Source organism: Melozone crissalis, unplaced genomic scaffold (genome assembly GCF_028551555.1).
Source record: "Melozone crissalis strain CALT ecotype California unplaced genomic scaffold, PUWL_Pcris_2 ptg000034l_1, whole genome shotgun sequence".
In the NCBI taxonomy this organism is placed as follows: domain Eukaryota; kingdom Metazoa; phylum Chordata; class Aves; order Passeriformes; family Passerellidae; genus Melozone; species Melozone crissalis.
Window position 1 is genome coordinate 22058394 of NW_026535812.1, and position 141971 is coordinate 22200364.

General features: G+C 41.6%; 7 protein-coding genes across 14 annotated transcripts in view; 3 read left to right on the plus strand and 4 right to left on the minus strand.

Moving 5' to 3' along the window:
- Window positions 1-1841: 1841 nt before the first annotated feature.
- Window positions 1842-28348, minus strand: PRKCI (protein kinase C iota). Of its 3 annotated transcripts, none has more exons than XM_054282704.1 (18): window positions 28213-28348; window positions 20977-21098; window positions 16568-16657; window positions 15168-15218; window positions 13884-13969; window positions 12727-12867; window positions 11884-11938; window positions 11351-11409; window positions 10692-10868; window positions 9867-9964; window positions 9022-9108; window positions 8306-8441; window positions 7731-7818; window positions 6709-6834; window positions 6527-6606; window positions 5484-5573; window positions 5082-5197; window positions 1842-4343 (listed from the first exon to the last, which is right to left on the minus strand). In XM_054282704.1, the coding sequence occupies exons 1-18, from the start codon at window positions 28326-28328 to the stop codon at window positions 4256-4258; spliced, it is 1806 nt and encodes a 601-aa protein (XP_054138679.1). In that variant the 5' UTR covers window positions 28329-28348; the 3' UTR covers window positions 1842-4255. The 3 variants fall into 3 exon arrangements, with proteins under 3 accessions (XP_054138679.1, XP_054138680.1, XP_054138682.1); XM_054282705.1 differs by lacking the exon at window positions 28213-28348 and adding an exon at window positions 24451-24468; XM_054282707.1 differs by lacking the exons at window positions 13884-13969; window positions 20977-21098; window positions 28213-28348 and having other exon boundaries at window positions 16568-16656.
- A 2367-nt stretch (window positions 28349-30715) lies between these two features.
- Window positions 30716-55648, plus strand: PHC3 (polyhomeotic homolog 3). Of its 6 annotated transcripts, none has more exons than XM_054282566.1 (15): window positions 30716-30760; window positions 33533-33680; window positions 34369-34527; window positions 35912-35989; window positions 37507-37665; window positions 38125-38223; window positions 39350-39581; window positions 41379-42247; window positions 43646-43796; window positions 44114-44367; window positions 45070-45226; window positions 46504-46618; window positions 47328-47478; window positions 47563-47788; window positions 51655-55648. In XM_054282566.1, exons 2-15 carry the CDS (start codon window positions 33555-33557, stop codon window positions 51807-51809), a joined length of 2931 nt encoding a protein of 976 aa, XP_054138541.1. In that variant the 5' UTR covers window positions 30716-30760; window positions 33533-33554; the 3' UTR covers window positions 51810-55648. The 6 variants fall into 6 exon arrangements, with proteins under 6 accessions (XP_054138541.1, XP_054138543.1, XP_054138544.1 ...); XM_054282568.1 differs by having other exon boundaries at window positions 37540-37665; XM_054282569.1 differs by lacking the exon at window positions 35912-35989.
- A 5558-nt stretch (window positions 55649-61206) lies between these two features.
- GPR160 (G protein-coupled receptor 160) lies at window positions 61207-63313 on the minus strand. The gene is made up of 2 exons (XM_054283077.1): window positions 63249-63313; window positions 61207-62283 (listed from the first exon to the last, which is right to left on the minus strand). The coding sequence occupies exon 2, from the start codon at window positions 62227-62229 to the stop codon at window positions 61207-61209; it is 1023 nt and encodes a 340-aa protein (XP_054139052.1). The 5' UTR covers window positions 62230-62283; window positions 63249-63313.
- An 8602-nt stretch (window positions 63314-71915) lies between these two features.
- Window positions 71916-89066, minus strand: SEC62 (SEC62 homolog, preprotein translocation factor). Its single transcript, XM_054282538.1, has 8 exons — window positions 88994-89066; window positions 80983-81091; window positions 80146-80251; window positions 78545-78755; window positions 76816-76908; window positions 74787-74847; window positions 74399-74518; window positions 71916-73863 (listed from the first exon to the last, which is right to left on the minus strand). Exons 1-8 carry the CDS (start codon window positions 89027-89029, stop codon window positions 73397-73399), a joined length of 1203 nt encoding a protein of 400 aa, XP_054138513.1. The 5' UTR covers window positions 89030-89066; the 3' UTR covers window positions 71916-73396.
- Window positions 89067-97589: 8523 nt separating this feature from the next.
- Window positions 97590-105073, minus strand: SAMD7 (sterile alpha motif domain containing 7). Its single transcript, XM_054283081.1, has 8 exons — window positions 104971-105073; window positions 104136-104262; window positions 103865-104001; window positions 102746-102824; window positions 99692-100371; window positions 98880-99001; window positions 98498-98608; window positions 97590-97862 (listed from the first exon to the last, which is right to left on the minus strand). Exons 1-8 carry the CDS (start codon window positions 105071-105073, stop codon window positions 97590-97592), a joined length of 1632 nt encoding a protein of 543 aa, XP_054139056.1.
- A 15237-nt stretch (window positions 105074-120310) lies between these two features.
- Window positions 120311-130955, plus strand: LRRC31 (leucine rich repeat containing 31). The gene is made up of 10 exons (XM_054283050.1): window positions 120311-120323; window positions 120692-120946; window positions 121738-121887; window positions 122265-122432; window positions 124890-125057; window positions 125910-126077; window positions 126774-126941; window positions 128027-128194; window positions 129333-129500; window positions 130636-130955. The coding sequence occupies exons 1-10, from the start codon at window positions 120311-120313 to the stop codon at window positions 130953-130955; spliced, it is 1746 nt and encodes a 581-aa protein (XP_054139025.1).
- Window positions 130956-136139: 5184 nt separating this feature from the next.
- The window catches only part of LRRC34 (leucine rich repeat containing 34), an 8531-nt gene continuing 2699 nt past the window's right edge, over window positions 136140-141971 (plus strand). Inside the window, exons 1-8 of the mRNA XM_054282720.1 lie at window positions 136140-136255; window positions 137123-137244; window positions 137403-137467; window positions 138109-138192; window positions 139186-139314; window positions 140520-140615; window positions 141227-141381; window positions 141468-141623. Coding sequence (XP_054138695.1) covers window positions 136140-136255; window positions 137123-137244; window positions 137403-137467; window positions 138109-138192; window positions 139186-139314; window positions 140520-140615; window positions 141227-141381; window positions 141468-141623 — 923 coding nt within the window. The remainder of the gene's footprint in view (window positions 136256-137122; window positions 137245-137402; window positions 137468-138108; window positions 138193-139185; window positions 139315-140519; window positions 140616-141226; window positions 141382-141467; window positions 141624-141971) is intronic.

Below are 141971 nucleotides of genomic sequence, written 5' to 3' on the forward strand. Positions count from 1 at the left end.
AGAGAATTGTCTAAAAAAAGGTGTTAGCTCTGCCTACAACTTCTACTGTGGACTGTGAAAAGCAGTTCTGAAGACACTGCACAATTAAAACCTGAGTTACAGACCTTTGCAAGAGGTAATAAAGTGCACTAATAGCACAAGAGGAATGTTGCTTTGATTAATAAAGTGTCTGAATTTTCAAGAAGTGCTGAGGCTCAGGGGAAGCTCACAAACTTCCCTGATACACAGTCCCTGAAGATACACAATTTAACTATAAACTATGCCCTGGAGAGCACAATTTAACTGTGAACAAAGATGTGCATTTTCTTCTCTGTTGAGATTATATTGTGCTTTTTAAAGAAAAAAAAAATCACTGTGGAAGTCATGTTTAATAGTAGGTTGTAACAGTTCAGACTCTTAGCTAATCTGTCATAGGAGGTTTCACTCTTGTAAAATAGATATCCCTATTACAGGTTGTGTTTTAAGCACAAAAAGTTGATAGATTTTGGCAGACACCACATCCTGCAGGACAAGTCACAGTGGGGACAGTGCACAAAACACTTCAGCTCCTGAAGGACTTGAAATATTCCTCTGGTGTAAGGGGAGTATAAGCCCAGACACTTTACTCATCCTTAGAAGTCCAATGTGGACACAAGAGATTCCTGGTTTTATGCCTGAAAAAAAACCACCTCTCACAAAAGCTGCACAGACCTGGGATGTAGATGCTGCTCTGTCTTCAAATATTGGTGGCTAAATGGTAAGAGTCCATCTTTCAAGCATTCAGTCCAGATCCCTTTATTATAAGCAGAAAAAAAAATTAAAATAAAGCCATGGGGGATCTCTCTGCGAAAAAATGCAAGATATGGTAAAATCTGTTTTTCCTCCAAGGGGCTCCAATGCCTACCTTCTCTCTTCCCAGGAAAACATCATTATTCTGTGGTCAGTTGCAGATCCCTCTGTTGCTACAACGCCTCACACCATCCCTGCTGAAGCGAGGACGCCTGCTTAGCACTTCCCAAGTGTATGTATAGATTATCCAAGCTATTAGCTTCCTCCATAGAGTGCCTCAGCATAAACAATTGCTCAGACTGAGGCAGGAGCAGCTGGGCACCCAAGTGAACAGAAGCAGGGAGCGTGCGTGGGGGGAGGTTAGCGTGTAAGATGTGCAGCCATCTGCAGCGCTCGCCAGCACTGCCGACGCACAGCCGCGCTAACAGGCAGGACAAGATCTCTTTGAAAAGAGACTGAAATGCAGAAATTAAACCACTGCATCTGTGGCAGGGTATGAGCTAAGTGCCGTCACCCTCTGTGTCAGAAATGTGAGAATGCAGGGGAGGAACTGAAGAAACAAAGAAATAAATCATGCAGAAGTAAGCGCAGCAGACGAGAGCGTTGCCCTGAACTCCAAATCCCAGCTTTGGCAGCTGAGATGACGTTGCACAAGTTCCAGCTGAAAGAGCCCTTGGATGAGCAGGCCAGAGTAGCATTTTGTGTTTTTCTTTAAGATTTCTGTCTCTGTGCAGAGGACTGGATGCCTCCCTGCTTTTGTCTCATCACTGGTGTTGGAAGGAAAGACAGAACCTACAAGGATGGTATTTTTCCAAAGGACAAGATGAGCATGAGGCTGGGGAATGATGCTGGAGCAGAACCTGCATTCTCAGACACGTTTGGTAAATGCAGGGGGAGAAAGGCATTTCTTGGGTTGCTGTGGCTCATCCCAGTGCAATTTTCTACAAGAAATGAAAAGATTAGAACAAGGCTCCCATGGGATATGGACAGTTTAAAAGGGCCAGATGATGATCCCAAGAAAAGACCAGCATTTCACAGTATTTCTCTGAGATTTTAACACACAGAGGTCTAATATAAATGTTTTATTTAAAGTAAAAAGTGTGCACAAATAAAGGAAATGATTACACAACAACGTTCAAGACCATATTCCACATAAAACAGGAAAATAGTAGTGACAATATTAACTAGCAGAGCACCCATAGGAATCCAACTCGTGTACAAAAAAGAGGTTACTCCACATAAATACATCATGCTTCTGATGCAGACACGTTCTCCAAAAAACAAAACCTACTGCACTGGAATGTTTACACCCAATGTCCCTTCTGAATGTTTATGATAGTTGCTGTATGCTTAACAATGAAAAATAACAGTTAATATCATGGCACTTTGGAGAAAATTAAAGTGTAAAAATGGATTTACTGTAATTTAAGATATTTGTCACTTTGCAATGTTCTTAATGGTTAGATATGTAAATAGTAAAAGGGTTTTTTTGTGACATTTTAAAAAAAGTTAACTTTTGCTTTACTCTTCTGTGATGAATGGCAGAAATGTCCTTCCTTACATGAAGCCATTTCCCTTAATACCTTGTAGGAAATTATGCCACTGTAGAGACAAGGCTTTTCTTGTTTGCCTTAAATGATTCCCAGGTTTGATATCAGTTATGCCCTGATGTCTAAACTGATCATGTGGGTACAGGAGTCAGAGGCTAAACAATCACCATTTTCAAACTGCATGTAAAGCATTTCACTTGACCTCATTAGCTGCTCTTTAAAGGAAGGTTCACTCTGATATTTTACATTTGAAAAGATGCAACTTGAATTTAAGGAAACCTGATTTTTGCAGCGAGGAGGTTCAATGCTTCCCTGAAACTGAAGCCCCTCAAATAATTTCTCAGTTTTGGAAACTCAGCCCAATATTAAAGAGTTTCCTATTCACATTGCAAATAAAAACATGAACTAAATCTCATACCATGACACCAGTGTGGATTTGTGCAATCTCTCTGCTTGCAGCTGACATGGAAGTGAACAGACATACACCAGAAAACTTGTGCTATGAAATTAGTGTTGCCATACAAGGATTTTCACAGAAAGACACTGGCCAAGCAAAAGTCTACTAAAAGCTTCAGGTAACATTTGCCAACTTGTGCTTACAGATTCTCAGATCTGCTTTCAGTGACACTTATCTTCTCTTACAGCTCTTACAGAACACAGATTCCTTCCCTCAGTGTCTCTTAATCCCTTTTCCCCAAAATAATAATAAAAAAAAAAGTGATGCATTTGGCATTTCTTCAGCCCAACACATTCATAACTATTGCTTTAGCATTAAAAATAAGAATTATCTGTGCTGTATATTACACTGCTTACCAGCATGAAATGTAAGAAACACACTTCTTAGTCCTAGTTCCACCCATGCTTTCAATTGCTTTCCTTGAGCCTGCCAAACATTTCAGCTTTGTGAGTACAGATCACCATCTCTAAGGGCAGAAGTAAGGGAGTCATTGTGGACAGCACCTGTTTTATTCTAGATATGCTTTTTCCACTGGCAAAGTGGAGCTCATTCTCAGCAGTGTGGCAGTAGGATAAAAAAGGAACCAATGCCCTTTTCCAGGCTGTGGCTGTACCGTGTGCACTTCTGATGCAGTTAAGACAGCAAGTATAAAAGCAATAAATAGGATGAGGTTCAGTATTAGCTGCCCATTACTGCTGAATTACTCTGTACAGCTTTTACCTTCTCAAAGAGTTAACAGAATTCTTTCATTAAACTGACACTTGATGCCCTGTCCAACCCTTGCTGGAAGGGCCAGGCTAGGAAGGCACTCTCTGTATCAGTGTACAATTCCTAGTGTGAGTGCTGGAGCAAAATCTGCCAATTCTGATATGGAGTTAATAGTCTCCTTCAGGGTAGGATCAATATTCCCCACCAAAGCAGCCAGTCTTGACCTATTCAGTGTAAATATCTGCTCTCTTTGCTGTCATTTCAGTCTGAAGGGCACAAATAAAGCTCTAATTTCTATGTCTAGAACAGGAAAATCAGATGTTCAGAGACAAGAGATTTGGAACTACAGAAGTGATAAGTTCTTACTTATCTTGCTAAAAAATCTGAAATCCTTGAAGGATAATTTATTACATCACCTGATGCAATTTGTTTTCATTAAGCACTGAAAACCTTTCCTTGCTCAGAACACTGTACTGGCAAACTATACAGTCAGACCCTTTGTTCAGTCAGGAGCCCCAGAGACCAACTCCTGTACTACAATTCAAATTTGGCAAAATTGTTAGAAAGTTCTAACATTTTAAATGTGGTAGCTGAAGGTTCAGCATAACAACTGTCCTGGACAATAATCAATACAAAAAGAAAATTCACACTAGGTGGTGGCAAGGGCAGGATGTTGAGTTACTCATTTTATGCAAGTGCATCCAAATGGAGAGATGTTTATCCATGCAGAAATAAATGGAGTAACAATTGGCACAGTTCAGAAATGGAGAATTCAGACACATTCCTCAGCTGACATCAAAAGAGGATTTATGTATTCAAAGCCTTCAAATTCAGACTGGTCAATCTTCTTCACAATATCACTATTAGGATTAGAAAACAATCATTAGTTGAGCAAAATTAAAGAGATAACATTAACTGATAGTTTGACTTTAAATTTAAACTGTTCAGTAGACTGCAATTGAGAAAATTTCCCTCTCTACCTTTATAGTCACCACTGGGTTCTTTTAACCCCAATAATGGTACCAAAACACAAAACCCCTCAAAAGCAGTGACTGGGCTTCACTCACTAACTCACAAAGCAGTCTGCAAGGTTTGCAGTTTCAAAACTTGCCCTAAACAGTCAGTTTTGTAAGGACCTGAAAACATTAGGATGTGACAGAAACTGCACCTGCATCAGCAACTTTTCTAAACATAATTTGTACAGTCTGCATTTAGAAAGGGATGAGGAAGGAAGTTGGATTGCATTTAATATACACTATTTATGTTTATTAACATAAATGTTGGTAACATTTAATATACACTGTTTATATTTACATACTATGTGAATGTTATATAAAACCCTATAAAAATTCCTAAAATGTGAACAGGAGCAGCTCAATCAAACTAGAAAGGTCCTTCCCTCCCCATCCCAAATCAGGCCCTCTCAAGAGTAAGGAACCACAAATCCACTACCAAAATCAAGCACATTATCATGCATTTTATAAAGGCTTTTCAGCCAGGATAATCTCACCTGACTACTATCAATATAAAACACCCAAACAAGTTTTTAAAAAAAGCCTCTTCTCTTCTCTCAACTTCTTAAATTCTACATTACTTACTCATCATCTGGAGTGAGCTGCACAGGTTCATTGGTGAATTGGGAATCAAAGTTATCCAGACCAAATTCTCCAGATATATTTGGTTTAAATGGAGGCACCACTTGCTTTTGCTCCATCTAAGAATAAATGCACTTAGTCACACTGAGAATGAGTTACAACATATTGAATTATTTTTAAACAAGGCTGGAAATTATATTAAGTTTATTTTTTATACTTTCTACAATCATTCTAATAATCTACTGCATTTACCGTGTGTAAAAGGGAAAAAAGATTGTGTATGGTAATTTTGGTACAATATAAATTAAGAGCTTAATGTTTTTGAGCTTAAGGTCCTCTCTTGGGCTCAAAACAACTTTGTCACTGTATGCAGAGATCCTCAGGCAAGGAGGGGCATTCACTTACCAGATCCCAGTCCACGTTGCGGAAGAAGGGATGGCCCTGGATATCTGCAAACCCTGTCTGAGGATGGCAGCCCAAGCGTTCCTTTGGATCCTGTGCAAGGAGAAAATAGTTCTAAATGAATGCCACAGCCTACACATGAATAAAATGCCAATGTTACAAATCTCATGAGAAATGAAACACCAGAGTTACAAGGAATGCTGAAGAACTAAATTAGCATTATTTATTTTGGAAACTGCTCAAATTTACCCTTTGAAATAGGGAGGAATATATGGAAGCCCTTAACTGAATTTTATAAAACTGACTATGCTGATTTTCTTCATTTTCATTCAGACATGTTAAACATTCCACAGGTTTTAGAGCAGGCTTGGTTAGAGTACTATTGAATTTCATTCTTTCCCCCCACCTTCCCTTGCTCTTCCCTGAACAGGTTATGCCAGGAGATCACACTGGGGCAGTAACTGCAGCTCCTGGTAAATACTGTGGAAAGAAGTTTATTTTAACAAGACAATTCCATTTCCAGGCACAAACATGCACACACTACCAGGGAGCTGTAACAGTGTGCAGTGAATGGTGTGACTTCCTTAGAATAATTTATCCAAAACTGGTTTCTCCTGTATCTCTTTCTTCCCACTCACATAACACTCACTAAAAGCCAGCAAGTGCTCAGACTCATCATCCACTACCACACGTGCACCTTCTGGCTCTGAGAGATTCCCCAGCAAGCAGTGAGCACATCTTGCCTCTGCATCTCCCTCCAGGAAGTCATCAGAAGCTGTCCAAATGATTTGCTAAGCTGCTTCTCTCAGAACCAAACTAAATCTGGTAAATTTGTTCAATCCTCCAGGTTAAAAAAAAATCACTTGGAGCATTTCTATGCCTTTCACTTTGGAATTTACTCATAATTCCAGTCTGAGAACCAGGAGCTTCAGATTTTAAGAGAAGTATCGAGAATAGGGCCCCCAGCCCCATTGAAATTCTGCTTTAGGCTCTCACCTTTTCTACCCTGTTTCTGTATAAGGCAGATAAAGCACATCAGCCCTTACCTTGTTAAGGAAACTCTTTAGAACACCCGCTGCTTTCACAGAGAGGGATCGCGGAATTCGGATCTGTTTTTCCAAAATTACTGCAAGAAAACAAGATTTCATCAGCCTTTGCATCTTTGAAGTTAGTTTAAAGGCTAAGCAGAAGCAAAGCACTGAAGTGTAGGAACACTGATGGCACTTACCTTGGAAGAGATAATCCTCTGTGTTCTGGTCAGGGTTGTCAGAACTCCCGACGATGTCGAACGGCGACCGGCCTGCCATCATCTCAAACATCAGCACACCAAGGGCCCACCAGTCCACGCTGAAGCCTGGAATTCAAGAGAGAAAACACCACTGGAGATATTGCACAGCAAAAATACCAACACCTTTGGGGGTAAAAACAGAGAAGAATAAGTTAAAAATGTAAGTATTGCCAGTCTTTCCAATTAGCTGAATAAAGGAGATAAGGACTACAGCAGACATTACGTGGATCATTATGTACACAACAGGAGGAGATGCTCTGCAGAGGAAATGCAAAGAGGTTAAAGGTTGGTGTTAAGCCCTTAACCAAGGTTTAGATAATATTTAAGCCTAGTCATTACTAACCAACAGTGCATTATCCAGGGTGGGAGATAAGGCCAAGGAAGAACTGTGTGAGTCGTAATAGCAGCAAGTCAGTCATTGATGGAGCAAAGCATATCTCCCCTACTATTCACTGCTAAAGAAATCCCAGTAGCCAGGCTGGGGCTGATACAGTCTGGCTGGCCTAGAAAGCTTGTGATAAGCAGCCAGCATGAAAGAAGTATTTGATTGAAATAAGATGGTAAATTAAAAAAAATACATAAAGGGACATCTACTATCTAGCCCTTTTTGCAATGAATTTGTATCTAATCTATCATTGCTGCCAAATGTAAAGCTCCAAAACCAAATACAATTCCAGACTGCAAGTGTATCATTAGTAGAATCTAAAATAGTTATAAACAATAATAAATTTGGAAGACTCAAGCTATTCTTCAAGACTGTTCAAAAGAATTTAAAATGTGCAATTCAGAGTATCTCATTTGCTTTGTGTGATGTTTTGAAGGCTTTATTACTTTTTCAGACAGGATGTGGAAACAAGAATGATCATGTGTCTAATGGAGATTTTTACTTTCTACTGCTTAAACAGCTCAAATAAGAAGAGATAAGGTGAAAGTTAGAAAGTAGCAACAAGAATTCCATTTACCGTAATCCTCTCCCCGGAGAATTTCAGGTGCAATATAGTTTGGAGTCCCACAGAACGTGCTGGTTGTGTCACCAGGCCTCAGACCCTCCTTTAGGAAAAGATGGGGAGAAAATACTTTACAATTAACTGAAGATCCAACATTCCTCTGCTAAGAGCTTCACTTTGAATTAATAAAGTCTTGAATAACCAACATTACGGCAATTCCACGGCAAAGTCAAAGCCATGCTCCAGTGTCTTTGCAGTGACAAAAGTTTTCCCAGGGAATATGGGCAGTGCCACAGAATCCAAACAAGAGCAAGTGACTGATCATTTCAACCTCTTTTGAAATCACCTTATCCTGACTATTTCAGCCAACCCCTCCCAGACGAGTTGATCCAGGAGCTTTATGTAAGTGTAGCCTGTGCACTCTGGCATTTGCCTTTTCTCCACACGTGGAAGTGAAATGAATATACAGCCTGTGTGCACTGTGTACAAAGAGAGACCTTGACATTTCACTTTTCAAGGCTCCACATTGTTTAATTTACAACAATTTCTTAATTGTTGATTTTTCTGGTTAGCAAGAAACTAGATCTTACCTTGCACATGCCATAATCTGTGAGTTTAATATGCCCTTCAGAATCTAGGAGCACATTATCCAGTTTTAAATCCCTGTAGATTATCCCTCGCTCATGTAAATAGTTCAGTGCTAGACTGATTTCAGCAGAATAAAACCTAGTGTAGAAAGATATACTGATTAAGTAATCAAAACCCAAAAGCACAATAACACAGTCTTGGGAGTATGATATTTTCTATACATAACCTCAATTTTTACGCAGAGAAGTGGCAAATTGTTTATAATCATACAAATGTTTCTATGCACTTCAAAAGTTGCCTTTAGTTAATAGTAATGTCTCCTGCAATCATCCCTTTCATCTCACCATCTGAGATTAAGCATATGCACCAAGAACTCAGCATTTGCCTGGACAGCTGGTAGTGGTTGTTGTACAAGAAACACATTGATATCATTAGATATGAAAAAAAAAACCAAAAAACTGTTCTTCTAGAAAAAAATAGCAGACTGAAGTCATACAGAATAATGCCAATGCAAACAGCATCTAAATGCTTCCTATTACAGTTCCTTCTTGAAACAAAAACACGGTGGCTTGCAGCAGCAAAAGGAGGATGCAGTTTCACATTTCTTAAATCCTTAACATCTGGAGAGGATTTGCTGGCTCATCCCTTATAATCTCTGCACTGCTGCACTGTGTCAGAAACCACTGTTTTGATGCAAGAAATCTGGAATGAGACACACCTGGCATGTTCCTCTGGCAGCTTCCTCTGCCTCTGCATATGGAACATCAGATCTCCTCCATTGACATACTCTATAACAAAGAATAACCTGGAACACACAGGATTGTTACCAATGATTGTGTGCACAGCTGAAACAGGTGGGAGATGTTACAGGTCTGCCCTTTCTACTCCTCCCATCTCTGGCACCACAACTGGTTTTACCATTTTCCCCTCCTTTGAATAAATTCCCAAAATTAAAAATCAAGTATACAAAGTTTCTCTAGATAATTCCTTCATTGCCAAAGGAATGTAATGTTCCCATATTCCTCATCCATTACAGGTACTGCTTGTCATTACTACACATGTGACTGACTGTATGGAGCCACATCAGTTTCTATTACTGTACAGAATAGAAAAATAATAATTTTCATCTCTATTACCTGGTTTTTCTTTTGAAAACTCACATTCTATTTTCTGAGTCTTGCTCACAGATTTGTCTTCAAAGAATCCAGGCAAGTTTGAGACAATTATTCCTTGCTTTTTGTATTTTTGATTTTCATCTTCTCAAGCCTTTTTATCCTTCCATTCTACATTCTCTTCTATCACATATTCTCAATCCCTCTTTTCCTACTAGGTGCACTTCTCTTCCTGCCCAGAATCCTTCCCAGCACATCTACCAGTACTTTACATTGTCCCCATCTGAAACCTTAGATGCACATGGCATTTGGATCACAAAATATTACAAAGATTTACAAAACATTGACTTTGCTACCTAACACTTTATGCTGTAAATTTAGGCCTTTGAGGTGCCTGATAGGATCAAATGTTTTTAATAAGACTGTTTTATTATTAATTTATGACCTTTACCTGCTTTCTGTCTGGAAGCAAGAGTGCAGTCCGACCAGAAAGGGATGATTTGAGGCCTGTTCAAAGACGTGTTTCTCTGTCTGAACCCAATCAATATCCTATTTTTTTGAAGAAAAGTGACATTTAGATAAGAATTGTTGCACTTCTTAGGTCAAGTATTAATGACAATTAGCACAAAGACATTCAAGAGCTTTGCTGCCTTGGTTTTACTTGCAAGAAATGAAATATTCTACAGGTCTGAAATGTGAGGCAATAGCTGATAACATACTTTTTATTTCCTGGATGTCCTCTACTCTTAGCCTCACTGTGTAAGCATCTTGGGAATGAAAACACACTGATCTATAAAAGATAAACTGGTGCAGGGAAATATAAAATAGCACTAAGAAATGCAGAAGGAATCAATGGTAGACTGAGAAATAAATGCAGAAGCTCTTGGACAGCAAGCCACAGTCACTCCAATGTTTTCAGAGTAGTCCTAAGAAACCCAAGGGAAATCCTCAGTAACAAGAACTTTTTAGCAGTTTAATAGTGCAATTTCTGACAAGTTTGCACTAATCACTGTGCAAAAATTGCTAAGATGGAGGTCTGATTTAACAAGTAATAAAATAACATGGTGAGATTTCTTTGTGCCAAAAACCCAGACTTGAACTCATGAAAATCAGACTCCACCTGGTGACCTGCCTCGTGAACCTCCTACAGAGCAGTACCAGAAGCCACATGCAGAATTCTCACTGAGTGCTGCAGCCCAGACCTGGCTCCCTCCTCCTGGGGGACACTGGAGCTGTCTGGAAGAGCTGCCCAACCGACTGGGAACACCTTGCCCACCTCATCATCGTTGACGAGCTCTTTCTTCACCACCTTCATGGCGTAAATGCGCTCGGTTTTCTTCAGCCGCACCAGCAGCACTTTGGCATAGCTGCCCCTTCCAATGACCCGCAGCAAATCAAAATCCTGCAGGCCCAGACTGGAGGAAGCTTTGCCACTTTCCCTAATGCTCATTGCCTGTGGATAAAGATGCATTGAAATGAGGAAACAGCCTTGCCAGCGTCAGCAACTGCAAAAGTCAGCATTTCAAGCAACATTTCAAAATTAAAATAAACAAGTAATTCAATTAACACTTGTTATCTTAAGACTGTACTGTCCTGGAAAGGAATGTGCTGGGAAACAAAGGAGGCAAAGGAGTCTTGGCAGATAAGAAATTAACCAAACTGGGAGAATTCAGAACACTTTCTCAATCAAAACACATCTCAACTCAACCTTATTTTATTTCAAAATAAAGCAGCATGCAAGCCACACATGCACACATCTCAGGAGCAACCCAAATGTGGCCTCTGTGCTAATTTTCAGCTTGTGGCAAATTAAACTACTAATTTCTTGAAATTGAGACACACAGGCTTTAAGATCTCTGAAGATCCTCATGGGTTCCTTCCAACTTCAGATACTCTGCGATTCTATGAACAGTTATCCTGGATAAGATTTCTTACCTCTTTTTCTTCACCAACATGGTCCAGGCTCTCATGACTTGAGGGATTGTATGGTATCACTGGAGGGGCAAGAAAAATTTATTAGACTGATGCAACACAACAAGATTTTCTTCTTCCTTAAGATTTCCAGTCAGAGAAAGAGTTTAAAAGCTTCCATTAGTCACAGAAACACAGTTTAAATGCTTCACTGCAAGTATTCAAAATGAATAGGTTGGCATCAGGACCATCACTGTGATTGCCACAAGAATAAACATGTTTGGTTTTGAGTTTTTTTGTCTGATCATGGCATTTGAAGTACTCAGCTTACTAAATGTAACTGACTGAATAAATTTTTCTTTGTTTGGTCAAGTTTCTGAAACTGGTAAGATAACGAAAACTGAAATTATTATATTTCTATCCTCCTTAGCATTAAGAAACAGTCTTATTTTTCTTATTCTATTAAAAAGTAAAGAAGGGTTTTAAAAATAATTTTACTTCTAAGTCTACTTTTCAGCAATTTATAGTAATTTAAAGAAAAACATTATTGATCTTACCTGTTTCTACATTATCTGAATGCACTGATGATGGATCCATAGGCATTATTGGCTCCTGCAAACATAAACAGGATTTTTGTAATACACTGTCCAAGTGTCAGACACATTATTTTAGAATCAATAAATGAAATTAATGAGCCCTGAGGAATATAATCTAGCTACATTTTAACTTGATTAGCCAACATAGTTACTAAAACACACAATTAAATAAAAAACTGCATTCTTTATTTTCCTTCTTTTCTGGAGGTCATGACATAGAAAAACTCAAGTCCTTCAGCAGTGCATATATTAAAGAAGAATTATATCAAAAGAATTCCCAAAATATAGACTTGAAGCTGTCTGCTTTATTAAACCAGGAGCAGTAATAACCTCAATTTTTCTTGGGACTTAAGAACTGAAATGATTTAATTTCTTGGGAGAAAAGTCAAAATTTCTGCTCTTCATATTCCTTTGCTGTAAATGGGAAATAATCCAATAATTTATCAGATATTTAGAGAATTTACTCCACCTATCCATTTTGAAGATGTAAAACAGTGTGTACATATATACAGGCTATGCAACGTCCCTGTGAAGGATGGGATAATTGCCCCTTATATGTGACAAGGGAAATAATGTCAGATGTGCAGATTAGGATCCTGTCTTGCTAGAAGTTGCAATTTTGCTTGGTGAATCCCAACTTTCTTGCAAAAGTCATGGTAACCATAAAAATTATGTTTCAACTACTGTGATTATTTGCAGGCTGCAGTTTGCAAACCAAGAGCATAAAATGAGGGGAGGGGGTTATTTGTTGGATTGGCTGGTTGCTGCTTTTTTCAGACAATTGATCAGGTCAGTTTTACTTACTGGCTGTAGTGTGTGTCGACCACATTCAATGTTGACAAGTTTGTGACACTTCTTGTGCACGAGGAGTTTGCAGTTGATGCACTTGTAGCCCTGGCGCCCCAGGCCCCATATCCGGTCAGTGCAGATGGCACAGTGAGCTCTCTGCAAGCAGAAACCAACCAAGCTCAGCACAGAGCAAAATGAGCAATAAAACTGGCCAGCCACACGTGCATTAACCAAGCTCATCTCCTGTTTTCCCTGTAGTGAGTCCTTACAGAGGAAAGCAGGAGAGCAGAAGCTTCAGCACCTTAAACAACCAGACAATGCAAATGGGAAGGTCACCACTCGCTGAAGGACATTCACAAAACAACTCCAAAGGTCCATGAAACAGGGTGCCTATGGAGGCAAGAGTGATTTAACTGATTTAACTGGTGCCTTGACAGCCTTTAACCCAGATGAGGTCAAAAAACAACAAAAAAGCTGAAGTTAGACATGAGGATGCTCAAGATGAAGTTTAGTGGAGACGATCTCAAGCTTTAAGCACACAATACACTAAGCTTAGAGAAGAAGAAAAGATTATTGAAGCTGTCAAGGGACCTGACTTCCTCAAATATTTTGGGTTTGGTTTTTGCTGTTGATGTTTTTAAATACAGCAGAGCCTTCTTGGTCCTCAGCTAATTATATTTGACCCTTGCTTCCTGAAAACATTCCGAATGGTTTGTTATTTTCAGTTGATTACATGGCACCAAAAACAGGCTGCCTGGAGAAACATCTCAGCTTTCTCCTTTAAAAGTCATGAAAGACAAGTCTGTGCATCATAAGCAAGCTCAGACTATTTTACTCCCAGAAGCTGAAAAACTGAATATCTACTTTTAGCCATCTAATACATTCCAGTTTGCCCTCTGGGAAGGTTTTAATGGAAGACAGGAGCTTTGACATGATGCTTTCAGAGTATATGTAAAGTGAATTGCAACCAATTTATTTCATTTTTTTCTATTTCAATCCTGATGATTTCATAATGCCTAAATTTCCTAAAGATACAGGATTACCAGAAGTGTATAGACAAACAACAAAAATGAGAATAAAGCTACCTGATAACTTTTCAAGGCAGTGGCATCACCATTATGAAAATAAGACATCCCTGTATCATGGCTTTAAGTACCCAACAAGAGTCTCACCCTGTTAAATCGTTTGGCTTGGAAAGTGTGACCATTTGCACAATAGAGCTTTCGCCACCGGCGGGCGCCTCGGCGATAAATGGACTCTAAGAGGAAAAACACAGGATTATATCCAGATAAACACAAACACAGAGCTACAGCATCTTCTCCTGGAGGTTTCTTGCACAGTAACTTGTAAAGTTTCACTCCTGCTCCTTACAGAAACAGAGGAATGCTCCAAGTATCTTTTTTCCTTTTTGTTTTTACTTTTTGGAGAACATTTGAAGTAAAACATCCTGATCAACTCAAAATTAACTCTGATTTTTCTGAAGTTAAAAGGAACAGTGAGTCAAAAGAAGGTAAATTGTCCAAACAATACAAGCACTTGTGTGCAAAGAATACACATACCTCAGCTCAACTTGGGGAGAAGCTGTGGGGAAGGGAAAGGAGGAAGGGAGGTGAATTGGGAGCATGTCCTGATTTATAAGATTACTTGACAAATCCTTCAGTGTTTTAAATCCACAGCTGCCACTAATAATTTTTATTTTTCTTTTTTTTAACTATTACTTTATTTTTCATTACTTGAGGCATGTCAGAAACCAAAACTGAAAACAGAGATATGAAAAACTACACTGAGCTGTAAGTATCTTTCTGATTTAGTCTGCAACCTCATTTTTCAGATAACCAGCATTACCCATTCTGCTCAAGTTAACTTTTAATCATGCACATGTAGATTGGATTGGTCAGAGATTTGGACACCAAGCTGGCAGATGCTTGTGTGCATAACAGATAACAGACACACCCTTTTTTATCAAACTTTAAGACTGGGGGGAAATAAGCTCTTTAATGTCTAGAACAGTTAACTCACTAGAGGTTTTTGGAGAATCCTCCTGATAGCACCCAAACATCAATTTCAAATTATTTAACCACAGATGTGTAAATAGTGACATGACAAATCATTATCATTGGTTGCAAGCCTCTGCTCACAATTGTCAGCCAGCAATCTGGCAAATTCCCAAAAGACAGGAATAGGATAAAAAACTGTCATGAATGAAGAGGCAAAAGCAAGGAAAGCAGAGTGACATGGATAGTTAACAGGAATGTGAAATGCTTATTAACAATGATTCAGAAGTGAAAAACATTAAGTTTAGCAAGATTTCCTATTCCTTTTAAATATTTGATTTTTACAGATTTGCATTATTAATATTCATAAGTGCAGGATGCCAAACCAAAGAACATCAAAATCTGCTAAGACAGGAAATCTGAACTGATTTTCTGTGTTTCTTAGCTGAAATGTCTACTTACTATCTTCTCCTGGACAAGGCATGCCAGGCCTCTCTGGGACACAAGGAAACACTGCAAGAAAGACAGTAACTTCTGATTAACTTCTGATTAGCTTTCATTTCAGACAGAAAATAAATCTTTTGGGTTCAATACAACACTCCTGAAGTGCATTCAACCATCTAGAGAATAAAACTGACTGCACTTCAACAAAACCTTCTTTAAGAACAGATGAGCTGCAAACCACCACAAACCCCTTTTGCTGGGCATAGCAGTGACATACATGTGAAATACACTCAAAAAGCAGAATAAATGATGCTATTTCTTAATGACAGTAACTAGAAAAATAATGATTTTGGTTTTTCATGTGGCCAATCTTCACAGTTAGTCAAGATTTCTAAATACTATCAATGTTTTATATGACAGTGTCCTAACAGTTTCAGAGGATGCTGAATATGTAAGAATTTTTTTCCCCCACTATTTATTTAGCTTCAGTAACACTATCCATCTTCTACAATTTATTCAGCTTCAGTAGCCATCAGAGAGAAGTATAAATGTGGACAGACAGCCCTGGTGCCAGTTTAATCAGAAGCTTATCAAACACAAAAATTAATGGGGAAAGGGCAGATGAAAAATTTGATCTGCACAGAAGCAGTGCAATCTATCTACAAATTATACTCTTCCCCTTTTAAAAACTCTCTGTGGGAAGCTGGAAAACTGTCTTTTCCTTTCAAATGGGCTGATGATAAACTAGATATTTGGTATCTTTTTAAGAAAAGGAGCCTGTTGAGACTCTGTAGTAACACACCAACACTTCATAATGACTTTTCTGCTCTCATTTCTGAGAAACCAAGATCGACCTTCTACTGATAAAAAGTTGCAAATAGCTAGAAAAATATTCTGGAGAAGCTGCCAAAATAGGCAATAACCCTGAACAACAAAAATTGAGCAACTACACATTAAACAGGGGCGTGATATTATTAAGTTTAAAACTGAAGTACTTAATTTTTGAAAAGTCGAACTTTTCATTAATCTGCCATCACAAATTCAGCTCATTAATTTTCTTCCCTAATAGAGATGCTGCTCTAAAGCACTTATTCATAATCAACTTCAGGATAATGTATAACTCTAATAAATAAATAAATTGTACTTTATCACTTCTACCATTTGATGCCAGTAAGGCTGAATGAATGAAGAAACAGAGGCTGGATTTCATGAATAAACTAACAGCAAAATACTTTTTTCTTCCTTAATTAAAAAAAGAAGAGCTAAAAGCACAGTGAATGGTCATCAGCATCCCTTGCCAGGATGGCCACAGGCCTGAGGGGAGAAGGGTGTGAAAGGCACAGGAATGGAAGGTAAGAATTCCACTCATTCACAGGTACAAACACGAGCAGGAGGAAATTTCAGTAAATTTCACCTACCATGGATCAGAAGCTCTGAGTCCTTGTTTAGTTCATACAACCTAAAGGCCTCTTCTAACTCCAGCTGGGAGGAAACAGTACATGGATCTCCTGTGGAAAGAAAGTAGCACAAAACTCAACCCAGGCAGTTCCATACCATTCAGTAGTTCACTCACAGTTGGTTCCAGGACAATTATTGTAGAAAAAAAATCCAATATTCTCAAATGTGGTAGTATTTATTCTTAACACTGTTCAAAGAGTACATCTGAAAATAGTCATATGAATTCTTTCAGGGAAAATAAAAATATGGGATATTCCCAAGAGGCAAGCAGATCATAACAACAAAACATCATTGCTACAAGCATGGTCACACATTATTTCAGTACAGGAGGTGCAGGCTGCATTCCAGCACCTAAGATTACCTTTTATTTCATGGAGTTTTAATTAAAACTGAGTCAATTCTATTTTCACAGCTGCTTCAGCACTGCCAAGCCTTGCACCAGGAGCTGCAAAAGCAGCTAGAGCTCCAGTCTCTCCTCAAACCTCAATGGAAACTTTGGACAAATAAAATGTTCTAAGTGCAACACCCTGTTTTTCTGATTTGTAACTACTACTTTCACACTCGCACAACTATTTGAAATAAAATTCCTTAAAGAAAGGACTCCAAGGCAAAAGAAAGGTGGGAGTTGGCTGGTTTTGTTTCTTATTTTTTTAATAAAACAACTGCAGTTTTGTTGACCATTTGTGATGGTGCAGACTAAATTACATACCAAATCCTTGATGATATAGTTTCTCAAACTTTTCTGTTTTCTTTGGTGCCAGATGCAGATTAGTAACATTATTAAAAAATTAGCCCCCTAAAAGAATAAGCCTTTTTCAAAATAATACTGTAACTGAAACATTTTAAAAACAATGTTGAGTCTCAATCATCACTGCCCCAAAGACAGAAAATACTTCTAGTTACTAGCTCAACTTTTTCCCCCCTCTTCATCTATACAAGATGTTCTGTGCAAGAACAAGGGATTTATCTCTGCTTGTCCTCCAGCATGAGCAGTTCATTTTTAGCCCAAATACCATACAGCAGGTCTGCCCTTCCATATTCCTAATTTTTAACAGAAATAGCACTTTCCATGTCTTTAAGTGGCAAACTGGCTATGGGTAACCAAACTGGAGGAAGGCAGAATCATTTCCATCCCAGCTAAACTGGATCCAGTCTGGAAGTTTTACTGCTTTGAGTCCTCAGTCAATGCCACAGTCAGAAACAGACCATTAACTATTCTCTTTGTGTTTTACATTGCAAGGCATCCAAATTAATACAGCCACTGCTACAGCTTTTCAGTGCCACCACACACCCAGCAGCAGGAGGTATTTCCACTCACCCCACAGAAGCTTTTCCAGAGAATTTGTTTTGTTTCTAATGTATCACAATGCATTTGTTCCAATGTATCTTCCCCAGAACAGGAAGGACATGGACCTGCTGGAGCCAGCCCAGAGGAGGTCACCGAGCTGATTACAGGGATGGGGACTCAGCTATGAGGAAAGGCTGGGACAGCTCAGCCTGGAGCAGCTTTGGGGTGACCTAATTGTGGCCTTCCAGGACCTGAAGGAGCCAATAAGGAATGTGAAGAGAGAGACTGTCTACAAGGGACGGAGTGACAGGACAGGGGGAAGGGCTTCACACCGACAGAGAGTGGGTTTAGATCCAATATGGGGAAAAATTGTTCCCTGTGAGGGTGGGGAGGCCCTGACACAAGGTGCCCACCAAAGCTGTGGCTGTCCCATCTCTGAAGTGTCCAAGGCCAGACAGGATGGGGCTCTGGGCAGCCTGGGATTGTGGAAGGGATCCCTGCTCATGGCAGGGGGTGGAATGAGATGATCTGTAACATCCTTCCAACCCAAACCATTCTGTGGTCCTGTGCATTCTATGCTATTGCAAAAAATATAAATAAGAAATGTAAATGGTCCATTTTCAGAGTTCTGTCTTTATTGTTTCCTACACATCAAAATCATCCAGATGTGTCCTTGAAGCCACCAGTCATTTTCCACCAAACCACTTCCCCCTAGAGCTGGACACCACAGTGCCCACCCACAGCACAAACTGACACTGTGCAGTGGGAGGAGAAGGAACAATTGTATTTACTCAGACTCACTATGAGAATCAACAAACCAGTTTTTCCTCATTTGTTTCCGACACCTGTGCAAACAGTTCTGTGTTTCCTTTTGGCAGAAGCAAAAGAGGGTCTCAAGAACAAGCAAACTCAGAACAGAAGGTTTACAGACATCTCTCTCAACAGGCTTGAGTAGCACAAATTTTGCAGCTAAAGACAGCTGGGACACATAGGAAAAGATTTACTTTTGAGTTATATAGTGAGAAACAGACTGAAGACACACAAGGCCAGTGTCCAACCCACAGGATGTTTCAGAAGGCAGAGTGAAGCTGAACTGACCATATATGGAAAAAATAGAAATTTGTCTAAAATTAAATCAAGTTCATTCTATTTTCCAGTTGTATCTGAAGATTTTGGAAATGACTGCACTCAAATTAAATCTTTGTGTGCCATTGCCTCTATGAAATCAGAGTAGCTACACATGAAGCCCTTACCTTGCAAACGCTTTTACTACATGACAAATCAAAACCTCAGTGTCCGGGTAAATCCAGTTTGGTCAGGAAGGAGTGATGCCCCAGACCCCTTATCTTCTCTCAGACTATAAAAACCATGAGTAACAGTGTAACAGTACCAGCCCACAGCACACATTTCCTCATGCTAACAGTGAACCTCAGGTTGGTGGAGAGGATGTGATACAGGCATTTTCCAGTAAAGCAAACCAGGTTTCTAGAAAGAATATTAACTGAAAACACTACAGAGTGGTGCTGAGAGAAGAGGCAGGGAGCTTGGCAAGAAGCCATGTATTGTCCATGCAGGAATTATTCACAATAAAGACAGGAGGATTTGCTTTAAATACATTCCTCATTGGCAGATTAACTTTTTCTCCACTGACATTAAACTTTAAGTCAATGATTAAGCAAACATGGATTGCTTGTGAAAATCAAATCCTACTCATGAAAATAGTTCAGGCAAACCACAACCTTCCTTTCTTAAGTAAATCTATCTCTAATTAAGGAGCTGAAATTGAGAGAGAACAAACTGTGGCTTCAAGTAGATTATTGAATCAGTACAAAATATTTATTAAAAAAATATATGTATTTCCAGCTATGAGTGACTCTTCCACTGCAGTGAGGAGTCCATTATCTTACTGATGATAAAACAACACAGCCAGTATATTATAAAGTAAATGTTCAACTCCCAGTAGCTCTGCTGCACAGTTCAGTCATAAACACTGTTATTTTACTGTACTGCATCTGCCTGGCATAAATAACTTTGGAATGACGAGGAGAAGAAAAAACCCCACCTGCTCAGACTCCCAAGACCACTTAATCTTCAACACACCTGCCTATATGGCACCTCCAAAAATCAGCTTTGTTCCACGTTCAGCTTTAGGCTGAATAAACTGGCAGCAGCCCAATTTGGAATGGAAGGAAACAGTTCCACAAGCACCATTTGTGCTGATGGCTGCATGCAAACACCAACCACAGCCAACAAATCACTGCACACTGCAGCCTTTTATGTACTGCATCAGCTAAAACAACTCCACAGCCATCTCATCATTCAGAGGGCTCTTCCTTGTAGCTGTAGCTCAAAACCTATGTGTGGGATGAACTAATTCCACTGAGAAAACAGAACCTACAAATAACCTTCAAAAAAATTACTACTGTACACACACAGCTCAATGGATGATATCTGCTAACAGGGAGAACAGACTCTGGACTTTTTTCATCCAAGGTAAACTTTAAGATCCATTATGTAAGCACTAAAGATGAGTTCTCAGTCAACTGCACTTTGATGAAAAGTTACCACACATCATTAGTAGTTGGAAGAAGTTTTATTATTAGCTATATGTTAATAGACTTTAGGTTGCTAAAGTAACAGGTGATAAAAACACTTGAGATATAATGGTTTTGGTTACACATACAACTCAACTATACATTAAATGATATCAATATTTTAGAAAAGGACTGCAATTTGTATAACTTAATTTCTGTTTAACTTTCAAAAATATAAGATATAAAGGGAATTTTCATCATTATAAAGGAGTCCTTTCTGCTGTCTTCATAAGAAATCCTAACACTGAATTAACATTTTTGTAGTCACTGAGGTCTTGTTTGGTTTATAAAGACAGAGAGCAAGCTACACACTAAGTGAAACAAATACCTCTTCATTAAGCTCTACTTAAGAAGGCATTGGATAACTTATTTTTGGAGTCAATTCTATGTTTTATTAGCTTATCCTATGAAGGCAGAGGGAAAGGAAAAGATGAAAGGGACAGAAAAGCTGGCAAGCTGAGCAATGCATTAATGAGCACTGACTTACCTTCCTCATCAATCCACTTCATGGTGAAAAGCTGCTCGTTGTCGAAGGAGCACATGTCCCGAACTTCACTGCACAGGCCCTCGAAGGAGATGGAAGGCTCAAAATAGGTTATCATGATGTCCCTGGGAAAGAGAAAAATGAACTTCAGAAACTGTTCCACAAAACATAACACTGACCATCATCTCTAACACCTTCCATACACCACTAATACTAATCTCATCTCTGATGCAGCTTCATCCAAAATGTTAAAGTAAAATAAAGTATCGAAGTTCCCTTCTTATAGCAAAGTCAGGCTCCAAGTGATTTTTATTACTTGACATTTAATCCTCCAGGTATCTGCTTCAGAAAAACTCAGATTTCATGCCCACAAGTAACTATGAAGTGAGTTGCAGCAGACATTAACCACACAGAGAAATTAGATCTCTTACACCAGTGGAAACTCAAGAATTAAATGCTGCAAAAGTTTGAATAATGTTCAAAAGATATTTCTGGTTTTACTTCCTCTTTAACAGTTATTTAGTTATTAGTAGCAAAATGTAAAAACACATACATCAACTCCAACTAAATTTTGATTGTGTAGATGTTATGAAAAATTAATGACAAATACTAAACAGATTTCCTAGCAGATCTGGGGGCATGTACAAATATTCAAAGTGCCTTTAAAGAAGAGTGGGGCTTCACACAATGAAGGGGAAGGCTGACAGAGAGCCATACCCTTAGAATTGAAATGTACTGCTTTACTGTTTGCAGAATGGGTACTTCTGTGATAAATAAAAGTGAGTTAACCTGGTTTTAATATGTTAGCAAAAAATGCTGGCCCATTGTATTGGCTGGGCCTTAAAGGGGTACAGGTGACAGGGCTCAGACCCTTAAGCAAAGGAGTTGGGACACAGTTAGAGGAGGGAGGAAGGCTGTTTACAACACACTCCTCAAACACAGCATAAAAGCTCCATGTTTGAGCCACCAGATGAATCTTCCCATAAAAACCTCCCCCAGCTGGATTTGCTCTGGTGGGTGCCAGTGCCCAGGACTGCTTGGGGGAGCTAAAAAAATAATGAAACAACAGAGTTTTTACCTGGTCAGAAATCCCACCAAGGTTCCTACCAGACTGAAGTGTAGTATGCAGCAAGTTAAATATCTTTAAATCATCGTGTGCATGGGCAGATTGAGATCAAGAAGGTGACTTAACATAAAGTGCTGTGGTTATGGAACCGGAACGCTGCTCAGGAGGGGCAGAGAGCACACAAAAACCAAACTGCCTGCCTGAGGCTCCTCTGAGAGCAGCAGCAGGAATAAAATCAACTGGCAATTTCTAAGCACTGTGGAAGAACAGAGAGGCAGCTTCTGGATTTATGAGCATCATCAGTTGGGTTAGGTTTAGTTAGGGGACAGGCTCCAGGATGTACAGCAGATGTGTGCCCAGGATAAACACAACATCTCTTCAATAATCTGAATAAAGCAGTCAAAAAGCTGCTACATGATTTGGGAGAGGAATCCCTCCTGTTCTTTCCACGTGAGACAAAATGCAAAACAAACAACAACTGGACCCTAGTATTTAGACACAGCACAGTCATTTACAGCAAATGGGGCTTTATTTGAAAGCCCCAGTCACATCCATCCAACCCAGCAAACTCTTTTCTCAGACCCAAAGGTCTCCCTTTACATCTTTTACCAAAACACCAGCTGGGAGCCCAGTGCCAAGCAGGTGGATCCGACAGGATCTGACAGTGTGTCACTGTCACAGACACAGCAGCCACCACACAGCAAGCCTGGATTAGCAGGCAAAGCCTTAACCTGTATTTCCTGTTTTTCTGGGAAGGAAATCAGGCACTGCTTAGTTGCAGCTCCACTAAGTTCACCATTCCTTCCTGGATTCATATTTTAGCACAGATATATTCACTGCAGAATATCTTCTTAAATAAAAAAATTAGTTCTGAAGAGTGCTGAGAAGCCAAAGTATTTATGTTTATATTCATATATATTTACATTGCAGGGCTTTCTGGTATTGAACTAGCCAGTAGAGTTTGTTAAATGACTACTACTACCAGAAAAGCAGAAAGTTACAGACCACACTTTTTGAGATAATTCACTGATGCTTCAGCAAAAACTGAAGATTAAATTATATATATATTAGGAAAATCTGTTCAGCACATTTTCAGATGTGATGATTCAAGCTCACTTAAAATAGACTTATTTGTACTGCAGCAAAAAGGAAAAATCACAATGTTAAGATGTACTGAACAGCCTTGGAATCTCTTCACATCTCTGAAGTAAAAGCTAGTACCAAATTAAAAAAAAAAATCAATCTCTTACTCCTTGTTGGTATCTTTAAGTAGCACACCAGTTTTCCTTTAGAAAAAAAGAAGAGTTTAATTATTTCAGAATTTAAGTGTGTTCTCCAAATTTCTACTCTAATATCTCTAGCAGGATATGTATCAAAGAGTTACCAAATAATTTGGAATATCTCTTCTGCTATAGCAGACAGTAATGAGTCTTTCAGAGAACTGTAGCCAACAGCAACATTAAAAGAGAAAGATGATGTCAAGTACAAACAAGGTTCCACAAGCAATATCTACATAACACAGGAACTGAAAGGTTACAGGTCTCCCCACTGCTTTATTGTGCCATTTGAACTGCCCTGATGGCCCTGACACTGCTGCTGGCACAGGTCTCACTCCCACAATGGTTCTGCTGTCACACCTTGGTGTCTCCTCACTTCTTGCCCCCAGCACAGCAGTGCTGATGCCTTCCTTAGGAAAAAGCTGCATGCACTCAAGCCAGGAAGAAGCTATACTGTACTGAGAAAAAATTTTGCATTTTAAATTAAAGTTAGTTGGCCAAATGAAGGGACAAAGGAAAGTGAATATGGACTATAGCCTGCTGACCTAAATTAAAGATAAAAAATGTTTTCTTTTACTGAGATGTGGGGAAAATGTTCTTATCAATAGGTCTTTCCTTGTGATGAAGATAAGGTTAGACACTGTTTGGAATAAGCATGTTTGTCACAAAGCTATTCCAAGGTGAAATAAGTTTTTTTGTTTGTCCCCTCTTGGCACACATAGGAAATCAGAAGAAAATCTGATTCAAGCACACCTTTTGCACCACCACACCTGGAGGTGCCAATTAACTCTTACTATGGAAGCACCAGACTTTTTACAATTTGTTTTAGCACCACTGTAATTGGTATTAATCAGGGACCTGTGAGTAGGAAACATGCAAATATACAAGACAGAACTTGTCCTGAATTACTTTCACTGAATATGCTATCACTTCTATCTTTCATAAATATTAATAAAGATCATTTATTCATACCACTAGAAGGCCTGTCTGAGTCAATATCCTGCAAATATCAGAATCAGTAAAACATAAATCTTAAATTTCATAAAACATAGGAAGACTGAGAAAAGGCAAATGGTAAATCTAAACACACTAGAGAACGTATTTTAAATACATATAGAAGACCATATTTTCCACCTTTCCTGAGATCAAACAGCTTTCCTCAGTTTCTTTTACAAATCATCCAAGAGTTGTAATGTCCTTCAACAAAAAAAAAAAAAAAAAAAAGAACCATCCAAACCAGAACCAACAAAAACCCCAAAACCAGTGGAAACAATTAAACACAATTCAATATCTGTTCCTCATTTTTCACTCTGATCTTGAACTCCCCTGAGAGAACAACCCTGTAAGAACAGACTCTACTGCTTTAGACTTTTCCACCTGCAGCCTCATATATCCCATATTATTTAGGTATGGGGAAATGTACAGACACATTATACATGCTACCTACATATCCACACATGCATCACACACCTGGGCCAGTCATTATGGCTTTCAAAAGGTCTAATTAAAGCTCCCCACAGGATTCCTGGGGAATTCTGCTGCGTCAGGGTCATTTCTGTACCATGAGGTGCAGCCACTGCCATTCACAGCCATTTAAAGTATTGCTTTTCCCTGTGCAAGTCTGCTTTTCTAGGAAAAAATATATTGTCAGAAAGCTAAATAAATCAATATGGAAACAGCAAGAGGGGAAAATGTATTCACAGGCTTAATTCAAAGTTTTCTTAAAATGAATGCTCTTCTAAAAACAACTTTATCATCAACAGACAAGAGAAGATGCTGTACTGAAGACCTGATCAAAAAAGTGCCCAAGAAAAATAAAGACAAAAATAAATTATGCAAGAATTCAAGAATCCTTAAGAAATTAATACTCTGGAAATCTTCATGAAGGTACATTTTGATTTTACAATTAAAATGTATTTTTTCCTCACACTTTTTCCACTCATGCAACAAAAGTAATTAAGTAATTAAAATTAAAAAAGAAGCAGGTTTACCATGTATCATGAGAGGACTGTCAGGTGTGTTGTTCATTTGACCCAAATCAAGCTGAAGGCGAACAAAGCATTGGTATCTACCCCTTTTTATTAAAAATCTAACCTACATTACAGCCCACACAGCTAGAACCAGCATAAAATCTATGTCAGGCACTGAAAGAATACATGCTAGCAGATCTAATCGTGACAGGAAAATGGTTATTTCAGTTGTTTGGTTTTTTAAATCAGCATGAATTCTGCAGGATTCTTTGAGCACGAGCAGTGAATTATTCCTACCTGTTCCCTACTCCTACAAATACGTATGAATGATGAAACAACTTCTTGTACAGACCTGACCAAAAGCATCTCCAGCAAACGAGGTAAGACAAAAGGCAAACTTTGAATATCATCAGAGTGCTAAATTGTTGTAATTACAGATGCTAATTAGTGCCACACACTCGGAGCTGCTATATTTTGGTATTGTATCAACAAAAATCCACCTCTGGAGTAACAAAGTGAATTCCTAAAACCCCCCTCAGGAATCTCTGTTACACACACCGCACAGATCACAGTAACTCTCTAAAATATGTAACACTATTTTAAGAATTTTAAACAACCAATCCTATGTGGAAGATAAGCACAGTTGAACTGAGAGAAGGAAATACCTGGAAAAGCTCAGCTTAATGCCCTAATTCCCAAGTCTCTGGGAATTCCCCATCCTCTTATTCTCATGATCTGTGCTCTTTTTTAGGAAAATTTCTCGTCCTATTTTAACATATTTCATGAATTTAAGATAAAGAATTAGCACTGCAAGGTTCAATGAAACAAAGACTCTTCAAAGGGTCCTGTGTGAAGTCTTTGTCTTGGCTGAGCAAAGCAATTGGGCTCCTGGCCAGACCCAGCCGGGTTTTGGGGATTCAGGCTCGGCTCTTTGCCCCAGGCAAGTATCCCGACTATCAGATTCCCAAACAAGAACAAATCTGTGCTTCTAAGTGGCTGGGTTGGGTAGGCTTGGTGGTTTTTTGTTTCTTTTTCTTTTTAACCAGAAACTCTTTTTGGAAGATGAAAAGACCTTCACAGCCAGACTTTCCCAATAACTTCTACAACCCACTTAAATGCTTCCATTAAAAGGAAATTAGGAGAGATTAACGCTTCCTGATTAACACTGTTTCCCATTAATTCCTCGATCCAGCTCTGAGACAGTTTATTTGAAGAACGGGGGAAAAGCTGCCTTTGGTATCAGCATTCAGTTCTCAGTCTCAGAGTCATTTCAGGGTAAGTGCAGGTAAAATGTTTGGCTTTGATATCCACTTGATAGTGCAAGTCTGAGAAGGGGCTTGAGACTTTCTGTTGTAAGAAAGTGGAGAGAATAATTTGCCTGCATCTCAAAATAAATCATGACTAAGGCATTCAGCTTGTTAGTTTGTTGGTATTCACAATGGTTAACCAACACCCTCTGTGACTCAATGCCATTATTAAACTGATAACTGCATTAACAGATAGAAAGGCAATGGACAGACTCAAAGGAAACATTCCAGTGCCTGTGAAATTATTACCAGTGTCATGAGCCAGCATTCCTGCCCAATGGAGCAGATTCTTTTCCTCACTCCCACAACCCTGGGCTGCTTCCTCCCTGTGCTAAAGCAAGAATCCATGTGATTGCATGTGGAAATGATCAAGATTAAAACTGACCCAGCAGAAGAAAAATAAATGGTTTCCACCCAGAGGAGTTCCCGTTTTAGTTCACTGACCAAATGAACACCTCTACCAGCTGATAGCCAGGGGCATCTTTGCTTCCTTAAGAAAAAGTGGATGAAAGGGACTGTGAAACAAAGAGCTCCGAATTTCACATACTTTGACAGTGTCTCACATGTCCTTTAAAGCCACAGACTGGGCCAGTCTCTACAGACTTCTGTCAAGAAAAGCCCCAAAGCAGACACAAGCCAGAAACCAAACACAGCAGCAAATACCAAATGCTCAGCATAGTTTCTATACCTCTCCTTAAAGTTACACAGCCAGAGATAGCAGAGAGTAAATATTGAAAATTATTACACCTCTTCTTGTGCTGTGCTTAACACACATAACTGGAAGGAAGCTATCAAGAGCGTCCTGTTCACACTTAATCCAAAAATGCAACCTACATTGTTTTCCACTTAGATCACCTCCCCTCAAACTTAATGGCCCAATGAACTACTGGCAACCCTTGCACTGAAACTTATTAAGTCCCGTAACTGTTACTATTTAATAACAGGCTGTGAATCCAAGCCAGAACGTTTCTTTAGCTCTGTGTGTTATTGCTGGAGAACCACTGAATTAGGTACAAAAAATTCAGATTTCCATTTCACAGCCATCTAGTATTTTGGGGGGTGTTTTAACAGCAGAAGCATAATTGACAGTAGATGCATCTGAGCTACCATTCATAGACTCCCCTGGAAATCGCTCGGTCCCTGGCAAACAGCCTAAGAACCCATGAAACAGGTTTTCATACAAACATCCTCTTCCTTTAGTCCTGAGCATCACTTAACATAGAAAGACCAGGATGAAAGCTGGATCCCAAACATCCTGGCGTGGGTTATGAAGGGATATGTACTTATTACTGGCAGCCAAGACCTGGGGGCGAAGGGAAGCAGGGTGAGCAGGGCAGAGGCTGCTCCAGCAGCACATCCTCGCTCACCGGGACGGCCACCCCAGAGAAGGGTGGCTCCGACTTCCCCCCGAACCCTGACACCAGCCCTGCGCTTGACACCCATTTCAGCACGGCCGGTTGGTCGTGGAGTGTTTTTCCTCCGCTCTTTCCCTCCTCCCCTACAAGTCAGGGCATAGCCAGGGCTTGAGCCAGGAGCACTCCCGGGTGCCCCGAACCGCGGCGCCGCTTCGGACGCCGCTCTCCGCCCGGCTGTCCCCGGGGCTCGGCGCCCGCACTCACCCCTTGTAGTAAGCTTTCACCCGGACCTGGTGGGCGCTGTCCCCGCCGAGGCTGCCCCCGAGGCCGCCCGGAGCCGACATGGTGCTCCCGGCGGCGCCGTCCCGCTGTGTCGGCATCGCCGCCCAGGCGGGCCGGGGCAGCCGCAGGCTCGGAGCGGGGGAGCCGCAGGCTCGGAGCGGGCCGGGGCGGCGGCTGCGCGACCCCCGCGCCTCCAGCGCGCCCCGCCCGCGCCGGGCGGCACCACGCGCGGGGGCGGGAGGGGACCGCGCAGGAGCGAGAGGGAGCGCGGAGCGGTGCGAGGCGGCGCGGGAGGGCAGCGCAGGATTTCCCCCGGCGGGGCGGAGCAGGCGCCCGGAGAGCGGCCGGGCGGCAGCTCCGCCACCCCGGGATGCGGCTGTCCGTCCCGTGCGTGTCCCCCTGCGCTCTAGATGGGCTCTCTCCGACGGGACTCCACACCTGTGGAGCGGGATGCTCCACGCCGCAGCGGAGGGGGGGCAGCGGCGGCACCCGGGAGAAGGTAACCGGCAGCCCCGTAGCGGAGCCGCCGCAGCGGCCGCTCCCGGTCAGGCGGGTGCGAAGGCTCACGCAGGTCCCTCCGCTCCCGCCGCAGCGTCCGGAACCGGGGCAACACCGCGGTGTGTGTCACTCCCCCACCCACAGTTGGTACGGCCCAACGCGAAGCATGGCGGGGCTGCGGGCGGCCGCGGCGCCGGCGCGGCGGGAGCGGAGCGGGATGCGGATCGTGCGGTGCCTCTGCCGCGGGTGGCTGCCGTGATAGGGAGCCAAGGAGGAAAACTTGTTCTACCCAAGTACCGATGGAGCTGATCCCCAGCAGCGCGGGCAGCAGGGGATTCTCCACCTCATACCGAGCACCTGCAGTGCTGGGGTCCTGCTCTGCGGTCTGTCCATCCACAGAAGAACGTGTTGCTGCTGGAGTGAGCCCAGAGGAGGCGAAGGAGAAGGTCCAAGAATCGAAGCTCCTCTGCTCTGGAGACAGCCTGAGAGGTTGTTCAGCCTAGAGACAGAAAGGCTCCAGAGAAACCTTAGAGCCCCCTCCAGTGCCTAAAGTTGTCTCCCAAGAGAGCCGGCGAGGGACTTGGACAAGTGCATGGAGTGACAGAACAAGAAAGAATGGCTTTAAATTTAAAGAGAGAACTGTTAGATTAGATATTAGGAACTAGGGGGTGAAGCAGGGTGGTTAACAAAAGGTATTTTATTAAAGCTGCAAATCATAAGCCACCTTATCACTGCAAGCAATCCTGGAGGACTTCCAGGAGTAATTCAGAATGGGTCATCATTCTTCCCACACCTTTATTTTTAACCTATGAAAATTCTCATTTTCTCCTGCTGAATTAGAGAAAGAATATAGAAAGAAGACATCCTCATTAGACCTGTGGGGTTGTCACTACTTGTCATGGGCATCTCACCTGTGCTCAGAGCAACTGTTTCGCCTGTCAATAGTTTAAGCTCATCTCTAATGCCTTGGCAGGTATTTGAGTTTTGTTAGACACTTGCTGAGTCTCTCTTCTTTGCAAAGAACTTGTGTATCCCAACTAGCTGTTAAGTATCTGTCAATTTTCCCCCCTTCCCTTCTTAGAACCAAAGAATCATTTAGGCTGGAAAAGACCTCCAAGATCCCGGAGTTCCAACTTTTGATCAATCCCCACCTTGTCAACCAGAACGGAGCACTGAATGTCATGTCCAGTTGTTCCTTGAACACCTTCAGGGATGGGGACTCCACCACATCTCTGTGTAGTCTGCATCAAATGGACTTCCATTCCAAATGGAATTCCAAAACTCCATTCTGGGATCCCCCAGTGTGGCCCCCACATCCGACCTTTCCATGGGGATCCCTCAGGCTGGCTCCTGTGGTGATGGCCTAAGAAATATCAGGATCATCATGTCCAACTTTTAACCCTCCACAGAACATCTGCAAGAGCCACACCATGTGCATGCGTGCATTGCCCAGACACTTCTTGAACTCTCTCAGGCATGGCAGGCACAGAGGATTTAGCCTGAAGGCACCTCCCAAAGTCATCCAAATACAGGCTTTCTGTACTTACAGTACAGTAAAGAGTTTAGGTGTGTATGTATCAGGTGCTAAAAAAAGGAGGTATGATGCGAAAGAGACGAGGGATAATTAACTCATATTCACACAGTGCCTTGAGCTGGTGAGTGGCAGGAAGGATGGAAGGAAGCAAGCAAAGCCTCAGAAAGGAAAGAGATGCTCACACAGTGATTAGGATGGATGCACTGCTACCAGTGTCTGAGCAACAGCTGCTAAGTGTAGGAGGCACTTGAAAGAGGTTCCCTGTTTTGTTACGCAGGGAGGTCGATAGGTTATTTGGGCTGAAAACACCGCATACTTCAATTCCCCGGCCCCTCCGCGGGTCTCCCTCAGCCCCGGCCCCTCACGGGCGCCGCCAACATGGCGGCGGGTCCCGTCACGTGCGCGGCGGCGGCCGCGCCCCGCGCGCGCGCGGCACCTCCCCCGTGAGGGAGGCGAGAAAATGGCGGCGGCGGCGGCGCCTTGAGCGGCGCGTCCCAGGCGAGTGTCCCGGCGGGGCGCGCGGAGCGCGGGCAGCGGCAGCCGCGGGGCCCCGGCCGGGCCGCGGGGGCGGGGAACCTGCGCCCTGACCGCGCCCCGGCGCCGGGCCGGGCCGGCCCCTCCCGCCCGCCTGCCTTTGCTGTCCTGAGGGGGCGGTGGCGGGGCCGGGCTGGGCGAGGCGGGGGCTCAGGGTGGGTCAGCCCGGCCTGGGCGGGGGGCGGCCGGCCGCGGGGCACCGGGGCCCCTCGGCGCGGGGCCGCTGCTCCGCATGCCGTGGGGTGTATTCCCACAGAGCATACCTTCGTTATTATTATGATTTTATTATTATTTCGGAGCTCTCTGTCAAATACCGGAATACCTGTAAGGGTTAGGCTTGGTGGAAATTTTTATTTAATTTGGGGTTTTTTGTGGTTTGTTCTCTCGGAGTTGCAGGGAGAGGTTGTGAATTGAAAAAAAAAAAAAAAAGAATAAACCATGTGGTTGTGGATGGTTGTGGTTGTGGATGTGGGTTGTCAGCGGGGTTTGTTATTACCATGGCATTTACCGAAACTTTCCAAAACATGAGTAATGACGTTCGTGTGTCCACTGTGAGGATAGTTTGTTAATTGGTATAGGACAGCAGGTTTTTGTTGTTTTTTTTTTTTTTTTACTTCAGGTGGTTGCTTTGACTAAGAAAAATATAAAGAAACAAAACTTTGGAGTATCTACCTTATGCACAATGTAACTTGAAGTTATGTAGTATCTTGTATTGTTACTGCTTGAATAAATACGTATTTTCAATAGAGTTTTCTGTTGTGCTTTATATTTTGGGCTCACTTGAATGTGTAGTGATTGTTTCAAGTCAGTGTGTTTTCTAAAACTTACTTGGGATTATGGAGATTGTTTTGAGTTAACATTGCTCAGGGAGCATCATTGCAAGATCTTCATCATTAAGCAAAATTAATTTTCTTACAAGTTAGCATCTGATGCCTGCATGAGGTGAGGTGTCAGGGAAAGATGGAGATGCTGAGCAAAAATTTAGGAGCTCCTTACTATGCATCCTTTTTTCATTGTACATCCTTTGTGAGAACAACCTGAGCAATGACAATACTATTTTCTAAATAATTTTGAGCAAAAGGATTAACAGCTCTCACGGAATAAACTTGTGATGGATTAGTTATAAGTGGGATATGTTACATGTCTTGCTTATAAGACACCAAAAATGTGGCTGAGAATGAAGGAAATGAGACATCGAATGTTGTTTTAAGCTAATTTAACTGGTTGTATAACTCTGCAAAAACTAGCTAGACAAGTTGTAGGTGTAAGTATTTTGAGGTGCTTTTAATGTCCACTGAAGGAGACAGGATTTTTTTTTAATATACTTTTCATTATGTGAAATTAATGTAAAGTGGTTTTAGAAGTGATGCTGTGTTTTTTGCAGTTGGAGTGGGAACCCAAATGTGTTAACTTCTGCCCTGCTGTAGGTGCACAAGTGGCATCAGTAATGCACAACAGACCTGCATTTTAACAACAAATCATATTTTTTCTTCAGTTCTAATAGCAAGCATCTCTGTGTTTAAAGCATCCTTGATTGCCGCAAATTTTCCTTCATGGCAAAGTCCATGCAAGTGTCCAACACAGGGGCAGGCAGGAGGTGTTCAGGTGGCCGTGTGTGTGTTACAGTTTAGCTGTTGCAGGTCCCCAGGAGCTGCAGCACCGTGTGCAGCCCTCTGCAGAGCAGTTGTGTTTTGGGAGGTGAGGGTGGCAGCCTGGCAGTGCCCTGTTCCTCTTCCAGCTGTGTCAGTTCAAACTCCTGATTATATTCCCGTTTGATGCAGCGCCCAATGGGTGGTTTGTTAAGAACTTGGCAAAGCTGCTTTTTTTTTTTTTTTCTAGTACATTGCAGCTTTCTCTGGTTATTTCTCTGAGCCCCTCTTCATGGTGAGAAGGAAACATCATCTCAACCCTCCCTCTTTTTGGCATCCTTTGGGAAGCAATAAACAGCTACTCTGTGATTTCCTGTTAATTGTAATACAAAGACTGAAAAAGAAACTGCAGTAAACACCCCCATAACATATATTGAGGTTTGTGATTCATTTCAGTTATAAAGATGACATTTTGTGCTCTGCAACAGAGGGAAGCCGCATAAGGCTGGGGAGGATCATTTGAGGCGCCTAAATAGGTGGTTTCTTCTTTAGTTCTTGCTGTATTGTGTGAGGTATTGCTGTTAAAAGGATTTTTTCCTGTTTCCTTTCCCTCTCTCCCCAAACAGAGCATTTCAGTGGGGATTTTTGCCAAGAGCAGGTTTTGCTCAGTGTTCAGGTCAGCCAGCACATCCATTCCTGGGCTGTGGGGGTGAGGGAGGTGCTACTGGTTCTGTGCAGCTGGCTGGAAATCTTGGATGTATTCCTAAATTGGTTCTTTATTGCTACTTTTGATGGATCTTAGATTATAACTACATCTCTCAAGAGATTGCATCAAGTAATAGCAAATGCTACAAACTAAGATTAGTTATTAAGAAATTCTTTACTATAGGATTGGTGAGGCCCTGTGGATGTTGTGGCTGCCCCTTCTCTGCAAGTGTTCAAGGCCAGGCTGGATGGGGCTTGGAGCAGCCTGGTTTATTGAAAGGTGACCCTGCCATGGCAGGGGGTGGGACGAGATGGTCTGTGATTCTGTGAAACTTACCTTTTGGAAATAGTCCATGTTTCTGTCTCAGCAAAACATGTTTTTGCCCTAAAATCAGCACGTTGTGGCCTTGCTTGTGAACCACTTGTGTGTCACCCCTGGCAGGCTGGACAAACGCTGCTCAGCTATGGAGAATGAACCCAGCACAACGACGTGTTCTGCACCCACCACGACCGTCACCACCAGCGCCACCTCCCGCCCGCCGCTGCCGCAGATCTCCGTGTACAGCGGCTCCGACAGACATGCTGTGCAGGTACTGGGCCTGGGGCTGCCTCCTGTCCTGCACACAGCTCTGAGCACAGGCTCTTCGCTGGGTTAACTTGTCATTCCTTATTGCTGGCTTGCTGGTTTGCAGGAGATGTTTACTAGATCACTTAGGGATAGTGCAGGGTAGGCCTGTCTCCCAGATAAGGGAAGGGGAAATGCTGTGATAGAAAGTTTGGTTTGTTCACCATTTGCTGAGGGTGCAAATTACATAAACCTTTGCAAAATAAAGGTTTTTGTTTGACCAACTTTGATCCAAGGTATCTGTGTGGGTAAGTCCTGCTTGGGATCCAGCTCCCTCTTGCTGTTCTTTAAATTAGGTCTCCTTGAACTCTGTGCAGTCCATTCTGTTGTGTTTGATAATTGGGTTTCTCACCCACTAGTCTGATCTCTCAGAAAGCAGAACATGATGTAGGATGTGTTGACAAGCAGCTGAGAGGCTGGGAGGATGTGTTGGGGATGATGCTGTATTGTCAGGCTGTCCTTGAGAATGTGAATATGTTGATGTTGACAATACTCTGTGACTTGGTCAAGGACAGTGAGGGAGCAAGTTCAGTATGACATAATTGGTGTGAAAAAATTATTGGCTTTATTTCCTTGTAAGGATAAACTTAAATATCATGTCAGCATGGTGAGTGCTTTGTAATTGTAATTAATTACCTACTGATTCATCACAGGTTATTCAGCAGGCCTTGCATCGTCCTCCTAGCTCAGCTGCTCAGTACCTCCAGCAGATGTATGCAGCCCAGCAGCAGCACCTAATGCTGCAGACTGCTGCTCTGCAGCAGCAGCACTTAAGCAGTACCCAATTTCAGAGTCTGGCAACTGTTCCACAGGTGAGAGTGAAGATTGCTGAAAAAGAATTGGGAATTGTCTAGAGCAGAGCTACAGTCGTTGTCAAACTTTATAACAGCTTAAGTGCCTGAGCTTAATGCCTCATGATAATTCACTGTTATATTGTAATGATGTTGTTATTTTAAATTGTATCATCCTCCAAACTGTTTGGAGGATTTTGTCCAATGGTATAGATGCTCCAGTAGGCAACCATTCCATGCTTTATTGCATACATTATAATGCATCATGTAAATCATCAAGCAGTAATAAAATAAATATTAAAAATAGACTACTTCAATCTTCATCCCATGATTTTCTCTAAAAGTTGATGGGGGAAGCAATGAATGGCATTGTATCTTAGTGAAATAAAAAATAATGAACATCTGGCATCTTAGTGTGTTTTGCCTCACATCTGGCTGCATTATAAGTAATGGCAAAATTAAATTTCAACCCTGAGTGTGAAAATGTAGGAGGTAGATGACATTTCATATCTGAAACACAGATTTTAACATCAGTGATCACTGGAGGAGACCCATTTGGAATTAAATCACTGGCAAGGTTTCCTTTGACCTCAGTTTGCCTTGGATTGAGAGTATGATCTTGCAGAGAGGTGATTGTTAATGATCTTACACAGGGAAATGCTAAATGGAGTTATGGACCTCAGGGATGTGGCTGCTTGGTGTCAGAGCTGGACTGACTCATTTTTGCTCCTGGCTTTTTCTTCTATACCTTTTTCATTCAATTGTGGTAATATGTTGATTTGTCTTTTTTTGTTGTGATTGATTTCTGTGTGGAGATACAGTTACTGAGCAAAGAAAATCGGGTCGGGAAAGGCTGAGAAGTTTGGATTCTGTTCATACAGAAACCTAAATCACTGTCCCTGTAACTCATCTGAAGGGCTGGAACAGCATCCTGTGGCAGACACTTCATGTGCATACAAAAATTACCATTCCAGAATATGAGGCTGTTCTGTACAGCATTTGTATATTTTAGAAGATTCTAATCACAATAAAATTATGATGTGAGTTTTAATAATGATAGTTTTTTTTTATATTGCATTTTAAGTTCTGAGCACCATAGGTAGTGAAGTGATCACTTAGCTCCATCATTAGCAGTTTGGCAGACTTTACCTCTGATCATTTTTCTTCAGGTCTTGGTCTGAAAGATTTATATGTCTGAAATTTGGTAGGACTTCAAGGAACTTAGCACCTTGCAGGTAGCATCCCATAGTGCAGAGTGCACTCTATTCCCACTGAGTAAAGCATCACTGTTCACTCAGAGAAAGGTAAAGGTAGACAGGGCTGTTTCTGATGGTTTATGCAATAAAATGAACATCACTTAAGCACTTTCTGATTTCACTATTTGACACATATTCTTGCTATTTAGGCAAGCCTGTCAGGTGGGAGGCAATGTACTTCCCCCACTGGGAGTGTCACTCAGCAGTCAAGCGTGTCGCAGACCTCGGTACGTAACTGCACCAAGCCCTCCCTCCCTCCCAACCCTGCTTGGTTGTTATATGGCTACAGGGAAAAGCAGAAAAAACTAATAGCATTTCAGTTTGTATTGTTCAAGTTAATACTACAGACACAGGGAGCAGGGTGATGACTGTAGTCAGTGCTGGGTGCTGTGTGTGATTGTTCATGGCCAGTGTTGGCTTCCCAAGTGCCAGACCCCTCTTGATGCTCTGAGGGGCAGCTGCTCACTCCACAAGCACCAGTGGCTGTTCAAACTCCTGCAGAAATCACACCCTGAGCTCTCATCTCTTACATGATTTCTTACTGGATTTTCTACATTAATTTCTTTATTCAGGGCACTACTGTAGGTGAAAATCATAACTATGTATCAGGGATTAAATAGCACTAAATCTAAAGAATCCAAATCAATGCTCACATATATTTATGATACCGATTAAATGTTTATGAATATAGTATATTCATTCTTTTATTGATTATCATCTTTTATCATTCATCTTTTTTGCAGTTTCACTTCCCATATTCTAGGCATGTGCTCAGGTTTCAGTTGTGAGCAGCTCTGTGTTCAGGTCATGCTGTATTTCTTTAAGTTCCATTGTCAGACATGCACAGTATCTTCTGTACAGTTTTACAGCTGTCTGAAGTAGGATTTGTTAGTCCTGCAGACATCCTGCTTATTAATCACGCCCTCAAGCTGTTCATGACTCCAGTGCATAGCTTCAGTGATTTAACTGTGTATTTTTTTAAGCTCTCATAGCTTGGCTTGGCTTACAGTTGTTAAAAGTAAAACCATTTATTCATTAAACTTTGGAGGTAAATTCTATTAAGATGTCTGATGTTAAACTAAAAAACTAATTGGGCTGGGGTTTTTCAAGGAAATCTTTTAAGTAAGTGATGAAAAAGAGCTGGGCACTTAACTCTGTTAGACTGGTTAGAGAAAAAAAGAAAAATCAAAGACACAACAGCTTCTTTTTTAAGAAGATGCTAAGGAGTGGTTCTTGAGCATTTAATATGAAATTGGAGAAGGTTTTAGTCTTCTGTCATTTTTTAGTGTGCATATGTGAAATGAGGATTGAAAGTCCATATGTCGTGGCACAAGGAGGTGTCCTGATCAGGTTGCATAATAGAAGATACCAGTCCAAGCAGTTAATATATACATTTAAAGATCTTAAATATTAAAGTTCAGGTGTTTTTCTTAAAATATTGAAATCTCATTCTACATATTCAGTAAATGTGTATTTCTAGGTGACATATTTTTCAGACTTCCCATCATTGTTTATACTCATAACTGCTTATTATTAGTTACTGCAAAGTGGTTGCTTGCAGTTTAGGAATAAAAACATACAATCTTGCCAGAATCCAATTTGGTGATGATTAGCTCATATATTTTTGATATCTTCACAGTTCAGAGACTCCAACTGCCCCTGCCATTTTTATCAAGGGCTTTCTGGCTTTAGCCCATAGGGTGATGGAATTTCCATGACAGCAGCAATATTTTTGTTTCCTTAGATTAACCTCTCCACCTCTCCTACACCTGCACAGATAATCAGCCGCTCTCAGACCTCCAACACCACCAGCAGCAGCATCACCCAACAGACGATGTTGCTGGGCAGCACCTCTCCCACCCTGAGTGCCAGCCAGGCTCAGATGTACCTACGAGCTCAGATGGTAAGTTCTGATTACAGTCCTTGCAAAGTTTGTCTTTGCTCTGTCCCTATTGGAAGATCTAAGCTCTCTCTCTTAAATATGGGAGATATTGGGCAGCTCTTTTGTCTTTTTTTTTTCCCCCACTAATTTGTAGTATTGAAGGGAAAGTCCTCTTGTGTGCTTGTATGAAGGTTCATAGATGTGTTTATCTACCTCAAAGATTATTCTCAATATGAATAAATATATTATTATATTTGGTTTACATTATTCTCCTTTGTTTCTATTCTCTATTATTTTCTTGGTTTACTAAAATTACCATGATAAATAGTTCTTTAAATAAATTAATCTAAAAGTAAAAAAGTAAATCTTAGAAGCTGTACATCAGTATGTGGAAGTATGAATCTCTTTAAGATCCTGCATTTCTTTCACAGATTTTTAAAATTTCAGTCTGTTACCATGTATTTTTTTCTTGCTTAACAGCTTATTTTTACTCCTGCAACCACTGTGGCTGCTGTCCAGTCTGACATTCCTGTTGTCTCCTCATCCTCCTCATCTTCCTGTCAGTCTGCAGCTACTCAGGTGAGCTTGTCTAAACTGATTAAAGGTCTGCCCCATCAAGAGGGACAAAACTGAAAAGTAAGGAAGTGTTGTGCTTTAGTTTTTCTTGCTTTGCTTTCACCCCAGACCAGAGAGCAGATGAGCTGCTGGGGTGGCTCTGCCAAACTCCAGCTGAGTGACCTTCCCTGTGAAGGTGTGCTGAAGGATTTGTCCTCACTGGGGCAGGATGGCAGTAAATGCCTCCTGAATGGCAGTGAGGAAGAAAGCACAGTTGTCTTGGGTTTGAATGTGCCCTGTGGTGACACAGAGCAGTGAGAATGAAATGTAAACTGGCTGTTCATTACACAGGTTCCAGCTGTTGTGTGCAGCAGGGATTGTGTAATCTAAATAAGGAGAGGTGATAATAATTAGTCCTCTTTTTCTTGTAAAAGATGATGTAAATTAGTGCTACAGGGGTAGGCATTACCCTTGAAAATGAAATTTTAGCTCAGCACATAGGATTGGAGATCTGGGATCATTACATGCAGAATCTGGGTGTGGTAACAGCCTTCAGTGAAAATGATCTCTGACTGATGTACATTCCAGAAAGCAAATCTTTTGTTTCATGTTGCATTGGAGGTGTCTTGATGAGAAGGGAGGTTAATATTGGTTGATTTGGAGGTTAATACAGAAACAGAGGTCTCAGTTTTGTTTAGCACACAGATTAGCAGAGAAGACTCTGGTCCCACTGACCACCCAAGGCTCTGCTTTATGGTGGTGTCTGGAAGCTCACTCACAAACCACTGCACTTCTGCAGTGTCTGTGAAAATAAAATTGCCTTTGCTTAAGATGACTTGTGTCATTTACTTTGAAGGCACAATAAAAGAGAAAAATGAAAGTTTTAATTCAAATTAATTAACAATTTCCATTTCTTTTAAAAATCCAATAAGAGAAAAAAGACTTCTGTATTTATCACTAAAGTAATAAAGATCCCTATCCTCTAAATTTTATGGCTTTAAAGATACTTTGATATGCAGATTTTTAGCTTCTTGTGATCACATGGGATGAGAAGCATTACAAAATGTAACTTTTTTTTGCTGTTTTTGCCTGATATTTATCACAGCTATTTATAGAGTTTGGCTCTTGTCATGCTTTGCTCCTTTCCCAGGTTCAGAACTTGACGCTGCGCAGTCAGAAGCTGGGCGTGTTGTCAAGTTCCCAGAATGGGCCACCAAAGAGCAGCAGCCAAACCCAGTCTGTGTGCCCCAGCAAGGCTGGCAGCAGCTCCAAGGGCAGCTCAGACCCCCCAGAAAGCAGCAGGAAAGGAGAGAGCCCCGCCCCAGAGTGCCGCAGCACGGCCGTCACACGCACCTCCAGCATCCACCACCTCATTGCACCAGGTGGGGGCCGTGTGGGGCTGTGGGGAGCCATGCTTCTGTCACACTTCAGTGTTCTCTGACATCTTGTTATAGATATTCCACAGGAACAGAGTTCAGATTTTACTAGTAAATTCACTTTGATGTTGCACAGGATTTTGATTAAGCAGAAGCAATAACATTCTTAAATCACAATTCAAGCACAATATAGCAGCTGCAATACCCCGTTGAGTCACAGCACAAACGTGATTCTCATTCTCTCTCTGTATGTTCATTGTCAGGACATGCCATCCCATCTCTGGGCAGCAAAATGTGGGCTGAAACCACCTCAAGCCTCTTGCTCCCATCTAAATCCATTTTATTATTACAGCGACCTGAGGAGGTCACTTGGTGGTGAGAGAAAGGACGAGAATTTTGTTTCTTGATCAGAAGGCTGGATTTATTGATATATGGTATATAATACATTATAACTATACCAATAGGAATAAAGAGAGAAGTTGCAGAGGCTTGCTAAGTTAAGCTAAGAATAGAAAGAATCTAAAACAAGAGAATTCTCTGTCCCTGTGTTCCAGAGAGCGTGCCCTGTGATTGGCTCCTATACTATACACATAGAACATGAACCAATCACAGGTGCATCCTATTGCATCTCACAGCAGCTGATAACAATTGTTTACATTCTCTTTCTGGGGCCTTAGCTTCCCAGAAGATGAACAAATCTGAAAGAAAAGATTTCTATGAAAAAATGTCTGCGACATTTTATTAGTGGTTTTTTTCTTTTTTCTGTGTTGTCTGTGTCATGTGAATGTTCTTATATCAAGTATTTTTATAAGCACATAGGTAACAATGCTAAAATTTCAGTATTTTGTATCAAGATAAATCAAAATAACCTGTACTTGGTTAGAGAGGCACTTACACTGCATGCAGCATATTTGCATCTCAGCTTTCTTATTTTGGACAAGTGATGGTAGTCTAGACAATTGGTCTGAATTCTGTGGAATGTAGCTTGGCTTAATGACAGCTTTTAGAGAAAGAGTGGGACTTGGAGGCAGACATTTTAGAGGTATTGAGCTCTATTGCACTCAGAACTCACATTGGTAAGAAAAAATCCCATAATTAATAGCAGAACAAATCAAAAAACCTACATAAATGAGTTGTTTCCCAAGTGGATAAAACAAAGAAGAGGTTTGCATGTGGAGGAAAATGTGTGTGTGCTGTAAGAAATGGCTGGTGAGTCACTGGTTTGCTTAAAGGTGATGATTTCTCTGCAAGCTGCACTATTTTTAGGTTTGTGCCTCTCAGTTGCTGTGTTCAAGTTCAGGCAAATGCTTTCAACGGTTTAAATTTATACTAAACTCTTGGAATTTTATTTAGTCTCTTAGCATGGTATTATCTGAGGTTTCACTTAACAGTTATCAGCAAATCCTGTTGTGCTTATCATTTCTCTTCCAGTCTGTTTCAAAGCAAAGGTTAAATCCATTTAAAGTTGTGTGAAATTCTTAAATAAGGCTGGATCAGCAATAATCTTAGACCTAGCAGCAAAAAGATAAATTTAGATACTTCTTTATAGAAAGTGTCTTTCTATATGTAAAAAGCATGGCCGTATTCATTTGTTCATTGCTGCATTTTGCTTTAGAAATTGAAATACTACCCTAATAAATTGTTATTGTGTTCTGTGTGCTGTCAAAGAAGATATTTTTAAACAAATATTGGAAGTATTAAAAATATTTTAAAGTGAGAGTTTTGGAGGTATTTTACAATATTTTCAGAACTTTAAGAAATAGATACTAATTTTAATAAATACTTTTTTCCCTTCCCTCACAGCTTCATATTCTCCATTGCAACCTCACTCTCTAGTAAAACATCAGCAGATCCCACTTCATTCACCACCTCCAAAGATCTCGCATCACCAGCTGATCCTGCAGCAGCAGCAGCAGCAGCAAGTGCAGCCGATTGCGCTGCAGACTCCTCCGGGCCCGGAGCCGCCTCCATCCCAGCACTGCCTGCCCCTGCCCAGCCCCGCGCCCAGCAGCGCCCCGTCCCACTGCTCCCCCATCCACATCCACCCTCCGCCGCTCACGCTGTCCCCCACCCCGTCCCAGTCAGCTCAGCAGTCGGTGGTGGTCTCCCCTCCGCCGTCGCACTCCCCGAGTCAGTCGCCCACCATAATTATTCACCCTCAAGCCCTTATCCAGTCCCAGGCCAGCTCCCTGGTGCCCGCGGCTCTGCAGGCCGAGCCGGCCGCTCCCCCGGCGGCCGCCGCCAACCCCGCGCGGCCCTCGCAGCCGCTCGGCCTCCCGCAGCCGCTGCCGCTGCCGCCCTCGCCCGCCGTGCACATCGGGGCCGTGGAGCCGCCAGCCTTGGTGTCCCCGGGCCAGCAGCTCGTGTCCTCCGCGCCACACCAGCAGTATCCAGCCCTGCAATCCGCTCCCATCCCTCTGGCGGCTCCGCCTCAGCTCTCGGCATCCTCAACTCAGATTCAACCGCTGCCCCTGCAGTCTGTGCAGTCTTTACAAGTGCAGCCTGAAATTCTGTCCCAGGGCCAGGTTTTGGTTCAAAACACTTTGGTTTCTGAGGAGGAACTTCCCGCTGCAGAGGCTTTGGTCCAGCTGCCGTTTCAAGCTCTTCCTCCGCCACAGACCGTCGCAGTAAATCTGCAGGTGCAGCCGTCGGTTCCGATTGAAACTCCGGTGGTGAGTGATAACATTGCATCCTTTATTCTTTCCCTGAGTCAGGCCCGTTGACTTCAAAGCGACCTGAATCAGGTGCTAGACAGTGGACAAGACACCTATTGATTATAGAACTGAGTTTTGAGAAAATCCTAGACATTTTCCTTCTGTTTCATGTTTTGGTTTGGGGTTTTTTTGTTGGCTTTTTTGTAATGGATCATCAGTCAAGAATATCAACCAGGAATCGTGAAAATGTAAATTTAAGATCTAAAATCTTGTTGCTTAATGAAATTACAATGTCTTTGAAGTTTAAAAAAGTAAACATATGACAATGCTTACATAAAGAATTTTGGTAAATGGGACATGAGGACTGTAAACTTTTACCTCAATACAAACAGATTTTGATTAGGAGAACAATCTATACTAGGTGGGAGGTGCATATCAGGTTATTAAGATGATAGGTTTCTCGATTATTTATTTTGTACTAACATTAAAAATATCCCCTTCATAAAAGAATAGGGGAATTTTGATGCTGTTTTGGCAATTCCCATCACCACCATTTAATTTGGTCCAGTGTTTGTCTCAGATGTCTACAATTTGTAATTGAGGGTTTTGCCTTCAATCACTAGATTAAAATGATGTACAGGAAAATGAAATGTTATGCAAATAAGGCTGACATTTAAGATGGCATTGCTGAGCTTTAGTGGTAAAATGCTAAATGAGATTAAGATGAGCAAAAGAATCAGCAGCTCTTGTAGGCTTTTTTGAGGCTATCAGCAGGTTAAGGAAGGAGGTGTGCTGTTCATTTTCAATTTATTTTAAGAGGGTAATAATCTCAACTCTGTTATTTCATGGAGAAATTGGACAAAAGAGTAGGAGCCAGGTTTGCTTTTGACAGGGTGGTGTTTTACATTTTAATCTGCTGTCAGGAATTTATGTAAATTTATTTCAATACTTTTGAGGGAAAGACCTTAAAACCTCTTATAACCACTAATGCTTGATAGTCTTGGTGTACTCTTCTGAAATACTCAGCTTGATTACACTGCTGTGTAAGATAGAACAATTTGCAGACTTGTCATTAAACTTGCATTTTGCAGATGTATTTAAATAACATCAAATGTATGTGTAAATAAAAAGAACAGTAAACTATACACATAAGATATTGAAACAGGTTCTCTGCTCTGTTTGATTGGAGCTTCTTTATGTACTGCTGTTTGTAACAAAATACTTCAGTTTTGCTGTCATAGATATTGTGATGTCCTCAGAGTTCATTGTTTGGTATGCATTTTGGGAACTAGTATTTTATTAGAAGACTAACATATTTGACCTGGTAATTGATTTTTAAAACTGTATTTATGCAACTCTTTTAAGGTGTTAAGATAGAATGGAAATCTCTCTAAAGCAATAGTTTGTTGGATGCAGATTTACCAAGTGGAGAATGTGTGTGAAGAGGAGATGCCCGAGGACTCAGATTGTGTGCACATGGCGAGAACACCCACACCACCCACCTTGTCCCCACCAGCCATCACCTTGGGCAATGGAGAGGCTCTCAATTCAGAAGATCCTTTGTCAGGTGATGACAAATGCCAGGCTAAGATAGCTTTTGGTTTTGTGATTTGTGTGAGTAATTAATGGCTAACTATGTTTGTAGCTAGCAGGTACTGAGTAAAAGAAGATGTTTGCATGAGGAGGGTGTGTTTGTGGAAGAGTCTGTTGAGATAAACCATCTTGTTTTAAAAGTGGAATCTGTGAAGCCTAGGGAAGAGCCTGTGTTAGGGGTTGATGGGTGCAGAGATGGGTCTTGGGGATTTATCACCTCTTATTTCCTGATTCTGAGCCAATGGTTGGACATGAGTGATAAAACATAACATATTTTGTTGTTTTTTGCAGAACATGGGGGACTGCCTTCAGTGACATCATCAGTCAGTGCCTCAGTAATTAAATCTCCATCTGATCCTTCCCATGCCTCTATTCCACCACCCCCTCTTTTGCTTCCAGCAGCAACGACAAGGAGCAACAGCACCTCCCTGCCCAATAGCATTCCCAGCCTAGAAAACAAACCTCCCCAGGCTATTGTTAAACCCCAGATCCTGACCCACGTCATCGAGGGCTTTGTCATTCAGGAGGGGTTGGAGCCATTCCCTGTAAGTCTGAATTTGCTAGGAATTTTTTACTACTAATCTTTGAAATTTACTCTTTGTAAGAATGATATTATTTGTGGCTAGTTGATATTTAGATCTGGAATTATGTTTCAGATGTTGGTTTTGCCTTCTCTCCACTGATTGGTGACTTGAGTAGTAGTAGGCTATGTCTGGAGATAAGTACAGAGAGTGGGTTTAGGTTACTACTTGGAAAACTTTTTTACATTTGTCTGCCTCCTAGATCCCTCTATTTAAGTGATACCTTAATTTGAACCTCAGAGCTGAGTCTGTTAAAATTTTAAAATGCTACAATTTGTTGTTTTAAGCACTGGCAAGCTCTTAACTGGGCTAGGTGTAATTAGTGCAGTGTCTGGTAAGAAGCACTGTTGAAAATTTTAAATCACAAACTGACAATTCAAAGCCTGTCTTTCTAATTTAATGTGTGTCTCATTTTCCCATTCCTTCATTTCTGTAGATATAATGCGTTTCTCCCTTTGTTAAATATAATTGCAAACTCTGCAGAGCAGGAGTGAGTCTTAATTTCTTTGAGAAATGAGCTTTGTTCCGATATAATTACACTTCATTGATATGAGGTAGAAACTGATCATCTTCTACTGAGAAAACTGCAAACAAATATTGTTTGTAATAATTCACTCTTGTGAATCATGTTAATTACCCACAGTTGCTTTGCTTTTGTTGCACTAGGTCAGTCGTTCATCTTTGCTGGTGGAACAGCCTGCAGAGAAGAGATTGCTGGTGGAGGGTCAGATCATGAGTGTGGTGTGTGTTGAATCAGACTTGCAGAACACAAAACATGCAGACAACTCCTCAGACACAGAGATAGAGGATATGATTGCAGAAGGTTTGTAGTTTTTGTTTAAATGCCCTTTCCCCCCTCCAGTTCTGTGTGCTATGAAATGGGAATCAAATTGTGGCCTGGCCCAGAAAAACCAAGTTATTCTGTGAACACACATTTTTGTATAAATTCATCTAAGATTTGAAAGTTCAGAATTTTTTTAGCCACCCCTGGGTTTTCTTTCCCACAGCTTGTATCCTTATACTATCAGAGCTGGTTTGGGTGATCTGCTTAAATTTAGTCTCAATGAAAGTCTTTCTTTCATTCTTCTAAAAGATTTCTATTCCTTCTTCCAAATCAAAACTCTTTGCAGCAGTCATTTTGTCCATAATTTGTTTCATTAGATATTAATTCAAATTTCTTTTCAGTATGAGCACTATGCTGAGTCTCGGATTTCAGGCAGCTTGTCTGTTTTGTGCAATTATCCAAACACTCATAGTTTTAGGTTGAGTTTTTGTTTAGCTTCTTGCAGCTGGTGTTAGGTTTATGTAGAGAATTTGTAACTACTCATTAGATGAGCTGGTAGGTGACATCCAACATAGAGACATATCCATGTACACACCACGTGAGTAGAGGAGATTTGCTGATAGTAAATCAGGGTATGATTGTGTGTGTGGCAGAAATACCTTCTCAGTATTTCCAGCTCTTTGCTGCACTAGTGCTTTTTGTAGAGTAAGAAAAGGGCCATCTCATCAATAAGAGAAAATACTCTGTAACAATAAGCTGTAAATTAGCAGATGCAATAATCCTTTTCTTTGTTGCATGCATCTTATCTTTTTCATAGATTGAATGTTACATATATACAAGATTCAATGTGTTCTTTGCTTTCACAAATCCCTTTGGTTGTAGCAGCTGCTTCTTCAAAGAAAGTACTTTAAAAGGTTAATTCATTATGCTGTTACAGAGTTTGCATTTATACTGTGGAAGGCCTGATTCTTGTAATGAACTCTTTATGAAGCAATTCATGAGGAATGCTACCCTTCTTTTTTAATTGCTTGCTATGTTTGAGGGCAGACCTGCTCATGGGTGGCTTGAAATTCAACAAAAAACTGATTAAGTTCATTGAATAACTTAATTGAAGGTTCATTAAGGTTTGGTTTGCTCAAGATCTTTTCTAGACAGAATGAAATCTATGACTTGCTTAGCTTTGCATAATTGTCTGTTAATCAAAGTATTTAATTGAATGCGTTAAATATTTGAAGATCTTTTGCCTGCTTGAGGTGAGAGATGTGAACATAATTTTGTGTCATTGAAACTGACTTTATTCCTCATTCCTTCTTTAGAGGGACTGGATGAAATTGAAAATGATCTTCTGAAGTGTGAATTTTGTGGAAAAATGGGATATCCCAATAAGTTTCTGCGGTCAAAAAGATTCTGCTCCACATCCTGTGCCAAAAGGTAACTCTATGCAGTTATTGTTTATAATTATCTGGCTAATGGATTAATCCCTCCTGGTTAAGAGAGCAAGAATTCACAGTCAACATCTGAATGCAAAATCTTCTATTGTAACAACTGGAAAGTTGATGTTTAATACAATAAGTTTTAGAAATGAGGAATAATTTCCCATTTCTAGTCACCACTTAGCTCTTCTTTGGTGTGTCTGGACATGACCTTTCTCATGTGTCTGCTCTGTTCCCATTTAGGTAGTGGGAATATATATATATGTTTGATTTGGTATTTCTTGGGACACCACCAGCAAAATAATCTTAAAGAGATTTAGTCCTTTAATCTTAGCATGGGATTTTTGCTTCTATCCTGCTTTGCCTGGGTATCAGCTAGGTAGAGAAAATGGAACCAGAAAATACAATGTGATTTTAGGTTTTTAGTGGACATTTCTGAGCAGAACTGTACTATGTGATAAAATGCAAAGGTATTTCTAAGAATGGGAAGGACAGACATCTTCCAGGGGTAATCTGGGTCTACTTGATCCCACAAGGAGATGAGGGTTTTGATGAAATGGCCTTTGAGATACCTTTCTCTTGTATTTCTGTGACAGCTGTTGTTGTAATTAAGCAGCATTTCTACAACACTGTGATTTTATGGTTACTTGATTGAATTCAGTCCAAAAAACCACTAGTGCATTATTGAATATATCTTACTTCTTTAGGCACAGCCTTAGTTGCACTAAGAAATTTGGGCTATTTCCATCAGACAAGACCAGTCGTTGGAATCGGAAGTCAGATAGCCAAAGTCTTGGGCGGCGCGGGCGTCGGCCGAGCGGCCCTGAGGGGGCGTCACGAGATCATTTTCTTAGACAGGTCTGTGGAACATTTGCTTAAAACTATGGCACTGCTTTGGGAATTGCAAATAAAGCCTAATACTGGAGTTGCTGCGTTTTCCAGCTTCCAATTACTTATCCATCTGCAGAAGAAGATCTGGCTCCTCACGAGGACGCTGTTCCGACGGCCATGACCACGCGCCTGCGGAGGCAGAGCGAGAGGGAGCGGGAGCTGCGGGAGCTGAGGATGAGGAAAGTGCCAGAGAGCATCGACCTCTTACCTGTGGTGCAGACTGACCCCTCAGTGTGGACTGTCGATGAAGTCTGGGCCTTTATACATTCTCTGCCTGGTATGGAAGGGGCAATAACTTGTTCTCTTGTTTTAACAATGAAGTTCCTTGCTTTATAGCAGCGCTGTGATGAGGAGGTGCTGTGGTAACAGCAGCAGTGTTAGCTGGTGATAGAGACTGGAATGTGATTTGTTTCCTCTTGCTTGTTCCTTCAGCACAAATCCCATGTTGATAGAACTAGTCCCACTTCTGCTGTTGCATCCCAGCTGATGGAGATTAGAGCTGTTCCTTCCTTCAGTCTGACTTCTCTCAAGAGGTCAGTAGAGAGATCAGACACGCTCCCTCTCTGTTACACTGCTTTCTTCTCTTCCTTTCTCACTTCCTCCTTCTCTTTCTTCCTTCCTTGCTGCTTATTCAGTAGAAAAAGCAAGAGCAGTGTTCCTTCCCTTGATACAACTGAAAAGTTTGAAACACCTGGCATGATACAAGTCATTAAAAAAGAATAAGCAAGTTTCTGCTATAAAGTTAAAATTTGTTTTGCAGCTTTGCTCAGAGGTCTTCTGCCTAGAAACTCAGCATACTGCTAGTCTCAGTTTGTTCTCAGAAAAAAAGAATATGGTTTTTTGCCTGTTCACAAACCTTTCCTTTAGATCACTATTCACCGTTACCTTTATGTCATCTTCAGGTTATTTGACATTTATAATTTCCTAACTCTCATAACCTTTAAAGCTTCACTTCCAACCTTTTCCCAAGGATGCCATTTTATCTGATCAGACACTGTAATCCCTACAGATAACAAGGCAGATCTCCACAGTAGCAGTCATACCAGAACTTTTCTTGCTTACCCATTAAAACCCAGGCTATGTTTGTTTCTAGTTTTCTACTTTTTTTGGAATGCTATCCCATTTTTTGTGTATCCCATTAGACTATTAACCTGTAAGGAATATATCTTCACTGCTAAGTCATACACATGCATTATGACAGTCTTTGTAGTAGGTCAGGCAAAGAATTGTGTAAGAGGTGTTTAGAATTGGCAAAAGTCATCCTTGAAGTACCTTTCTGCTGATAGTTTATTGCAATTCAGTAACAATTCAGCTTCTGGGAACCTGCAGTGGTGGCTGTAGAAAGAAGCAAAGCTCCTTAGGTTTGGGATGTGGTCATTCCTGTTTCTGTACTTGAGCTGTGTTATGGAGTGTAGCTCTGTCACTGCTGTTTTCAGTTACTGTTTTTATGGATTCAAGACTCTGGTTAATTCAATAACTAATCCTAGGCTCTCAATAAATGGCAGTTCCTGTGCTAGAATAACTGAAGTGCCACATAAACACCATTCACTTGCAAGTATGAAACCAAAAATTTTATTCTTAAAATGTGTTTTCTGTTTTGAAACCATTACTTTTACAATATTTCAGCAGCTGCTGGATCTGGTTTCATTTTTTGGATTCTATAAACAAGGTGATCTTTGATTTTAAACAAACTTATATTTATTTGTATGTAATGAAAGTTTATTGTAATTATTCATTCCTCTCCATATGAAGGCCTAGTTTCTCAAATACTTTTTTTAGAAAGAAGTTCAATAGATATTTAAAGTTATATTCACAACCTGCCAGAATTTTTGTTGCTATGTTGCTGCATTTGGGTTTTTGGGTAATTTTGGGGTTTATTCTTTTCAGTATATTCTCAAGTCGCTCTCTTGAAAAAATATTTTATCATATACTTCCAAAATTGATTAATGCAGGAAATAATACAGATGATTTCCATTATGGCACTTTATATTCTTTATCTACTCGATGCAGTCTGTGCAGACCATCTGCCATGCTGTAGGAGATGGTGATTTGTCACTTTTCCATAAACATTAGGAACATCTGTTTTCATTTACAGCTTTCTGCACAGTCTGTAGCTGAAATGAACTTGTGTCCTTGTCAGGCTTTTCTGAGTTCCTCTGGAGCCTTTTGGAGGAGTCAATGTCCAGGACACTTTTTTGCCCTGTTAGCTGCTTCTTCTGGGGGAGGAGACAGAACAACTTAAGCTGACAGAATTGTTCTCCTTTCTGTCTTCAGCTGCAAGATAAATGACCTTTCACCAGCTCTCCACCCTTTTCTTTTGGCCAAGTTATTGCACAACAAGCAATTGCAAAAGTGCTTAAGAATATACCCAGATGTGCTTGGACGTGGGAACTGCAGTACCTTCAGCTTCCATGCTCTGCTTTTCCAAAAGTGACTTTGATAAAAAGTATTTAAGAAGTTGCACAGAAATTGCTTAAAGGAAAAAAGCTGGCAACAACAAACATCCAGTTTCCTATTCCAGTAGCACCAGTTTTGTTCCTAAATGTTTTGTTCCTAAACTTCTCCTGATCTCTCAGACTCTTTGTAAATGGTGTGGTCTGACAGTCACAATGTTCAGGTCTCAAATCAGACATGCCATGATACTTTCCCAGAAATACTCAATACTTGACTTACAGATCTTTTATCTGTTGTCAGCCCTTCAATGAGAAAACCTTTATGATGATGCCAGAGCTGATGTTACATGAGGTCTGTTTAACAGATCATTAAGGAAAAAAATGTGCTTTATTCTTTGTGAAAAGCTAACTTTTTCCAGCCTTGAATGTTACAACCTTCACACAGTAATAATCCAAATGAATTCATTTTTGGATGTTGATACATCCTTCCACATTTCCTTTCCATTTGCCTTGTACACATTTGTAAATCCTTCAGGAAATTAGGCTGTCTGTTCTTTATGGAATTTAAATCTGAACACACAAGAGAATATTAAATTAGTTGCTGTGATCTAGGTACAAAAGTTCTTCACAGTGATTTCATATCTCCATAATAGTGTACTTTTTAAAAGGGAAAATGTAAAAATGCTGAAAAATAAGCTTTCTTGAGAAATTATTGACATCAGGAATGGAAGGTGGAGCACAAATTCAAGTGTGTCTGAAAGGCTCTGAGACAGATGGAGAGACTGCTGGGTTGAGAACACAAATGTATTAAAAAACCCATTAAAAACATGGCTGGGGGAAAGAAGCTTCAAATAAACAACTGACAATGAGTGCTCTCATGGACATTAGAAAACATTCATCCATCTAACAGAGCTGCCATAGAGCCAGGCATAACTGGCTGATCCTGCTCAGCACACATCCAGAAGATCTTTGGAGGAACCTTTATTTCCACAGTGTTCCTCAGTGGAAAGGGGCCCTCAGTTACTTGGGACAGTCCAACCTATGTAGAATCTTTTTTTTAATGTTGTGATCTTCAGTAACCTGAGACTGGTATTTCATGTTGAGAAAAGAAGTTTAAATTGGGAAAAAAGATCCAACCAGTTTCAGGTTGCCCTTGTGAAGTGAGTTACTGCTGTGTGTAGAATATTCACTCTGATAACTAATGATAAATATCTTCATGAGATGGTTGTGCCAAATCCCATACATCAAAACTTTGTTTCCTTAGCTCTGTGGTGTAACACACAGATGGAATTAACTCCTTTTGGAAATTGTAGCTATTTGGATGTTCTCACTGTGCAGAGCAGTATAATATAGTTCTCATTTATAGAATTAGATAATAGTATCTTTTTATTGCTGGAAAGAACCCACTTGAATTATGTTCCTGATTGCTATTTCAGTGCTGTTTTCCCAATCTCTTCCAATGATGAGAGGTTGTTCCTCTTAATGAAATGAAAATTCTGTCTTTGCTGGGACTTGAAATTCCCAATGAGTAGTTCTCCAGTAAATACAGTGTAATTAGAGGCTGTAGTAAAAATTATTTTCATGTTATTTCAGAATTCCCATCATAATACTGAACTCTTGCATGTAATTTAGGTTCAACAAGCTAAAGGGATGTGCACTGGAAAATGTGTTGCTGAAAAGCTCTGGTGTGGACATTGGATCTAAGAATGGGCATTTCTAAACCAGTAATCATATTTTTTATTGCCTTTAGGTTGTCAAGATATTGCAGATGAATTTAGAGCACAAGAAATTGATGGACAAGCTCTCCTTTTGTTGAAGGAGGATCACCTTATGAGTGCAATGAATATTAAGCTTGGACCTGCATTGAAAATCTGTGCACGTATCAATTCCTTGAAAGAATCCTAGGAGGTGAACATGAAGGTTTAAACAAGAGTTTCTCAGTGACAGAACCAACAGTAATATGCCAACATCTTCACTGTGGCATGAGTGTTACTGTGATGTTTTGTTAAGTAGGTGGGACTCTCCCCACATAAAGACTTTAAAATGTTCCTTTGATTATACCAGGAGTCCTCTGTAGTTTTCAACAACTAATAAGTTTATAGTAAAGCCTGAGTAATGCTTTGAGTTGAACTTTTTCATGGAAAAACATGAAGTGAAATATGCTGTGCTAGGTTAGATATTCCCCAACATGTACTTCATTTTATGAGTTATGATTAACCCCCCAGTCCCCACCCCAGTCTAGACACCATTTAAATCGTGTTGCTGTATTCTGAAAGATTTTTCCCACATACAGCAGTGTTTGGACTGAACTAACAGAAGTGTCCACAGGCCCTGTGGAAGCACTAGTACCAGTAAAATGCTATGCATTTAGTTGTGCTCTCTGAGTTTGTTTTAGTCTTGAGCAAATTGTTTGTAAGGGGTAGGTTGGCAGCTGGTTTTCCTCATGTAGGCTTACCCTCATCTCTGCCACTATAGTATTTTCTTGAAGTCTGTAAAATACTATAAACCATGTAGATGTCTCATCAAAGTCCTCGTGATCAGGCTACTGACACTCCTGCCAGAGGTAACTGAAGCACATGTTACTTTACTCTTTGAATGCTGCTATGCACTAAGGGGGCATTAAGTGTTAGATTTGTAGTTTCACATGCTGCTAGTTAAGCTAGACCAGCAGTTCTCAAATGGGGGTTCAGAGTGGACCTTGAGGAAGAGTGTGAGCTCTTGGGGTTCAGGTTCCCAAATGCCTGGGTGTGAGGGGCTGAAAACTGCAGCCAGGACCAGCTCATGTTGAGACAAGTTGCTTTAGACACTGGGGGTAGAGAAGGGACAGCATAACTCAGATGTTCTTTTTCTTGATACCTCTTCTAACATCTTTTTCTGTAGTGCATTCCCATTGCCTCACTGGAAGCTTCCAAGCACCTTTTCCTTGTCCAGTGGCCACTGTGAGCTGTGCTTGCAGTGCTCTGAGGAAGGAGCAGTGAGGTCCCCTCAGAGCTTGTGCAGGAGCAGCTGCTGCTGCCATGAGGGAGCCTGGAGCTGCAGCTCAGCAGGAGGAATGCCAGTGTTGGCAGCTCTGGGAGAATGTCCTGGTTTAGTGCAAATTTGGGAGGACCAGGACAGAGAAATATCCTGCTTTGTCCCTCTGGCAGGAGATTTTGCCTTGGATGCTGCAGACCCAGGGGGTGGGATTTTAGTGTCCCCCTCCATCTGCCCTCTCTCCCGCTCTGTGGGACAAATACATTTCCCCAGTTACTGATGCTCGTGGAAGCTGCCTGGGCTCTGAGGCAGCAGCACCTTCTTGGCCTTTGCCTCCCCCACCTGTGCACGGATGTTCATGGATGTATTTTGTCCTTCTGTTCCCTCCCTTTTGCAGCTCCACTCCCCTTATGTACAGACCTGGATCCTTAAGCTCTTGTTTAGGGAAAGAAGGGTACGTGTGCTGATAGTCATTGTGTATATTTGAATTAAATATGTGTATGTGTCTGCAAATAATGTATTTTTTGTATTTTATGCAAATTAATGCATAATATATGATTGTGTAGGGAGGTATTCAGGGGGCTGTACAGTATTCCTGAAGAGAAGAGGAACTGACCTAAAGTTTGAGAACTGCTGCCCTAGATCAAAAGGAGTCAATGCACATACACTGGCTAAAAGGCAGGTTTGTGACAGACAGATTAATATGTATATTAACTGATGACCTTAAAGAGTAAATTTGAAATACAGAAAAATCTGTGCTTCATTTTCCTTTAATTAGACTATTGCTTTGTTTCCACTAACAGATTTTCTACCATTACCTTCTGGAGATCAACATTAGAATCATTGTTTTAATTACGGCTGTTTGAGGTTGCTAATAGCAGATGTTATTAATGTTTTTATTAACCACTGAAGCTGCAAGTTAGGACAACACTTTGCAGTTGCACGCTGGTTTGTGGTGAGAACCCCTACCCAAATGGCACCAAAGCTTTAGAGGATGAATTGATGCCTGGGTTTATTTTGGAGGGAAGTTGCTAAGCACTTTCTAATTTGTTTTTATTTTTTCCTATTTTCGGTTACTGTTGTAAAATAAACTTCTTAGTTGAAGTTCCAATGTTTGCTAATGTTCATTTGAAAGACATTCAAATGATGGAGACAGTGGGTTCCCATTTGTAGCATTTCTGTAAGATACACAGTGTAGCATATCTGTAACATATGTTCTAAAGGATATGTTCTGTTTTGATGAGCTAACTGAAGACTAAAGATATCTTAGATATTTATCCTTTGGCTTTTGTCTTAAAGTTTTATTATTTTTATACAGAAATCTCACTGGCTAATTTTTAATCTGTCTTCTGATTGTACTGTTCTTAGGCAATGTAAAAAGTAGGGATACATAAATGTGGTTTGATAATGGCTTAAGGTGTACTAGAAAATGTGGACTTAGGGCTCTTGTTTAGACCTGTAGTTAATCAGTGTTACATGCATGAGAATTTCATGGCTGCTTTAATTTTGCTTTATTAGACAGCTTTCAGGAGAGCTTCTGCAGCTAGTGTTTGTGTCCAGCTCAGCCAGAATCACTGCCAGGTGCCAGGAGCCCAGAGCAGACCCAGCAAGGCACATCTGGTCCTGTTCATCTGGTATGTAACATTCCCTGTGGCTTTGGGAGAGCCACAGATAATGAGTTATGCTTCAAATATTCATAAGTGCAACAGCTTAGAGTGTGGGCCTTATGCATATTGAAAGTTTTTTTCCTCCTTCAGTGATTTTGGCAATTAACTGGAACTTAAAAGCAGACATAGCTATACCATCCTCTCCTGATAGAAGTGCACTTGTACAGGAGTGTTTGCCAGTGTAGCTGTGTCAATAAAATATTTTTTTTAAAAAATCACGCTTGTATGTGAAAGTAGGCTGGAAAATTTCCAAGTGCAACTGAAGTCTACTTGGGAAGCTTATGAATTTTCTCCAAAAAGCAATATAATACTTAGAGTAACAGTCCTCCAGAACCATTTTATGTACTGGCCATTTGCTGTTCAGATAGGTGAGGTTTTCCCAGGCTTACACTGCCATTTCCCATGGCTTTCTCACATGTTAGTATCCTGTACCCTCTTGCAAAAGAAGAAGTATTAAAGATTTTAATTGTATTTTAACACTTGTTCCCACAGGATATGTCTACAAGAAATCTTTCTTATTCTCTTTATTTCCTGGGATTTTGCTTTCTGTATTCAGACTTGTGGTGTTGCAGGCTACCCCTCACAGTAATGTTTGCAATATTTCAGCTTCTGTAGGAATAGGTCAGAAGGGAGATACATTCCATGGCTTTTCCCCTTCCTTTTTTTCCACCTCTCCATCCTGCCCTACTCCTTAATGCAAACTGCAGCATTAGCTCAGGGCAAGGCCCTTTTGCAGAGCACTGGGCTTGCAGGTGTGTGTCAAGGTTTCATCCAATAGAACAGAACTGTAACACTTGTCTCAGCTCCAGGGTTTGTTTGGGGTTTTAAAGAATGATCAGAAGGGGTGTGCAGCCTCCCCTGATCCATCTGGCTTGCATCAGCATCCCTGCTTTGCAGCAGGAGCAGGCACTCCCCTGAGGAGGCTTGGCTGCCTCCACTGACTCAAAGTGCCAGTTTTGGCTCACCAGGGAGTGTCTGAAGGGGTTTTAAACAGGCTGCATTGTAAATCCATTCTTTACCCATTAACCCATCATTTTATTTTCCAGAAATGAAGTTCTTGATGGAGGGTAAGGCCTTTGCTAGATTTTTGTCAATGGGACATTTCAAATAGATTTGTGTCCTGCAAACATCCAATTCCTCATTTTTTCCTGTGAAAGCAAGTATTTACCCCCTGACTTCCACCTGTGCTTTGTCCAAAAAGGAATCCAGCCTTTTGAATAGAACAGATTGAATTCCTTTGTAACTGCAGGTGTGGCAGGTGGAGGCAAGGATTAAAGGGTAAAACCAACTGTTTGGGCAGACCTGTCATAGCTTTTGCATCATTTCTGCATCTTGAAGTGGAAGGAAATATTCAGGTACAAAACCACTGAAGTGTAATTGGGATGGAGGTTCAGTGTGAGACTGGGCTGGGTGTGCTGTGTCCCTGCCTGGCATGGCAGCTCCAACTGATGCCAGTTCCAGGTGGATGTTCTCATTCTAATACCACAATATCCATGCAGAAACTTCCACCTCAAGAGCTCCACACATTTCTTACACAGTGACAAATCTACAGCTCTGAGTGATCAAAGAATTCAGTGACAGCTGTATTGAGTCCTGGTTTTGCAAATAATTAGACATCCCCATAATTTATAACATGAGTAGTTCTGATTGTACTGAGACTGCTCATATTAAATCTCAGCATGTATAAAAGCTTGCAGGGTTATTTTCTCACCAGTTTTGTATAGAGATGTCCTGTTAGCATATCCTTAGAAATATATTTGTCATCATTAACCAGGTATTTCCTCATTGATTGTTCTAGGCTGCAGATAATGACTGTGTAAAATAATCAGTCTAGGGTAGTTTTTTAATATGCACCTGAATTAGTTTATTAGAAGCTAATATTTTAGTATTTTGTTCTAAATACCCTGTTCCTATTCAATGCTGAGTTGAACAGGTATGAGCAGAGCTATCAAGGAATAATTTCACTGTAAGGTGTTAATTGCTCATAGTGAATTAATTTTCAAGTCAGTCTTGCATAGTGAGCTGTAGTTTCAGACAGGAAATGCTGTAAGGAGAAAGAAATTTTAAATTAATTTAATGCTTAGTTCATTTAAGATGAGCCTAAATTAAATTAATTTTAAAAGAATTTGCCTTTAGTCATGAGAGGTTACTTAGACCTGAAAGGTTCTGTGTAGTTACATACCTGGATGGCTTTGCAAATGGTGACATTTGAAAAAGAGCCAGTAGTGATGCTCCAGTGCAGCTGTGTGGGTTTTTCAGGAAGCTGTCCCTGACCTGAGCTGATGGAGTCAGGGCTGGGCCCCAGACTGAGCACCAAGGCAGTGAGCACACAGTTCCTAATCCATAAGAATCAGCCTGGTTTGTTTTTACCATCTTCATCTCCTGGGAAATCTGACATTTCCTTCCCCGCTTCTGAAAGTGGCATTTTGCTCTCCTGGGTGTCAGGAGTTTTGTGTTCTGCCTTCCCCCTGGCTCTCAAATCAGCACTTCCACATGTGCTCCATCCCAAGCTGCTGTGCATGTTTGTGTAACCCCTGCATTAAAACACACACCTGCTCATTCACTTGAAGGTTGCATAGTATTTTCTAATCTCTTGCAGCAAAGTGGAAGGGAAAAAGCAAAGTTCAGAGATATGAATGTGCTGGTAATTGCAGGTATATGGAGTAAGCTCATAGTCCAGCTTTTGTAGCCATGGATTTGACTTTTCTGAAGCACAGTTCTGGGAGCCAGTGTAATGAACACATTTCAAGTTAAATTTTTTTACATTTCTAGCAAGTATTCCTGTTAAATTATCCAAATAACTCTGTAGAGTAAGGAGCTAGAAAAACAAGATTTCAAAGGATTTTTTTTTTTTTTCCATCTAGAAGTCATTGTAACTTGAGCACAGTTGTGCATTTATAGAATTGTGATGATAAACTCTGTTTAAGTGCAATATATAACACTGAAGGAGCATTTAATTGTGTTTATGAAGCACTGCTTGGGTACATGGGGTTGTTGACAGGCTTGTGGTTGGGTAATAATCAGGGTATCTCTGCTGATTATGGGATTAGGCTTGAAGCACAAATGTCTTTGATTTGTGAGGTAGATCTGCTTTGTGAGTGAAGCCTGGGCAGCCTGTGGAAGGCTTGTGGTGTCCTCCACTACCCAGCCAGCATGCTTCCATCCTCTGGCAACTTCTGCAAATTCAATTTTGGAAAGAACAATGAGGGATTCTGCACACCCAGCTTCCTTTCCAAGTAGTCTTTGTGTTCTAGAATGAACAAGCCAGTACTGATGTGTGTAAAGATAAAGGGTTTTAGCATTGAGTGCCAAATACTCTGGTCAGAGTTGAAAACACATAGAATATCTCATTAAAATCAATGTTGACTTGTAAGAGATTCTTTAAATGAGAAAAGTACAGAAGTGTCCCATAAATGTTTAACACTTTAGCTGCTGTTAGCATTAGTATCAATACTGTAAGGTATTTGAATGGTGTAAAGCCATTAGATGCTGGCACAGCACAAAAAGTGATATACAGAGGAGTTGTAGCAGTGGTTATCTGTAGTTCTTTTATTTCAGATATTTCCATGTTCCTGGCACAGCTTCTGTCCTCTCTGGCAGTGAAGCTGTCACCCTGCTCTAGAGAGGGAGGGTTCAGGCACCAGTGTTGGGACTGCCCAGAAGCACCAGGTTAAAAAAATGCAGAGGAAAAGAACAATTGCTGGGAAGGCAGTAGGATGGAGATCACTGCACAGCTGGGGTCTCCCTCCATGTATGCCAAGGGTAAAAGTGGGCTGGCAAAGAGTTTGCCATTATTATATTTTAAATCAGTCCCTTGGCAGGCTCAGGCACCATGGTTGGATGTTGCTGGAGACCTGCAGTGCCACTGTTGCCTCCTCAATGGAGGTGACAGCCTAAAAGTTGATGCTCTTTGGCACTTTTCCAGAAAAAGTAAGAAAGAATAAATTTGACAAGTATTACAGTTAGTAACATCAATCCATTAATATTTGCTTTGGCTGCATGTTGTGGGTTCCCTGTAAAAAATGTTAAAAACTTCAAGTGGCTTGAGGAGCACTGAGCAGCTACAGGAATTCTGGCACATTGGGGCAGATGGGGTTGTGTAAACTTTAATTAGGCCTTGGGAAGCTGAACCACACTGATAAATAAAACATGTCAGCAGCCTCACCCAACTGGTTGCAGTTCCAGTTCTGTGCATATTAGTGATTCAGAAGGGTGAGACTTACCATGCAAAACACACCTGAAATGAACTTGAAAATAGCTTTTCCTTCATCTGGTGTTGAATGAACTTTAAAAGAGGAATTTCCCCCTGCCTGCTGAGTCTGTAGGAATTAATTATTTCATGATTCTGAAATGCCTGGTGCATTCCTATAGTTGATGTATTTGCTGATTTTTAAATGGAATTAGGTTTTGTAAATATTTTGTCAGCCCCATTTCAGTGGGTGTCCAGTTTCTATAAAACCTGAAGAAATGCTGTGTCAAACCCTGTGTTTAGCCATGGTTTATCCTGTAGCATCTCCAGCACTAACTAACAGCAATTACAGATTGAGGGAGCAGGGAGAGACTGCTTAGGGCTGTTTTTCCAGGTAACATTGCATGTGTTTTCCTACTTCTAACATGGAAATAGAATTTCCTCCAAGTACATTTTCCAGCATAAAAAATGAAATAATTTGTGGTGCCAAACACTTCAAACTGTATTGCTAAGCATTGCCTCCTCTTATTGCACTAGTTTTAAAATTCAGTTTTTGATCATTTACTGTCCTTTTGATGGCCTTTTAACCAGGATTTCCCCCAAAACCATTTTCTACTGCTGAAAAATGCTTGTCCCCGTTTGATTACATCACAGAAACCTCAAAGATATTTACCACAGCTTGTGGGTGAAAGAAGCACTATGTGGGGTGAAAAAATAAATCAAAATAATCAGATTTGGTATGTTTCAGAAATCAAAGATTAATTTATGATCAAGATGTTATTGTGTATTCTTATGGAGTGAAATACTGGAATATTCTTTTATAAGAAAATTTAACCCATGTAGTATTAAATTCTGCAATTAAATCTATCTCTATAATTGATATATAATAAAATAAATTATTACCCAAATTTTAAATTTAATTGAAGAGCACACAATGAGCTATGTAAAAGTATGATCTTCACTTTGTGAATCATTTTTTAAGAAGCACTTTCCTATTACCAACTAGCATGTGAATGAATTTTAGATTCTCTCATTTATGGTCTGTAAAAGTGACATTTCTTCAATCTGTCTGTTAATGGGTGAATCCATCCTACAAATGCTGAAACAAAGCACCTTATACTATGCTGCTTAAATTTGCTTGTAATTGCACCTTTTGTTATCTGCAGAGTTTTCTTAATGAGTATTCTTGTGTGAAATCATTGTTCCCTGTGGGTCTGGGGGACAGTTAACCAACCTACAGCATCATTTCCTTAGTTTCTCTTTCAATACAACATTGTATTGTGAGTTTAGTGCTTCAGAAATAAATGCTAATTTCATTTGTCTGCTTTGGTTGTGTATCATTTATTTATCTTATCCAAAATCAAATCAAGTCCATTGTAAAACTCTAAGAATTTGAAAATTGAGAGTATTTTTTCTAGAAGCCTAATTCTTTCCCGGCTGAAGTAGTCCCACTTCATATTTAGCTATTTTACAGTAATTTTGGCTTCAAAATAAGCTATGTTTTAATTTGAAACATTCTTTAACCTTGGGAATGCATTTATGTATAGCAGCTAACCTTGATGCTTGTTGCTTTAATTATTTAATTATTAATATGTTCATGTATCTTGGAGGAGCAGCAGCAAAGAAACAATGAAACAGCACCTCTTCTGAGGTGTTGGAAGTTACACATCTTGCACTGGTTTTGTACTATAAAAATTTCTATTCCTGTAGGAGTCATTGTCGGTCGGAGGAAGGGGACCAGGACACCAGCTGGTTCATCCCAGGTCCGGTTTATTGAAGAAAGCATCAAACACTTATACAGCAAATAATAAGCTCATGAATATTCTGTAATTTACACCACCCATTGGCCACACCACAACATCAGCTCTTCCCCATTCCTTAGGGGTTACATCTGTCTTTTCTCATGTCTCTTTCACTATTTGTTATCATACCCAGCTAGACCCAAGGACACGCTATCTTGCAGGTGCAGGACTTAGAATTAGCCACGGCTTTGTACTTTTCCAGTCTCTAGTCAGCTAAATTCCCAACAGTCATAACTTTAACTAAAACAAGTTATTTCTTGTTAAACAGACAGCAACCCTTACCTTCCATCCAGCTGACAAAAATCCACATTTTAACAACAAAATACACTTCAAAAAGTCATTTGAACCTTAGGTCAGCATCTGTATGTAACTCCAGCCTTCATGACATTATTGCATTTTGTACTGTAAAACCTGAGATAATTCCATTTAAAGGAAGTGTAGAATTCTAGTCAGAAAAATGACTGAAAACTTGTCCTGTATAAGCAGTGTTTTTTTAAACATGTAATTTGAAGTTGAATTCCCTGGCCTGGCAGTGCTTGTAGTGCAATATTCACTGGAGTATTGCTGGACACTGGGTGGAGTGAAGCTCTGGAGATGTTTCCTCGTGTTGTCTGTAAGGACCTGGCCACCCAACAGCAGAGTTCTGCCTCTTTGCAGCCCTTTCAGCATCGTTAACAGATGACAATTACTGTGCCTGGCTTATCAGCTGCCTTTGTGCTTTCATTGTTGAACGGCATAAAGCAGAATTCCCAGCTGACAAAGGGGTCTGTGCTCCAGCCCTCCTCTGTCAGCTCCACGTCGTGGCAGCGGCACCAGTAGGCTGCTGCCAGGAGGAAGCTGTTGATGTAGCACAGCCAGGGCACGTTCATCTCCACGTAGGCTGGGATCTGCACACCCAGGAGCACAACCACCACCTGCAGAGCCACAAACGGTGCCCAAGTGCCAAGGAAACACAGGAGGAGCCTGCTCAGGAGCTGCCACTTACAGCAAGTGCTGTTGTTGCTGTTGTGCGTGTAGGGGAACATGAGCACGGGCTGGCTGGACAAGGAGAGCAGCCTGGCAGACAGCAGCATGGATGTCACCTCCTTCCAGCGAGCCAGGAGCGCCGTGCCCAGCAGCAGCACCATGGCCCACGACACCGAGGAGCTCTGCCAGCTGCCAGAGACAGGGCACTGGGAAGGGGAAACGCTGTTCTGCATCTCCAGCTCTTCAGAGACAGCAGGAACGTGGAGAGTGCAAAAAAACCCAGCAATCCATACAACCACCACGGCAAATCCATAAAGCAACTTCCGAGCTCTTGTAGGGAGCTGGGATGTGTGGGAGACGGTGCTGTAATAATCCAGAGCAGCCAGCAGGTACGCTGGGAAGGGCACACGGCCGTAGGTCAGGGAGCAGATCTGGGTGAGGAGGCAGATGTGGTATTCCGTGACCCGCACGCCCCACAGTGCAAAGTCCTCAAAACAGAAAATGAAACTCAGGCTCAGCAGCAGTGTGAAATCGAGAAGTGCCACCGAAATGCAGAAGTATCCCATAAAACTGACTTTCACAGGTTTTGCCTTAATTTGCAACATGAAGAAATCAAGGAAGACTTTTCCAAGCATAATCAGGACCAGCATGTAGCTGATTTCAAGACGTTGGCTGGTGTGGGTGGAGTGGTACTGACCAGAACAATTTTCACAGAGCCTGGCAGCCATCCTCCAGTGGTGAAAACAGCAAAAATAAATGTCACAGGGCACAGTGCTTCATCTCTGAAAAGAAAAAAAACAACATTTGTAGAAATTTATTTTCTGTGTAGCTCTACCAATCAGTTCCATCATAGCAACCACCCAATTTGTCTGAATTTTTCAGGCTCCTGAATGAAGAGTAAAGAGCTTCACTAACTCATCATTAAATTGTCAACAACTGCCTAAATTTTGTTTTCTTTGAATTACATTATTGAGAGATCAACAAATTTACTTTCTAGCTAATGACCCAAGGAAAGGTTTAGGAAAAAAGGTTGACTATGTTCCTTTCCTTTCAAAGGCATGGAGAGGTCTTTCTGTCCAGCTGGCCAGAGGGATGGAGGTCTCAGAGCTCCTGCATATTCTGAAAAAATAACAGGACAGAAATCACACAAGACACTGCAGGAGGTGCTGCAGCACAACCTCACAGTTCATTGTGCTCATAGAATCTGTAGGAAATCAAGACTGCAGAAATATCTTGAAAAGCATCAAGCATCACCTCCTTTTTGGTGGAAAAATCCTGGAACTCCAAGGCAATCCAAAGCACAAGGGCTTAATTATTGAATTGGGCTTTTTTGTTCATCTCTAAGTACAATGACAGAGACCTCAGAACAGCTGGTTTTCCCTTCAGACCTCCACAAGTTTCTTTTTGATAACTCTTTTCCAAATATTAATTCCTGAGGAAAACGAACACAGGGTGGCTCTGCGTATGTCAGCAAGACAGCATGGACAGTTTTATCTGATTTCTTCTCTCTTTCCTTAAAGAAGCACGGTGTTCCCAGTGAGAGCAAAGAAGACGTGAGAAGCCGAGGCAGCTGTAAAAAGGAACTGACTCTTAGGCTCTGTGTTAACAGCGAATTGTTTCCATTTAAGCAGACACCTTGTGTTAGTGCACGTTTGAGTTCGAGTGTCCTGAGAGCAGAGTTAGAGCAGCTACAGGTCCTTGGCAGCACAACCTGAGAAGCATCCATGGAGTTTGTTTACAAGCCTACCTGGGCTGGCCGCTTCTCTCTTCATCTGCACAAGTGCATCCTCTGAAACCTGATCTGTCTTTACAGCACGGCTTAATTCCGGTGTTTTGTCTTCATGTGCTGGATGCTGCGCTCGGGCACGCGGAAAGGAGGGAGCCTGCACGCAAACAGGGTCCCGTTCAGTAAGATAATAATTAATACTACTACTACTACTACTAATACTAATACTAATAATAGTAAGGCGGCCTCACCTGTCCGGGGCCGTGCGGACACAGCCCCATCCCGCGCACTGAAACCCCGAGGCTGCCGGCGCCTCCCGCTCCCCGTCCCGGCCGCTCCCGGCGGGGCTCCCGGCGGGTTCCTGCTCCTCTCCGGAGCCGCAGGGAGGGAGGGAGGCGGCCCGGGGGGCTCCGAGGGGACTCCCGGGCCGTCCCCGCCCGGCCCCGGCCCCACCTGCGGCCGCCGCTCCGCGCTCCCGCCCGCGGGGCCGCCACCTCCGCCCGCCCCAGCGCGGGCACCGGGCGGGACCGGGCGGGACCGGGGAGCGGCGGTGCGGGCTCGTGTGGGGGGGACGGGGCACAACACGGGTAACATGTATAGCACATACAGCACACGGAACTGTTGGCTGTGTACAGTTAGGACTGTGGCACATACTGGAGTATAGTAAAATGTTTACACCCGACAGAGGTATTGCAACTTCTGAGCACACAGTCCACCCACAGGTACCTGAATAGTGATGCTTTCATAGTTGTTTTCTTCTTAGAGAAGAAAACAGAGCATATATAACATGTAACAGCTATTAAGAAAACATATAATACACATAACATATAACACATATAACATTTAGCATGCATAAATAACACATATAACACACATAGCACATGTAACACATAGCATTTAGCACACATAAACATAAATAACACATACAACACACATAGCACATGTAACATAGCATTTAGCTCACATAAACATAAATAACACATCTAACACACATAGCACATGTAACACATAGCTTTTAGCACACATAAATAACATATCTAACACACATAGCACATATAACACGACACACAGTACAAATAACACTTAACATTTAGCACACATAACTAACACACATAACACACATAGCACATATGACACACAGTACATATAGCACAAAATAACTGCCCTGGGGAGCAGGTTCTGTGTGTTGTGTTTGATCCCCCAGCAATGGGAGCTGAAGCAGCCTCGTGGTGCCCCAGTGCTGAGAGCAGCACGGTGGGATGCCCAGACCCTTATAAAAGATAAATATTTTGGGTTGTAAATGTGCAATGTGTGTGGGAGAAATGGCGATGGTGGGGCATGAGGGTGATTCAGCAGCAGCCCTCAGGTCCCCCAGCATGGCAGGGAACACAGGATGCTCCCTCTGGGAAGCCCTGTGCCCACACGGTGGGGATTGTTTGATGTAGCTGTGTGTACAAAAGAATCAAGTGGCTGGCAGGATTTCCGAAAGCAACTAACTCTCCAGAATTAAATTCAGATGTAAGCTGTGATTTTTTCCCTCCTATATTTTTTCTTGCCCCTCTTCTCTGTGCTTCCATGGTTCATCTTAAGATTTAAAGAACTTGAGGGGGAAAAAAGTTCTGCAGTTTGTTAGTTTTGGGGTTTTTAATGGAAAAATAAGATGTACTCTGTGGAACCTGACAGCTTAAAGTAATCTTCAGCAGCATTCATGCTGACCATAGTTGTTTATCCACACAGTGTTTATTAGGACTGTTGCACAAATTGGAGTTTAATAAGAAAATGTTTACACCTGACAGAGGTATTGCAACTTCTGAACACACAGTCCACCCACAAGTATCTGCACACTGATGCTTTCATAGTTGTTTTCTTCTTAGTGTTATCCCAGGGCAAAGCAATGAAAGTGATTTTCCCAGAGGGAGCAAATGAACCGTTTGAATATCTGGGTTTGGTTCTGTTCGTGTCTCTCTTTCTGACTGCAGAAACTGCTGCACAGGCCTGTGTGAGGAGACGCCTGGTTGTTGGGAAGGGGGAACCAGGAGGGGACAGGGACAGTTTAGACATTTTTTCTGCTGATAAAAATTCTAATGAGTGTGTGATCTCCAGACCGTGTCAGCTCTGTGCCCAGTGAACCTTCTGGGGGAGTTGCTCAGTGGGGACCACAGAGCACAGTTCTGCCCACATTACATCCCCCTTTTGTGTTGTGTCTACTTCTCAGCTTCCCTTGTTCCCTCCACCACCTTGTGCTTGCTAGAAAGTTTGCTTCTAACTCACTGATTACTCTTGTTTTCTGCTCCTGAGTGCTGTATCTCATCTTCCATCCCAGAGAAATGATGGTACAAGATGGGATATCCTGGAAATAAATACAGGGCTTGGTGCTGGCAGGTCCTTGCTAAATCAGGAGCTGCTCACTCCATGCTGGATAATGGCTGCCTCTTCCTTCACAGACAATCTTGCAGGTACTTGGTGAGCACCATGTGCTAAATGATGTCTTGAGCCATCCTGCTTGGTTAAAGAGGCTGCATTTCTCTCCATGAGCAGCAATAGAAAGCTTTAAGGAATTAGCTTATATTTGCATGGAGGCAGCTGTGTGTAAAACCAAGACAGGAGATTCCTCCTCAAGGACAGAGATACATGAAATAATACAGAGAATCTCTTCTAAAAGCTGTTGTGTGTTAAAAGCTCATGCAGTGGTTCTGTGTTGCGTGTTTAAGACATTTGCATCGAGGCTTCCTTCCTTCTTCAGGGCTGTTTCCTGCTGCTGGTTGCTCATATTTTGGGTTCTGTTGTTCAACTCAATGGAAAGAAACTTTCCTGTTTCCTGCTGGTCCTTCCCTTAGCGGAAAGCAACAAGAAAAAAGATCACCTCTAGTTTCAAATCTAACAATAATTTTCTGAAAGAAGCAGTGAGTGAACAAACTGTGCTCACTGAGCAGGTGTTGGGCTCTGCCCTGTCCTCCCTGCCGTGCTGGAGCTCAGCACTGCAGCCCCATGGGTCACTGCAGCCTCTGAAGTGTCTGAAGTCACTGAGGAAGAGCAGCAGGGACCAGCAGAGCCCCCACACGTTGCTGCTGCCTGAAACAGGAGGCTTCCTTCAGACAGGGCAGGTGCAAATAATGAACAAACTCCTTTACAAGGAGGTGTGGGCTGTGCTTCCTGTGCAGTTAAAGCTCTGTCTTTACTTTCCCCCTGCTCTTCCTGTTTGAAATGTGCTGGGCTTTAGAAGTTCATTGTCACCAGCCCCTTTATTGTGTCGGGCAGAGGAGGAAGTTCAAACCTCACCTCTGTGCATTTCAAGCAGTTTATGTTGGCATCTCGGACACCTCAAGCCCTGTGGGCAAAGACAAGGAGATAAATGCATCTTTGTGCATGTTGGTGTCAGTGTGGGGGAAGCTGCACCCTGTGAGCTCCTGCAGAGGTGGTGAGGATGACGATGATGATGATGATGATGATGATGATGAACATTCCCACTCCCAGCGAGGGGCTGGGGTGACTCTCTGGAGGAGCATGGCCCCGCAGCCAGGGGCAGTGGGCACTGGGATGTCCCTGTGGAATGTTCTGGAGCACATTTGTCTGTGGGGTGAGTGCCAGTCCAGCCTTGCCTGCCTGCTCCCCTTTGCCCTGACTGTGCCTTTAACTGGGTGGGGCCCTGCTGAGCCTGTTTGGTGCCCTGGGAGGGTTTGTGCCTTGTCAGCACTGGATTAGCAACCTGGGTTTTGCAGAGGTTGTGGGGCTGCTGGTCCTGAAAGGCTGTGGGGCTCAGAGAGACAGAGTTTATGAAGATTTTATAATTTTAATAGAATATTTAACTAATAGAATATGTAACCAGTAAACTGTTTAATCAACTGTATTTTTAACAAACTTTACTTTTAAAGAGAAAAGTGCTTTACTGATCCCATTTGCAAGATGTTTTATTTTTCAAAACCTTTTAAAAGAACAGACAATATGTAGTGGATCTTCATTGGATCACTTGAGGTGATCATCTTACAAGCAACAAGTTTGTTCTTAGGAAGATCTTGTTAAGGAACAAGAAGAACATTTCCATAGTCATTTTAATTTGGAGGCTTTTTAAAAACAGAATTCTAATTGTGCTTATTCAGAGAAAATCCAGAAAATGCAGTACAGAGCTGGTGTCAGCCCTGCTGATTTTCAGGAGTGGTGTTTCCTTGGTTTGTGTCCCTGCTGTGTGCTGTCACTGCACAAGGTGTCCCCTTTCCTGCTGCTCATGATGTCACTGCAGTGTTGGTGGGTTTTTGTCTTCCTTTGACACAAATGTTTTTTCAAGGAACTGGAAAAAAGGTGCTAAAAACAAGGCCCTAAAAACTACATTACATGAACCAATAATTTTAAAAAACCAGTTTGTGGTTTACTGTTCACTGTAACACAAAACTAAAATTAAGACTGAAGCAAACGTGGAGTGCAGGGCGTCATCAAACTCTCTTTGTGTTGCTCACAAACACCAAAGCAGAGCTAAAAATCTTTTGTAACCTTTTAGTATATTAGTACTTCTTGGTAGACTTCAATTTTAAGCAAATTCTATTGTGGCACTTTCATATAAAAGGAAGCTAAAAAGAGGGGAAATGTAATTTCAATCTCACCTTCAGTGGGAATAATTCAAAACTCCATCTTCTGACTCCCTACAAACAGCCTAAATACTGGTTGAACACTCATAGGTCAGAAAGAGAAAATAAGAATTCACTGTGGAGGCCAGTGAGAGTCACCTGGGGCTCTGCTCTGTGTTTTTATTGATTAGCAAAGATGAACTGCCAGATTCTCCCTCCTAAGCACCTCCATCCCTCACTAGATCCAGGCTCCAGGGGACTTCCAGGGATCACAAGCTGAGCCTTTTCTGTGTTTGCCTGTTGTACATGATGAGGATTAATGGTTGTTACCACCTGCAGAAAATCTTTGATCTTTATCTGAAGCAGGATCAGTGTTTACCCAGGACTGTTCCCTCCTTCCTTCAACTTGCACTGAAACCGTTTGCACAGTGCTGTTGCTAACTCTAAAGTAATTTGTCTCTCAGAAGTCTTTTATCACAAAACATTTCTTTTTTCTGTGATCATTATTTTCCCATACAAAAAAAATTACACATGGCAAAGCAAATGCCTCTGTGTCAGGCAGGCAGTAATGGACTCTTTGTGGACACTATCAGGAAATGTGCCTTTTGTTTTCCTGCACCTGTTGCTGAATTACAAATAAAATAATCCAATGCTTTATTAAATAAAATGAGAAGCCCTAATGAAATTGTACCAGCCATTACCAGGAAGTCAATTGAAAACATTCAGCAGCTGCTTCAGTCTCAGTTCACTCACACTGACAGGATTGTTTGCTCCTTCTCCTTGTGCTCTGAGTGAGGAGGGCACAGTGCCTTGGGCCACCTCACACCACCCTGCCCTCATTCCCTGGGTGGATTTGGTCAGAGTCAGTAATAAATGATGCTCAACAATTCAGTACCTTGGACTTGTAGGAGTTTGTCAGAAACCAGAGTCCCAGACCTTGCATCTGAGTGCTTTGCAAACATCAGCTTGTCCTGACAGTAATAAACCAGCTGAAAATCTCCTGATTTATTCTGATTCTATAGAGAGGGGTTGATCAGAAAGGTTGGGAATCAAATCAGTGAGTCCTTCTCATTAGACAAAATACCTCAGGAGCCTGAGGAACACCTGGAGTGAGCTGGGGTCAGCCTGGTGCAGAGTGAAATGTCACCAACTCCTTCACTAAAGATCTCCAAGAGAATTGATCTGTCTCTGCTGTATTTAAAAGTCAACACATCTATCACAGAGTGCTGGTGAGTAGGTGGAGACTCTTTCCCAGGACAGACTGTAATTCCTAACAAGACCTAAAAGGTGAGTCCAGCACTATTGTCTGTGCTAAGCCTTGCATGAAAAGCACTGAGAAGTTGCATCTCAGCTGCTTTGGATCCTGGGAAATGTTTGATACAGGCTTATACAAAGAGTATAACAAAGAATGGTGTTCAAACATGCACCATTCAAGGTTTGGTTTTAAAAATGTTCAGAAGTAGCTGGATGAAAAGTCAGCCAAGGAGTAAGGGATACAGCCCTCCCTTCCAGCAGCTGGGAAAGGGTAGAAGGAGCAGAGGGAGGACATGCAGGTCCTGACACTGCATGTCAGCAGGAAATTATCTCCAGAATCTGTGTCCTGCTCTGGTTTTGTGGTGGCTCAGATCTGTGATCTACTCTGAATTTATCACAGTACAACTCCTTGAAGAAACTAGACTCAAATATAAGTAAGGCAAACACAACCTTTCTAGAACTCAAGAAAATCCTACAGATGGAACTCCCCTGTTGGAAGGTTTGAGCTAAGTCAGGATAAAGCAAATTTTGGGGATGTGAGGGAGGGGAAGGATCAGTCCCTGTTTCAAACACCTGGGCTTTGTCATCTACAGTCTGGCCTATGGGGACCAAGAGCTCATTGAGGTGTCCCAGAGCCTAAAGGTGCCTTTGTCCTCACCATGGCCTCTCCAGGGAGGGAAACAGGTGTGCACGTACTGACACTTTTTCCACAGGTCTCTTTTTTCCAGGTGTTTTTAGGTGTATTTTATTTTGTAAATTGCTTGTGTTTGGAGTGGGATGTAGAAATTTTGGCAAGGAGACTGCAAAAATTAGAAATTAGAAATTATAGAAATTTTGGCAAGGAGACTGCAAGGGGTGGCAGGCTCAGCAGCTGCCTGAGGGAGGCACAGGAGAGGAAATGGGATTGTTCTGCAAACTGAGTTGACTTGAAATGATTCTGCCAACAGGTCCAGGAGGGATTCTGGCACTTCCAACTGCTGCCAGTCAATCACCTGCAGCTGGAAGAGGATGTTTTTCTGTGGCCCAGGGGCTGTGAGGCTGGAGCATTGCTTTGCTGTCCCTGTGACCCCATTAGGAGAGAGTTCCATCCTCAGAGGAGCTGCAGAGAGCCCTGGCAAGGCTCTGAGGGATCAGTGCCACAGTGAGAACTGCTGGGGGTTGCAGGAAGGAACATAAAAGCTAAGCCTGGCAGGTGTTTTCCATCTCTCCAGTTCATTTTACATTGTTTACATTTAGTGTTTACATGGGGCAGATGCTTCTGCCACCCCTCCTGAGTCCTGGGAAAGTGCAATGAGAGCAAACTGAGGAACTGAGATTCTCCAGTTCTCTTTATCTGCCCTTCTTCCTGCAGCACGATGCTCAGAGCTTCAGCCAGTGTTATTCCAGAGAGAAAAAGGCCTAAATGAACTATTATCTATCTATCTATCCATCTATCCATCCATCTATCTATCCATCTATCTATCTATCTATCCATCCATCCATCCATCCATCCATCCATCTATCTATCCATCCATCTATCCATCTATCTATCCATCCATCTATCCATCTATCTATCCATCCATCTATCCATCTATCTATCCATCTATCTATCTATCTATCTATCTATCTATCTATCTCTCCTATTTTTTCCATGAAACACCAGAAAAATCTGCTGCATGATGCAGTAGAACAGAAATGCTTCCCCTGATCTGCTGCTGTGAACAAACTTTACTGTTTGAGAATTGCTTATCTTCTCCCCACTACTGTAACTTTTCCACAGATAGAGAAATAAGCAGGTTCATCAAATAATAATTTTTACTGGTTTGTTAATTGCTAGAGAAAGATCTGCTGTTTAAGGACCCCAGAACCCAAGAGCTGAGCTGAGGTTACTGTATCTGCACCAGAGCAGAGCACACTTGAGTGTAACATCTCCACTAAATACTGATCTGCATTAATACTAATTTGTGTTTTACCAGTAATTATTTAGTTTTAAAGAATATATAGGAGTAATCATATCCTCTTGCAAAGAAAAAAACCCAGAAAATTATACTGGGAGGAATATCAGTAAGACCACTATTAAATTTTACTGCAGAAAGGACATTTTAGTAGTGTAGTTATTTGAGTAATTTTTCACTAAATATATGTTAATTTGTTCTCATGAGGTCACCATAGACTCTCAAAGTTAAAAATCAAAATTATTAAGAACTTTGAAATGCTTGATACAAAAATCTAAAGGGGCCAAGTTCTTTTGTGATTTCCTCTTTGGACAGGAAGTGTTTGTCATGAATTCACTCACAATTTTACTATTACTGGCATGTTGTTCTGAAATAATGTTCTTTCATAAAGTTATTCCAAATTGCTTCAGAAGTACTGGGGGGATATTTCTAGGAAAACAAGTACAGTAATGAGTCATGAAGTTCTTTCCTTAACCACTGAGCAGATCTTTCTTACCCCAGCTCAGAGATCAGAGCTGTTCACAGCAGATCAAGGGAGGAGTTAAGGCCAGTTCAATTTGCAGGCTGCAGGAGCCCGGGACTCTGTCGAGGTGACAGCACAAGTGTCTGATGGTTAATTCTGAGCCCCAGACACCTCTCTCCAGGTGGCACACACCCCATGAACAGGGAGCAAATGACAATATTAGAGTTTTTATTTGACCACTTCCACTTGATTTGCTCAGCATGGCCCGGTTATTTCACTTGGAGGAGGGAACATACTTGAAATAACTGAAAACCACTGCATTAACTTCTTAAAATCCTGCTGAGGGCTTGGCTGCCCTGTGGTGCCCCCGTGCAGGCTCTGCTCTCCCCATGACATTGTGCACACCCCACTCAGGTCCAACAGGACTTTGTTTGCTCTTCAATCAGTGATAACACACAAGTGGCCAGGAGTCAATCTCTTTAGTTAATGGGTCCTTTAATTTTTTTGCTATATTAATAAAAAAGTGATCCAATTTATCTGTTTCCTTATGGAGTAACTATTCAGGATTTAAGAAGCAAATACACCATATCCATGAATTGTTTGTCAATGCAACCATGATGATGTATATATTTGCACAATCTGAAAAATTGGTATCTTCATCCAAAATGCCGACGCTGGAAGGATGGGAAGCAATTTAGGATAGGAAAAAAAATTCTCTTACCCTCATCTTCTCTGAGTGGGCTGGGAAGACAATCAAATCTATAAAGTCCTTGAGAGGAAAGAGGCTGAGTTGTAACTTCTTCCATGCTCAGTCAGCCAAGAGCTCCAGTCCATCCTGCCCAGAGGCAGCAGCTCCTCTGAGGCTTTACAAACATGAACGGTCATTGCACAGCAGCTCTGCGAGCAGAGCAACTCTCCTGCCTCTTCTGCTTCAAACTACTCCAGTTCCAGAGTACACAGAGGTTTAACATTAAGGCATCCATACAGCTCTGGTGTTTGCTTTCATTTAATAAAGATCAATTTACTCAAATACATGGAATGTTGGCACAAAACTAAAGCTTCTGTGGAACAGCTACCAATCATACACAAATACTCCGTGAGGTCCTCTCGACTTGCATTTCTCTGATAGATACACCACAACATGGCTTCAATAATACAAACTGAATGCTGGATCAAATCTCTAAATAATAAGTAGCAGTTAAAGTAAATGGTTTGCTTTATTTGTAAATTATGTACAGAATACATTTGTTTTTATTTAAATTATGATGGAGCAGGAGAAAGAAAACAGCCATCATTTCCAAACCATGCTGCTTCCTTCACCTGCTAGAGATGACATCTCTCTCTGCACTGGATGCACAAAACCAGTTTGGATTTCCTCAGTTGCTGGCACACAGGCTGGAGAAACAGAGAACACTGCAGCCAAATTCAGCACTACCTGACACCTCTACTGTCAGCAAAATACTTCTGCTAAAACTAGTTTTCTCAGGAAAGTTCTCACAATCTTTTGAAAACAAAGTCAAGAAAAATATCAAGAAGGCTGTGGGCTAAGAAGGGCTTTACCTAACTATCAGATGAGGATAACTAGGAATAATCTGAGATTTGGTCATTCAACTTTTACCTGGTTTACAAAAGCAAGTTTGAGAAGCTAAACTAATTGACCAGTTATGCAAGTACCAGAAAATGATGTTTTTCAGTGTGTTTGAGGACAATCTGGGCAACCTATCAATCAATAAAAAACCTGTCAAATTGATAAAACTTCCGTAAATGGATATTAATGATTAACATAGTACCGAGTAATCAAGTTAATGGTTAAAAAAAATGAAGGAACTAGATATAAAACTGTTTGGTAACACGGATGTTTCAGCAAACAAAGATGCTACTGTATGGTCTATGTTTTGGTGATCAGCCAACAAAGAAAATCCAACCATTTGCACATACTTAGTCCCAAACCACAGTGAGTTATGATTTTCCATGTGAAGGCCCACTTTCGGTATCTTCCTCCTCTTCCTCCTCACAATCCCCTTCATCTGTTTGCTGTTCCAGTTCCTCTTTTGTGATCATTTCAAAGTCGTTTCCATTGCCACTACTGTGCTGGGACCTGTCATCCTCGCGCCTGTCACTGTCAGTGTCTGAATGTCGCTCTCCTCCCGAGCCGTCTGTTCCCGAGTTCCTTGTGCCTTCTGTCTTTCCATCCTCCTCTTCCTTCTTCTCACTGTCTGATTTCTCCTCGCTGTCGTATTTTTGCTGCTTTTTGGATTCTGCTTTTTCCTCTTTCTTTAAGTCTGCTTTTGGTCCTTTGTATTCGTGTGTGTACAGGGGCCTGAAGGAGTCAATGAATCCCACGTCTGCTGTAAGGTTTGGCAGGAACCAGAAGTGATGCCTTCCTCCAGTGATGAGCCAGATGATGAGGAAAAGGATGCAGCGAGCTGTGAAAACAAGGGAAAGTTTGGATTTTGTTACAGACACACACGGTGTACAACCATGCTGTAAGAGATGCTCACTGCTAATGCTCACACCCAGCCAGGGACTGGGGGATGCTGGGGGAAACCCCTCATTCCACAATAGCTCTGTGGAGTAGTTTGTTCTTCCCATGTCTCCTCTACCCCACTAACCATGGATCTTATCTCTCATTTAACTTTTAAACCCTCTGCCACAGAAAGCTTTAAAATCCTGGTGCCACCATTCTCGCCTCTTAATATGTTTCTGTGTGCAGTCCTGGGTGCACACAGAAATAAGTTCCGCACTTATTTGTTTAAACACAGGCAGTAAACGAATCTGCACTACACAGGGAACGCCGGCAGGCGACACGAGCCTGAGCGCTCTCTCTTCCCGCGGCACAACTGTGACACCCGCTGGCCGCAGGGCAGCGCACAGGGACCCGCCCGGCCGCGGCCCAACCCCGCCCCGGGAGGCGGCAGCGCCCGGGCCGAGCTCGGGGAGGAGCCGCCTGCCCGCACTCACCGACGGCCAGGAGCAGAATGCTGGCCACAAAGCAGCCGGCGCCCACGCTGAGGTAATAAACACCCACACGCATCTCGGCCGGCCACAGCGGGAACAGGGTGGCGGCGATAACGGCGATCACTGGGCACGGGGGCAGGACAGAGACACGAGAAGCATCATTAGCACACGTACAGAGATTAAGGCTTACTGCTCATTCAAACTAGTGCTTTAGATTCACTTAACATCTATACTATTTTAGATTTAAAAAAATAAAATTAGCTGATTTGTCTTATTCTACACAAGTTCTAGAGTCCGGAATGTATCACTCATAACATATTTCATATTTTTACATAACCCACATTTGCCCACTGGACAACTCACTGGTTAGTTTAAACTTGTGCATACTTACCAAGTACGAGTCCCATGGCAAAAGTTTTAAAGTGAACAGGGTCATAGATCCACACGTAGACCTACAACAGAAATGATGTGGTTTACACTCAGAACAAGCTCTCTGATAAACATCTCCTGTATTCCCTCCCCAAACACTCACTGCCAGGCTGCAATGCTTGGTGCTGAGCAAAAGGCCTTCTGGTCAGCACCCAGGCAGGACAAGGGGTTGTGATTCCTAGGAAGGGTAACTGACAGGTGATGGAATCCTGAGGAAAACAATCAGACAGCAGAACTGATGGGAAAATGAAAGATTCTGAAATCAAGGTTTGGTTGTATCTTTCTTTATTCATTAATGTTGTTCAGCATGAAGCCAAAAAAAAAAAAAAAAAAATCAAAAGTTTCCCAAGACCACTGAGTGGAAACAAAAAGTCTTTTGAGTTTTGAAAGGAAAACACAGAGACTGCACACAAAGGAAGTAGCTGGAATGGTGACTGCAGGCCCTGTGCTGGGCTCAGATCAGTGCCCCAGCACCCTCTGTCCCACAGCACTGTTAGCTCTGCATCTACAGCTGCAACCCTCAGAGCCAATGTTTGTGTGAGAGCTGTGGATCCATTTGAATCTGAGCTGCTCAGCCATAAATGAAAAACTCCTTAGTAAAGTGCAGAATTTCCTGAACTAGAAAAATCTGTTATTTTTTTTCTTAGCAAATTAAAGAGTTTGAATCCAAGCTTCTGTCAATGAAAAGAAGCTGCTGGTTACTAGAAACCAGCAACCCTCACTGCAGGTGTTCAATACCAACTACCAGAAGGGCACCTGGGAAGCAGTGATGATTCTGTGTGGTGCAATAAATATTTAACATTCTGCTTCCCACAGGTGCCAGAGTTAACTGTATTCAGGTGCCAGTCAGCTGTTCTGGGAGCCCAGGCAGGCTGAAGATGGTGACTGGCAGTAAGTGTGTGATATCCAGTGTTTGTAAGTGCAAAATAATGAGGGAAAGGGAAAAACCCAGCTCTAATGCAAATACACAGGAATTTGCTCTTAATCAGCTACTACTTTAAAAAAAGCTTTTGTGAATTACAGTAGTTAAAAAATGTCAGCTCATTAATAAACAGAGAAGTAAGTGATGTTAGGACAAGCAGTAAATACTGTGGTACTGCAGATACTGCAGCCTCATTTGGAATGGGCACTTCATGTAGAGACAACAGGGAGGATCAGAGCTGGGTGTGATTCCACATCAGATGGGATGAAACAGAGCAAAGCAAGTGTAGAATGAGAAAGGTAAAACCAAGATACAAAGGAGAAACACATTTTCAGCACAAGTTATTTATTTGCAGAATTTGCTGCCATGTGTGTTTTATACCCAAAGGAACACAAGAATCCTGGGGGAGATTCCAGTACAGCCACACACAGCATCAACACAGCACAATAAAACTTACCACTTATCCCAAACTTGAGAAGCACAAATGTGACTCTGGACATTACAGAGCTGGTAAATAATTAAATTCTTTGTCTTCCAGAACAGCAAAGCACACGGAAGTATTTAAGGCCACAATGTCAGTGGTAAAGCCAGGATGAGCATTCAGATCACAAAGCCAGGCAGGTATTTTTTATTTCCCCTCCTGTCACTGAACATGGTGCCCTGGAAGGCTGGTTTGGCTTAGAACAATTTTGGCATGGCAGTGGCTGTGGGACAAGCTGGGCTGGAGGGACTTCAGGAGTCTTTGTCCCACCCTCCTGTCCCAGGCAGGGTCAGCCCCACCAGCCCCTGAATTCACTCTGAGGACAAACATTTCCCCTCATGGCCACCAACACCTCACCTACTGGTAAGGAAGTTTTCTTTGGGATTTTTTGGAAGTTACTCTTCTCTATTTACCTGTCTTTAACCTCCTTGAAGTATATGAAAATCTGCTTTCAAGGTCGGCCATCACATTGCCATTATTTTTTCTTTCAACATGTCAAGAAGGAGTTTGCAGAAATCCAATAAATTACAGCATTGTCTGACAACAGCATGGTGACACCCAAAGTTGAAAAGCACCTCTAAATCTTACCTCATTTCCATCCAAGAAAACTTGGTCTTCATGTGGCTCAAGTTTAAATTTCCTCTTAGTTTCCTTTTTCTTAGGTGTTCCTGGGGTGTCATCCTGAGGACAAACATAAATATTTTATCCATATTTTATATTTAAAATACACATACAAACCACTATATATAAAATTACAAAAATCTAATGCTTTAATTTTTATGATGTACATGATCTTTACAATATATTTTAATTTAATTTATAGTATCTGTTAATATATTTAATCTGGTAACTTTTCACAGACTTAAGATCATATTTACACTTTTTGGGTTTTTTTTAAAGTAAAGATACTTTATTTCCTCCTGTTCTTGTTTATTATCAAGGGGGTACCTCAAAAATCAAGGAAGATTTTAGGTAAGGAGAAATCTCATTTTTAGTGTCTAAGGACTGGACTATGACTTCAGGATTCCACTGTGGCATGAAAAGCCTGGCAAAGCTGGGCTGATACAGGAAGTCTGTACAGGGATCAAGAACAGGGAACAACACTTCACCATCACTGACTTTGTTAGAATTATTTGCTATTTTAGTGCCATATTTACCAAATGGACATCCTGGCAGATCAGTTTCTGCCCATTTATTCTTTATCCTCCTCAATCTGTTTTTGGATCTTGTGCTTCCTCTTCTCTGTCTCCTATTTGCTTCTCTTTGCTTACTTCATTGTGAGAAATTAACTTTGTGGTTTTGGTCCTGTGTTTCATTCAAGTTCCCACCCACTGGCTTATATAATCCACTAAATATGTGTTCAATAAATAATGATTAGTTTAAAAATTAACACACATTTAATAATGTGCCTCCCCTGATGACAGTGGAACGGAGGAGTTCGTTACTTTCATAATCAGCATTTTGCAGTACCTCAGGGGCTGGGTAATCTTACACTGGGCTGGGACTGCAGTGGGACTGCCCTGTTTATAACTCTTTTATTCACCATTTGGGTTTCTCTGGACAGCCAAACCTTTGTAGACTGTAACTCCCACTAGATGTGCCATTATTTAACTTAGGAATGTTTGAATGGGAATAACTTTGGCCCACTATCCTACTAACTCTCACTGATTCAGAGCACTGAATGTAGAAGAAACACCAAATTCACTCATCCAGTTTCTCCTCAGCTTGCCAACATTTTAGAGATTCTGTTCTGCTAATAATAAATAAGTAATAAAAGCAATCAGGAGTGAAAACAAACCCAAACCACATTAAAACTTGTACCACAGTTGTAGTTTGAACGTGGAAGCTCAAGTGCAAGGAACAGGATGCAGGCAGGCATGGAGCTGTTACAGGCCCCACATACCAAATGTGACATTCCAAACATTCCAGTTACCAAACACTGCAAAACTGTTTTGTTTCAGTGCTGCAGCTGCACTGGTTTGGGTGTTTGGTCACATGCACATGTGTCATTCTGTGGTAGCTGATGTACACAGGCTCCCTGCCTGCTGCCACTGCACAGGAACAGCTTTGGATTAACTCAGCCCACGTCAAAAGATGACAAGGTACACAAAGAGCTGAAGCCTCTTTTTTGATCTAGACCAAAATAAGACAAATTCAAAAGGTAACAAAAAAAAAGCAGCAGCATGATTTAGAGATGAAAACAGGAAAATAAAGCAAGGCATATTTTAGAATAATCAACTTCTGAGCCAGTGCAATGTTAAAAATCTGTTGATGTATTTGTTACAGGTTTGTGTCTTCTCTTGCACACAGTACTTACCTTCTTACACTCATCTTTTTCACCATCCTTTTTCTTTTCCTTTTCTTTCTCCTTCTTTGATTTTTCATCTTTGCCACTTTCCTTCTTGCTCTTTTTCTCCTCTTCTTTCCCACTCTCAGCCTTTCCTTTTTCCTTTTCTTTCTTGGTATCCTTGTCAGGTTTCATTTTCATCACTTTCAAGGCTCGATGAAAGAACTGTTTTTTCAGGAGTCTTAAAATGAAATAAGTTAAATGATTCATTTAAGTGCAGCTGTGAGAACAACATTTACACTCAATTATGTTATCAGACACCATTCTAGATTATCTCTCTAACATAATCATGACCAGCATGACTGAAAGGCAAGGTCACAATCATCTGCTCTATTTACAGCTACACACACCAGACCTACTTCTCCCATGTCCTGCCTGTTGCTTTGCTTTTTTTGGTTCATCTGGGTAAAAACTGCACTTTTCTGAGGCAGCATTTTGCAGATTTAAATGAACACACAAGATGTAGGATACAGCAAACCACAAGATCCTTTTAATTATCTTTCCCATTAATGCAATTCCTGCACTATTTATTTTTGAGTTCATGTCAATGGATTTCACAGCAAAGATAAGGAAGTGGGCATACAGCTCATCAAGATCTCTGGTAAGTGATGCACAATGAACAGAAGTGCTCTGTTCAACTGTGGTACCTATGCCAAGCCTTCCCTTCCTGCCAGCTACAAACAGACCTTATTGCAAGTGCACGTGTTATCTGTTTAAGTATGGAGATATCAAGATGTAAATATATGGCAAGCAGGGCACCAGGATGTAGTGCTTGGTATTCTTAATGTGGTCACCAACAAGAAACATCCTTGAAAGGAGCCAAATTCCCAACAGGAAGAGCAGCAGGGAATCTGCTCCTCAGACAGCAGGGACAGAGATTTGAGAGCTCTGACCCTACTGACTTCAAATATTGGCAAAATTCAGGAAACTCCTTTGGTTCACCTTGCTGCCCCAAGCAGTGCAGTGAAAGCCTGGGAGAGTTCTAGGAACAAAAATAATGAAACTGCATTGTCACAGACATTTTATCACAGAAATCCTTTCTTTGGGGTTGTGTATCTTCTGGGGAGCAAAGGGCACCAGAAGAAGAATGTAAACAATGATTATCAGCTGCTGTAAAATGCAATAAGATGCACCTGTGATTGATTCATGTTCCCATGTTTATAATTAAAAGCCAATCACAGGAGCAAGCTAGAGACAGAGTCCCTGGACACAACTTTGTTATAGATTCTTTCTTTCTTTCTATTCTTAGCTTAGCAGCCTCTGCAACTTCTCTCTTTATTCTATTTAGTACAGTTATAATGTATTATATATCATATATCAATAAATCCAACCTTCTCATCAAGAAACAAGATTGTCATCTTTCTCTCACCCCAGCGACCCACTCAGGTCGCTGTAATACTGCATCATTTCCACCCTCAAACACAGCAACAGAAATCATTACAATCATTATTTTTGCATACATCCTGAAGTTTTAGGATGCACAAAGCCCAAGTTACATTGGTTCCTAACTAACTGTGACATCTGGACAGCTACAGCCATTCATGACACTGGAGAGGTGGCCTGGGTCATACCTGTTGCAGTAATCAACCACAGACTCTCGGGTTGTAAAGAGAGCCTCCTCTCCTTTCTTTGCCTTCGCCCATTTAGAATCCAGGAGGCAATCCACAGCTTTGGAAGCTAGAGGGAAAAAAAGAATTAAAAATGCATTCAAATTAACATTATTTTTAACATTTAGTCTTGAACCACAATGACCAGTCTGTTCTGGTGATGTTTCACATCCTTTTAATCTTTCAAGTAAGACTAGGCACTATTCTGAAATACATTCCTCTTGACATCACCCACCTATAAACCACAGAGTGAAAGATTATTGCATTTACTCCAGGCTAGTGAGATTCATTTTATGGCTTCCTAATACCTAGATAAGTTTTCAAAACCAAACTGTAGGATCAGTACTATTAATCAAAATAAAACAGCCTCTCCTGTTGGGAATTTAGCTGCTAGAGACTGGAAAATTACAAAGCTGTGGCTAATTCCAAATCCTACACCTGCAAAGATAGTGTGTCTTTGGGCCTGGCTGTAGTATAATAACAATTAGTGAAATAAACATGAGAAAAGAGAGATGTAACCCCTAAGGAATGAGGAAAAGTTGATAGTATAGTTTAACCAATAGATTGCTTGGCTTACAGAATATTCATAAGCTTGTTATTTGCTATATAAGTGTTCGATGCTTTCTTTAATAAGCATCGAACACTTTAATAAATAAATAAATAAATAAATAAATAAATCTTTAATAAATTAGACCTGTGATGAACCATCTGGGTGTCCTAGTCTCCTTCCTACAACACTCTCCCACCCTCCAAGTGCAATGTGAGAAGAAACCAGCATTCTCTGGTTAAAAGCAAGCCTACCAATAAAATAATCCACTCGGTGGCCCATCATGTTGGTGGATTTTGTTGGACAGTTGAAGCGCAAGTATTTAGCAACAGCTTTCTCCTCCTTGAATGGCTCACCAACTTCCTACAGGGGGAAAAGCCAAAAGTTATTAATACAGTTTTAAACACATAAGAAAATCACCCATTTGGGCTTAAAAAATCTGATATTGCAAAGTCCTGTCTTCATTATTTAATGGCACATTAAACAAATAAAATATGAAGGATGTGACAATAGGTCAAGTCATTTTTCCTGAGAACTTTCTGTGTAAATGAAGCAAAAAAGCAGCAAATCTCAAGTTAGATGAACTGAAGGTAAGGAGGACAAACTCCTTCAGCAGATCTGTAGAAAGAGCAAACTAAAGGAAGGCCTAAGAGGAAAGCAGCACGTGGAAGCTGCTCAAGGTACACAGCTGGGATGGAAACAGTTGTGAAGCTGGGAACAAAGAAAAAGCAGAGTGAGGAATGAGTGTGTATGAAATGACAGCAATGTAGGCACTCTGAGAGTGCAGCTCAGATTTCATGTGAGAAGGAGAAAACCATGTTGAAAAGAAGCTGAAAGATTTGGCTAGAAAATTTCTTTGCCTACTTTGACTGCAGAATGAGACTTTGAGGAGATTCTGCCAATCCACAGAGTACAACATCAGGATGAAAGCACAGCAGGATGAAATTTAAACATGAAAAGCAATGCTTTATGAGAAGGGAGCCCTTAGTCTGCACACATTCACAAATTCTGTGCTTTTACCACCTTGCAGAGAGCGAACAGAACTCTGAGATGTATAAGGCAGAAGGATGGAGATGAGCATTTTCATTATGTAAAATTAAGATCTAATATTTGCAAGCAGGGAATGGAAGAACTTCCTAATGTTTCTGCTTCACAAAAACATATCTGAAAAAACCCATAGGCTGGGATATTAAACTGACTTATGCTAACTTCCTCAAAACACTTTTCTGTACATTCTTTTAATCCACAAGGTTTAATTCTCCAACCCCCCTGCTACTTGTGGCTCAGTAGCACAAACACAGGACAGCTTTCCACACCTCAGGGCCTTTTCTGTACCTGCTCCTCTGGGGTTGCCTGAAGAAATAGATTGTATCAACCACAAATCAGACTGGTCATTTCCAGGAATAAAAGTTTCAGAGTCTATTTAAAGACCTAATATTCCTAAAGGTCAATAAACATACACAACCTCCATTACTGCTCTTAAGATGCATAATGATAATATCACAAGCAGCCTGTTCCATGGAAATGCAAGGTGAAATAGCTGTGTTTACACCAGAATAAAAGCTTCAGATGGTAGAGTTGTTAATTTTCAACAGCTAACTTTCAAAACCAACTGGTTAATGAGTATCCTTCGAGAGGAGACTGTTGCTTTTCCTGTCTGAGGAGAATTTTGGAGAGAATAATACAGACACAAGGTATCCAAATGACCAAAAGTCTCCATAGCCCTTAGTTCTGAGACTTTTTAAAAACCCTCCACATGAAGAAGAAATATGCTCACTCACCAGGTAGTTTCAAAAATGTACCCAAATTAGGCCAGATGATCCTAACAGTCCTCAAATGGATATTACATCCTGCTGCATGTTCAATCCATTTTTTAATTTTTACATTTTAAAAATCTGCATTGAACATCAGATAAGAAAACTACTCCCTGACAGTGCCATGTATGGACATAATTTATGTTCTGTGGTTTCAGGTCCTCTTACATGGTACAGTTCTAGCAGTAACTGTAAATCCAACCAAGCCACCAAACTTGGTGCCAATAAATGGAACAGCACCAAAAGGGGCTCCAGTGCTCTGGAATCAAACAAGTGACTGTGTGCCACCATTGCCAACGGGATCAGACACCAGGAGCACGGGGACTGCAGGCAGCAGCTGGGTGTGAAATGCTGTTTGCTGATAATTCCTGTCAGCAATGGGATTTGGAACAATTCACAGGGCAAATGTTCTTCACAGCACGGAGAGTGAGACAGAGAAAGTGCAGATATTCTCATCAGTGTTAACTCCTCTGCTAAGGTGCTTTTTCTCCTTCTTCCTAAAATATTTATGATCCTGCTGGGCCATGTGAGGCACTGCACAGGCAGGGGCTGGCACCAGGAGATTTTTTTACTGCTCCTTTCTCTCTATTGCTTTGCGAGGGGTAGTTTCATAACAGCCCAAACAAAAAAAGCTTCCCAGTGAGAGAGACTGCCACAGTTTAACTGAGCTCATTCTGAGAAAGTGTCCCCTGCAATTTAATCCCCATTTTTCATCCTATTTTCATCCCTTTGTTGGCAGAGCCAGGCTTCCATTAAAATGTGAAAATAAATGACTGACAGAAAATAATATATTCCATCAATAAATTAAATCAACCAAAGCAATGTTAAGTTCATTACCCTAGGCACAACTTTTAAAAGTTGCAGTTCAACCAAATTTTGTGTTTGTTTTTAAAAGCAGCCCATGTTGTCACTAGACAGCATGCAAGATTTAGAGATTTACAATCCCTGGTGACAAACTCTGGCCATTAAAAATAAAATCAAACCAGATTTCTTACTTGTCTAGACAGAACTCCACCTACTGACAGGAAAAGCAGTGCTCAGCCTAGTCACTTGCTAGAAATGCAAAGACATTTTAAATTTTTAAGAATAATTCTCAATCACAATTCTGCCCTGTATGAACAATCAAACCCAGGGACCTTCCAGACTCACTGAAGGGAAGGGAAATTCCTAATCAAACTTCCCATTATCTCCCAAATCAGAGTACAGCACAGTCCCTGCTGCACTTCAGTGCATGGATGCAGCTCGCAGTTAATTCAACCCCCAGCTGGGACTGCAGCCCCACAGAGGCCTGAACACATCAAAATAACATCTGAGCTGAGCCACTGAATTCTCCCCCTCAGCTCTGCCCAAGCATGACTTATTCAGGTTTTCCTGCTCCGATGACAAAAGGGCAGAGCACATTTCTGGTTAGAAAACTGCACTCATTTTATCCCCTCTTTGCTTCACAGTTGCAAGAAGACAGGTGTCGCAGACATTTTTGACAGAAATCCTTTCTTTCAGATTTCTGCATCTTCTGGGAAGCAGAAACCCCAGAAGAGAATGTAAACAATTGTTATCAGCTGCTGCAGAATGCAATAAAATGCACCTGTGATTAGTTCATGTTTCATGTTTTTAGTTAAGGGCCAATCACAGGAGCAAGCTCGAAGAAAGATTCCCGAAATACAGAACTTTGTTATAGATTCTTTTCTATTCTTCTTAGCTTAGCAGCATCTGCAACTTCTCTCTTTATTCTATTTAGTATAGTTATAATGTATTATATATCATATATCAATAAATCCAGCCTCCTGATCAAGAAACAAAATTCTCTTCTTTCTCTCACCCCAGCGACCGCCTCAGGTCGCTGTAATAGACAGGTATGACCCAAGGCAGGCCAATTTCCTTCCACAACCTGGTCACACAAACAGGGAAAATCAGGAGAGAGTAAATGCTGAGTGTCACTAGCAAGACAAGTTATTCCACATGCAGCCAATGCATTACAGGGATTTATACTCCCCTGTTTCAAATGGGTCATCCAAATTCTTTTATTTCAATGAAACAATATCCAGTTGATTTTTTTGCTCTTAGATTTTCAGAACACCACCCCTCAAAGCAGGCTGTTGAAGCCTAATAGTTGATACAGTTTTTAGATAAGGAAAAGAAGAAATTTAAGCACAATTATCATGTGGTGCCTGTTTTTCAAGCTGAGAGGCCACATCAAAAATGCCACTGTGTCAGGCCAGGTTCCATTCCACACACCTCATTCCAAAGACTCTGAAAGTGCTGAGCACATCCCAGCTTGGGCTGAACTGCAGGATTATCTTTTCCCCTTCCCTGTGCACTGTCAGGATCTCTGCATGTTCTGTGCAGGGCACTGGGTGCTGCTGAGATATTTGTACTTTGCCCAAAATAAACCAACGTGCCACAGGCAAAGAAAAAGCACAGAAATTGGCATGGCTGGAGTGGGGAGGGGAAACAAACACACCTGGGTGTTGGGACTTGCTCGTAGGACATCCCAATTTTCTTCAGTGAGTAACAAACACAAACTTGTCTGACTCCTGCACTGGTGACCAGCACAAGGACAGCCCCAGGTCTCTTAAAAGAAACTGCGGCAGAGCCATGTGGAGAAACCAGTTCTTCTGGGTTACCGTGGCCATGTGCTGGCCACAAAACATTAACTTTTCTTTACAGAAAAAGATTAGCAGATGTTTTGCAGTCCATATCCTATGAAAACAGAAGTATCTGTTTTCTTCCCTCTTTCTTTTTAACCACTGCTAATTTTTTTGGGCAAAACATACAGAACTCTGTAAACATACAGAGTTCTAAAACAGATCCAAGGAGCAATGTACAGTGTATTGAAGCCAAAACACACCAGCTTCAGTCCCCTTCCAACCCCAGGCCAGCTCTTCTGACTTTTTCCCTTTCCACCTCCAAAAATGTAACTCAAGATTTCCAAAAGACTGATTCTTGTTTTAGTGACAACTCAGGCTGCTACTTTTCATTCCCATTTTTCTGCTTTGTTTTTCCCCTTTGATGTTTGTTTCTTCCTCCTCTATCAGCTGATACCACTGAGCTTTCAAAGACATAATTTAAGCAGTCTCCTTTGTTATCATCCCACTCATCTTTAGTAGAATTTATGAATAAAATCAAGCCAAATGACCAAGCTGGAGTAAAATACACATTACTGGAAAACCATTGCAATGTCCTTTCTGCAGATCCTTGTCAGAGTCATTCACACAAAACTGCAGCACAGGAGCAGCAGTGCAGCTCTGCAGCTGTGCATTTTCCTTCCAGCAGAACCCAAACCATAACAGGACCCAGCTGCAGGCTACAAGAGTTAATGGTTAGTAGATGTCCTTCATCAGGAGAATCTCAGAACCTGAATCAAAGGAAAAAGCCAACAAGGAAAGTACCTGTCATTAATGGCACCTCAGCCACCTCAGCCATCAATTTGCAGTGGGACACTGACCCCATACTGCCCAGGAGCTGATTTCTCTCTTTGCAGGGGCAGCATTTACGTGCATGAACATTTCTGGAGTGCAGGACACAGCAACAAGGTGCTCGCCAAGCTCTGTTAATCCCAAGGCAAAGATCAGCCCAAAACCTGACACGGGCAGACTCAAACCGTGCCCTGGAATGCAGCCAAGGCAATGAAAACTTAATGCCCATTTAACATCAAACTGCAGAGCTGCCAGCACAGTGCCACGTGTTACCCGGCCCAAAGGAAACAACACCAAACAACAGAGAGGGGGAACGGAGATCACCCCACAGATGAGACTGAGTAAGGCTCTGTATGTTTTTAATTTTCTAAACAGTTCAAGTACAGAACCAGATCCACCAATCTTTAGACACTTTTCAAATAACACACAGGCAAAACTGAAAGAACTGTGGTTAAGGGTCCTGTGGTTAAGGGAATATTTCAGGATACATATGGAAAAAAAAAATAGTTCCAAGACATGAAGTAGCTTTGATCAGGTTGCTGGAGTAGCAGGCATTCAAAGGCATCTCCCATTTTTGTATTTTGTCTAAAATAAAAAGATTAAACTGGCCATTAGACAACAAATGTTGTTTTTCTGTCAGTAAGTCCTTTGTACACAGCAAGCATTCTTGATTTCAGCCATCTGAACCGCGAGGGAGCCACTGGGTAAGCAATGTGCATCCTACAGAGCAGCCTCCCCTCATACTGCAGGTCTGAATTAATCTCCAGGTTGATTACGGCTAAATTACCATCAGGAATGACACTTGGACAATTTTATCTCTGAAATATCTTTGTTCAAACTTCTGAAGTTAAAAAGTTTGTAACTTTTGTAACTTTCAGAGGAAGAGTGCAAGCAATGCAACACACATTGGGCAATGTGCCTTTTGATGAAAGTGCATTCCATGAAACACATCCTTCCTGTGGCTGCTTCCGATGGGAAACGTGGAGCAGCCTACAGAGAACTCTGAACTATTTCTGAGCCTTTTTTCATGTCCAGCTATCTGACATAACTACCATGATTCTAATCTTGATGGCAGGCATAAAACCCTACAAAAAATTCATTCCAAACCCAGGTTCTGTGCCCATGGTTTTTCTAATTGAACTCCACTACATCAGCCTCATCCACAGCTAAAACCACCAATTTTTCCCAAGAACCTCACTCCTGTCGAGAAATACAGGGTATTCTGATGTCAGACTTGTGTGCAGCACAATAAATAATCTCTTTAGGGGGGCAACATCACCTTAAATTAAGTACACACTGCTAAAACATTTGAAGCACCTACGAGGAAAAATCCCACACTTGATTTTAAAAGAAGACACTTGCAGCATGAGCCTGAGAAACGTGATAATCATACTGCAAATACGCCAGTAAAGTTCAAAAAGCTTAAGAAAAATGAAGTCCAAAACCCACTACCAAGAAAAATATGAGTTGCTTTATTCACTGACCAATTAAGAACACCCCTTGGGCATTCACCAGTATTCTTTATGTCTTGTCTTCCCATTGTTGCTGACCTACACTAGGAACCTATGATAATACACATTTATTTGCATAATTATATTACAAATTTAGGCCACAACCTTAAGTTTTAAAACCCAGACATCGATTTCATTACTAACAATCTGGGAAATACTTTTACTGCTAACAGGCTGGAAATTAAGTATGTGCTCAACTGCCTGCAAGACCACAGCTTTGGGTGTTATACAAACATTAAATTATGTTTAATTTTGGTTTGATGGGTGCTTTGTCATTCTTGGAAAGGGACAACCTATAAAAATCTTAAAAGGAGAATAATTATGTGACGTTTTGCAATAATTCATTGAACGCTGTGATGGATAGGGCTCGTTCAACAAGATTTTGATTAATGACTCCTTGCCTTTCTCCCCCTGCCTCGCTAATTGGAATTAAAGGGAAAAAGGAACCTTTACAGGTATAGGCAGATCTCCATCTTCCTGGGGGAAGGGAAAGTGGGCTGGGAGGGGAAGGCTGAGATAGGAGAGGGGGCAGCGAAGCAGAAGGGTGACATACGAAGCTGGTATTGTTGAATGGCTCTGTGATCTCTGCCGTGAATATTATCTGCTCTTACAGCAGAGCAATAAACCCCAAACAAACACTACTTAGCCGAGTGTTGATAACACATAACAGTAACAAGCGTTCTGGTCACTGATACTGTAAGTATGCCCAAAACATGCATTAAAAACTCTGAAAAACTCCATGTAAAAACTACACCTCGACACACCAGGCTCCCAGGTAAGTGAAAACACCAAAGCAGCCCTCAGTTTGTCTGTCAGTGCCACCACACAATTATCACTACATTTTAACACCATCTCAAAGCTGATTAGGTCTATTTATAGGCGTGCCTGTTTGTTTATGTTTTCCAGACACAAATTTCCTTTCCTTCCCGCATCATTTCCTGCTTGGGGCACGTTTGCTTTTAAGATGTTTTTACCATCTGTCCCACGGCTTCTGCTTACGATCCCTGGGCCGGACAGGCTGGGTGAAGGCAGCTCCCGGGTGTTTTGGTGTTACCCTCATTAAGCTATTGTTCGACACTGATAACCGGGGAGATCCTGAGTATAACACGGCGATTAAAAATCAGGAACAGCTCCATATGTAATTTTTTGGCCATGGAGAGACGAAGAACTTCTGAGGGCGCAGAGCCCATGGGGATGGAGCGGGGGCGCCTCTGATGTGCCGGGGGCCCCGCTGGCTGCCCCTCAGCCCCGAAACGCTCCTACTTGAGCTCCACCATTCTGCTTTCACGGTGTTTACCCATCTGCTAGAAAATTCTGAGGAGAACCTGCCGGCCCGGGCTCCGGCCCCGGCCTGAGGGGCTCCCGGCGCCCCGAGACTGGGGCGCTCTCACCGCGGGCCGCCCGCAGCCGCCACCTCGCAACAGCGTCGGGCGGGAAGACCGCGGGGGAAGCCGCTCTGAGCACGGAGAGGGGGAGCCACCGGGCGGGGAGGGAGAGATAGAGAGGAGGGAGAGTCTCGGGTACCTGGACGCGCTTCCTGTGCCTCCGCCGCTCCGCCATGTTGTCCCCGTCCGCTCCGCCGGTGACGCGCGCGGGGGGGGGGGGGGGGGCGGCGGCCTCGCGAGAGGCGGCGGGAGCGAGCGGAGGGGCGGGAAGGGGGCGCGCCCGCGGCGCCTCCGCCCGTCACCGCCCCCCGCCCCTCGGCCACCCGCCTCGGTCCCTCACCGAGCCGTCTGCGTGCCTCAGCGAACCCCTCGGTCTCTCACAGTGTCGCTCCGTCCCTCAGTTCCTCAGCGGTCCCTCCTCGGTCCCTCACTGTGCCCTCTCATTCCCTCAGTTCCTCAGCGACCCGCCTCGGTCCCTCACCTTCCCCACAGTCCCCTCAAAGCCTCATTCCACCCCGGTCCCTCAGCGCCTCAGCGCCTCGGTCCATCACCGCCCAGCAGCGCCCCGACTCGGTCCCTCAGTCCCCTCCATCCTGCCCCCGTCCCTCATTCTCTTCATGCCGCCTCAGCCCTAGTTCCGCCTCAGCCCTCACCACCTCCCTCAGCCCACCGCAGCCCCTCAGCCCTCACCAGTCCGCCTCGGTTCCTCAACCCCTCACCGGCCCCCTTCACACAATCACAAGACTGTCAGAGCCGAAAGGGACCCTGGAGATCATCCAGTCCAACTCCCCTGCCAAGGCACGGCCACCCAGAGCAGGTGACACAAGAACGTGTCCAGGTGAGTTTGGAATGTCTCTACAGAGGGAGACTCACAAACTGCCCGGACAGCCTGCTCGAGTGCTCTGCCACCTTCAGTGTGAAGAAATTGATCCTCATGTTGAGGCGGAACTTCTTGTGTTTTACTTTATGGCCATTGCTCCTTGTCCTGTCACAGGGCACCACCAAGAGTCCCTCAGCTCCTCTCCCCCTCAGCCCTTGACCTTGCTCCAGCTCTGGCTGTAAAAGTCTGTTTAAGTTTTCATACACTGAAATAGGATGTAAATCCTTAAAGATGCTCAATACAGCACCTTTGTTAACTGGTACTTATTTAAACAAACTCATTACTCAGACCCCATATACTTACAGAATTAGATTCAGAAAGCAATCTATATAAAGCAGAAGGGCCTTTTGCCAGAGGTTGTCCCACATACTTGTGCTATGAGGTCACTGGAGTTAGCAAAGCGTATAATCATTTATCCTGGCTCTGTGTTTCCAAACCACACCCTGGCACTTTGGGATGGAAAAGTATGTGCAGTGCTGCATTGTCTTGTCCAGTCCTGTCAAATCTTGTTGCCCCTTTCTGTTCCTATGATTTGGAACTCTCAGATTGAAAACTGGGCAACTAAGAACCTAAAAAAGCTTCCAGCAGCATATTTGCCCCCCAGTTTCAGTGCCAGGTTTTGTGCTCTTTCTGGTACGACATCTTTTTCTGTTGAATGTTTTCCTTTTGCTGTTGCTGGGCAGAAAATCTATACAAGTTACAAATTAAGCTGACTGACTGCAGAGTAAGTGAACTAGAAAAGTGTAATTCAAAAGATGAACTTCTAGGTAGAGGGAATTGAAGTTTTTATGGTTACAATAAAACAATGCCTCGTAAAATGCAGGCAGACTGCATTTATTAAAAAACACATGCTTTAAGTTGGCAATAATTTTAACAGTGATTTCATGTGCTTGACTTACAGTAATATAAAAGCACATCTGACATGGAGGCTTTCTTGCAGAAGAAGTTTCAGCCATCTGTAGCTTACAGATGCTAATCATACACGATGGCTGCAGTAAGGGCTTTGGCATGGTGCAGCTCTGACCCCTCTGCTCTGCCTGCACAGGCACAAGCAGAGCCCAAGCTGTGAAACTCTCCCTGCTCCATGGGAGATGCACTCTGGCCTCCTCCTGAAGGGTGCAATCACCTGATGGGTCACCATCCCTCATATTTCTAGTCTTGAGCTCTTTTAAAGTCTTATGTCTTACTCCTCTATGCCCTCTGCCTCTTTGAATCTATTGCTGATTCACAAACCCACCTTTAATGCTCAGCTCTTCATTTTGCAGGGTTTTTTTTGGCATGGTGTGTTATCTGCAGTACATCAAGATATTTGCTGCCAGAAAAGCACCTTGGATATCTGGCTAATGTCTCCTTTTTTTTTCCCTATAGAAATTTTAATGCATCTTTGTGAAACACTAAATTGCAGGAGCTCTTCCCAAGACAGCTGAGCATGGAGCAGCACAGGGAGCAAACCCATCACTTCAGGCAGATCTCTAAGAAAGGACTGAGGGATGGAAAATGGGCAAGGGAATGTGTAAGGCACTGTATGATGAATTCTCACCACTCTGGAGTACAGAGCAGATCATGACTGAGTCACACATGGAACAAGTTTATTCTCAGTCACCAGAATGGCAGAGCAGGAGAGCAGCAAGTGGCTGAATTCCAAGAAAGCCATGGAGTGGAAGTGAGGGTTCATACAGCGTGTGTTTAAGGTCAGTGTGTCTGTCAGCTGTGGGGCAGGCTGCAAAAAGAAGCATTGCAGAACCAGGCAGTGAAGACACAGCCCATAAAAGGCCAACTGCCATTGTGATGATTGTAGATTCAGAATTACTGTTGGGAAGGATGTTGCATACAAGTGGAGTGGTTTCCTCTTTCAACTGAAGCCAAACCAACAGCATTTCATTAACTTCTCTTCCCTCTTCTTTGCCCCAGCTGGGTGATCTAATACAGCAGTATGGATGCTGGAGGCTTGGCTCAAAAACCAGCTGGATACATTGATGGAACAAAAATACCTAATGAGCAAGCATTAAATATAGACATCACCTCTGTTTGTCTGGGAGATAGAACCCTGGAAATAAAGGAATTATCCTGAATTCATTATTGCTTTGTTCCTGTGCTCTAATTTAGGTATCTTCTCTTGGCCTCTGGGGCAGGACACTGAGTTACTCTTTGTGGTACATATTTTCTTCTACCCTTATATTAATTTCTGTCAATTTTTTGGCCTTTGTGCTATGTCTGATTGCTTTGGGTTCAATCATCCTGGATCCAGAAAATGATGTGGGGTTACCACAGCTACAGCTGCACAGAAGGACAATGCCATGTGCTGGCAATGGAATTACTGGTAAGCATGTCACTGATTACAGGGCCTTCTGCAAAACTGACTGGAGAGACATTCACAGGCAAAGCAAGTTCAGTTCTGAACCAACAAACTTGTAAGAAGTTCTCCTCTGGACACACAGACAATCCTTGAGGATTTGGGGGAGGGAGAGGAGAATGCACATTGGAAGGGAATGGAAGGGAAGGGAAGGGAAGGGAAGGGAAGGGAAGGGAAGGGAAGGGAAGGGAAGGGAAGGGAAGGGAGGGAAGGGAAGGGGAGGGAAGGGGAAGGGGAAGGGGAAGGGGAAGGGGAAGGGGAAGGGGAAGGGGAAGGGGAAGGGGAAGGGGAAGGGGAAGGAAATTCCCCAGCAATCTGTTAGGAGCCATTTCCTCTATTATCTACAGATGGTAGCATGCTGCAGGCTCTGGAGTGACCTCCCTTTTCATCCAGTCAGCTTCAACACTGAATGGGCTCACAATATAAAGAATATGGCTTTGTACTGCACAGCATCACATACTGTCAAGAAAGGTTCAGATAAAATCCACTCACAAATAACATGAGTCATAACTCAGAAACATATTCCAATGTAGACATATCCTGAGTCACTTCCATCTCAAAAGCTTATAAATATTTAGTTAGCCCCTTTGTTTTTAATTTAGCAGAGCAACAAAGGTTTATTAGACAAATGTCCATAATTATCTTTCACTAAGAAAGTTCTTAAATATGTCCACTCTTGCAAGTTCCTTTTCCTTTCTATACAACCCAGAATTATTAGGTACATATAACTGACAAAAATTCTAATTGAACTAAAAACTAATTTCTCTGGTTCTTCTGTAGTTTGCACCTATTTCTAATATCAGTTTGTTCACTGTAAGAATTTCATTTTTCATTTTCATAATTTCATTTAAGCAGTAAGTGGTGAGTAACTGGATATGTCTCTCCTGATATGGGCTGGCACATCAGCTCTTTCTAAAGACCACTGTCAGTCAGACCCTGCTGGAGTCAGTGAGGATGTACATGGACACATAAATGAAAAATACATCAATACATTTTCTGGAAGAACCAGCTGAGATTTTGCTCATATCTCTGTTTTTATCAGTGGCAGGAGGAGATGATAAAAATTACAATATTTAAGGTATAGCCTTAAAAACACTACCTGTTATTGTTTTATAAAATCATAAATTCATTGTTATGATTACAAGTGTTTGAGTTAAAAATATTTTTTATGTAAGGATGCAAGTCTTGAGTTTACATCCCTCCATTTAACAGGTTGAACTGGAAGCCAGGGAGTGTTTTACACACCACCTTCCACTGCAGAGTGCCCAGGGACTGCTGGAGTCCCAGGAATCCCAGCTGCACAGTGCTCCTCCAGCAGAGCTGTTGGAACCTTGCAGCAGAAAGATAATCAGCAAAGATTGGCTGATGAGCCAAGGCTGCAGCAAAGAACCAGGTTGGTTTGGTGCTTTCTTTTTTTTTTTCCATGGTCAGCAGTGCTTTTTCTGTTTTGCCATTTTGGTTGGTTGATCTGTATGTCAGTAATTCACACACACTGCTGCTGTGTCTTTAAATTTTGATAAATCAAAATGTCTATTCAAGCCTTTGCTGTGCTAGAGGAAAAAATACTGCATGATTTTCCATATAACATAGACAACAGGTTCTTCTTTACTCTGGGCTGAATTAAAGATTTGCATCCTTATCCACAGGGAAATTAGTGGTTCAGGAAGAGTCTGGGAATGGTAGCAGAACTAACGTCTGTCTGGAAAAAACCAGACTTGGGTAAACTTGGGAATGGACAAAGGAAAGAACAGCATAAGGGCCAAATCAACAGAGCTGTTCTTGTGGCCTCAGTACAGGTGATGAGAGGAGCAAAGGCTTCCCAAAGAAAGAGGAGCCTGGCAACTGCAATCACCCCCCAAAGCCTAAACAAATGAGAAAGGAGAGGTGAGCTTTTCTCTCAATGTAGCATTTATTATTATACTGAAATTGCCATAGCAATAAAGCTACAGCTATTTATTATAGCATGAAGAGCTAATCAGAACCAACCATCAGAGGCAGCTGAACCCTGATGAACACTGGAGTTTGGAACTGGATGATCTTTAAGGTCCCTTTCAACTCAAACCATTCTGTAATTCTATGAACACTCAGCCTCATAAAGGAGACTTGTTATTTTCCAGTGAATAATAAAGGGCTTAGGTAGAACATTACAATGGCAAGGTACCAAAACAAGAGCTGTATCTAGTTTTGGATGATTTCCTGTAAAATTTCTGATGTTGAAGGTGACCCAAAACACTGCACAACCAATCAACATTGTATGAGGGTAATTGGAAAGTAGAAAAGATGGGAAATTTCTAGAGAGTTTAAAAACTAGAGGTAGTTTTAAAAAACAGAGTGGGTTCTTTTTTCTGTTTCACACTCAAAGGATAATTTAACATTCTGAAAACTTTTCTGTGGCAGAGTCACAATTGGATAAAGTCTTAGAATATAAAACTTTATAAAGTAGTTGGTGGCATGGGTATGGGTCAATTTGAAATACCATCACCTTGTGAAACTATGTGCCTGTTCTTTTGTTTGTGTGCTGGATTAAAGTGACTGTCTGACTTGGACCTGGTGAGAATTCTGCACGACTTTTGTAATATTATAGAATTTTTTAGAGATTCTTCACCTGGAAAATTGATCAGAGAATTATCTTGTATTCCACATCATCATCATCTGCAGCCTACATGAGACCAGAAACTCAGGTTGTTGTAGGAAAGACAATCCATTTCTTCCTCTTCAGGACTTTCCTAAATCTGTTATTTATGACACAGGACCATTTGGCAATATGTTTGTTATGCCTTTTTATTAATCTTGTCTTTAACGTTGGCACTATTAAAAAAAATAAACTTAAATGGAAGTCTCTATCCTTAGGAGTCCAGACATTTACTGTAGATAGAGATAAAAGCAGGAACTTCTACAACACCCCTTAAAAACCTTCTCTTCTTTGTTAACTGCATCACTGCTATGGACTAAAACAGCAATAGGTGTTAAATGAAACATTTCTAATGATGCAACATTAAAACACATCATCTGCATCCCATTGTGATTTTAGTTGCATTGCAGAAAACAATAATGCAGTGGTGGCACAGACACCAGAAAGTTATTAGGAAGCAGAGTTCTGCTAGCATTTTTAGGTACTTGTGATTGCTACCTGAACCCTCTTGCAGCTGGAATAAACAATACATGTCCAAAAAGAACATGAGAATCAGCAAGGCCTCAGTCTTTACATATAAACACAATTCCTGAAAAGACATCAGCCTCTGGAAATATTGGTCTGTCTACTGATTCTGTGTACTTTTTAATTATTTTTAGCTTTTATTTTGATTTTCTCTGAAGTGTTTGTAGGGGACGAGACATTCATTACCAGTGGTATTTCCTCCATTAGAAATAGAATTATGCATGTTTAGGTAAATCCCTTTCCTTCCTATTTCACTTCACAGCTGTTTACCCTTCAGGGCTTGTTGCATTTTGGCTGCTGCAGCACATCTCCCCCAGTACAGGAAGCTATGAAGTAATTCCTTTTGTCATTTTGGGCAGTATGTGCAAAGGATCGTATGTTTGGTGTTGTTTTTTGGTTTTTTTTAATTGCAGAAGTAATGCAAGACTGCCAACTTTGCATCCATCCCAACTTGCTCAGCTTTTGGCATTGTTCATGTCTGACCCATTTACAAAAATAATCACACCCTCCAGAACCACATTTCAATCCTTCCTCCCTGGCATATGGGACTTGAAGTCAAGTTTTTCTGCTGTTACTTTAGAAAAACAAGTAAAGTTTCTTCATAATGTTGCCCTTAACATGTCCGCGGTGTTTCAGGTGCGCTGCGTTTTCCCTCGGAGGGACAGCGGGTGACCGAGTGGCTTTGCAGCGACATCTCCTGGCCTGATTCCCCTGAGCAGTGTCAGAGATTCCTCTGCCAGGGTGGAGATCTCATGTGGATTGAGTCGAATATTTCACACAGAGAGGAGGTAGGATGCCATTAGAAAACCAAGTAATTACTTCTGTTTAATCAGGTAAGTGACATTGTCAACATGATCGTCAATTGTACAAAAGATAAGTTAAAAATTGTTTTCATATGCTAAAAAGACTATAGATAATTGCCATTTCTCCAAAGGCTGCAAAGTTTGGACAGCATGGTAAGATGGACATCTAAGGTTGCTGTTTCAAACATCTAATCACACTTTATCTACTGCACAAATATTACAAAGACATAAAACAAATTATCTCTGGCTAAAGTAAAAAAATAGAATATGGAAATAATTCCCCTCCTTGTGTTTAGCCACTCACCATCTAAACAGCTTCATACCTCTGGAGTTTCAGTACTTGAGGCCACACAAACTAAACTAAGGGGAGGGAATCTAAAGTAGCAACACACAGCAGGTCCACAATATACCCACCCTCAATTTCAGAACTAGATTTTGTCAAAGATATTTGTGTGTCCTCTGCAGTAAAGAAGAGTTCTTGAGGGAGGAGAGTGGAAGTGTACCAACTTCTAAAGTCTGTGTGGAAAACCAGCGTGGGACCAAACCCCTAAAAAGGGAGCAAGGATAGTTCACACAGGAATCACAATAAAAGCTGGGGATTCGTCCTTAGCTAAAAGCTCTATTTCATGTCCTTGTTTGCTGTGAGATAATGACTCATCAGTAGCAGATGTGAGGGGAAGCCATATTCTTCCAGAGAACAGGGAGCTCTCAGGATGGCCTCTCTCAAAGTGAAGAACACTGAAGGTGCTGCAGAGGGAAGGGCTCTCCATGCTCACCCAGGTGAGCCCATGGGAAGGTGGCAGAGGCTGGCAGGAGCCAGGTGGCTTTGAGGCTGCTGCCAGCAGGCAGTGTCACTGTCCCAGTGACTGGCCTTAGTGGCTGAGGTTGGTGACTCATCTCAGCTTGCAGTCACGAAAAGCAAATTCCACCCCTGGTGACAAGAGTGCTTAGGAATAACTAAAATTGCTGTCACACATGGTATTTTCATGTTCAATCTGTGTATATTTATAAGCTGTATACCCTTGCCAGGCACTTCAAAAGGCTTGGTTCTGGAGCAGCAATGGATTAACTCAAACTGCTGAGTCTGGGTTATATTTGTCTGTATTCTGTAGGCAGTTCCATACTGTCCCAATGAATTCCATATGAATGTTCTGTACAAATTTTGTTCAACAGAAGCAGAAGTCAGCTATGTTTGGAAGCTGTGACCTTTCTCAGCAGTTTCTCAGTTGCCCACTGGAACACACATACAGTGCACTCTGAGTCTCTGACAGCTCTCAGTGATAACCCTGGACTTCAATCAAAAATTCAATTTACCTGTTAACTCTACTGGTATTCTTTTCAATGAATTGCACTTGAAAGTAATTGCACTAACCTGTAGCTGCACTTCTGAATGCCTTTCAGATACAACACTTGCATGCTGCATTGGCAACTTATTTCCTTCAGCCCCAGCCTTACAGAGGTTTCAGGCTGTAGCTTCTTCTCAAACACTTTGTAACTAGAGGTTCCTGGATTCTTAAAAACACATTATGTCCTGGATTTAGCTCAACTTTTCTGGAAAGCAATCATCTGGAAGTCAGCCTGGGATCCAGCTGTGTCACATGGATTTTCCCTGCTTTCTGAAACCATCTGTTCCACTGCTTGGGAGGTTTCTGGGTCCTGGGAGCAGGGGCTGTCCAGGGTGTCACCGCTGCTGTTGCAGTGCAGAGGGGAGGCCATGTCAGAGGGCTGCTCTGAGGGTTTCCCTGCAGCAGGAGGCAGGGGCACGGACAGAGGGACATTCATCATGTAGAACACATTGCCCAGACGTCGGGACACCTTTAAAGACAAAGGCACAATTGCAGCAATTACTTCTTGCTGTTAAAGCCATTAAACATCAGGCCTGACTCATCCCAGGCATCCCAAAGGGTCATCAAATTCTTGTGAAAACAATTTTTTTTCATTTTATATTTTTCTAGGCCCAGGTTGTGGAAGGAGCTTGTCAATACCCAGCTTAGGACCTTGGCATTGACAGCAGGATCCTCCTGCTCCCAAGGTGCTGCAGCACCCAGGGACAGAAGGGAGGCAAGCTGCCAGCCAGGAGTGGGGCAGGTGGTTGGAATGAGAGAAGAATGAGAGAGTACAAGGGGTCAAAGAAAAGAAAAAGAACTGGCAACAACAGAAACACAGAGAGAGTTGATATTAGTGGATGAAATTAAGGGCAGAAAACTGCAAACAGAGAGGGAGAATCTGTTACTGAAAAATGTCATGTTCCTTACTGTCTCCCTGTGTGCCATGGTAACGTGCAGGGAAGCAAAAGAAAACTTTGCTGGAGTGATTTATTTTCTCCCAATATTGTGGCAGTTACCAGTGAAAAAAAAAGTGCTTTAGTTTGGAAAAATTCCCTCCTGTCATCTTCTGGCACTTCCATGCCTCTGTGACTCACCATCTTGGCATACATTTAGTGATCATACCTGAGAGCGGATTTTTAATGCTGGTCCCAGTTTTAATCCCATTGTATCCAGGAGATGCTCCTCTGTTAACAGTGGAAGGGTTTCTCCATCAATAGCATGGTCTTTAAATATCTGATGAAAGGATAAAACACATCATAGTGTGCTAAAATAGACATTGGTTGTTATTTTTCATGCTTAACCCTGATGCATAAACAATAAAAAAAAGAAATAATAATTTTCCTGGTTTATCTTTATATTTGTCTTCTAACTGCACAAAGAAAATTATTATTATACTTGTAATTTTGGGACAATTAACTACCTTCCCACATTTTTATTTGCTTGCTGACATTTAAATCTTAGATGGTCCTAAAGACCTGAAAAAGTGGTGAATGTTTATAATCACCTGGGCATAATCTGAGCAGCCTGGGAGGCTGACAATGAAGTTGTGCACATCATCAACTGTCCACTTGCGAATGTCTTCGACAGAAGAAATGTCTTCTCCATTCAGGATCAGGCCATGGGCTCCTTTGAGGAGGAAACACAGAAGTTATCTTGAATTTTGCTGGCAAATCAGAGGAAATGATTGTTATCATGAGAATTTTTACACCTTTTCAGAACCTAATGTATTAACAGCAGGGTGTAGCCACTTGCAGATACAGGAGTCCTAGACACAAAATCACCAGGCAATGAGCAGAATCTGGTTCTGAAGGGGTTTTTTTAATGTGGCTTCTTTTGTTTACTGCTGGCACTGTACCTACCAGTCACTACACATGCCAGTCATGCTGCAGGACTTCTCTAATGAGTGCATTACCCAGTGCTTTTTCTTCTTTGGACTTTACTGTTACTTTAATTTGACTAATATTTCAGTAGAACAGATCCAAGTCTTTGGATGACTAGTCCATCCATGGATCTCCTAGTCCATGGTGCCTACTGTGAGTCAGGACATAGAGAATAGTTGTAGGCTGAAGAGACAGGCTAACTCACAACTTCATTCAGCAATTTTGGTTTTTTAAACCAAAACTACAGCCTGAAACCTAAATTCCTTTTAAAGACATGAACTGAATACAGATATTACTGTTTGCAGCATCAGAATTCTACTTTTAGTTGCAATGACTCTACCAAAAATTCACTTAAAACAGAGGGAAGAATTGAGAAACCAAATCAATAAAACCAGGTTATATCAACATATCACTCTAATCTGGAGATATGACAAACCTGAGGGTAGCAATGGGTTGTTGGGCACTGGAAATCCATATGGTAATGCTGAGAATGGGATTGCTGAAGGATACAGGTACTTGTCATCAAAAGCAGCACAGGAGCTGTTGGCTTCCTTCTCGTTTGTGTTGCTGCAGCTGGTGGTTTCTGTTGGAATTTCATGAGCAGCACAGTTTTTTCTCAAGCCTGGTTCAAACTCTTTGCAGTTCTTGGCAACCACAGCCGGCTCGGTCTGGTTTTTGCTCTGCTCGTGTTTGTTTGGTGTCTCCACCTCTACTTCCTTCTTGTCCTCTTTCTCCTCATCCGCTGCAGCTGAGGCAGAGTCTGTGGATTTGTCATCTGCCTGGTTCTTGGTGCCGTTGGCGCTGCCCTCGGCGCTTTTGTGATTTGCAGCTCTCCTCCCTGGGCGGCGCCCCCTCTCCCTCTGCAGGGTGGTGACAGGCGGGTAGGGGCTGCCTGCCACGAGCACGCTGCTGCCATGGATCTCGTCCAGGCTGGTCCTGTGGACGTACAGGTCGTTGGCAAGGTGCCCTTCAGGCAGTCTGTGCCTGCCGCGGAAAGCGATGGGACTCGCTGGCATCCCGTGGTAAAGGAAAGGGGCTTCCAGGCCCAGGAGTCCTTTCCGATGGGCTTTCTCCATTTCCTTTTGCTGGAAAATAGCACTCATCTCCATTTCCATTCTAAGAGACACACAGAGCATGAGCAGTTAGGGCAGCTCGGTTCCTTCATCACCTTTTGTTATTCAGCAGCAGAATAAAACTCAGATAAATGAATAGGCAAAAGTACTGCTTGTTCTGTCTCTCCCTTATATTGCTGTGTGTGACAGGGTACAAACTGCAGATGGAATGGCAAACCTGGCTGTATTTAACGTGCTGCCATTACAGATAGTAAGCTAAAAGAAATGGAAAACACATCTTCCATGTCATGGCCCTGGAAAACACTTCAGACAAAAATTGTTATTTGCATATTGGCAATCCAGACATGAGGATTATATTCACATTTGGAAAATAGTCTCCAGAGTCTAGGGGTTGAAGACTAAAGAAAATAATTGATTTATATTGTCACTCAGAAATTTGTACCGAAAACTGCAGAATTCCAGTGATTTTGTAAATTATAAAGAACAACAATGACATTATCTGTGGAACCTATGCATCTATTCAGAGTAAGCTAATGCTAAGTCTCTTGAGTAACCCTTCACAGTGCCTGGCACCGGGCCATGATCCTGAGAGTGTGAAAGGGTGAGATCCTGGTGGGAAGTGTTCAACTGATCTCCTTCCTTCTGGATGAATGCTCCAGAGTCTGTGCCAGCTTCCTGCTCCTGTCATAGTGGATGGGAGGGTTTGCCAGTGGGATACAGAGAATACAAGTATTTGTATTGTATTTGTAATAGTAGTATTTATCTCTGCTGTAGCAACCTTTGCTGGCAGCACCTTTCTCTGGAGCCAGGCCAGTGATCAAACAGAAAGGTAAAGCTCCTAGAGGAGCTTTGAGGAGCTTTCAGTGGGATTTCTGCATCTTTGGAAAAGAGCCTGTGAGGTAAAGCACTTTAAAGTGCATCAAAATAGCTTTCTTAGCACTGCAATGAGTATAACAGGTCACAGAGAGTCTGATCTTCAGGAGAGTGTAAAATTATCAGGAAAACAATTTGGGCAAAAGCTATCTATACAGAGTTTTGGTATGAGGAGGAATTATTTGATCACAAAATTCGGGGCTTTTTCTCTGCCTTCTTTTAATCTTTGAGACAACCTCCAACTTGTTGACTTTCTGTTTTCAGAGATACAAAGGAAGTGTTTTGTCTGTGTACTGTGTCCTTGTACGTTTTGCCTGATTGTCATTACTCCCACCCAGCTCTTGAGGTGACAATAAACAGCAGAAAGCATTGCATTCCTGCCTCCTCCTCCAGCTGAGATAGTGTGTTCCTGTCAGGAGCAGCAAACAGAGCTTTGGCATGAGGCAGAGACCCTTGGAGAGCAAGGATTTGAAGCCAGGTGCTCAGCAGCACAGTGCAGGAGATTGCAACCAAGTGCAGGAGGTTGTCAGCACCTGGTTTCTGGAACAGCTGAAAGGAGCAAGGGCAGCCCTAAAGGGGACCTGTGCTGCAGAGAGCTGTGTGAACACAGTGGAAATTGTCAGGGTGGCAGAAAGCTGGGGTAAAATGTTTCTAAGGTGTTGGTGAGCTGTTTCATGTTGGAGTTTTGCTGTTTGGGGGGCTGAGGGAAGAGCCTGAGCAGGTAGGACCAGCTCTGATGTGGCTGTGGGTGTATGACATGGCCATGTTTGCTGCTTGTTGTTTCACTTGTTTTTCTCAGGGTTTTTGCCATGTGGCAAGAGCTACAGGAAAGGCATTGCTGATGCAAATCTTGTGCTTGGAGAAGTTTAGCAATCAAGCTTTGCTGACTTAAGAGCTCAAAACACTTCCATCACAATTTTTTTCAGATGACTGTACAGAACTTGACTGTTCTTTGCTCTTACTCTCACTGTGCGAGGGGTACTCCCACTGAGTAGTGTAACTCAGAGCAGGAGTGGCTGAGGTTAGAGTTCCTCTGTGGAAATGCTGTGGCCATGAGGGAGGGCACTGCTGGTCTTTTAGCCAGCTGCTGACTACACTGAAACTGCTACAAATAACTGGATTTCCTACAGTCACTCTGCTATTCCAACTCCTTGGTCAAACTAGGAAAGCTGCCCACCCTGCTGGGGTGGAGGCACAGCTGCCTGTCCCAAGGGCCCAGCTACAGGCCTGAAGTGTTGTGTGTGATATCACACAGCTGCAAAGTTGGAATTTGTTTCTGAACTTTTGTAACTTCAGGGTGTTTGGATCTGCATTCAAGGGCTGTGGCTGTAGCTTGTTCTTTTCCTTAACCAAGCTAAGGGGTTTGTTTATTTTTGTTACATCATTTTAGGAATAAAAGCAAAATAAGGCAAGCAGAAAGTAGTAGCTTCAGGCCTTAATTGATAAGGGCCCTCTGCTTCTTTGTGTGACTTGAAAAACAATCTCAATCACTTTGCTGCTTTAATCCTGGCATGAACCTCAGAGCAAAGCTTGCTATTGATTACCTGGCAATATTTTGCTTTTGAACCAGTTCTTGTCTTCTGGCCACAGCTTCCATGGATTCTGGTTGTAGAAAGCTGTATCCTTAGAGGGAAGGAGAATAAAAAAATCTTTAAAATTCTCTGGTTTCCTCATGCAAATGCAAAACCCCCAAAGCAGTGCAGAGACACTTTTAAAAACTTCATAAATCTTCAGCTGTGGGCTTCACTAGGAAAGTGATAGGATTTCAAGCTAAATCCTATTTGTTGTCATTGTTTTGGTGGCAATATGTAGAAAGAACATGAAGTCCATGATCAGGTGTTTTCAGGATCAGATCTGTAGTTAGGAATACCTGCCATTAACCACAAAGGGTGGTTTTATTTGGTGACATATGCCTTTAACTACTCAGAAAATAATAGCCCTCAGTTGAGCAAAGCAAACCTGCTCCTTCAAGACTGCTTTCAGCCTGGAGGCTGTGTAATTTTAAATTACATTTCCTCTTGAGATCCATGTTAAGGCAGGGAAAGAAGCCAAAATCAGAAATTTTTCTTGATGTATTGATGTGACATTGAAAATACATTCATTCATCTCAAAGAAAAACTCTTGAGCTCATTTTGTATAAAGTAATATGTAACTTTTTGTACAGCATGACATGAATGCCATAGTTGTGATGTCCAGCCTTCCCCTTGGAGCTGTGCCCTCTAATTTTGAGCCTTTATTAAAAAGGACTTGTATTTGCCCTACATGAATTAAGTGGCATGTGGTATTATCATTAGAGAATATGATCTGTGTAAAGCAGCCAATACTCATATAAGAGCAAGAGTAAACTGTAGTGTAAAAGTGTTGATGAGGAGCTATTTTTTTAGCTATAGCCTTTTGTTTTGGTGTTAAAGTGCTCAGAAAATACAAAAAGAAAAGGAGGGAACAAAAACATGCAAAAGACTGAGAACTGCATTTAACAAAGGATAAAAGGGACTTGCTTAGATCTAAACTGGCACAAGCTGCCTGCTTTTAGTGAGACTGTTTTTCTAAATAAAATAAACTGTTACTGACAGTACCTATAAACCTATGGAAAACTAGCAGGTGCAGCTGGCTTTCTGATCCACCTGGTCCCACTTTTCAGGATGCAGAGGGTGCTTTGTTACCTGGGCCTGGGTAGACACGGTTGGACAGCAGGTTGGGCATGTTGGGGTGCTGTGGGACTGTGGGTCCCAGGTGGGATGCTATGTGGATTTGCCTGGGGTCAGCTGAGGCCATCATTTCAGTTGAAGGCAGCAGATCTCTGGGAGGAAAAAAACCCATTCAGATATGCAGAGGATATTTATTAGTTAAGAATAACCAAAGGTCTTTATAACCTCGGGGACTGCACACACAGTGATGAACTGCAGTGCTGGAACAGAAATTGGTGCCTGGTACCTCTCCACCAGTCGCGGCTCGAACTGGGCCGGGATCGCCTGCATCCTCTGCTGGCCCGGCCCCATCAGCTGCGGGTTTACTGCCATCAGCTGGTTCCTCATCAGCATCTCCTGCCGCTGCCGCAGCTCTGCAAGGCACACACAGTTCTGCTCTCAGAGGGGTAAGTTAGGAAGTGATTCTGGCTGCGGTATAACCTTAGCAGAAAAAAATGTTTTGTTTTGTTTTGTTTCCTCTAGTGCAATTCACACCTTTTTTTTAATAGCAGCAACTGAAAACATGTTTTCACTGACACCTGAACTACTTTGTTTAAATAATGTAGATTTATTTAATCAAACTGCAGTAAAAATAAATAGGATGTGCTCAGTCAAGTGTATCAAAGGACAAATTACAATGAATAATAATTTATATAATACTGTGAAAGAGAAGATAGCTATGGATGTTCAGTTCTCTGCTTGAGAGGGTTTTAATTTCTAATACAGGTTCATTTTAAGAAAAATCATACTAGGTGGAACCTACATTGTCATGAGAAAGCAGGTCTAGAAAAAAAAGCCCACAATGGTGAACCAGAACATCATAATGTCTAGCTGTGGCTTTTGTTCTGAGTTCTTGCATGCCATTTACTTGTCTTCCAGATGCTCAGCATCTCTTAATCACATCCTGAATTCCAAGAGCCCTCTGTGTTAATTTTTAATTACTTTAAGCAAAATACTTCTGCAGTTACTCCTAAGATAAATCTGAAATAACCTTTTAAAGACATCAAACCTGCTACTGGCTATTTCTTGTAAGTGGTAGAAAAACCACAAAAGCACAGTGCAGGGGGTTCCTTGCTGCTCACCTCCTGCTGCCATGCCGCCTGCCAGCCGGTACAGATGCTTTTCCTCCAGGGCTCCCTGTTCCCCCAGGATGGACATCTTCCTCATGTGCTCCCGGGGAGTCATGCTGCAGGGGGACAGCAACAGCTCTGCTGCTCTAAACAACCAAAGCAGCAGCACCAAAGAGAGCAATGAGACATTCAGCAATGAGAAACAGAGAAGGTTATGCAGGTTGTTCCCCGGATAAGCAGGTCATGGCTGGACCCTTCCATGCCTGTGTGTTGTAGTGTTTTCCATGTAGACAGTTCCAGTTTTCAGGACAATGCAAATATTGTCCTTGCTTACACTGACTTGTTGGGTCCTACAATGCAAGAAAAATCAAGGTGCTGGAAAATCACACCTGCTCAAAAGGAGGTAATTAAGCCCAAGCCTTTTCCTCAGCCCCTGGTGTGTCTGAGAGCAGTGATGTCCTCCTACTTAGGAAGGCAGGTGTCTTTGGTTTAATTTCAGAATTGTAGCAGTTTGGAGCCCTGCCTACTGTAAACTTAGTGAAGCAGATGGAAATAAATAGTAGAAATTGTCTATTCCAAATGACATCAGCCCCTTAAGGCTGCCAAATTGAAGTAAAAAAGGTAAAAGAACATGCTTTGTAGTGATGAAAACAGTGATAAAACTGGTAACACTCAGATGAATTATATATTTATATTAATTAATATATGTAATTAATATATACATAATTAATAATTTTAAAGGAAGCAAGTCCTGTAACCCAGAGCCAAGATGTTAAAGAGTTATCCTGTATGGAATGCTTTGAGTTGAGGAGTTGGCAGAAGGAGCAATCTGGCTCCCAAGGCAGCATCAGGAGCATCCGTACATTCATCTCACACTAGACTTGCACAACAAATGATTAGATTTAAAATTTTTCTTTAAGTAAGGAGTTGAATTTCCATCCCCACTTAGCTCTGATGAAGTGGATTCTTTCTGTCCTCTGAAAGAAGGAAAACGTACTGCTGAAGTGTTCTCATCCTGCAGATAGAGAGTTACAGCTCCAGGAGTTCAGCCAGCATTTGGTAGAGGTAACAGTGAGGGAAATGCAAAGACAGGAACAATGTTCCTTATCCAAAAATGAGATAAAAGTGAAGTCCTGTGTTTCATTACCCAAGCCATTTATAAATTAGATGTATCATTATAACTTTATTGCTTTTGACCTATTGATGAGTTTAAAATAATCTAAGTGATAGATATCAATCTAATTCTTGTGCCTAAGAAATTTACCATTTCTGTGGTATGAGGGAGATATTTGGTCTCAAAATGAGTCTACCAAAAGGTAAACAAGTGAGTTTACCTTTTTTCAGCCATTTACACTGAAGGTAGAGGGTGAACTTAGACCATACCTCTGGTGCTCCCTCTAAATAAAGAATGCTTTACATTTGTAAGAGTAGATGTTGGATTCTGTGTTGGCCAAGACTCAGATCTTCCTGGCACCAGACAAGTCTGTCAAATCCCAGACCAGCACCACGGCCTTTGTTCTGGATATTTGTATCTGAACCTGTTTCCATTGGCTTTTTTTTTAGGATACTTTAGACTTAAAGCGATTTAGGCTGCTGGGTGCCTCATGAAGAGCATTTGAGCTGCCAAAGTGCTTCTGAGCTGCTAAAGCATTTTAAAGCTCAGGACTAAAGCGATTTAGTGCTGGACTAAACTTTTCAACAGCTCAAAAAAAAAATAGGTGGTAACTGGGACGGTGGTTATTTGCCATACCATATTGTTCAGTGAGCCATTTAAGGGTTTTTCTTTTTTGGATAGAGACTCTGTATTGAATACTCTGCAAAACAAACTGCAATGTTAAACTTCATGCTGCCCTTCTTGCAGCCTGGCCTTTGGCCTTTATCTAGGTCTTTTTTTTCTGGAGAAACCTGCTCTTACCAAAGATGTCAATGCTTATTGTAGAGGCATTGGACTGGATGGCCTCAAAGGTCCCTTCCATTCCAAACTGTTCTGTGATTCTGTGATGGTGCATTAGAGGTTCAGATAGCATAATGGAAAAAAGACTCAGGAAATTTTAACCTTTTTATTCTAGTAAATCAGGGAAAAAATAAAATTAATAATGAGTTTTAATACTGACACATTTGTCTCTCAGATGACTGGCACGTTGTACCACTTTTGCATTTTAGAAACTGCTAGAATGTGTCAGTCTCCTGTTTAAATCAAAGTTGTGAATGTGTTTAGTTTTTTTTTTTCTGGAGAAATGTCCCTTTGTGGGAACAAGACACACAATTAAAAGACATTATCTTCCTCAGGCCTTCCTAGAACTTCTATGCTTCTCCCTAAAATCCCACCAGTGACTGAAATTATATGATGCAACTTTAAATTGTAGAATCGTGGAAAACCTGGTGGGAAAAGAGCCATCTGTTCTGGCCCAAATCCCTCCTGTGGGATCCCATATATCCTGCCTGTTCTGACAGACATCCATCCAAAAGCAAGCAGCAGTGAGTGGTTAGAAACCAGTAGCACCAGTATCAGTGTGGTGTGCTCTGTGTAGTCTGTTGTTCCCAAAATAAGTCTGGATTTTGTGTTGGATGTGAAGGATGATACAGTGGCTGTTGACAGGCAGTCTCACTGCCTCCTTTCAGGGATTAAGCAGAAACTATGTAAGAACTTTCTTTAAAACTGTTGCCATTTTTCCCAGAATGTAGGGTACTGATGACAGCAGCATCCACAACAAAGTGATCCATATTTACTGATAATTATTGTCCACCAGATGATCAAGATTCACAGACCACCATTTCAGACAATGAGCATCTGAAAAAAAAACTTATCCTTCAAAGGTAGACAATGTGGTCTTTTGGTTTCACATGGAAAAGTTCTTGCATTGAAAAAGTCATGGAATAATATGATTTAAAAGTTCTTTGGTATCTTCTTCCACTAAAGCTGTGGCTTGCTCCTTCCACTGACCCACTTTTTGAATCATCATAAGCCAAAAGGAAGGTTTGATTCCTTTGTGAGGTTTTCACTGGAGTTGCATCATGAAATCATTCTGGTTTTTTCATTAGTGTGCAAACAGTCCTATTTAACATATCCTGAGTTTCTTCTCAGATACATAAAAATAACTGTGGTATTTGTGATATAAATTTGAGCTGCTATTTCTACCATAATTCTAATCTCTTGCTGCAAGTTGAATGGCAAAATATCCATATGGTTCAAACTTAAAGGACATGTTTTGTACGTGTGTGTGTTATCTGTATTAAATTACTTCTTTATTTCCCTGAATGTCCTGTTAGTGAAGTATTGAAATGATCAGGTGGGATAAATAGCTTAATAACCTAATATAAAGATTTGTTTGTAACTCTGTGTCAGCAGGAAGTGCTGAACCTGACTAATCCATGTTAGTCCATTTAGAAAAACATCTTTTTCAGTTACTTAGCTGGGGTTCTGACCTGCAGGTCAAATTTAGGGTAGTTTAGGTTCATACTATTTTCATAACAAGTCACATATTAGAAACCACAGCAGCTGAGGAGGATCTGTGAGGGAACAGGGAAAGTACACTTCTGATACATTTATTAGCTGGGATTTGAGAGGAGCTCAAAATCTGGCATCAGGGTTCATATAAATTCATACACACCAGCTGTCCAGCGTTAGATTCATATATGGCTCTGCTCTGATCCTATTGCACAAATCCTGGCTGTACAGCACATTACAGGGATGAAGACAAGTTAATCTCTGCCTTTAGAGTCTTACCCTTAGCAAACCCTTCTTGGCAGCAGGCAGAACCACTCACCCAGGACTAATTCTGTCTCAATTTATTAGATGAGAAGCGGCAAGACACGAACTTTATGAACCAGGAGCATTTGCAAATCTAATAATGCAACAATTTAAAAATATCTATAGCAGTCTATGTGTTGATGTTATCAATTGGCAAAATATGGTTTAATCGTATGTAATATAGATTTGTTGGATGACTTGTTTTATTAGTTAAATGCATTGAGATTTCATTTACAAATATGCTTTTCTTTACACAAACACATGGAATTAGCATTCTTTAAAGCCCATATTTAGTGAACTACAACAGTGTCTCCACAGACTGGAAGCTGAGTATTGTTTAAAATGCTCAGGTAAATTTGTGTCAGCTGAATCAGTCAAATACACAATAGGAACATGTATTCATGCTTATGAGAGAAACCTGTGAATGAAGACATACATAATCCTATTTGCATTTCCTTTGGCTTCCCTTTTAGAAAAAGCTGACCTGATTGCTTGAGAAATCAGGTACTGTTTTAAAAAATAGCTAAATATTCCAATATTATTAATAGTCTTAATGTTATTAGTTATTGGATCAAGGGTTCTTGATCTGAATCTATGCTGAGGGTCATAAAAGTAGAGTTGTAATTGTTCCAAAATCCACAGTCAGCAAAATAAATAACTTTTGGAAAGGAAAAAAGCAATTATGCCAGCATTACATCATACAGGAGCATGAAATATGTCTTCTTAATTGGAGCAAGGTGCCACTGGAGAGGCTGTGGGGCTAAATTCTAATCCTAGATATGTGGGCACAGACTGCTCAGAGACTGAGATTAGAGTGTAATCCTAAAACTGGATTGAGAACGATACATTCCCTAAAGAAAGGAAAATAACTCTATTTATACAGTGTGTGTCAGCCAGCAGAGTTTGTGTTGAATGCCTTCACACTGGCTGGGAGACGCAGACCTGCCCGTTCTTGAGCCAGCTGATTGGTACAATTGTGAGCAGCAAGTCACTCTTTTTTTTAAACATGCTGTTCTCAGGCAGTAGTCAAGGCTTAGTGCTGGCAAACTCAATCCTTCAGGAACTAAGCTGGGTTCATAACAAAAGCTCATCTTGTTCCCCTTGGAATGGCTGTGGGCAAGGGGAGACTTATTCCTGTCTAAGGCAGCACTCAGGCTGAGCATGGGCTGAAGCCAGAGGTGGAGATGCTTTGTGCTGAGCACAAACACACAGAGAGGGCCTGTGAGGGGACAGAGACAGATGGTGGAGGAAAAGGGAGCTGAATTCCTGCTGTTTGATGTGGCACTGGACAGTCCACAGCTGAGGTGGGAACTACTCCATGCGCTTCTCCCTCTCAGCTCGGCGCAGTGACCACGGGACTGGTCACTGCACAGCACAGGGCTGAGATTTGTTTGTGTTTGTGGCAGCACCCAAAGGCTCCTCTGGGATCACTCTGAGGGCTTTAACAACTCCTGTTTAAAAACTAAGTACAATAGCTAAGCAAGAACTAATGAAAATAGAGGAGAAATTGTGTGCATGCACTCAGAATGCTGTGCACCCACCCTGGATCGTGGCATACTGGCACAGGGAGATGTTTACAAGGGATGGGTCTTCCTATTACATCAGTTATATACACTGAGATAAAAGCATGATGTCATTTGTTTTCCTTGTGGATTTATTTCATAATTAGGGATGACACTTGAAACATTATCCTCTTTCTTAGACTCTTTCAGAAGCCTAGAGATTACAAAATATGGTAAAAGCGGGGTCAGTTAAAAGGAAACTAAACTCTGTGGGTTTTACTTTTTGATAATTATTCATTTTAAAGCATTAAAAAGAAATGTGTTGCTTTTGAATTTTATTTTTGAATACTGGAAATGGAAACTGTGAGACAGAAAGCTTTCTGATCATTGGAGGGCCAGGCTGGTATTTCCAAATGAAATGCAGCTGAATTTTAGTGGGATTTGTGTCTCACTTTTACATGAAATGTCAGTGCAAATGACAACTCTCTCAGTGCCAAAAGTAACCAGGTAGTGGAAAAAGGAATGAGTTTTAGTTAGACTATTTAAAACTATTTTAATTTAGCAATTCTTTAACTTAACTGGCTAACTAAAAGCTTAAATCTAGAAAATTTGTACTGAATCGTTAGTACCTGCCCTTTTCAGTTAGGATATTAAATACTGCAGCAGTATCCCTTGAATTTTCCAAAACCTTACATTTGATGAGTCTCCCACTAAGAGTATGTGGGTTTCCATCATTAATCATTTCAGGTCAGGTTCCTTTATTAAAAAGCAAAATACAGCACATACACATCTTAAAAAATATTTGCGGGTGCGTTAGAATATAAATATGTAACAGGTGTCAGATACTAAACTCACTATTATTATCTAAATTCATGTATGAAGTCACAGGTTTTAATACAAACTTCTGCCCCTTGTGAGATTAGCATGTAAAATTGCACACCTGACCCTGTGAACAGGCTCAGAAATCAGCACCTCAAACAGACTGAACATCTTCAGCTCCAGTCTGAAGTATCAGACCATGAGAGAATTACTTGAGTTGGCATTGCCTCCCTCCCTTACTCTTTCCATGTTCTGCTGTGCTGTGGAGGTCTGGCAATCCACATGTTCTCTAACTAAAGAACTTGAATTTTTCACTCCAAACACAATGCAATAGTGCCCAAGCCTTTCTCTGTCTACAGCTAATTCTGCCCACAAACTCAGATAATAACAAAATCTAAGGAGACATTATTACCTTAAGATATTTTTAAAAATTTGACCAACTGTGTACTGTGTTGGTATTCCACAAACCTGCCAACACTGAAGTTTGTTATGATGTCTACACACATACAACCAAAATTTTCATTGGCTAGATCTAATGTAGTTACATCAGACTAAAGCAGCCAGATATATCTTGTGATGATGGCCTTGATTACTTCTGATTGCATGCTAATTTGGAAAATCCGCTGCACCAGGAAATAGCTATAAAATATTGAGATTTTTCTGTTTCACTTTAAAAGATAAGTTAGCACAAAGATTAAGATAAATATGTTAACAACCACTTAGCTTTTAAGAATTTTATGTTATGGATAGACAAGACAGGGAAACATTTGTACATATATAACAAGCAATGCAATCTGAATCCAAAGTCTTCTAGAAAAATACTGAGTATGGAAGGACAAGCCTTCCCAAAGTAAGATCCTGTTTGCAAAACAAATCTTAAAATATCTCTAAAATGATCAAGTTATGTTGTAAGAAATATGGTATTTGCATCTGAATATGCAGAATTATTTACCCTAAGAATACCTATAGCAGATTGCTGAGAAATCAGAATAGACTCAATCACATACTTCATACTTCTTCTATACCACCCTGCTTATTCCTAAATTTACTCTGTGCGCTCAAGTGCTGCTCTTAAATTAAGTAATCCCAAACAAGTTTGCTTTGATTTGCTTCATTTCTGCTGTGAGAAATCTTTCCTATTTAATCTGAAAAATCATGCACCTTTTAGTATTACTTAACAGGTGTTCCATCCCCATTTATATTAAAAACCCAGCACTTTTTATTTCATGTATACTTACGTCTATCGTGCAGATGTTAGTTTTGGGCACAGTGAAGCCACCATGAACATCCAAGGGTGTCCCCTCTCTATAAGCCTTCCTTCCAGCTGCCTCACTAAAGTGTTTGGCAGCTTTTAAAACACATCAAGATTAACATGTCAAAAACTGCCTTAACTAACGCTGACTTTACTTTAAATACAAACTGAACTTGTCTTGATTAGCTCTCATCCCTGCTCCTAAGCCCTCCCCACTCTGACATCACAAGCTCTTCTCCAATACCATCCCCTAACCAGGCTGTAAAAACATAATTACACGAAGAGCACTACACTGAGCTGATAAACCTATTTCACATTTAACCTGCTAAGCCGTTGTTAGCTTTTAAGATGCTTGATGCATTCACTTAAAATCTCCCTGTTCCAACAAGAAATACAAGACAAGGTTTGGAATTGCTTGGCTCTCCCCTGTTGTGTTACCTTTTTATGCTGATTTTTAGAAAGAGTGCACTTCTGACTTGGCAAGGAGTCATCCCAGAAGCGTGATACCCCAGAGCTGTGTGCCTGATGGGATTGGGGGGAGCTGCAAGGTGGAAATCCTGTTAAGCATATTGTGAGGCTAACACAGGGATCAGTTGGTTATACTGCTCAAGCCGGCAATTTACTCTTTAATTCTCACTGGCCACCAGTTGGCCCTCAGAACCAATGCCTGGAAATGGCAAGTTTGCAAATGTCAGGGAGTGCTTAATTTCTTCCAATATCTGTGTCAATTGGTGGGGTGTTTGTTCATTTTTAATCACCTGCCTAAAATTCATCAGGTGCTCACTGCAACAACGAAATATTGCCCCTTGTTCTCTCTAAAACACTAACACAGTGTCTGAACTTGGGGCAAATGGGGCATTCCTATTGGAAATCACTCTCAGGGAGGTGTTAGCATTAGCAAAGAGGTGTAATTCTGCTCCACCTCTGCACGACCTCACAGAAAACAAATTCTTTTTTATAACACAAAATATATTGGTTTTAATGTGGGATTAGTTAATTTTTTTAAGTGACTGTGACACTAAATATTTTTGTTGTAAATCCCTTTGTGACTATTTTGTCGCTGCCTGGATTTTATACAGAAGAAAATCACACCCAGAAATATTGCTTTAAAAATCCACTACTGGGTTTTAAAAAAGAACTTTAGGTCTTCCTTTAAAAAATAAATTATTAGAGACCAGTTAAAATAAATGGAGAATAGGTTTTATGTGCTTGTCTAAACCTTTGCATGTACAGGCAGACAAGGAAGCAAAGGAGGATTCTAGGTTTAAAGATAATTTTCATCTTGTGTTCAGTCCTCTCATTTTGTAGCTGCCTGTGACTTGAAATGTAATGAGCAGATAGTCTTGAAAAAAGTTTTTTTACTGGAATTTTTTCAAGATTGTCTGAGTGAGGCTGAAGCAAATTCTGTGTAAGACGTGGGGTTGGCCAAATAAATAAAAATAAAAACTTGCATCAGCACCCATTTTTCATCAGATGTTTTAGTCCACGTGAATCCCATTTCAGGAAAACCGCAAAAAGTTCATTATCAGAAAAAATTACTTCCTGAGGTAGAAACAAACTCAGCAAAATAATAAGATTATATATTTATTTTTCCTGTTTTACCTAGTGAGGGAATTTGGAGAGAGAAACACTGCTTCACAAGAACTCTGGCACTTAGCCCTTGGGTTCTGGCACAGAAGCAGGATTGCTGCGTGCTGCAGTGAACTGTGACAAACACAGTTCATGCAGATGCTTCGGTGGTTCCTCTCCAGGGAAGAGCAGGTTGTTCTTGCCTGGATGTTGCAGGCATCAGGCAGGAGAGCATTTCTGTATCACACTGGTCTGTGTGTCCCTCAGCATTCCTGTTCCTGTCCTCACCTGAGGAAAAATGGCACAGCACCAAAGGAGGGACAGAGAGACCTGTAGGAAATTAGTTATGAACAGAAATTAATGAGTTTTGGGCAGTTTGGGTATTACTCTAAACCTGAATGAAGAACTAGGAGATTCTCTCAATTAATTTCCAAAGAAATGTCAACTGCTACCCATCTTCCTCAATTCCTGAAGTACCAGGATGTGCCCTTTTGTTCCCTTTTGACAAAATCTATGGCAGACATAGGTCAGCTGATGGGATTTATGGTCTTCAAAAATTGAAGGTAAAAATTGTATTAGACAATTTTATTGTCTAATAATAATTGTCTAATAATTAATAGTTCAAGAATTATGTTGGTTACCAAAATGCAGTGCTGGAATGGATTTGTAGAAGTAGAGAACCTGCTAAACTACAGCCTAAGAAGGTTTTAATCCATTCTTTCTAAATGCTGTCTGTCCTAAGTGAGGAATCTGTGGAAGAATGATAATCCCTGTTTCTTCTTATCAAGTTTACTGGAGCAAGATAAAAATCTGCTTATCTCCACTTTAATGGAGATATACCATGAAATGGACAGAGACAGAACTTGATAAATAGCTTATTTATCACAGGTCAGTCTCTCTTTTTCCAATGTGAAATCCATGTTCAAACACATCAGATTCTTTAGCTAAACCTCACTTCCTTCCACGTTTCCTGCAGAAAGGTCTAATCTAGAAGAGCACAGTTACCAGAAGAAAAGTAAAGAGGGGGTGGTCTGATGGATGGGTTAGGACGTCTGGGACCAGTTCAAGAATGAACTTGAACAAAAGCTGTGTCCTAGGATTAGAAACAAATGCCAGACTTCACAGTGACACACTGCCTTACAAATAGGGTCTTGGTCCACAAGAAATTGAAAAACAACCAGAGAAGAGAACAGGCAAAGCTGTGTGAGTGTCACTGTAATGGTCTGGCTGTGCAGAATGTCCTTCAAGCTGGAACACTCCTTGGGAGTTAATTTTTTCCCCCAACCCCTTGTTTGCAGGATAGATGATTTTGCTCCTTCCTGAGTTGCAGGACACTGGAAAGTGCCCACCTTTGGTGTTGTCCTGTACTGAATTCACACTGACAAGGTCAGCAGACACTGCAAAGGGACCAGGTTGCAACATGATTGGTTGTTTAGTGGAAAAGCATTATATTTACTGCTGTTCTTGAGAGAATTTGGAGAGACTAGGTGGATTACATAGCACTCTGATTCCCAAGGGAAATCTGGGAATTTATCAGGGAGAACTGGAGGCAAACTTTGGGCAAAACGACTCAATTTTACTTAGTGTGACTAATCTCAATTCCAATGAGTGAACCTCAGGGGTGATATATAGCTAACTCTTGAAAATTCCTTTGAATTCCTTTGAAAAGTCAATTGACCAAACATTGTTTGTGGAAAGAATATTGGATTTTATGTGACCTTGGATCCAAATGGTTTAGAAAGTGTGAATGTAAAACCATGCAAATTGAGATTTCAAAGACCTGAATTTTTGTATGGTTACATGGTATAAAATGAGACTGATAGGTTTTGTCAAAACTTTCAAACTGACCATTTGCTGAAAGAGAAAGTATATTGGTAAAATTCCATTTTAATGGAAACTGCACTGTGCCATGTTCCTGTCATTTTTGGAATTTCTGGACATAGCTTTTAAATTGGAGTAATAATTAGTGAAGCAAATCACAGTACACATAATACCTTTAATGAAGCTTTTTATGGTAGACATGTTTTCATATTTGCTTGTCTAGTGATTTCTTTCATTACCTTTTGTATGAAATTTGGGTATTTTTGGATGTGGAAAGGCAAGTTATGACAGCATTGGTATCACATTCAAAAAGGAAAGTGTTGAACAAATACGTTTTTGGAAGTAACTTTTGAAACAGCAACCAGAATACAGGGATTGGATGCTGTCATTAAGGATGGCCCTAAAAATGCTTTATAACCAGCCCTTATATCTGTATAAATTTGCTGTCTCTGGCAACACACACTCAGGTTGAGTTCCACAGAATGGAATGGGGAGTTTTGCTGAACTATCCAGCTCCATTGTACCAGATGGTACCGTATGGAGGTAACACTGATCCTACAACTCTGTTGATTTGTAATTAGGTTTCTAGTAATTAATATAGTTTGCAGGCCTTGCATGAACTCTGCAGATTGTCCATTCATGTAAATGATTAACTGAAAGGGGATTAATCCTGGCAGAAGTTCAACCAAAAAGAATTTTCCAGACGGAAAATCTTCTCTATCAGTCTAGTATCTTATAATAGAGACTGAAAGTTAAGTTTGCATTTGTGTAGCTCCATTTTAAAAGGAGTAACTTGATATCTGAGTGTTAAAAGTATCTGCACTGTGTGTATAAATGTACATTTCATGCAATAGATCTACAAGTCTTGCTTTTCATGGAATTCAAAATGCATATCCAATATGACTTAGTAGTTGGAAAAATCTACTTGTTGTCACTGCTATTTAATAGGAGGTAATGTAAATTCTGGCTTTGAAAAAAAGAATATGGTTTAGAATTCTACAGTTCGTGTTTAGCTGCTCATGCTGGAATATGCAAAGGTTGGAATTCTTCTATAATAAATCAGTGACAACAGGGGCTGTCACGCAGCTCTGCACACAACCAGCTCATCCAGCACTAGCCCTTGCAAGGCTATCACAGAATCCCAGAGTGATTTGGGTTCAAAGGGACCTTAAAGCTCATCCAATTCTAACCCCCTGCCATGGACAGGGACACCTTCCCCTCTCCCAGGTTGCTCCAAGCCCTGTCCAACCTGGCCTTGAACCTGGCCTTGTCCTGCCAAGTGTGCAGCCCCTCCAGATCAGGCAGGCATTCGCTGAGGAATGGTCCTTCCAGCCCATTGTGTGTGCAGTCTCTTCTGAAGGAATTTGTCTGGCCCTAAAGCCAATCCCTGTGGCTCTGGGGATCACCTGGCTATAAAGAAAGTCAACATCAAATTAGTGGGTGACAGAGATGTTTGGCACAGCATCAGTGCCAGCTGAGGCATTCCCAGCTGTGTGGGCAAGGCTGAATTCCCCTGCCTCAGTTATGAGGGGTCAGGGTCAGAGAATGAATGGAAGGGACAAAGCAGGAGAGAGAGGATGGAGAGAGCTGTGGAGAGCATGGTATGATGCATGTGCCTGGGAAAGATGAGGGCAGCAAACCTGGTGCTGGACCAGGCCACTCTTCCCTTACCTTCCCTTGGCAGCAGCTACTGGCCCATGTGTCCAAGAGTGTGACACCTGGCACTGCCAAAGTCAGCCATGGGGCAATGAACACTTTTCCAGCCCCACCAATTCCTTGCTCCATGCAATTTCCCCCAACAAATCAGGCCAAGCAAGAGAATCCTGCAGAGAGGCAAAGCTGGGGAAGGGAACTGCCATGGAAGCAAACAAGGCTCACAGTGTTGTTAAGTGCTGCAGCGCTCAGACTATCAAAGATATCCCAAATCATTACATTCTATATAAATATTGGGCTGAGTGCCTCCCTGATGTAACTGTGATTGTATGACAGCAAGGATGGGTTTAGTTCAGTGTGTTTAGACTCTCTATTATTTTAACCAGATGCTTGGGGCTTTGTTTTCCTTTAGTGGATAATAAGGGCCATCCAAAACAGAGTTGCTGATTTGCTTGGGTTTCATTGAAAGAGACACTACTAAAGGGAGAGGAAATCCCCAAAATGATACTCACTGATTAAGCACATAGAATATAGGATTTCAGTGTTTGCAAATCCTTTTTTTCAAATGAACTTGTGGCACTAATCCTCTAATGGCATTATTTCTTTGGAATATATGCCGGATTAAGGAGTCACAATGAGGCAAAGTACAAAAATCCACATTAATCTCTCCCCGATGGATGCTGTGTGGGATGCAACTTAAACTATTTTGTTCCAAAATTGGTTCTGTTCCTAACCTTGCCCCAGGTCTAGACAGAGGGAAGAGTAGATATAAACAAGTGTGACACTGAGCACTTGGCAGATGGTCACAGGCCATTTAACTGGATAGAAAGGGGAAGGCATCTATTATTTTTAAACTCCAAAAGCTAAGCCTGCCCTGTGCTGTCCGTGGCATGCTGCAGGAAGCAGACACAGGGCTCTGACAGGAGCAGGACACCTGCTCAGAAGTGTGGCAGGAAGGAGAGGGACAGAGCAGCAAATGGGGCATGGCTGGGCCTGGCTGTTATGATATTCACATTCCCAGCACAGCCTGGGCCCATTGCAAAGTGCTGCTCATGTTTGCAGCCTAGTGCAGCCACCTCACTCTCCTTAGCCTGATTTTTTGGGGGGATAATCCTGTTAGCACATCTTCTCTCATAGCTGATGTAAAAAAAGATAAGGATTTGCTATTTAGGAAGAGGACACCAGTTCAGCATGTTTCCCTTCTGACCAAATTATGGGGATGCTGTCATAGTGCCATGGGGTATTGTCACTGTCACTCAACAGCCTCAATGGTGAAAGAACCTCTGAATTGGCAGCACATCACCTGAAATACTGATGTCAGAGCATGTGAGCTAGCCCAGCCTAACCACTGTAATCTGTGCTTAACATGCTTAAAGGTTTCCCCAGTTTCACAGGACAGAGATTATCAAATATTCCCATTCCTTGTTCTCATTGAACTGCAGTGGGCATTGAGAAGTCTTGGGCCAGGAAAGCCCAGGACATGCTCACCAACACAGGTTGCTTGGTCTCTGCTTCATTCCCAGTCACTCTGCTCTTAAGCACAAGCAAAGAACTTCAAATTCAGTTCTTCACCAACAGAAATGCTGGGATTTTCCATTGTCTGCATAGCTGAGATGCCTGGATACCTGAATTAGCACAAATTCCTCATGTGGATAGAGCTCTGTAGTGAGATGCTGATTTCAGAAACAGAGACAGGACAGCCACTCCTGGTGTCAGAAAACCCTAAAGCAAACTTGGAGATCCTTTCTATTTGGGAATAGAAGTGTGCCCTCCTTTTCTACAGAGAAAGATGGTTGATCACAATTGTTTTGTGCATTTCTAGCTGCTGTAAATGTTCCCAGCATGGTACCTCTCATGGGCAAGAGGATTTTCCTGATGTTCACTTTTTCTTCTCATCTTACCCTGTTGACTCCTTGCAGCACCCTGTGCCTCATTGCACCCTCATTGTCTAGTTTCACCCTGAGTCAAGCTTTTCCTCAGGCTGGTGTCTGCTCAGCTGCTGGCAAAGGAATTGCTGGTTTGGTTTACCAGCTTTATCATTCCCCACCAAAATAACTCCAGTTTGCATCTGTCTTTAGTGTACACAGACAGTGGATGGTCCCTTGTGTTTAAGGAAGTAGAAATCATATTGCACCAGGTGAGCAGGAAATGATAAGGGAAATGGAGAGTTTGCCACAGGAGGGGAGAAAGGTTTGGCTGGTTTAGCCTGCAAAGGCAAGACCTCATAGACTGAAAAAGATTATCAAGGCTAAAGAGATTCAGCATAAATGGCCACGAGTAGGGTTAAGACAGAAATTGTGATGTTCACCACTGAGGAAATCAGACTTTGGGACAGACAGACAGACAAAAAAATAGGTGTACTGGAGTTTGAAGTGTACATAAGGTGTGTCTAATGATTGCATTGTAATGTTGTACCATGGTGTTGCCCAGAAGATGGTCGTGACTTGTGTCTCCTAAAATAATCCTGAGTGTCAGTCCTCCCTTTTCTGACTGAGCTGTGCCTCCAGCACTATTGCTGAGCAGTATGGACAAAAGGGGTGGGAAAACAAAGAGCTTTTCTCCAGCTACTCCTGTAATCTGATCTCTGCGGTGACTCAGCCTCTCCCAACAACAGCTGGCTCGGGGCATGCAGTGGTTTGTGAGCAGTAGCGAAGATTTTGCTGCCACTTCCTGATTTCTGCCTTCAGAGCGATCGAAGCTGGGACATGATCGGAGCATTTAAATGGACTTCTCAGCCCCAGGACCGGCAGACTTTGGGACACAGTACAGAGGAATAGTGGCATCAGGAAAGAGCCCACAAACCACTTGTGCAGAGCTGCTGCTGTCAAACTGATGAAGACAGAAACTTGTGAGAGAAAACTGCATGGAAAGTTTCTATTAAGGAAAGGAGTGAGGTTTTGTTTGCATTCCATGGCTCACCCATCCCACAAAGCCTGAAAGTGCTGTAAAAACTGAAAAGTGTGAAAGGGAACTTCAGGTGTACCCATGGAAAAGACAGGTATGTTCTTGGTTTAAAATAATGCCTCTCTACAGCAGGAAATCACAGCCAGGGAAAGCAGCACTGCTCTAGAGCTCAGTAACTGTGCATGTACATCAAGGTACATTGGTTTGTACCATTTTTGTATTTCTAAGGAATACAACTGTGACAACACATTAATGCCAGATTTTAAACATTGGCTCAGCTTTTTGTGATTGTAAATGCTCTGCTCTTGAACTCTTGTATCATGGCTATGATACATGGTTGGGTGGAGGCAACGGTGGCAAATTCTCAGTGCATCTGCCATTATGGAAACAGGTAAGCAAGAGTAAACATTACTAAATTCTAATTCTAATTCACACTTATTCTGTCTGCTGATGCCCTAAAAGATGACCAGAACTGCCAGGATAAACATGAAGAGGACAACCCAAAGAGTTCCCCATTTGACTTTGTTATAAAACAATTCCAAGGAAAGAAGTGTGCTCCTGAAAAAAGGAAAGAGCAGCCTTCAGCCATCAAACAGTTCTTCAAAGGCTTTGACTTTGGGAAATCTGAAGGCAAGGACAGAAGGGAAATTGAAGAAACAGAAATAAGCCATGATGGAGCTGATGATCAGAGTGAAAGGCAAGATCCCTCTGAAGAAGGTAATGCTGGTACAATAATGAAACACATGTGTATGTGTAAATATTTTAATTTCATAGAAATCCTGTATTTGCTGCCTACAGTTTATCCTCTAGCCAGGATTTACTTCTGATTGGAACATTATCAAGGATGTACCCTCTGATTTGATAGGTGCTAAGCAAGGAGTTAAATCCACATTGCTGAGGAAGGGTAAAGCTTTTGGGTGACTTCTCTCTTGGTCTGCAATGTGAGAGTCAGTGCTGAGGTCAGCTCATTAGTTCCAGAGCTTATTTGGTTTCAGAGCCAAGCTCTGAGCAGTAGCTTGGCCTGTTGTATTTAAGATGGGTCTCTGTCCTGCTAAGGCAGATGTTTCCTATCTCTGGCACTGGGCAGGAGGACAGGAAGGAAATGGGAATCCCTCATGGATGTTATTTTGCACGCACAAGGATACTCTTTACATCCACTCCAGAGAAAATGGAACTATTTTTCAAAAGGAGGTGGACGGTGAAGCTTAGAACCCTGTCCTTTGTCCTAAGGGGTCTGGGTGTATTTTTTTTTTTTGCTTTGCAAAGCTCAGAAAAGCAGGAACTACCTTGCACAGATGTTGTATGAAAATGCAGGAGGACTTTTGTATTAATTTGATCTATAGTGATCCTATCAGTCAGGTTGTTGGTCCGCATAGATGAAAAATAGAGCCTGCTTCATTGTCAGATTTAATTCATTTCCTAAAGTCTTCACCTGGCAGCCTCAGGCAGGTTTTACACCTTGTGTTTATTAGCAGAGGTAACCAGGGCCCTATTTCTTTGTTGCTCAGATGGACTTTCACATCTCACTTCTGAAGCAGAGTCACCATCTGGTGAGCAGAGATTTAACCAGTTCATGGAGAAACTGGGAAAGAAACCCAGCAGCAAGAATCTGGATCTAAATAATTGTGCACTGAGTGCAGAAGATATAACAGAGTTGGGTAAATGCACATTTTGTTCAACTAATCACTTCATGTATTTCTTTAATTTTTATTTACCTGTTCTATTATTGCCTCTCCTCTTTTCCGTTCCCTTTCTTTTATACAGGCCATTTTAACATTTCATCTAATGGTCCCAGGTCCCTGAGAAATATCAATTAATGAATTATATAAATTATGTAATATGTATAAATATAGAAATCACCCAGGTCTATGAAGCAGATTATTGTCCTTACACTCGAGCCACAGATAAGAAAAGTGAGGTACAAATTGGCATGGCTTTATAATTCTGTATTGGTTGTAGAAAACATCTCAACACTAAGACATAGTGTGTGCAGAAGCATGAAGACAGAAAAGGTTTTTCTTTTCTTTCCTTACAGCTTCTTTACTGCCATTTCTCCCAGAGCTGGAAGAGCTCAGCCTGTCCTGGAATGGTTGTGTTGGAGGCACTTTGAAAGCTCTCACTGTCCATCTTCACCACGTGAGCCTGTTAAAAGTCCTCCGACTTAACAACTGCCGGCTGACAGCTGAGGATGTCATCTCCTTAGGTACAGGATTGCATTTACATTTACTTCCAGACAGCTTGGGGCTGATGTAATCCATCTCATCTCTTCCTACATCCTACTCCTGCTGCTTCCACACTGGACAAAGTAAACTCCTGCTGTGAAACAGTAGAAACTTGGGCTTATGGGTGACCTTACACCTTTAGGTAGCTCTGCAGAGTTCATTCCTCAGGGTGTGAAGCTTTCATACTCAGAAGGGAAGAGAATCCAGTCCTATTTGCAAGAAAGAATATTTTAAATTTGGATTGCCTTTTTTTTGCCTAGAAGCAGAGTAAATCTCAATAGGGTCAGCTTAGGCCTTGGAGCTGCAGGACAGGTGAGTTCTCATCATGAAAACCCCAATGGTCTTTTGGGAGAAGACTTAAAACCAGAAGTGCTGCCTCAGAGCTGTATGATTTGGTGTTTTTTCAAGTCTGGGAGAAGTTTATTCCTCTGCTTACTTCTTTGCTTGGAGTGCCTGCGCCCTTCTTTCTGCAAAGTGAGAGATGGAAAAGTTTTTATGGTGGTGTTGCACACTCAGGTTCTGGCATGGAGTCACCTCTGGGCCTGGAATTTACTCCGGAGTGGATCTGTGGTTTGTATTTAAAAGAAGGGCAAACACAATCAATTAGAAATTATAAAAGTTATTGCTTATTTTGAAAGTTCTAAAATGGGTCTGAGTTATAAAGCTGGGCTTTTTTTATGTCATTCATATCCAAGCCTTTTCAGGAAAGGTTCAGAAATAAAATGATGTATATGGTGGTAGATCAAAAGTGAGTCATGCAATCTCCTGGAAGGGAAATAAGCATCTCTACAAAAGCTAGTGAAAATAACTGCTCTGTTTCTGATGGGTGTGAAATCTGTATTTAATTTTCTATTTTTTTTTCAAATTTATTTCATTCTTTTCCAAACCCTTCTCATAGATTTGGTTTTTGTTCGTTGGTGTTCTTTTTCTCCTTCTGAATTTTATTGGTTATTTTTGCAATTGATTCTTTCTGCCAGGTTCTTCAATGCTGTTTCCTTCCCAGTTCAGTTTGACTTCTGCTGGGACAGACAAAATTGATCACAGAACTTGAATTTCCAGACAAAATGTGATGCCCTTGACACGTGGAATAGCAACAGTCAGTTTGCATCGATTTTGCCTGTGATTTTGAAAACAATTTGTGTATTTAGGCCAGTCCTGGCTGTGTGACCTTGTCCACATCTCTCTGCAGAAATGTGGCCTCTTGTGGACTCAGCACATCCTGCTTAGAAATCAATGTCTGAAATATAACCATAATATCAACCTATTCTATGTAGTTGCTCAGAGCTTGACTGTGAAAGGTGATTGGAAACAATTCCTGGAGTTATATTCCTTTATTTATCTTCTGGGAGGAAAATGTGCTTGGAAATCTATAGTCCTCATGTCAAACAGAAACAGGCTATGCTGCACTTCTCAACTGTAGAGCATTGCTCAGTATTCAACACCCAGGCAATAATTTAAAATAAGTGCAAAAATAAGAATTAAAATGTGGCCTTTGCTCTCAAACCCGGATATTCACTTATGGAAATAATTATTTTTCTATTATAAATTTTTTGTGAAAAATTAATTATGAAAACCACACAGACATGAAAGGATGTTACTATTAAAATACAATTCTCAATTATTAGACTTTAGATCAAAAAAATGTGTATGACACTTTGAAATTGCATTTGCATATGGTCTGATTAATTGATCTTTCTTGGGAATGAGTTTATGCAAATATGCTCTGCCTCCCTCCTCTACAAAGGAAATTAGGAAGATGGATTTTACAGTGGGATGTCAGTATTTCAAATAAGCACTAACACAGTTCACGTTGACAGGTGTGTCAAGCCTTGAAAATGCTGATTTTTCTGAATGTAGTAAAAGTCAGTTCTGTCTGCCTTGAAATCATGGGAAAGTTAGTTTGAGTCAAAGCAGTGCTCATCTTGGTTTCTTATGAAATGATTCAGAGATTCCTGTCAGAAATGAAACTTTCATGTTTCAGAAATAGTTGTGAGAGGAATTCTTTCATTCCCTCCAAAATGACCTGTGGATGCAGTACAGAGGATGCTGGAAATTTTCCAAATAAAACAGAGCAGAACTCTACAGGACAGTAAATTCAGACTTGTCACTTGTATTGATTTCCCTCTAGGCTGGACTTTCTGGTCCCAGCACAGGCCTAACATCCTGATGAGAGCTTGGGAACCTGAATAATTTTCAGGTTTGTGTGCACTGTGACAATGACTTGTGATCTATGTTGCTCCTTAGACAATGTGAGATTTTATACAACATTGCTGCATAAGCAATAATTCATTTATTTAACTATTTTCCTGGCAAGATATTCATCATAAAGTAATTTGAGTATTAAGTAGCTAACCTTCCTCTTTAATATATTCCAAACCTGTCTTTTGTTTGCACTGAAATTGATACATGGAATGACTCATTCTAGACTTCTCTTGCAGGAGAGGCATTTGAAATTGTTTCTCAGCTTGAAGAACTGGATTTATCATGGAACAGTAACATTGGTGGTAAACTATCACTGCTGACAAAAAAACTTCAGGAAGGATGCAAATTGAAATGTCTGAAAATGACAGACTGTAACCTGACAGCAAAGGATGGAGAATCCCTTGGTATGTGTGGCCATGGAGCTGGGCTGAGGCTGGCTTCACAAAAATGAACTTATTTGGCTTAGATAATGGCTGTATTGAGCTCAATGTCAATGAAAAATTTAATTTGTTTCAAGCTCTGCATTGTAACAGTATTTATGATGTGGGGATTTAGTGCACTTCCTTCCAAAGAAGAAAGTTGTTCTCTCTAATCATATGAGAGAGGGTTGAGAAGACCTAAACCACAGTCTGGCTGCCTCAGTAGTACAGGGTTTCTGGATCTTTTGAGAGAATTTCCAACACTAATTGCTCAAAATTAAGCAGCTGAATTACATATTAGCCATGGGATTGGAAAGAAGGTCTGAGGATTGGGAATTTAGGCTGAGTTGGCAACCACTGACCATCCTTCCCTTCTGTCCTCTCACCATAGCAGCTTAATCCTGTCTGGTCATTTTATCTCATTGTATGTTTTAAAAGGTGTTTGCTCAGTAAAGAGAAGCCCCATGGCTCTCATCTCCACTGCAGGAGGAGCCCCATATGTAAGAGACATTCCTATGTATTTTCATTAGAAAATTTTATTTCTGTTTGTATTTCTGCTTTTTATTCCTCTGTATTTTTCTAACAGTCCCTGTATTTTTTCTACTTTTATTTTTAGAAATGTTTTTCGCAGATTTTTATGATTCCTACCCAGTCTTTATTTACTGTGTTGTTTAGGTAGAACAGGAACTTAGCAAGTCTAAACCACACTGACAGGCAAACCCTGGCCACGTCTTCCTGTTTATCATGGTGCTGTATTTTTCTAGGGTTCATCTTGTATGTATTCTAGACAATTACTAATTCTGGTTTTCTTTTCTTTTCTCTTTTTTTTTTCCCCAGCTGAACTTCTAAATGTGATCCCAGACCTCGAAGTATTAGATATCTCTATCAACAAAAACATTGGCTGCAGCATGAAGGTTATTGCTCAGGATCTGAAAAATGTGCCAGGCTTGAAAGAGTTAAACTTGCACATGTGTGGATTAAAGCAAGACAGCCTCCAGGGCTTAGGTTAGACTTTATGTTCAGAAAACTTTCATTCTGAATATATTGTACATCTGAAAGCCATTTAAGAAAGGCAATGAGGTGGGATTTTGCTGATGGTTTGGCAGTATTAATGGGCAATCATGATTTGCTGTTTGAGGATTGGTAAAAGACTCCAGGGCCTTTCAGCAGGAGCTGAATTTATCTCCCCTGAGCTCGAGCTTGTGAAAGTCAGTGGGGAGAGTCACCCTCCACACCATTTATCTGAGACACATCTCAGAGCTGTGGCAGGCCAGCTAACTTCTAACAAGGTAATCTTGCTTTCCAAAGGAAATCCAAATTCACCAATACCACTTAAAGTGTCCAGTGAAGCCACATGAAATGGTCTTGCTATCTGTGTCTCTCCCTAGTGGATGTGGCAAAACACCTGGCATTAATGAGCACATCCAGCAGTAATTTCTGCAAAAGGCTGAGGATTGACAGGAAGTGGGGGATGAGCTGGCCTCACCTTCACCTGCTCTGCCAGAGAAGAATGGAGCTGCATGGACAGGGAGGCTTTGCTGCATTACTGAGTGTCTGCTGTGATTATGCACTGCAGCTTAGCCCAGGAGCTTTGCCTGCACTACCTTGTGCAAACTTTGACGTTGAAGTAAATAAATGGCAAAGCCCTGACCTGGGCTGTTGTGGCAGCCAGTGACCAGCCTGTTCCCTTTTGCATTTCAGACACTGCTTTACAGCACCTTGCAGAGCTAAGGAAATTAGATATCTCATGTAACAGAGAGATTGGTGGTGGCTTTAAAGCCTCAACAGCTCATTTGGCCAGCTTGAAAAATCTGGAAGTCCTTGATCTTCACCAGTGCTGTATCACAGAAGAGGACATGACTGTTTTGTGTAAGGACATGTTGAGGAAATTTTTTAAGAATATTGGTTTTGTCTTCTGAAAATATCTCAAAGACATAAAAGATTCTGCCTGGTAGAAGAGCTGAACTCAGTACTTTTTTTCATCAGGCAGCTCTGAAAATGCAGTGTGGGGGAGGGCTTTCTTGATCAATATGGAATGGGTTTTTGCTGAACAAAAGGAAATCTCAGAGTGTCTGATCCCATGTGGAACTAAGGAGCTGAATCTGCCATGATTCAGGCCCACAATGGGAATGTGGGAACTGCCACCAAACACTATTATTTTTTGATAATCAGTAATTTAGGAAATATCCAGGGGCAGATCCCCCAGGGGTATAAGTTGGATGGATCCATGGGGGGTACGAGCATGGAAATAAAACAGCCTAAAACCCACTGGGGAGCTGCACACCAAGAAGAGGGTGATTTTAGGAGATCTTGCATTGCTGCTGCTGTGGGCTTTCTCCAGGTTGAATTGATGCAACTATAAACACTACTATGAAGAAAAAGGCATTTCCCAATGAATTTGTGAGAGTTTATTTCTCTCTCTCCATCATCATAACTTTATTTCTACTCTTAACAACAAAAAATCCCATGACTCAAAGCCTATATTGCCCACATCCTCTTTTCCATGACAAAGAAGATAATTTGAAGATTTGATGATGATGATGAAGCTTTAGGAAATAATCAGTATTAGTAATACCAACCCTGATTTATTTTTAATTTATTTTATAATACAGAAAAATAACATTAAAACAAAGAAGTTTCACTTAGCAATGAAGACATTTGGAAATTCCCTACTTCACCCAGAAAATTTCCAGGAAGCCATGCTCTGACAAACTTCCACATAGTATGGAATACTTAACTGCTGAAACAGTGTTACTGAAAATGACAAGGCTATTTATGGTCTAAAACATTACTCACCAAGAACTTGGGTGTAAAAACTTCGCTGGTCTTGACTTTTGGATTGATTTATAAGGAAAAGGAATTATGTCAGGCTATACAACAATTATGTCAGGTTATGCAACTGCACATTTGTTATGGATCAGTGACATTCTAATAAATATTTCATGTTTTTGTAGCTCAGGTGATACCTTTACTCTCCAATCTTCAAGAGCTGAATTTATCCTCGAATAAAAATGTAGGACTCTCATCAGATCCTCTTCTGGGCAGGCTCAGGTTTTTACCAAAGCTGAGATCTGTGACCATCAGCAATTGTGGCTTAGGTGAAGAGTCCCTTTCATCACTAGGTAGGAATGTTTCTTTAAAGTGTGCCCATTCTCTGTGTATCCCTGTAGGACAAAGCATTCCCTTCTCCTCTGGCTGAACTCCAAAGATCATGGTTACCTTATACCTCAGGTCCTGAGTGAAAAGCCTGTGATGAAACCACTGCTTTGTGGGACCAGGTTGCAAGGGAAGAGAATTGTATGACTTCCTCTACTGTACCTGAGGGGATGGAGTTCTCTTAGTGCTTTGTCTGATAGAGAGCTTTTATATACCCCTTAATTTTGGGGGAAAAGAGAAAAACATTATTTTAATTAAGCTGAAATCATAGTCTGGATGTAACACTTCACTCAGTGGGGTAAAGCTTTGACTGAGGGTATTTAACCTCACTGCAGGTGAAAATTTCAGTAGAAACTTTCTGGGGCAGAGTTCAGCATGGGGCAGTGGAGGAAATGACTGCAGGGGTGGAAAAGATATTGCACAGCTGTGAAGAAAAGTCCAATCTAACACAGGATATGTAAATTCAGCCTCTTTTACCTACTTATTGCAAATCTCTGGATTAGTGGCCTTTGATAGGTGTTCCATATGGCACACGAAATCCTAGTACAGAGGGATCTCTCAGTTACTGGGTCTTGTGCACTCGTATTTCATACTGTGTACTCATGACATTAAACCTGGAGTAAGACTTGACTGCCTCCAGCAGAAGCAGTAGCAAGTTAAGCTGGTCAGAGGTCCCTGCAGAAAGAGTATTATGTTTATATCACTACAGTTATGTAAGAGTGACACCATGGAAATCAGAGCTGTCAAAAGACACAAAGCATCTCACCTTAATTAGTGAGTTCACAGCAAAAAAAAAAATTGTCTTTAAATTGATATAAAATTGTTTAAAACCAAGCTGTTAAATTAAATTAATTCAGTGCGACAAGGCCAAGGCAATAATGTGAATAGAAAGACAAAAACCCCCTCTCCATAGAGTCCTGATAGATTCTATAGGCAGAGCCTTCTTATTTTCTTTTGTCTGACTTTTTTTGGGATAAAACAATTCATTTTAAGCACAATCAGTCTGTTAGTATCTTACTTACGGGTGAATTGCAGGTGAGGTGTCTGTTGAGGCCATGTTGTTTTCTCTTAGTAAGCAGAAGTTGCTGGTCTTAATCTTTTCAGCTGAGGCTGCCCTTCACCTTCCTGAACTGCAGATATTAGACCTTTCTTGGAATAAGTGCGTTGGTGGCAACCTAAAGCTGCTTTTGGGAGCACTAAAGCTTGCAACGGAGATTCAAGTGTTAAGACTGAGCAGCTGTAACCTGGTGGCTGAAGATTTGGCACTTCTAAGTAAGTATAACATGGTATTTACTAGCACTAAAGGAACTGGGGTGTTTAGACCACAATTCAGAAGGGGCTTGTTCCATGGGCTGAGCACGTTTTTGCATAAATCAAATGAAAACATGGAAAATTTTTCCCACAAAGGGCTTTCATTTTTTTGTGTGTCCTGGGCATGCCCAGTGGAAAAGCTGAAAAGGCTACAATGCAAAGAATACTTAAGCACTTTTATCTATTAAAAAAAGCAGCATAATTTAGAAAATGTAGAGTTTGCATCTGTTTTTTATATCAAATATTTAAAGCTGCATCTGAGGAGTTTATTTTGTTCAGATGCTGTTTTATGGCTCAGTACTTTAGAGAAAATGTCTGTGCTGACAGCCAGGAATACAGGCACTACCAGCTCCCAGTCATTAGGTGGGTTTCTGCAATCAGACTACTGGGGGAGAATTAAGCCAGAAGTGTTTTCACCCACCTCTTAGCAGCTGCTAAGAAATACTGGAAAATGGGAACCTATAAAGGAATAAATTCTAGGATCCTTTTAAACACTTGCTAATTTTATACTCATCCTTCTGAGTCTGTGGACCTGACTCAGGGGTTTGTGTCTGACATTGGCAATAGCTGTAAGGCCCTGGAATATAAAATCTGGTGAGGTGAACCCCAAATACTTTTGACTTCAAAAACCATCACCCTTGATGGGTGTCTCCTTTGCCAATCATATGTTAAGGATCCCTTTAGGGAATATTTGGCCCTCCCACAGTGAGAGGTGGCTGTTGTAGTCAGTCATGCAGCCTCACCTAGTTTTGCTTTCCTCTTTCTAAATCTCCCTGAAAAGCCTGTCTGCCTCTTACAATTGGCACTTGATGTGACCTCCTTCCAACTGACTCCAAGATTTTCAGGTTGCCACACACTTTTAACTCAGTACTTTGTTCCTTTTGAACTGTCTGTGCTTTAAATGTTGTAAACTCCTTCAGCTGTTATAAAACTGTCTTTCTGAGATCAGCAGCAAGTGGTTTTATGTTGCTGAGGAGTTAAATCTTGCTGTTTGACTGCTGGAATGAGGTATTAAAATACCATTCCCTTTTCTGAGAGGCTTTTAAAGCAGTTACCAGGATTTATTAATTGTGTTTGTGTCTGTCATCTCTCACAGCATCCCTGAGGCAAGATGGCCACTTGGCCAGATTGCAGAAGCTGGATTTGAGTTATAACAACACCATCCCTGATGAAGGCTGGGCTGTTTTCTGCCAAGGTTTAGGAGCATTCAAGGACCTCTCAGAGCTGGATGTGAGCCTTAGTCCATCGTCCTGCAGGGACTGTGGGCAGTGGTTTGGGGAGCTGTTGGCAGCACTGACACAGCTGCCAGCCTTGGCAGAGCTGGCCATGCAAAGATGGGCCCTTTCAGAGTCCCAGAGGAAGCAAATGGAAGGCTCTAATCAAGACAACAAAAGAAACATTCGTTTTGACTGTTGAAGAAGGTTGGAGGTGTGTGGAAAGCCTTTTGGGAGCAGCACATGAACCATTATGTGTCTCAGAAGAATGCAGTTTTTAATAATCTCTTGAAATAGTTTCACAGTTACAGAAAACTGTTATTTGACCTTCTGCAACATAGATAATTCAATTTCATAACATCCTTTCAGACTCTCTGGGCCATGCTTACACTACTCAATCTTCATGTTGTGAAAATTGCCAAGGCCACAGAGCAGTGCTAGGTCAGAGGGACCTGCTGCAGGTTTGGCCATGGAGGGAAGGGCTGGGGTTTGTGTTGATGCAGGTGGGTGGGCAGTGTCAATGTGGCCTCAGAAAATACCTCTAATGTGAAAATACTTGAAACCTCCATGTTTTATTTGTTAGTTTCTTCTCCCCTCAAACTTTTGCCTCTTTGTGAATTAACTAAATTGTAAGTGGGAGATTTGCTATCCATCCCAACAACTCAACATTATAGATTAGCCCAGGAAGGAGAATACAGAAGGAGCTGGTTTGCCTCTGCTCTGGCCCTTGATGCCATCTCATAGTGTAGATGAGTCCTGTGTAGAGAATCAGCATAAAATCAAGGTAAGAAACCCTTATTTGGTGTCTGTGCAAGTCTCAGGGACAAGGAAAAACCTATGGTACATTAAATCAGTGATATGCCCTGCTATTTTAACAAGAATTTTGGATACAGAGCAATCAATAAGTGCCAAATTCTGGCACAGTCCCTTGTGTCATGGAGCATGTTAGCCCACACGTGAGCTCCAGGACTGCAGTGGGATTATTCATTGGTAAGGTATTTTGGGAAGTAAAGATATTAGATCTGCCCACTGAGTGAGGAGTCTTAGAGAAATCCTGAGGCAGCTTGAGGGATAAAGTACTGCTCAATTAGCTCTGAGCATCTCTACATGCTGCAGCAATCTCCTGGAGGAGAGGCACAACAGGATCATTCAGTGGCACCTTCCTAACTTGCTAAAGGCCCCCTCAGCAAGTTCTCCCCTGCAGATGCTGATCAATATTCAGCTTTCAGTCCATGCAACCCTTCCAACATCAGCTTTTTCCTGTTCAGGGCTATAACCTGCAGCTGAATGCTGATACCTATTGATCATTTAATCCATAATTTCATGTCAGAGTCACCCTGGACTTCCTGGTTCCACTTTCAGTTCCACTTGAAAAGTGCACTTGGCTCCCCCAGCTTTGAGAAATGTGAGTTGAACTGGAGCCTCTTGGCCAGGGGCAGCAGGGAATTGCTGTGTGGGATCCTAAACCTCTGAAATAAAGCAAAGAGCCCCTGCTTCATTTAGGGCTAAGAAGAGAGATTTTCAAGCAGTGAGTTAAACAAGGACAGTTGTTCTAATGAGGAAAAACCATCGTGTCTGTTCAATAGCATCTCACCAACCTGTTCTAATCCACCTTTGATCCAACTGGGAAATTGATCTTTAATCTGTTCTGTGAGAATTTCTCTGAATTAATCCTTTCCCTCTTGAACGTCTCTCTCCAGTTTACCTTTACTGTCCATTTTCCGTTGAAATCTTCCTAACTGAACTCAAGTTCAGTGTTGGGGTTTCTTGTTCTTTCATAGCTGGATTCCTCATTCTCAGCTCCAGAGCCCAGGACAGACCCACTGCTGGCAAACTCTCCCCTGCCCCCGATCCCCCTGCTCAGTCTTTGCCCTCTTATTATTCTGTCATGCCAATTGTGCCACTAAAAAGCTTTTGTTCCTTTTATCACCACTACTAAAAATCTTGTTAATCTGCCAATCTGCCCAGAAATCTCTCTTCCAGTGATTTCCTCCTTGGCAGTTTCTGATTCATCCTTCTCTCTGTTCCTCTTTGCCTTCGCTTAGAGTGAAAAAATTTCATGAGACATTTCCAAACAATCAAAACAGCCTCAGTTACCCAGTGAAATGGAAAAATCAGAACAGAGCCGTCCCACTTTGCTGCAGTCCCAGCTCTCTCCTGCCAGTGAGCGTATTAATGAGATTTCAGTATCAATCAAGAGCCAAACAGAAACGAGCCCCATGCCCTGGATGCAGATTCTGAGAGCACTACCTGCAGATGGAACTCTGCTTCTGATCAACTCCCTCAGGATGCACCACCTTCCCTGAGGCAAGGGGAGGGAGAGCAGCACTGTGGTTCTGACCTGCCAGCTGAACTGAACAAAGGGTTCTGCTCCCACCCACTCTGCATTTTGAACCTGCACAGTCTAGCTCGACGCTCTGTGTGCACTGCAGATGAAACTCAGGGGCTTAAAGGGTAGCTGAGCAGTACAGAATAAAAACTAGACAAGGCCATCTTGTGTCTAGGACAAACAGCTGTCTGCCTGTCAAGTGCTGTGGGGAAGACATGGTTGCACATAGATTTGGCATGCAAGAATTGTAGCAATATATGTTTGTCATGGTTCTTTTTAATAACAAAGGAGTTACGATGTGTCAGGACCAGAATCGTGGCAGAAATTGCATCCTGCAGACCCGCTGCTTTCAAATAATCCTGCCATACACTGACACATCCCAAATGTCACCAAGCCATGTCAGAGATGAGCAGTACCACTAAGGCAGTGACAGCTTGCAGTCACTCAAAGTGCTGTAACTGCAGATTGTCAAAACATCAGTGAACGGTTTTGCCAAAGTGTGGAGATACTTTCAAACAGCTTTATACAGCTCTGTAAGACAGGATGGTAATGCAGGTCCTGGTAGAAGTGTGTGGCCTGTCTGGAATCCTACTCCATATTTCCAAACACATTTCCAAGGTACTGATCCTTTCTGGAGGTAAAGTGCATAAGTGAGGTTTATAAACTGTGATGTTGTTGAGATCATTACTAAACACAGACACAACAGGAGTTTTAAATGCTGAGCTTTGATATTATTCCTGTTCTGACAGTTCTGGCCTGATGCTGCACCAGATACCTGAAGAGATTAAGAGTGCCTTCAGTCCTGCATTTGGGAGCAGCTGAAGTCCATGGAATTTCCATGCAGCAGCTGAACAAGATCTTGCCCCTTCTATTGTTTCTGCCTGCAATTTGCTTATGTCTTCTGGCAGAAATTTAATTCCTTTATCTTGTCCCAGCTATAATCTTTCTGATGATGCCAGGAGAAGGATCTCCTTTGGAGAGATGCTGAATTTATTTTCAGAAAGGTTAAGGCATTTAAAATTTTCAGTTCCTTCACCTCCACAGGTATCTAGACACAGTCATTAAAAAGATATATTATGTCAATTAAATAGTAATCTTTGGAATTTTGTTTTTAGGGAAGAAATCTCCTATGAAAATTCTGTGGAGCTGCATTACTGTTGATAGATGAACACAGAATATTTTGCTCATTAATGTCACATTATACCTCACAGTATGGTGGAAATTTTGGCAAAGACATCTGTGTTGTTTCCTGTGCTGGAAAGATTTCTTATGGGTTTAATTTTATTTCTTAGCAGAAACATTAGTCTGTTTCTTCATTTCCTTTGTATGCACAGTGCAGCAGAGAGCAATTTAAATTAATGAAATCTGAAAGTGAGTCTTTTGCATAAATTGCTACTTCTGTAAATGTAACCTTCAAGAAGAAAACTGCACCAAAAAAAAAAAATTCTTGGAGAAAAGCATTGCATTAAATAAAAAGGAAAGTGTATTCTGAGGCCCAAAATAAGGATGTCTATGAATACTCTTACACTCACCATAGCCCAGGGGTGCATAATTGTTCATTATCAAATGAACAGCAAATGTTCATGGAGTTAAAGATGTTAACAATATCACATCCATTTTTAAATTGCCCTGTGCTCACTCTGTGACATATTGATTCTGTGCAAATGCAGCTCTTATTTTCCCAGTGTACACAGAAAAAAAAGATGCAAAAAACTGCGGCAGTCCCTCCAGTCAGGATTCCATCTTTACGATTCAACACAAAGGTCAGTGCTTCCACGTTCTTGCTTTTTTCTGCCTGAATTCTGAGATGCCAGCAATAATGAGGAACCCAGGCTTGGGGTGTACCAGTGCAATGTCCCTTCTCACTGTGGTGGGGAAAAGTGACACTTGGTTGTAATGGAGAACTTGGATTGAGCAAAAGGGAGGTATCAATAAAATATAAAGTAAAACAAAGGAACGAATACATTTTTCATAGTGCACATTCCTTTAGGAATAGCATCAAAGCGTTTTTCATTCAGATCTAGCATCCTGACACTGATTAACCTGGTGGAGGATGCAGGTGCAGTGTGTAAGGTGGTGCAATGTGTAACGTGGTGTTCTCCACATAAACATTGGAAAGGGAGGCCCAGCAGCAGGGCTGGTGTTGGATCTTCTCCAGGCTGTCCAGACAGTCTGAGCGCCCTATGTCTGGGAGATTCTTCAAACCTGGGGGAAGTTTGTGCAGGAGATTACGAGACAGACCCAGCACAGCAGCTCCTGGCGGTGCTGCAGTGCAGAAAAATGGAGCCCATCCCCTCCTGCCCAGGAGGGCAGCGCTGAAATCACCAGAGGGATTTATTTGCTGGAAAGGGCCAGCACAGGAATCTTTGAAGGAGCAGCCGATCCGTGTAACCATGGACAGCTTTGCAAAGGCTCCTCGGAGACCAGCTCCGTGCCCAGGGTCTGAGCTCAGCCCCACACAGGGGAGGGACCCCGGAGGGCTCCTGGCAACCCCTGCCCGCTGCCTCCAGCTGCCGAGCTGGAGACACCCGCCCTGGGGACAGGCTGGGGACATCCTGCCTGGGGACAGGCTGGGGACACCCGCCCTGGGAACGGGCTCGGGACACCCTCCCTGAGAACGGGCTCCGTTACCGAGCCCAGCTCGGAGCAGCCCCGGTTACCGAACTCACCGCGGGCTGAGCTGGGGACAGGGGAGAGGTGGGCATAGCTCAGGTAAGGCCTGAGGGGCTCAGCTGCCACAGGGATCTCTTCTCTATCATCTCAGATACTTTTATCTCTGAGTTTATTACAGAATATGCTGAGCTGGAAGGAGAATAATCAAGTTAAACTCTGAAGTGAATGGCCCGCCTTGGTAGAATTAGCACGGTGCTCTAACCAACTACAGCGCATCGAAAACACACCCAGCGTTTTCCTCATGCTTTTCCTGTGTCTGTTACTCGAAACCACAAGCTGTAACCCTTTCCAGACCGAGCCCACTTGTATTGCTACGCAGATCTCTTCTGGTTGCTAGGCTGCCAAAACGATACAATAACACTTGGTTTTGTTTTCCAGCAGGTCATGGCGGTTGCTCCAGATCTTCACCTGCATTATATGGAGGCCTGTCAAAATTTGAGCCAGCCTGAAAACCCCTTCATTGCTCGTGTGCTTCAAGAAGCTGATAAAAATGATGAAATGTAAGAAAATAACAAACGGGGTGTTTCAGATGCTTCTGAAAGCCTTAAACGGGGTAGCAGGATGAGGAATTGAAATATGACAAAGTTCATGCAGTTTCAGGCTTAAACACAAATCAAATTTAACATTTACTGCTGAAGTTCTGGTTTGACTCATCTTGACATCATCTTGGCAGAAGTTTGTAGCTATATATCCTTTCTGGGCAGCTTTACAAGCAGTGAAATCAAAAAAAGTGAAAAATGTACAGGAAGGTGCCTTTCTGTCCCCTAAAGAAGCCAAACCCTGTGTTTAGTCATCCTAACTCCCTTTTTTGTGTCTCACTCCTGTTTTAAAAGCCTCAGCTGCATTCAGTTACCTTCCAGCTGGTCATGCTTCCCTGAGTTGTCTCTGAATTCTGCCAAGTTATTAACCACCTAAATTCTCTCTCTTTAAGGGCCTGGGTACTGCTTCTTCTCATGGATGGTGCTGGGATCAAAGTTAATTGTCCTTTTTGGGGAAAAAGCTGAGAAAATTAAATTGTTTGTGTCACATTTTGATCCTGAGGGCAGGATAAAGTAAATAAAGGAAAGAGGGCAAGTAAAAAGAAGATGATGAGGTAACCTCTGAGATAATCTTTATTTCCATCTCCTTCCCCTCATCTTGGTTATTCCTGCTTTCAGTGCTGAGCAGTGCCTTCAGCAAGGGCAGTGCTGAGGCACTGCCTGGATCACATCACCTGAGGTGGTGTTCCCACAGCAGAGGCAGCAGATAACCCTGTGCAAGAGTTCCAGGGAGGGCAGGCATGGGCACACCTCTGATCTGGAGAGAGAATTCATTTCTCTCTATCATTTTACTTCTCCTCATATTCTTGCATTTTTGTGTTATTGCAGAAGTACAAAAGGAATCACATTAAAATTAGCTGGAAATAATCATCTGGTGCCTGTGCCAAGAGTTACAGATAATGATCTTGCAGTTCTTGTCTCTGTCCTAGGCCAAGCTCCCTTTGTCACAGGTAAGGTTCTTCCCTGTGTGTTTGACATTGCTGTGCTAATACAAGAAAACAAGATCAGTCTTGATTTCAGCCTTAGTTCATCTTTGTTTCTTTTTGTTCAGAGATCAGTTCAATGCAGATATGGATCTGTGACGTTCCTTATTCTTCATCTTTTTCAGGTTTGGATCTTGCCTATAATTTATTGACTGATGTTGGAGCAGAGATCATGGCAATATTCCTCCAGGTGCCAAGAGATGTTTATCTTTCAGCAACTTGTAATTTATTTGTCTATAGTAATATTTATAGTGGGGACAAGAATTAGCTGGTTTGGCAAAATTCTAATAACTTTGACTATCACTAGAACCTCAGATTGTATTCTCTGTGGAGATTTTTAATTTCTGGTAGAAGGCTCACAGTTCAGTTCAACAAAGAGGGTAATGGTTGTGCCAGTGCCCTTGTTTCAGCTATTTTATAATCTCTCTTAGCCTTTTTATAGACCTAAACTTAGGGAATTTTAATGCAGCCTTTTTGTCACAGTAAACACTGGGATACAGGTGGAAAACAGTGAGTTGTCATCTGTGCCTGTGTTCCTAGAATTTGAGGGGCACTGTTAGGTTCACAAAATGCCTGAATTTGTGCATCTGAGCTTGGCCGCCTGCTTCATGCACAGGGTTCCTGGGTGGCTCCTCAGGCCCCATGACAGGTTTTATGCCTTGCCCTCATCACCTGACATAATTTGGGATTCTTTAACTACTTCTCCAACTCATGAACAGCCTGAAATGCTGCAAAGGGCAGAGTTTTGTATGTGTATCTCCTTTTTGGAAAATACAGCTGTGTTTTGGGAAAAACACCCTCTCATTCCTTCCTGCTTTCTTTGCTCCCAAGGAAAACACCACTCTGCAGTATCTGAACCTGATGTTCAATGACATTGGCACAAGTGGGGCAGAGCTGATAGCAGGAGCACTCCATGTGAGTATTTGCCTGGGAGATTTAGGCAATGGCATCTCCTTTAATCTTTTTGCTTTTGATGACCAGTACTGGCTGTGCTGCCAACATCAGAGCTGGCTGAAAGGAGCCTCTGTCTTTGCTCCATTCAGCATGTTGCTGTGTCACAGGGATTGCCTGGTTTCCCAAGGCACACTACAGAAATCAGATTTCACACAAGAGAAAGTTGCACTGTGCTGCCATTAACAATTCATTATCTAGAAAAAGACATAATTGTCTATAAAAAGCACAACTATTGCAGCTGGGTTTTTCTGTGTGAAAAATGCTATGCTACAGGATATATAATGCCATCATTTTTCCTTTTTTCCTCCAAAAATTAAATTAAATTAGCCTGTACTTTGACATCAATATTTGTCTTGATTCAAGATGTCTGAGACATGTTTTCAAAACTTTGCCTTACAGCAGTACCACAAACCCGAGTTTGTTATTTTTAATGTGGTTTCCCAAGGAAATGAGGCTTGTGTGGAAGATTTGTTGTGTTTGTGAAAGGAGGCTCACATGAGCTCTTTCTTCCTCCTTCACAGTCTTTGAACCCTGAACTGATTTCAACTCAATTTGACAGGCTTCCAAAACACTGAGGCTGTGCAGTAGATGTACAATGCTGGGCTCATAAAAGGCTTACCAGATTTAAATTAGTATTAAGGCAATTTGCATTTCAGATGCCAATTTAGGAAGAAATATTTGCCTGGATTATTTTCATGAGTGTGATGAAATTCATGAATTTGGGAGAAACAGAAGTTTTCAAATAGAAGGGTTTTGCTTGCAGGCTCTCATATTTGGTGCTCCTGAGGGGAGCCTAAGCCAAGAGCTGAGCCAGGGTTATCACTTGGACACAATTCTTCTGGAAGTTTGTTTTGTCTCTGTGTGATAACCAGCAGAATTCACATTAAAAAACAGGACAGAGTGGTTTTGCAGGCCATCTTAAAGGAATATATATATTTTTTTAATTTTGTCTAGAACAATCAAAGTCTTGTGCACCTGAGAATGACAGGAAACAAAATAGGAAACCAAGGTGGGATGTTTTTTGCTTCAATGCTAGAAATTAACTCAACCTTAAAAAAGTTGGATATTGGAGACTGTGATGTGGTGAGTAACCCAGTAAAATTATCAGCAATAAGACATAAATCTTTCAAGGGTATTACAAGGGTCCTGCAGTGCTTAATTAGGGGGAAATGCCATCTGTTGTCATTGATTTTGTGACAGCCAGAGGTAACAGAATATACAATATTGCAATGTGTGCTGGGAAAGGCACATTGCATAAAGCACCTGTGAAGTCAGAACTGGGGATGTTTTAGAGCCACTGTGTCTCTCTAGGAATTCAAGTGCTTGGCTTGCACATTTTCTGAGGTTTTTTTCTGCTGCTACTTTCTGTTGAGCTAAGTCCTGTATAATTCATTTTGAAGAATGGACTTCTCATTCCCTGGAGAATCTCTTCCTTCCAAAGTGAGCAGTGCTGCAACCCCTGAAAGTCACTCATCCCATAGCTCTGCTGCTCCTCTCAGAGCTTGCCCATAAAGGACATAAGCACAGCAGAGCGGAATTGTGTAGAAAAGCACCCAATTTACTCTTGGACAATGTGGTTCCTCCTGGAGCTGGGCACTGACACTTCCTATACTGTGCGCAGGGAGACTGAGGAGGTTGTGGATTGCTTTTAAAAGCCTGCATTTGTCTCCTGGAAATTCAGGATTTGCTTCTGAGCCAGAAGGGGGAATAGCCCTCAGAAAGTGTGAAGGTGTTATGAATACAGGAAAAAGGGAAGTGTAGGCAGTGTAGGATTTATTCAAAAGCTTGGTAGGGAATTGATAGAGCTGGTTTGAAATGAGAGTACAGCCCAGCCTACTTGAAAAGTAGCATAAACATAAAATGGAGGGCAAAGTAGAAGGACATTAAAAACAAAATCTAAATTTGCCCAATTCATACTAAATATGAATTTACCTGGTGGATAAATATTAGGGTAACACACATAAGCTGATTTTGCTTCATAAGTCAGGGAAATCAAAATATGGGATCAATTGAATGGACAAGTATTTTTCAGATCCCTTATTCTTGGTTTTCATTCTCTGAGTTGCTGAGTCATTTGTGCTGCTTAGTCTAATTTCAGTCTGCTATTCCATAGGCAGTTGGCATTGGTATTATCAGAAAATCTGTTATATGTCTGTAAGCAGTTGCCTGCAGTAGTCCCATCTCTCTACCTCCAGAGTAGATGAAGGCAGATATAATAGCAATGGCAATTTGGTAGCTTGATCTATACACTGAAAATATTTCTCTAAAGAATTTATTTTCATTTCCAGGGCCTGCGGTGTCTGATAGCAACAGCCATAGCCCTGACTCAGAACAAATCACTCAAAGCCATAAACCTCAATCGTCCTTTGCTGTCCACCCAACAGGTGTGTGAGTGACTGTGGAGTCAGCTCAGACAGAGGGGCATTAGTCAAGTCAGTACTGATGTATTTATGGACATTTTTTCTGAACTAAACAGGACAATTTTGAACAAACTTCCTTTGACTTAGACTGACAGGACATATTTTTTTCCATAGAAGTCCTGTTTCTTTTGCATACAATCAACAGAACCTTGAAGGTTGGAAAAGATCTCCAAGATCAAGTAAAAACTGTGACCAATTCATTCTTGTATTAAATAATTACCATCATTACAAAATAATTTTACATGTTAGCAAAGATTGACTCAGTCTTTTAAGAGGAATAGCAGAGAGGGAAACTGATTAGACATAATTAAATGTTGATGCTTCACTGATATTTGCAGGGATGTAGACAGTAAAACTGCAAATATCTCTATAGTATTTTTCTTTTTTTAAAATTTTATTTTTTAACTTTATCATAATGTGTTGTTTTGTGGTTATTTTTATACAATATACAGAATAGAATGATCAACACTGCTGATGACCAGATCTTGCAGTTAGTTGCATAACTCCCTGTTACTGAGGCACAACTGTATCTTTCCCTAAAGTCCAGATTAATAAAATTGGGTGTGTGTTTCTAGGAAGAGACCACAGTTCATATAGCTCTGATGCTGAGGAGTAATTCTTCTCTTGTGGAACTACATTTGGGCAAGCATGAAATGAAAAACTTTGGTGTGGAGCGACTGTGTGATGCCCTGTATGAAAACTCCACCCTGAGATACCTTGACCTTAGCTGGTGAGAGTGATTAAATGTAGCACATTAGAAACTCATTTTCTTAGCAACTTGGAAAAAAAAAATTAAAACATGCATCTCACTTTCAGTAATAACATCATCTGTGATGGTGCTAAATTTTTGGGAGAGCTACTAAAAAAGAACCATACCCTGGAGATCCTGGATCTTGATGCAAACCGAATAGAGGATGCTGGAATCATTTACCTGAGTGAGACCTTGGCCATGCGGAACAGGACTCTGAAGGCGTAAGTACTGGCACAGCTCCCCCAGAGACTGCAGGTGAGAAACCTGCACTCTGCACTGCCTGAAATGCATCACAGCTCTGCGTCTTCATCTTGATCAAAATAGGAAAGTCAGGAAGTTCCAAATGTTTTAGACAATTTTTCCTTCTTGGGGAAAAAAAGCCTGTGAGTGACTGGGTGGGATTTCTTTACTAAGCATTGTCTCTGCTGCCGTTTGAGCTGCTCCAAGAGCTGTGAGACAGCCTGGGGTGCTGGAGGTGAGCCCCAGGTGTGCTCAGAGCTCTCACAGCTTTCACAGTCACTCTGAGCGGGTGAGGCCATTGATCTGCTCATTCTTTCTGCGTCTTTGAA

Bases quoted from the DNA above. Each gene is read 5' to 3' on its own strand.
- PRKCI (XM_054282704.1), bottom strand. From the start codon at position 28,328: ATGCCGACACAGCGGGACGGCGCCGCCGGGAGCACCATGTCGGCTCCG. The intron at 12,868-13,883 runs GTGAGACTCTTG...TTCTGCTTGCAG, and splicing joins AAGCCAAACGATTTAACAGG to AGAGCTCACTGTGCCATCTG. The intron at 5,574-6,526 runs GTAAGGGCTGAT...CTCCTTGCACAG, and splicing joins TAAAGAGTTTCCTTAACAAG to GATCCAAAGGAACGCTTGGG.
- PHC3 (XM_054282566.1), top strand. From the start codon at position 33,555: ATGGAGAATGAACCCAGCACAACGACGTGTTCTGCACCCACCACGACC. The intron at 38,224-39,349 runs GTGAGCTTGTCT...CTCCTTTCCCAG, and splicing joins GTCAGTCTGCAGCTACTCAG to GTTCAGAACTTGACGCTGCG. The intron at 44,368-45,069 runs GTAAGTCTGAAT...TTGTTGCACTAG, and splicing joins AGGGGTTGGAGCCATTCCCT to GTCAGTCGTTCATCTTTGCT.
- GPR160 (XM_054283077.1), bottom strand. From the start codon at position 62,229: ATGGCTGCCAGGCTCTGTGAAAATTGTTCTGGTCAGTACCACTCCACC.
- SEC62 (XM_054282538.1), bottom strand. From the start codon at position 89,029: ATGGCGGAGCGGCGGAGGCACAGGAAGCGCGTCCAG. The intron at 81,092-88,993 runs GTACCCGAGACT...TTCCCCCTGTAG, and splicing joins GGCACAGGAAGCGCGTCCAG to GAAGTTGGTGAGCCATTCAA. The intron at 76,909-78,544 runs GTAAGTACTGTG...GTTTGTCCTCAG, and splicing joins AAAAAGATGAGTGTAAGAAG to GATGACACCCCAGGAACACC.
- SAMD7 (XM_054283081.1), bottom strand. From the start codon at position 105,073: ATGACTCCCCGGGAGCACATGAGGAAGATGTCCATCCTGGGGGAACAG. The intron at 100,372-102,745 runs GTAATCAATAGC...TGTGTCTCTTAG, and splicing joins CAAAAGCAAAATATTGCCAG to AATGGAAATGGAGATGAGTG. The intron at 99,002-99,691 runs GTTTGTCATATC...TCCTCCTCAAAG, and splicing joins CAACCCATTGCTACCCTCAG to GAGCCCATGGCCTGATCCTG.
- LRRC31 (XM_054283050.1), top strand. The intron at 120,947-121,737 runs GTAATGCTGGTA...TTTGTTGCTCAG, and splicing joins GCAAGATCCCTCTGAAGAAG to ATGGACTTTCACATCTCACT. The intron at 121,888-122,264 runs GTAAATGCACAT...CTTTCCTTACAG, and splicing joins AGAAGATATAACAGAGTTGG to CTTCTTTACTGCCATTTCTC.